Source organism: Hyperoodon ampullatus (assembly GCF_949752795.1).
Source record: "Hyperoodon ampullatus genome assembly, chromosome: 11".
Classification (NCBI taxonomy): Eukaryota; Metazoa; Chordata; class Mammalia; order Artiodactyla; family Ziphiidae; genus Hyperoodon; species Hyperoodon ampullatus.
Genome location: NC_136924.1, coordinates 38,876,102 through 39,018,736, shown reverse-complemented (window position 1 = coordinate 39,018,736; position 142,635 = coordinate 38,876,102). Strand labels below are relative to the sequence as shown.

The 142,635-nt window shown below is 48.6% G+C and overlaps 2 protein-coding genes across 5 annotated transcripts; both read left to right on the top strand.

The window, feature by feature from the left end:
• Positions 1–26,247: 26,247 nt before the first annotated feature.
• On the top strand, positions 26,248–66,563 carry PACSIN2 (protein kinase C and casein kinase substrate in neurons 2; the record flags this gene model as incomplete). Of its 2 annotated transcripts, XM_079715160.1 has the most annotated exons (10): positions 26,248–26,307; positions 44,943–45,099; positions 47,130–47,365; positions 49,529–49,684; positions 53,559–53,734; positions 55,794–55,914; positions 59,175–59,296; positions 61,373–61,495; positions 61,938–62,134; positions 66,176–66,563. In XM_079715160.1, the coding sequence occupies 10 exons, from the start codon at positions 26,248–26,250 to the stop codon at positions 66,286–66,288; spliced, it is 1,461 nt and encodes a 486-aa protein (XP_079571286.1). In that variant the 3' UTR covers positions 66,289–66,563. The 2 variants fall into 2 exon arrangements, with proteins under 2 accessions (XP_079571286.1, XP_079571287.1); XM_079715161.1 differs by lacking the exon at positions 61,373–61,495.
• A 12,647-nt stretch (positions 66,564–79,210) lies between these two features.
• ARFGAP3 (ARF GTPase activating protein 3) lies at positions 79,211–130,282 on the top strand (the record flags this gene model as incomplete). Of its 3 annotated transcripts, none has more annotated exons than XM_079715984.1 (16): positions 79,211–79,279; positions 84,609–84,727; positions 93,523–93,595; positions 96,190–96,321; positions 97,236–97,319; positions 99,930–100,017; positions 101,565–101,624; positions 102,931–102,977; positions 103,561–103,703; positions 108,991–109,119; positions 110,019–110,141; positions 115,161–115,292; positions 122,973–123,096; positions 124,111–124,201; positions 128,924–129,045; positions 130,265–130,282. In XM_079715984.1, the coding sequence occupies 16 exons, from the start codon at positions 79,211–79,213 to the stop codon at positions 130,280–130,282; spliced, it is 1,554 nt and encodes a 517-aa protein (XP_079572110.1). The 3 variants fall into 3 exon arrangements, with proteins under 3 accessions (XP_079572110.1, XP_079572109.1, XP_079572111.1); XM_079715983.1 differs by having other exon boundaries at positions 101,565–101,627; XM_079715985.1 differs by lacking the exon at positions 96,190–96,321.
• Between the last annotated feature and the right edge of the window lie 12,353 nt (positions 130,283–142,635).

Genomic DNA, 142,635 nt, shown 5'->3' with positions numbered 1-142,635 from the left:
ACACATTTTCACTTAAAACTTTGAGCCAATGCCAGCCCCATCCATCCTTTGCCTGCATTCCCAGGCTCCCCTTAGCATGTTAGAGTCTATGCAGAACTTAAAGATCACCTACTTTATGAACAGGGAAATTGAAGCCCCAAGGAGTCTTGCTCTGAGACCAAGGTCATTCTGTTCCATCTCACTAAATTTGCACCAGAGCCAGGGAAGGGAACCAACATTTATTGTTTGCCACATAAGAGACAGGCACTTCCTTGCATTATCTAAGCTAATCCTCGTTAAGTCTGCAGGGTGTACATGGTCATCTCCCTTTGTTTTATGAGTGGAAAACCAGAGGCACAGAGCAGTAATGTGATTTGCTTGGTGCACACGACTAGTCAGACCTGGATGGTTGGGCCAGTCCTATTCCCAGCCAGTGCTCTCAGAGACACCCCTGAAGCCCCACACGGCATGCACAGGGAATCTCCTCCTCAACGGTGGTGGGAAGCGTCGAGATCCTGCTGTCCAGACCTGGTGGTGTTTGATGCTGCTGCTGGTCGGTCACCTGTGTTTTCATTGGCTCAGTGTGTTCCATTTTCTTGCCGTGAGTACGTTCTCAAGTTGACCTTTGTCTCTGTTGGCAACACTTTCCATGGCTCAAAGCCAGTGTGTGTTGGGGCGGTTCTTCTGGGCTTTTGGTAACAAACCAAATTGGAATTGCAGTGATTATGGGACTTAATAAATAATTTATGTTGCAAAAGGTTAAAAAATTAGCCCTAAACAAAGTGAATTTTAAGGGATGCCTAAGTACAGTTTCTTCATTGAAACTGTTTATCAGTTGGCAGCAAAGCTGTTTTGCAAACAAGTTTTTCTGGTGCTCTGATTCCAGACAGAATTGTAGGTGAGTATGTAGTATGTCCAAAACAGGTCTTTGGACATGTGAAAGAGTGGCATTTTGGTCAGGAGAATAATTATTTTCGTGGGAGATGAAGAGAAGAGATACGGTGAGTAGGGCTGGGGAAGGGGGAAAGGGGAGGAGCCAGGCCCTGACTAATGATGAATATGGCACAGACACGCCGGGACTCTGAGGTTTCCTGAGAGACGCATTCATTCCCTGGCTCCATTTCTTCCTTCAGTGACTGTCACTGAGCTTCAGGTACTGTGATAGGCACCAGGGTACCCCCAGGAGCTAATAGTCTGGTCATGGAGATAGAGTTATAGCAGCCAAATCATAGCTCCATGGAGGAATTATACCGGGACAGTGCTAGGCAGAGGGTCATTGGCATGGTTGCGAGGCTCCTCAGAGAAGATGACACCCACACTGGCGCTTGCAGGATGAGTAGGAGTGGTTGAGGAAGGTCAGCCTCAGGCAGCACTGGGCTGCACATGTGGGACCCCAGGCCGGAGACCTGTGGATTTATTCTCTGTGTGGGCCCAAGAGGGTCCTCTGTGTGAAGCTGCACATTAAAAGGTGTGTATGTGTAGTTAAAGGACGTGCAGTGGAGATGGGGTCCAAGACAGGGAGGTGGGATGTTCATGCAGGTGAAGAAAGGGAGAAGGTGGTCACACACACACAAAATGCCTTGAAAGGTTGTACATTAATGATAGAAATTGTGCTGCAGTTCTTTACCACATTTACTGGTATTTGAGCACTTCGTATAGCGCACTCTGGGGCCTCGTTTATTTTTGAATTAGTTTGGCTTTTATTAAAAGCCTCAGAAAAGTTCTCTCTTCATGAATGTACATTTCCATACTCCCATCAAACTTTAAAACCTATAAGGTCCTATTCATATCAAGTTGCTCGTAAAATTAGAGAAAAATTTCAAAGCTTCTTTAAACTTTCTTTGTCTCACGTTTCTCCAATGGGGAAAATGCCTGGAAGACTGTCAAAGAACTGGCTGTTCTCATAAGTATTTGAGGAGAACAGTGTGAGTCATTGTAGCTTTTTGCTGGTATTTTAGTATCCGGTTTATTTTTAAACAGTTCTGTGCAACTGGAGTTTCTTCCGTGGTTTCTGTTACCATGGCTTCATAATATTTCCTCAAATCTGCTTGTTCATACTTTCACACACTTTAGTATCAAATTTACAATTCCTTAGAATTAGAATATCTTATTCATGATATCCAAGAATGTTTTTCCAGCTGCAATAGCATTTTTCTCCAAATTGAAAAAGTTAGCTGTTTTTCCCACTACAGATTTTGGGGAGAGAGAAGGTTTGGTTCTGTGAAGGATCGTGCAGTGAGTAGGGTGGGTAGAGATTATTAGGGGGTGCCCATTGGCCATCTGAGCAGGGGACCGGTGGCGTCTGTCTGGAGCCACTTCCCCTTTAGGTCCCATAGTGAGTGTACAGGACAGACAGGCTGCTGCCACCTTTGCTTGGGAAGTGATGGCACTGGATGTTTTGGTCCAGACATCCAACAGACTTGGTTCTTGGTTCTCCTTAAGCACGAGTGTGTGTTTGTTCTCTTGCTCTTATTTGTTTATTCATTTATTTTTGGACTTGATTGAGGCTTCCACTTTGGGAAGGTTTCTTGTTTTAAGATTTTGCAGTCAAAAGAGAAACAGTGCTGGTCCTGGCAGTCACTGGTGAAGTTTGCCTTGCTCTCTCTTCCTGGCATTCAGGACTATTCAAGGAGACACTTTTCTGAATTTCACTGCTTTGAGAAATGTGTATTTCCTTCTTTTTTCTTTCTTTCTTTTTTTTTTTTTTTTGTGGTATGCTGGCCTCTCACTGTTGTGGCCTCTCCCATTGCGGAGCACAGGCTCCAGACGCGCAGGCCCAGCGTCCATGGCTCACGGGCCCAGCCGCTCCGCAGCATGTGGGATCCTCCCAGACCAGGGCACAAACCCGCATCCCCTGCATCGGCAGGTGGACTCTCAACCGCTGCGCCACCAGGGAAGCCCCGAGAAATGTGTATTTCTTAAAGGACTGTTCAGGATTTAGAGAAAGTCCCAGAGCAATATGGAATTGTAGAGGTAGTCTGTTTCCAGTCTCTTAAAGTTTTTGACCTCTTCCACTTTCCAGGGATAACCAGGTTTTCCTAGTATCAGACTAGGTTCTGGGCCTGTATCTAAGGCTTTTTTTTTTTTTTTTTTTTTTTTTTGCGGTACACGGGCCTCTCACCACCATGGCCTCTCCCATTGCAGAGCACAGGCTCCGGACGCACAGGCTGCGGATGCACAGGCTCAGTGGCCATGGCTCATGGGCCCAGCTGCTCTGCAGCATGTGGGATCTTCCCAGACCGGGGCACGAACCCGCGTCCCCTGCATCGGTAGGTGGACTCTCAACCACTGTGCCACCAGGGAAGCCCCCTAAAGCATATTATAGGGGACTCGTCTGGCCAAACATTTTCAAATTCTACTATAAATATTAATGCTGACTTAATGATAGAGCACTTCCTAATACTTGAGAATTTAAAAAGTGTGTTATCACTGACTGGACCTTTGGTTACTAACACAGCTGCTTCCACTGATTCAGAGAGGACCCCTTTTCCAACAACAAAACCAAAATAAAACGTGGTTCTGAGTGCTCTGGAGGCTGCCCAGGAGGCTCCACGTGGGAAGGTCTTCCGACTGAGTGACTATATATACAAGCTGGCCATTATAGAATAATTGACTTTTAAAGAATCACTGAAAAATTAAGTTTTGCTCTCAGTTCAAGAAACATTTGTGATTAATAATCTGAGTAACTAGTCTTGTTTTTCTTTCTTATGTAATCCAAGAGATGTCACCATATGGCTTCATGAATGAAATTACTAACAACAGTATATTATTGTAAAGATCTTATTATAGAGGTGATGGTGGTGGGAGGTAGGGCTGGGTGAGAGAGGATGGTGAGGGAAGCTCCTCTCAGGATCTTTGGGCAGAGGCTCCTGTGGTGTCAGGGAGCTGGCCACACACTTGCCTCAAGGAAGAGCATTCTAAGGAGAGGGAACAGCATGTACAAAGGCTCTGAGGCAGAGATGAGCTTAGTGTGTTGGAGAAACAGCAGGAAGATAATCGTGGCTGAGATAGAACAGGATCAGCCAGTGGGTGAGATCAGCCAAAGTGTCAGGCAAGGGCCAGATCAAGATGGGACCTGTAGCAAAGGTGACGAATTAGGGTTTAGCTCTGAGTGCGACGGGTTTGGAGCAGGGAAGTGACAGGATTTAAGTATTTTTGAAGGTTGTCCTGAGGGGACTAGAAATTGAAAGTGAGGGTAGATTTTCTGTTCTACCTAACATTGGGGTTACTTGGAAAAACATTAAACTTTTGTTCTCATTTTATCTTTGAAATTTTAGAGTTATTAATACCACCTGTATTCCTAGTGATCTGGGATTCTGTGAAGTTTTCTGGGTTCTTTTTGAGGAGAGGTATTGTGTAAGTAAACGTACTCTGGTTGTTAATAATGATAAAATGATCTCTGCATGATCCTGTCCATTAAAACATGTAATTATTAATACAGTAGTGTGTAAAATAGTTCCCAGCATAGCCAGCAGCTGGACGATTACAAGTTATGAGAAACTCATCAAGTTTAAACCACATGGGGATTTTTGTATAGAAGTGTGACACCAGTTCCTCCTTCCTTCCTCACTGTTCCTGTTTCAGGGTGGGCACCCCACCATGCTGTCTAGATCTCTGAAGCCTGGGTGGCCTGTGCCCCCTCTCTACCCCCATCTTCCCCACCCCACCCTTTCCCCAAGGATTCTCCTGTCTGGGACACCCTGCCCCTGCGCCTGTACACCTGCCTGATTCCCACTGGCTCCTCAGGATTCAGCTTGGCGTCCCCAGGCTGGGAAACTGTCTGCGCTGGACATTCCTATTCCAGCCTTCCTCAGCACCGTGGTGGAGAGCAGCTATGTCCACCCTGAACTAAGGTATTTCATCTGCCCAAGAACCCCAAGGAGTAATAGGAAGTGTTAGTTTTATTTTCTAGATGAGGAAACTGAGGCTCAGAGAGGTTAAGTATTTGCCCATGGTTATCTAGCTAGTGTGCGGCAGGGATTCATTCACTGTTCATTCATTCTCTCATTATTGCCTTGTCATGCTGGGCGCTGTGCCCACCTCTGAAATACACCTGTGAGTGAGGCAGGTGTGGGCTATGTGTCTGTCTCCCTCCCCAACCACCCTGAGTTGCTTGAGCAGGCACGCTTCCAGAACAGGACTCCTCCACAGGTGCTCGGTGAATGCTGAATGAATGAATGCGTGAATGCTAACATCCTACCCTTATTGGGGCCTTGGTTGGAGCGCCATCCCATCAGGCCCCCAACCTTTAGTTTAGTTGGAGTCATGCTCATGTTCCTCCCTTCTGCCTCTCCTTCAGTCTTCCATCGCCCCTGCCTCACCCAGGAGGAAGTGTAGCCTGGCAGCTACAGGGCAGGCTCTGGGGTGCCTGGCCTGGGTTTGAATCCCAGCTCTGCTGCTTCCTAGCTCTGTGGCCTTGATCAAGTTATTTAAACACGTTTGTGCCTTGTTTCTTCACCTGTAAAATGTGGGTGATAATAGCTGCCTTGTAGGGCTCTTCTGAGAATGAATGGTGCCTAGCACCTAGGAAGTGCTCAATAAATATTGACTTACTGTTATTTCTGCCATCTAGTGAGGACAGGAACTGTGTCCCATACAACTCCGAGGGCAGTTGTGAACCCCTCACCACTCTTACCATCGTGTCTGCAACTGTTCAGGGCTTGTAAACGTTGGATGAGGGAAGAAAAGGTGGGAGACAGTACTGGACTGCACGTGACTGTCCAGGTTAGAGTTCCACCCATGCTGGTGCGCGTCTGATGGCTGTGGGGCACGTGGATGCTGACCCTGTGAGACCCTTGTGAGGGGCAGGACTGCCTGAACGATGGTCAGCTTTTGGCCCCTTATTTTTCCTGCTCTTTTCTCCTACTGCCCTAGGTTTGGCAGGTTTCCTTGTTTTGTCCTACTTGTTTTCTCCTTTCTACCCATCCTGCTCCCTGTCAGTCTTGATGTTTTAGTCCAGTAAATCATTATATCAGCTCATGTGTTGCCAGTACCCCTCTTAGCAACAGTAACTGATAACTGAAATGACCCCTCATCACCTACTTTTGCCCAGATGCTGTTATGCCTTTGCTGTGTCTGCTGCCACCTTAGTAGTGATGTTTCTAAGATTATTACTTTCATTTGCTTAATATTTTCATTCTTTTGGTCAGTGAAGCACGTGGAAATACATTTAAGTTACAGAGAATATAATATACCAGGAACTTGAATATTAGTTCAAATCTAAGTGTTCAAGCTCATCTAACATCTCATTAGAAACCATTACACTATACATTTAGCATCTGTCTCTAAGATTAGGAATATCAGCAAGAAATAAAATACAGTTACTTCAAGGTTAGATTTACTTTTGTTTTTTTAATTTGTATTTTATATTGGAGTATAGTTGATTTATAATACTGTGTTAGTTTCAGGTGTACAGCAAAGTGATTCAGTTATATATACACATATATCTATTCTTTTTCAGTCTTTTCCCATATGGGTTATTAGAGTATTGAGTAGAGTTCCCTGTTCTGTACAGTAGGTCCTTGTTGATTATCTGTTTTATATATAGTAGTGTGTATATGTTAATCCCAACCTCCTAATTTATCCCTCCCCCTACCTTTCCCCTTTGGTAACCATAAGTTTGTTTTCTAAGTCTGTGAGTCTGTTTCTGTTTTGTAAATAAGTTCATTTGCATCATTTTTAAAGATTCCACATGTAAGTGATATCATATGATATTTGTCTGATTTACTTCACTTAGGATGATAAATTTACTTTTGAACCTGAACTGTCAGAAGCTTTCATTTTGTAATTCTTAAGTTTTCCCATTGACTCAAACCAGGTTGAGAGATTGGATCACCCAAATCATAGAGGTGTTTTTTTTGTTTTTATCAGTATGCTGTTTATTCTTTTTTTTTTTAAATAAATTTATTTTTAAAAATTTATTTGTTTTTGGCTGCGTTGGGTCTTTGTTGCTGTGCGGGCTTTCTCTAGTTGTGTCGAGTGGGGGCTCCTCTTCGTTGCGGTGCGCGGGCTTCTCATTGCAGTGGCTTCTCTCGTTGCGGAGCACGGGCTCTAGGCACGCAGGCTTCAGTAGTTGTGGCACACGGGCTCAGTAGTTGCTTGCGGGCTCTGGAGTGCAGACTCAGTAGTTGTGGCGCACGGGCTTAGTTGCTCTGCGACATGTGGGATCTTCCCGGACCAGGGCTCGAACCCGTGTCGCCTGCATTGGCAGGCGGATTCTTAACCACTGCACCACCAGGGAAGCCCAGAGGTTCTTTTAAAACATTTTAAACTCAGGGACATCTAAGAGTTTGCTTAATCCCACACTCTTTAGGTGAAGGTAGTGTGATGCTGAGAAAATGCCCTAGGTCCTGCAGCTGTTTAGTGGCAAATTTGGAGCGACTCTTCCAAATTTTGGCCCTGAGAGCCCTTTGTAAAAGTAAAAAATGACTTCAGAATCATCAAAAATTAAATTATGTTCAGTGCAGCTTTACCAAGTTCATTTGTTTATTTGAGGTATATGAATATCTGTCTGTAATTTTCTTTAAAAATTGGCATTCCCAGCAAGGTGTACCCAGTGATTCCCTAAACCAGACTGATTAACCACCACCATTGCTGCCTCTTGGGGGGAATTAATTGCGTTCAGGCATTCACAACATCCCACTAAGATTAAAGGACATTGGTCCACCAGGATATCCATGCGTGGATAACAGGTGTCCAGGTAAGGTTGAATGGAGTGAGTCCTGAACACTCTGCAAATGTATACATCAAAAGAATTTCATATTTATAAGTTTCATAAATGTTTATTTACTTGAAGCTTTTTAAAAACAAACAAAAAACTGCAGCCAATCTGATTTCTGTATTTACCAAGTGAGAAGTTATAAGCTGTGATGAGGCTCATTTGTCGCCACTGCAGCTGAAGTCTCCTTTTCACACGAGCTTATTCTTTTCCCTTTTCTGTCCATTTCTTATTCATGTGTAATATTATTGGTGCTATTTCATCTCCTAAAATATCCTCAGGGACTTCCCTGGTGGCGCAGTGGTTAAGAATCCGCCTGCCGATGCAGGGGTCACGGGTTCAAGCCCTGGTCCGGGAAGATCCCACATGCTACGGAGCAGCTGAGCCCGTGTGCCACAACTACTGAGCCTGTGCTCTAGAGCCCGCGAGCCACAACTACTGAAGCCTGCACGCCTAGAGCCTGTGCTCCACAACAAGAGAAGCCACCACAATGAGAAGCCTGCGCACCACAACGAAGAGTAGCCCCTGCTCGCTGCAATTAGAGAAAGCCCGCGCACAGCAATGAAGACCCAACGCAGCCAAAGGAAGGAAGGAAGGAAGGAGGGAGGGAGGGAGGGAGGGGAAGGAAGGAAGGAAAGAAGGAAGGAAGGAATGAAGGAAGGACGGAAAGAGAAAGAAAGGAAGGAAGGAAAGAGAAAGGAAGGAAGGAAGGAAAGAAAGGAAAGAAAGGGGAAAGAAAAAAAAGAGAGAGAAAGAAAGAAAGAAAGAAAGAAAGAAAGAAAGAAATATCCTCAGATTCATTGTGTGAAACAAGTAAGACCCCAAAGGCCAAGGTGTGTTTTGGGGTCATTTTTTCTCTGTGCCTCTCAGGGTGTCTTTCCATCCTTTCTCATGGATGTGTAATCGCCCCCTTAAATGTAGATTGAGGATGTCAGGTTGAACTCTTGCTTTTTTTTTTTGGCGGTACGCGGACCTCTCACTGTTGTGGCCTCTCCCATTGTGGTCCGGACGCGCAGGCTCAGAGGCCATGGCTCACGGGCCTAGCCGCTCCGCGGCATGTGGGATCCTCCCGGACCAGGGCACGAACCCATGTCCCCTGCATCGGCAGGCAGACTCTCAACCACTGCGCCACCAGGGGAGCCCTGAACTCTTGCTTTCTAAACTGTATTTGAGAGGTTCACCAAATATCGTTAGAACGTGTGAGCCCAGAGCCCCCAGTGAAGTAACTGGACAGAGTCAGAGTGGGAAGCTGTATGTACTGTGACATTCCCCAAGTCTTGGCTCTGACTGGGAAAGACCCAAACCCCCGAGGTATGACTGTGAGGGCCTGGCGTGGTCGTGCGGAGCCAAGACGCAATGCTGTATAGCCGTTAGGAGTGATGGGGAGACGGCGTGGACAGCAGTGGAGGTGCTCAGGGTGGCTTGTTGGCCGTGACTGCAGCACAGACAGACAGTGGATGACAGGAGAAGAAAGGGCTGAGTAATGAGAATGAAGGCTAGCAGAGCAGAGCCCCGCTACAAGGAGCCCTCATTGGTTTTTGACGGCCCTGTGGTGACCAAAAGAATAGACATTTGGACTTGAAACTGTCACGGGCTTAGCAGTACAGGGCAGGTTGAATGAGCAAAGCTATGGAAGCCGGGTGTTCACACCTGAGGGGGAACACACCTGCTTTGGAACTGATGCTGTCCTGAACCAAAGCAGCGCCACATTTGATATTGTGGAATAGCTTCCCTATTTAGAAAATTTTGTTTTTCTTTAACCTAACCCAACATGATTTTTTTCTGTGGGAGGAAGAGGCCCTGTAGTGTTGACTAAACAAAGTAAGATGTGTTTTTTTCCCCCACTCTTTTTGTCTTTTCTTCTGAGCTGTGACATTCCAGGGTCTGAGCCACGTTTGTTTTTGGCAGAACGGCTCTGTGTCCTAATAGAGTTCTTGAAATTCCCCTTCCTCTCACCAGCTCTTACTTCAGTTTGCAGCAGGTAGTTCTGTGCCATCAAGTGGTTGCGAATCCTTTACTAGTTTCAGGAGGTGGTTTTCACAGCAGCACCAAGCTTTGTCTGTGAGAGATGCTGACTGTTTTTTTCATCTCTGGAAGTACCTTTGAGTGTGTTCAGCCCGCACAACCCGCCCTTGTAGGTGCTTCTGGAGGACCCTCCCCTCCCCGTCTGGGGCCTGGGACTTACCGAGGTGTGGCATGTGCTTCCCTTGGAGTGGGCAGCCTTTAAAACTGAGCATCTCGCAGTGCACAAGCTTCTTTCCGTTGTTGAAGTCAATGCACTACACAATGTTCCAGAGATATAAGTCACTTTATTTGCTGATCTCTATCTCTTCCTTAGAGGAATGTTCACTTTTCCAGATGAAATCATTGGCAACAAAATAGTCTGTGCTGGACATTTGAGCCATTAAAAAAAAACGTTCCTGCTTTGCTAATGGTACAAAGGAGTGTATTACCTGAGGCCTTACTCCCTGGACACCGGCCGGGTGGGAGGTGGCTTGAGGGCCAGAGAGAAGCAGGAAAGCCCATCCTTTCTCAGGAGGGACTGACTGGATGTACAGGAATAGCCTGAGCTGGAGGCAGAGAGGACCCAGGAGCTTGTGGGTGCCCATGGTGGTCAGGCCCCGTGGCTGAGCAGGAGAAGGGCTTCCTGTGTGGCTGTTGGTAGACAGCCAGGACTGAGCCACGCATCCCGCACGGTGGTTACTAAACCCAACTGTGGTTTAGTTTAACATGTGCAGAGTGTTTATAAGAGAGTTCTAACCACTAGAGTTAAAGCATCTTCACATAAATGCCCCAGGTATTTTCCATCTGTGGATCTTCAGTCTGTATGAATCAAAACTACCCAGACTTTTCAGTTCAACTTTTCTCCTCCTGAATTCATCCAGCAAGTTTTTACTGAGTGACTGTTCTGTGGTCTGACTTGAGTTTTGAAAGCGTCGCTGTGTTGAGAATAGACTGAAGGGCAGTGGGGGAGCCAGGACACTACCGGGAGATGACTGCGGTTATGCAACAGAGAGGTGCCGGGGCGGGGGGCTTTGGACACCTCTGAAGAGGGGGTGGTCAGTCCTCTCTCGAGGCTGTGGTGCAGTCACGTGGCACAGAGGGCCCCCTCCTTTATTCCAGCACAGGCCACTAACAAAACAAAGTAGGGTATTTTTTATTAACTAGTTGCTGTATCCTGAAAGTATTACATGGTGATAGTCAAAATTTTCAAACCAGTTAGAACGAGGTGAAATGTGAAAGTCCAACCCCCCCAAGTCTGAGACCCCACTGGGACTTGCTGTGCGTTGGCACACTTTGGTGGGTACCTAATTGTGTTTTAATACAGTGGGATCAGATTATATCACCATGCTACAACCCACTGATTCCACTTGATATGAGGGAACACTGGTGTGCCATTCTTTCGTGTCTGTGCACACAGCTCCCCGCCCTCTCCCTCCTCTGGCTGCCTGTGTTCCACTCCAGAGGTGTATCGGCACTTGTGACTCTTGATGGACAGTGAGGTGGTTTTCAGTGTCTTATTTTTCTTGCTGTTGAAAACAGGGCCACAGTGAACATCTACCTTTAATCCTTGGGTGAGCTAATCTGTAGGAAAAGTTTTAGAAGAAATAGTTGGGTCAAAGGCTAGGTGTTTCTCTTTGGTTAAATATATCACATGTTGAGGGGCAGCACAGGTACAGACAGGTATGGAAGACTATGCGTACGTGCTTGGTTTTCAATAGCATATCTTACAAGCACTTGAGGCTTGAATTTTTATCTGCTAGCACAGATATAAGATCTGAGTAACCAGGCAGCTCACCAGTGATGTCGACCATTCCTCCCTGGAGTCCTCAGTGGCACCTCAGGCAAGCCTGTGGGCTCCTGCCCTGCTGGGACTGGAACAGCGACCTCTGTTCCCTGGGGCCTCCCTCTGCTGGAAAGGCCCCTCCCCGTCCTTCACACCCCCACTTGCTCTCCACCTTGGGTCCTCCCGGCCACTCTACCTTCACAAGTCCTTCCCCCCGTTCTTCCCTCCACTCTCTCATAACGCCTTATTTACCTCCGTTCTAGCCCTTTTCACACTCGTGGCTGTTTTTACTTTACTGTGTGTCAGTCTGCCCTATTAGGACATCAGGCCCAGGCAGGCAGGGACCATGTCTGTCTTGTACACTGCTCCAAACCCTGGACTTAGAAGAGTGCCTGGCACATAGTAAGTACTCAAACATCTGTTTGTAGAATGAATGGGTAAATCCACTCCTTACTTAAGGATTGATCCTCCCCTCACTCCAGGCCAAACAGTGGCTTAGAAGAAATTGTAGTCACTTCTAATGAGTGAAGAATTTCCCACCCTGGATAATGAAGGAGGAACAAACCTTAGATCCAGTGTGTCCTCACAGCGAAGTCTGCAGGACAAAACAGGCCAAGCCAGCGTTGTGTGTGGGCAGCAGTGAGGACGCCTTCCTTCTGTGCTGCCTTCTGCAGTTACAGAGATTAGAGGTGGCTTCTCCAAGGCTGACTTGCAGAGAGATGAGCAACGTGTGCCTTCTCTCGGAATGCTCCTGCTTTATAGTAATAGCCTTTTGGCCTAATGACCTGTTCTGCTTTTATTTCTTGGAATGAATTAAGGGCATTAAGGGGGAGCTGAATGTCCTTATGTAATTTGTACCTTTCTTTACTTGATATATGTGTTATCAGGCCCAGAGGGGAGGAAAGATGTTATGCCAGCTCGCAGCCTGAACCAAGGGCACCCTTGGCAGCCTCCGTTAACCTCTGATACTCTGTGCACCATTTTGGGAATGGCTCTGACTCACGGTGTTTACTTACATCAGTGGCAGAAGTCACTGGAATCCAGAGATCTGGGAACCATTTCCCCCACCTCGGTCATTCCTGGATTCCTGAATGTATTCAGCAAGCATCTTTTGAGGGCCTACTGTGTTCCCAGGACACACATGGGGGACCACGAATGTGTTTTTCAGGACTGGGAGGGGAAGGAGGAGGGGGGGATGATTTGTACATCTTTACACTTAGGATTTTCTTGTTCTCAAGTCTCAAATTTGTTGCTTGTACACCTTCAGTGGGCAGAAACACACTGCCCCTACCCCTTGTGCAACTAGAATTTTAAAGTCTCCGAGGGGAGCCTGCCTGCTCCACTGATGACCAACAGTCCCGAGTGGCCACAGCAGAGCTGCGCTCCTCCCAGAGGCCTCAGAAAAGGAGGGAGAGGTTGGAAATCCCCACCTGCTATTCACTCACTCAGATCTTTGTTGAGCACCTATTGTGTGCAGCACTGGGGGGCACTAGAGCCCAGTGGTAAGTGAGACACATGGCAGAGCCTGCAGTCCAGGGCTTCCCCTGCGCCTCCCCGCCTGCGAGACCTCCAGCCTGGCTCCTCCCTGTCCTCTAACCAGTCTCTTACTCCTCCTGTTTTATGTGACTGGAAGTTCCTGTGATCTTATCATCAGGTCACTAGCTTCCTCTTTAATCTTGTCATTCTGTTATACACACCAAACATTAAAATGTTTATTTTGGTAATAAGGTTCTTAAAAATTAAGAAAAAAAATTTACTTACTTCCTAATCACTCCTTTTTCATAGCAGCCTGTTCCTGTTTTACGGGTACAATAACCCTTGACTTTCTTGGAGAATTCTTACCAGCGTTTATTAGAATTTCTCTCTTGTTCCCTGAAATATCTGTGTTTTCCCCAGAGATCAATTCAAAGTAAAAGTTGTCCTGTTTATCCTGGTCCTACTCTTTCATGGTTTGGGTTTTTATTTCATTATTATTTATTTAATGGTTGAAGATCCTTGGTTATCAGTTCATGTTCATGAAAGAAGAAGAGGGTTGATTAGGAAGCTGATCCGGGTTTCCCTGTTGGCCTCTGCCTTAAGAGGGAGGATATCTGTGTTTCTGCAGAGGCTGGGCAAGGCCCCAGGTGGGCCTCCCTGAAGGGTGTCTGGGCTTGATGGTCGCAAGTGCAGTTTTCTAAATTTATTTATTTTTGGCTTGTTGGGTCTTCGTTTCTGTGCGAGGGCTTTCTCTAGTTATGGCAAGCGGGGGCCACTCTTCATCGCGGTGCGCGGTCCTCTCACTGTCGCGGCCTCTCTTGTTGTGGAGCACAGCCTCCAGACGCGCAGACTCAGTAGCTGTGGCTCACGGACCTAGTTGCTCCGCGGCATGTGGAATCTTCCCAGACCGGGGCTCGAACCCGTGTCCCCTGCATTAGCAGGCACATTCTCAACCACTGCGCCACCAGGGAAGCCCACAAGTGCAGTTTTAAAAGTTACTGTGATGATTGCTCCTAAGTCCCCCCTCCCCCAGCTCTGTGCTCTGTTTGGCACCCCTGCCCTGGGAAGGCTCGTCCCCACCCTGGCCTCTGGGATGGTTTTCTTAGTTTCCTCCCAGCCCAGACCTGTCCGCTTTCCTCTGGCACATCCTCCCTGCTGCTCTGTTGCTGCAATGTTACAGGTTCCTTCTTGTCAATCTAGTGGGCCCTTAGGGGCAGGGAGGGAGAGATGTGTGCACCTCTCTTGAACTGACTGTTTTAGTGTGATTTGGGGGAGAGAAACAGAGTTGAAGGAAATACATGGGGAACATATTTTCTTGTCTGTTTCTCCTGTTGTGATGGGAAGGGATCAAGAATAACTCAGTATACACTCCCTCATCCCAAAAGTTCATTTCAGAGCGGTTGTTTGGGATTCAGATATTTTCCTGTCACCAGGTTAGAGTGTAAAAGCCTGTTTCAGCGTGTTTGGTGCGCGGTGTAGCCCGCAAGATAGAATTAGGACCAGGCCCGTGAGCAGGAAGAGTGTCTGACAGGAGTGCTCTCCCTCACGTGCAGCGTGTGTTCCGAGGTAACGGAATTCATTCAGCATTATCGTCGAGGACTGTAGTTCAGTTTCTTTAGGGAGAAATAGTCAGTCAACTGCTGGGTGCTAGACAGTCTGAAATATACTACAGAAGTGCCAGACTCAGTACCTGTCCTTGGGAAGAGCAGTACTAACTCACTTGTCTGTCACTTTGCACTTTCCCAAAGTTCTTCCACATCCGTTACCACCCCTGAGCCTCTTCATACTCGGGAGGGCAGGAGCACCAGTGATGCCCTTGCCTTACAGCGGCGGACAGGGCCGTCTGGAGGGATAGGGGCCTGGGTTCCCAGAGGTGAAGCTAAGACTTGTTTTCCACCCATCCTCACACTGTCTTCTGAGGAACTTCACCTTCCTGTTGAGACGCACCCAATTAATTTTTAAATATACATTTATGTTGTTGGCATTGATAAACGTATCTTAGGAGCATTCAGTACCATTTGGCATTAGCGACCGGCTTGTGCCATAGCATGTCTTTTAAGACCCTGAAAGAATGAAGGAAGCACAACTAAGAAATGTGCCCAACCTGATCTCCTTTTGAAGCAAAGAGTCTGCAGGTTCTCTTGTTGCCCTCAGAAGCCTCAGGTTCCCCAACTTACATGTTTCTTTACCCAGAGTGTACTGAAACCAGGTTCATTTTTATGGTTAAGGATGTTTATGTGTGGAAAAAAAATTCTGAGTAATATTCTCTGACAGGTCAGGGTCTTTGGCCCTTAATAAGACAGCTCTGAGAATCAAGCCCCCTTTCTAGGGAGCAGCCTCCCAGCCAAGCAGGGTTCCCAGAGCTGGGAATGACTCAGGCTGGAGTTGAGGTGTCCTGCTAGGGTTGGGCAGTATGGAGTCATACAGGCTGGGTTGAGTCACAGCCTCGCATTTGCAAGCTGTGGGGCCCTTGGCAAATGGTTTGAATAGTTTGTACCTCAGTTGCCTTCCTGTAAAATGGGCACAGTAATTCACTTTTGCAGAGTTTTTGAGGAACAAAAATAATATGTCTAAATCTGGTGCTAAGATGTGCCCGGTATGTGGAAGCTGCTTAGATGTTGGTTTATGCCTATCCTGGGCTCCAGGTGGAGCAACAGAACCACACCTGGTTGAAGCAGGCTTGCTTTACTTGACACAGACGTGGCTGACTTCAGCCCAGGGAGCCTTCTTTGGGGCCGTCTTTCAGTCATTAGATAGTTACTGAACACCTGAGTGGTGCCATTAGGCAGCTCTTCTAGTTCCTTCCTTGGTGGCCTTGGTTTTACTGTGGGATTGAGCGTGTTCCTGGGGTGCGACCTGGTCTGCAGCTGGTTCCCCCGCAGGAGGGGGGCATACTAAAGTGAACCTGCACACACTAGAACAGAGCACCAGTGTGTGACTGGACATTCGGGGGCTTTGTTCAGAAATCTTATTTTTCTCTTTGTGTGTAGGCTGTGCCCTGTGCCCTCTCCTCTTCCCTTAGGCTTATTTGTCTACAGCTCCAGGCCCCCTATTCACACATGTCCACCCCTATTCCCACCCCACTTCGCACTTTAAGGAGGGAATTAAGTGATGACTGGAAATAAGCTTTGAGGGAAGAGCATGCATTGTGTTGTCTTTGAGTGATGGAACTATGGATAATCTTTCTTCCTGTTCTTCCTTTCTCTCCCAAACTCTCTTCTCTGAGTTCTCTATGGAAAACATGGGTTATTTTTGTTTTCTTAAGTTACAAATACATTAAAAGAAAAAAACGTTGCAAGTTGATTGGTACATTAAGACCCCACAGCATTGAGTATCACAGTTTTTCTTGTCTTATATAAATTTGTAGAGCAGATATCCTGTGATTTTATTTAGATTGTCATCAAGCATTTACTACCAATTTCACTTTAATTACAGTACTTAAAGGGCAAAGAGTATTCTGTTTGTGTTTGACAAATTTAATATTTGAGTATCTCCTGATTTTCCCATTATTCTAGTCTAGTTTAGTTTTTCATTTTTACTTAAAAGAAATTGAGGTCTAGCCTACAAGCTGTTTGTATTCCTAGCACTAGTTCAGTTCTTGAAATTTAGATCTTTATTGAATGCATGAATGAGGCTCCCCAAGAACAGCTGATGATGACAGGTTTTCCCTTCTTTCCAGTTTTAAGTTGACACAAGACCAGTGTGTCATTAAGACACATCATGCTTTCTGTGCTCTTTTCTTCCAGTCCCCTCCTGACTGTCTCTGAGCTCGGCTATCGCTGGTATGACTCAAGAGGTCATGTGGACCCAGGGATAGTGGTTGATCGTGATGCCAGTCAAATCCTGGCCATAAAAGAATGAATCTAACTGTTCATCATGGAGAACATTTCTTGAGTGAGCCCTGAAGGCTGAGAGCTGATTCTGTTACTTTTATAAAATCACCAGTCATGGATTTCCAGGGACAGATGAGATTTTCTTGGCCTCTCTTAACCCATCTTGTCAACCCCTCTTGCCCCTCCCCTCTTCCCCTGCTTACAGATAGGAAGCCCTTCTCCTGTGTACCTAAGCAGAACCTATTTGCCTGTAGGTCCCTTTCTAGCTTTTCCCACATCCTGTGGAGGAAAAGACCCGACTTTGCTTTCTTGATACTTTCATAACATTTTATTCATAATACCTATAAACTACTAATTATATGTAATGTACTATAATAGGAAGAACTTGAATTTTAGAAGCACAGAACCTGGTTTTGAACCTTGATTTCACAATTTGTCACCATTTATAATTTTGAGCAAGTTACTTGACCTGTAAGTCTCCCAAGGCATTAGAAATAAAAGCAAAAAAAAAAAAAAAAAAAAAGATGGAACCCACTTACAAGCTTTTGTACAGCAAAGGAAACCATAGACAAAACAAAAAGACAACCTATAGACTGGGAGAAAATATTTGCAAATGATGCAACCAGCAAGGGCTTAATTTCCAAAATATACAAACAGCTCATACAACTCAACAACAAAAAACAAAACAACCCAATAGAAAAATCCGCAGAAGATCTACATAGACATTTCTCCAAAGAAGGCATACAGATGGCCAACAGGCACATGGAAAGATGCTCAGTGTCACTAATTATTAGAGAAATGCAAATCAAAACTACAATGAGGTACCAGTCTGAATGGCCATCATTAAAAAGTCTACGAATAACAAATGCTGGAGAGGGTGTGGAGAAAAGGGAACCCTATTACACTGTTGATGGGAATGTAAGTTAGTGCAGCCACTATGGAAGACTGTATGGAGATTCCTCAAAAACACTAAAAACAGAACTACTATATGATCCAGCAATCCCACTCCTAGACATATATACAGACAAAACTATAATTCAAAAGATACATGCAGGGATTCCCTGGTGGTCCAGTGGGTAAGACTCCATGCTCCCAATACAGGGGGCCTGGGTTCGATCCCTGGTCGGGGAACTAGATCCCGTATGCCACAACAAAGGATCCTGCATGCCGCAACTAAGACCTGGCGCAGCCAAAATAAATAAATACTTTTAAAAAACAAAAACAAGGGCTTCCCTGGTGGCACAGTGGTTGAGAGTCCGCCTGCCGATGCAGGGGACACGGGTTTGTGCCCCTGTCCGGGAAGATCCCACATGCCGCGGAGCGGCTAGGCCTGTGAGCCATGGCCTTTGAGCCTGCGCATCCGAAGCCTGTGCTCTGCAATGGGAGAGGCCACAACAGTGAGAGGCCCACATACCGCAAAAAAAAACCCCAAAAAAACCCCCCAAGAAAACAAAAGATACATGTACCCCTTAGTTCATAGCAGCACTATTCACAATAGCTAAGACATGGAAACAACCTACATGTCCATTGACAGATGAATGGATAAAGAAGATGTGGTATATATATTAAATGGAATATTACTCAGCCATAAAAAAGAATGAAATAATGCCACTTGCAGCAACATGGATGGACCTAGAGATTGTCATACTAAGTGAAGTAAGTCAGGAAGAGAAAGACAAATACCATATGATATCACTTATATGTGGAATCTAAAATATGACACAAATGGGGGACTTCCTTGGTGGTCCAGTGGTAAAGAATTCTCCTTCCAATGCAGAGGACGCAGGTTCAATCCTCCAATCCCTGATTGGGGAACTAAGATCCCACATGCTGCGGGCAACTAAGCCTGCGTGCCACAACTACTGAGCTTGCGCACCTCAACTAGAGAGCCCGTGTGCCGCAAACTACAGAGCCCACGCGCTCTGGAGCCTGTGCGCCATAACTAGAGAGAAGCCCGTGGGCTGCAACGAAGAGCCTGCACGTCACAATGAAAGATCCCGCATGCCACAACTAAGACCCAGTGCACCCCAATAAATAAATAAAAAATAAATAAAATATTGTAAAAAATAAATTAAAAAAATAAAATATGACACAAATGAACCTATCTATGAAACAGAAACAGACTCACAGACATAAAGAACAGGCTTGTGGTTGCCAGGGGGAGGAGGGATGGGAGAAGGATGGATTAGGAGTTTGGAATTAGCACATGCAAACTGTTACATATAGAATGGATAAACAACAAGGTCCTACTGTATAGCACAGGGAACTATATTCAATATCCTGTGGTAAACCATAATGGAAAAATATAAAAAATGATGTATATATATGCATAACTGAATTACTTTGCTGTACAGTAGAAATTAGTACAACAAACTGTACTTAAATAAAAAAATATTTTTAAAGTTACTTGACCTTTAGTTTCACATCTGCAAAAAAGAAAATAAAAATGCCTACCTCATGGGACTCTTACGAAAAAATAAAGGAGATTGTAGAATATAGCTAAAACTGTGCTTAGGGACTTCCCTGGTGGTTCAGTGGGTAAGACTCCGTGCTCCCAATGCAGGGGGCCTGGGTTCGATCCCTGGTTGGGGAACTAGATCCTGCATGCATGCCACAACTAAGACCTGGTACAGCCTAAATAAAAATATAAATAGTAAAAACAAAGACAAAAAACAAAAAAAAAAACCCAAAAAACAAACAAAACAAAAAAACACTGTGCTTAGAAGGAAATTTATAGCTTTAAATGCATACATTAGTAAAGAAAGGCTGAAAATTAATGAATTAAGCTTTAATTTCCAGAAATTAGGAAAAGAACAACTTGAACCCAAAGATGGTAGAAGAAAGGAAATAATAAAGGGAAAAAAATCAAGGAAAAAGAAGACAAATATTCAACAGACAGCTGAAAGAAAGCTAAAAGTTGATTCTTTGGGGAATTCTCTGGCAGTCAGTGGTTACGACTTGGTCCTCTCACTGACAGGGGCCCGGGTTCAATCCCTGATCAGGGAACTAAGATCCCACCAAGCCACCCGGCATGGCCAGAAAAAAAAAAAAAAAAAAGGGTTGATTCTTTGAAAAAAAAGAATAAAAATCAATAAACCTTTGATGAGACTGATGAAGAGAAAAGGCACAAAAACCTAATGTCAAGAATGAAAAGGGGAACATTACTACAGGTCTTTCAGTCTTTAAAATGGTCATAAGAGGATAATATGAACAGCTTTTTGCTAATATATTTGAAAAAATGAACTGGATTCTCTAGAAAACCACAACTTTACAAAATCATCACAAAGAAATAGAAAATATGTGAACAGTCTTCTACTTTTTAACTAGAATCTGTCATTAGGACTGCTTAAAGAAAACTCCAGGCCCAGATTATTTCACTGACAAATTCTGCCAAACATTAAGGAAAAATAAAGCCAATCTTACACAAACATCCATATGTGATAAAAGCTCTTAGTAGAATTGTAGTAGAAGGAATCTTCCTTAACCTGAAAAGTGATATTTAAAAAAAAATCCTATAGCAAACATTACACTTAATGGTGAAATGTTGAATACTTCATCTTTGAGACCAGAAAGGATCTCTACATTTTATTGGAAGTCCTCTCCAGTGCAAAAAAGCAAGGAAAAGAAATAAAAGCCCTAAGAATTGCAGAGGAAGAAATAAAACTGTCATTATTTGAATATGATATGAATGTGTGTATGGGTCATCCAAATGAATTTATAGATAATTAGAAATAATAAGTACAAAAAAAGGAAATAAATAGTGCAAAGTTGGTGGATACATGGTAAGTATACAAAAATCAGTTGCTTTATATGTTAGCAATAAACAGTTAAAGTGAAAAAAAATTTTAAATACTATTTATAATATCAATGTCATATTAAATGCTGAGTAGTACACTGACCAAAGGTGTGCGTGAACTCTATAAAAAGAGTACAGATCAATATTGAGAGAAATTAAAGAAGGCCTGAATAAATGAAATGCATTCCACAGATTAGGAGACTCAGTATTGTAAAGATGTCCATTAACTCAGAGTGGTCTGAGGATTCAACGAGATCCTGATCAAAATCCCAGCAGAGTTAGTTGGTTCGTTGGTTGGTTGGAACTGAACAAGGAGATTTTAAGGTGTATATGGCAATGCAGAGGGCCGTGGGACTTCCCTGGTGGTCCAGTGGTTAAGACTCCCCAACGCAGGGGGCCTGGGTTCGATCCCTGGTCAGGGAACTAGAGACCTCATGCCGCAACTACAAGATTCCCCCATGCCGCAACTAAAGATCCTGCATGCTGTAACTAAAAGATCCCCCGTGCGGCAACTAAGACCCAGTGCAGCTAAATAAATACATACATACATACGTCCAAGCATAGCCAAGCCGCTCTTGAAGAATAAAGTCGGAGGACTTCTTCTGCTAGATACCAAGAATTCTTATAAGATTGTGGTAATTAAGACAATGTGGTATTGTCACAAGAGCAGACAGAATGCAGAATAGGGAGCCTACATAAAGATCCACACATCTGTGGACAATGGTGGCACTGCAGAATACGGAAGTAAAGAAGCTCTTTTTAACAAATCATGCTGGAAAGTTGGATATCCATATGGAAAAAAATGAAACTTGACTTGTATATCATATCACATACAAAAATAATTTCTGGGTATGAAAAGTAAAAACCAACCAAAACAAAACCATTTAAAAGATAATAAAGGTAAATGAACATCTTTATGACCTCAGCATAATAAAAGACTTCTTAAACAGGACATAAAAAGCACTAACTATAATAGAAAATATTGATGTTGGACTATATTAAAATTAAGAATATTTATGCAACAGATGACACCATTAAGCAATGAAAAGGTAGGACATAGGGCAATGCATACAATTTATACAGGACATTAGTGAGGGAAATCAGATTAAAATCAGTGTTATGACTCACATGCACACGAAGGCTAAGATCAGCAGACTGTCCGTGAGGACTGGACTTCAGTAGTGACTCACAAAGAAACGGCAGCAAGTGTTTTGTTCTTCACATTTTATGTTCTAGAAGATTTGAGCTCAGCACTGAGGTAGTTACTGTTAGTGGTTAAGAGTATGGCTGGTGTGAACCTGCCTTTATTCAGATCTCAACTCCACCATTTGGGCAAGCTCCTTACCCTTTCTGTGACTCAGTATCCCTTTAACAAGGAGCATGATGCTAACACTTCCCTCAGAGGGTTGTCATTAGGATTAAATGAAGGCCCCAGGACCTTAGGTCACAGCCCATGGCAGGGCCTCCCTCAGTGGAAGCTCATCCCAGGCCAGCACCCTTGCAGGTTGCCAGCACATGCAAGGCACTTAGTGCAGTGTCTGGCTCATGAGAATGTCTTCCCAGGCATTAGGTGATGACTGGCCTCCCCATTGCTGAGTGAAGGAGGGCTGGTGATAGTATCAGGGTGGTAGGGGAAGCCTCGTACAAGTGCTTATCCCAGTAGCAACAATCATGAGAAAACAAAAAGCAAATCCAGCCCCAGTCACTGGCATTTCTCGCTACCTTTTGGTGGTTTGCTGGGTGGTGATTTTAAGAGCAATGGCTACCACTTCTAGGGTGTCAGATGTATGCCACATGACTTTGATTCCCTGTCTCTAATCTTCCTTCAGTCCTGTGAGGAAAATGTTCTCATTCGTATTTTATTGAGGGGCTGACTTTTGGAAGAGGTGCCTCTGCTTCCCACATATTGGTGACATTTGAAGTCATAGGAAGGGATGAAACATTGCTGGGAGGTACAGGAAGAGCCTCAAGAATGGACCATGGGGCGTGCCAGTGATGGGGAGAAGGAGAGGGGGTTATCAGAGAGGGCGGAGAGAGCCAGGAGAGACCGGGATCACTGAGGGTGGTACAGGGTGCTCTGGGAGGGGTGGACGGTTGGGCAGGACCCCTACTGCAGGGCAGGAAGGGGGGACCTTGGGAGATGCTGGTTGAGAATTCCGCTTGGGCGACCGCGGCAGCCTGACCTGAAGCCCCGCAGAAGTTGGTGTTGCTCTGTGAATGTCAGAGATGAGTTTTCAGGTCAACTGGTGCTTTAATACCAGTTGGGTTTTACTCTGTGGTACCGACCCTGGTCCCCCAGGCCCCTCTTTTTTTTCTGTCTGCCTTACGACTGCCATGTGGAGCTGAAGGGAAGAGTGAGGACACTTGGAGCCAAGGGTGTTGGCCCAGGACGAGGCTCCCACTGAGGGAGGCCCTGCCATGGGCTGCAACCTGGGATCCTGGGGCCTCCATGCACCATTTCGTGTAACCCTCGCTCAGACCTGGTAGAACACAGCTCAGGAAGCTGGGGCTCAGAGGACAGAATGGCTTTCCCATGGTCACCTAGCTCATCAGTGGTAGAGCTCGTGAATCTGAGCTCTCCTGATTGCCACCATCCTAGGCTTTCATCTACATTACCTCACTAACTCTTTGGGCAGGAGATCTTCAGTTCTTCCTCTTACTTTCTATGTCTACTTGGGTTTTTTTTTATGCCTTGCCTCGGTTTCCTCTCTAGGACTTTGAATGTCTTTGCCGACTTCTGACCTCTTAGAGGAGACTGAACAGATCTGCTTTGAGGCTTCAGAAGGAAAGTGTCATCAATTCCGAATTATTACACGTCAGAAGTGAAGTGGTGGCACGGAGCTTCCAAGAGTCAGTTATTAATATAAATGGAAGGCCTTGCACAGTTTTACAGAAAGAGATTGGCCTTCCTGATTTTGTTTTACTTAGATTATGGCATTTACTTAATGACATCCATATATAAGCTTGGAGAATGTGTAAGTGGGGAGATGGGGAACAAGAGCTGAGAATCTGTGCAGGGGAGCTGGTTCTGCATTAGAAGCAACTCTAAACAACACACACACAGATAGGTGAGCTGACTGCAGTCATTGCACATTAGGCTGTGGCTACGCGGGGTGCCGGTGGGGTCAGCTTGGCCTTGATCTTGGGAATGTTGCAGTCGCTGAGCACCATGCTTTGGTGAGCAACAGGTCCCTGGACTGACAGGGAAAATTACCAAGTTGCCACTGTGTGACTTGGGCAAAGAAAGCTGGACTTTGCTTGTTTCCACTGGTCAGGTATGCACATGCCTCATCTTCAGTGCCCTCTGCAGGTCTGGTGTTTCTTGGTTTTGTTACTGGGCAGGGCATCTGTACTCGGTGACTCAGTGTCTTGCTCCTAGAAGTCTTGTGTCTTTTCATGCTGAGCCTGGTGGCGAGCTCTTCTTGGCTCCTGGCACTTAGTAGGCTCTTAATAAATCTTGTGCAGAACTCATCTTCTGTTAGTGTCTAAACCAGGGCTGAACCCAGGCAGAAAATGAGCTTTTCAGGTGTCAAGCTGCTTCTCTGCCCAGAGCAGGCGCCCGATTTCCCTGCACCTGTCCCCTGCAGCTGCTCCCTGGAGCTGGCCAGGCAGCCCAGCCAGTGGCTTGATTTGGCCACTTTGAGACTAGCCTGAGCCGAAAGCCCAGATATTCCCCGAGGAGCCTGGAGCAGAGACCAGCTGCTCTGGGTAGAAAACTTTCTGCTGCTGCAATCATGGACTGGGGTGCTTCTAGGAGGACCCTGGCTAAAAGCATCGGATTCCACAGGAAGGGAATGCTGTGAAACGTAGCACCAGGGCCCAGGCCAGAGAAGCCTGTCCGGCCTTTGTTATATCCCAGGCATGAAAAGGACACGCTGCCTCTGTGATTATGGAGCAGAGATCCTGCCAGCATGCTGTCTGGAAGAGTGCGTGTGTGGCACCCATGAGACTCTGCCTGGTTACAGAGTGCGTGCATGTGGAGTACTTGGCTTCGAGGTACCATAATTTGCTCTTTACTTCAAATTTATTGTCCGTACAGGGCTGTATTCAAGTTTGGAAGCTGTGAAATACATCAGATTAAACCTTTTAGTTAGCAGTTAGATCTTAGGTTATAAAATACCTGATTTATTTAAATTTGAGATCATTTTTAGAAAACATCTTGGTATGATAGAGAGAATATCACCTTAACAAACAAGCACAGTTGGTGTCCTGCTGGTCTCCACCATTCGTTGCTTGGGTGACCATGGACAAGTTACTTAGCCTCCCTTAGCATCAGTTTTCTGAGCTGTAAAGTAGAGATAAAAGTAATGATAGTGATAATAATTACTATCTAATAATAATTACATTATCACTTACTACATAGCACTTACTGGAGACCACGTACCGTTCACCCCTGTATGTCCTGCCGCATTTGACCCTCACACTAATAACTTGCAGTATTGTCTGTCTTTTACAGATAAGGCCACTGAGGCACAGAGAGCTTAGGTACCTTGCCCACTGTTGCCCAGCTAGTGAGTAATGGGTCTGGGATTAGAGCCCAGGCAGCTGGTATTCCTTACTCTGCTTCTAGACTGTCTCACAGGGAATCACGAGGATTAAGTAGGATTAAGTAGGATAACATGTGGGAAAGTACCTAGAACAAAGCAAAGTCTTGCACCTTGTAAGTGTAACAATGTAGATCACTCTGCCCTGCCTTCTCCCTCCTCTGGCTAAGCTGAGGCTTTGGACTCCTGACTGCGGCAGTTAGGAAAGTTTCAGATCTCTGGCTGTGTGGTCTGAATGCAGGGGGATATATAAGGGAGGGTGGAATCACTTTTTCACCAAGAAGTCAGGGAATCTCATCTGGTTGTAGACGGGTCATTCCATCAATGTGATTTGTGCTTGTGAATATAGCAGGGGGTCCTGCAACTTCTTCCCTCTGGCACGGGAAATAATCACCCTGTTACCCTTGCTTGGATTTAGAACTTTACTCTTTCTAACTGACCCTCACACAGACTGTGTCAGAATAAACTGGTCTGAATTGGGGCATCAGTGGCTGAAATGAGCCAGTCATGGAAAGGGGGAGACAGTGCCCAACACAAGCAAAGCCTGGTGGAAACTCTGTGGAGAGTGGAGTCAGGTGTCGAAGGGGGGTTATTTCCACTCACATTTTACCCCAGGTCCTAGTCCTGTCGGATGGGTAGGACAGGCTGGAACAGAGTGAGCCCCGAGATGAAGGGACTCTGCCTTGGCGTGTTCTCCTCACATGTTCTCTGTCCCCTTCTCCGAGGGATGAGGCCGATTAAGCTTGTCAATCTGTTGATTTAAGTACACGGACTGTTTGCAGAAAGCTCTTTGAGCTCCTCAATTAAGATGTTGAAAGGTTTACTTGTTACTGTGAAATACACACACACATGCACATAACACACACATGTATGTCAGTGCCAAGTTTAGAGTTTATTGACTTTCTCCCACCAAAAGGAGACATTTTAGACTGCTCTGTACTGAAGGCAGTAATGGAAATGGAAGTTGCGCAATGGAGGTGGCTTGCTTTTTTACCTTGGGAATTTAAAACCTCAATGATATGTTTTTCTTTTATAGGTTTGTCTACGGATTTTGAGCATCTGAAGCTGACCTCTGAATTTAAGCATTCCCTGCTGCTCCCTCACCCTTTGAAGAGATGTCTGTCACTTATGATGATTCCATTGGAGTCGAAGTGTCCAGTGACAGCTTCTGGGAGGTAATGCCCATGATTTCTTATGGATGAATGCAGAGACCAAGCCAATCGTGCCTGACACCCCCTCCCTCTTTTTTGGCTGGGATTTGGAGGATGAGATGAACATACCCCAAATCCAGCCAGGCATTTGTGGTCAGATCTAGGTGGCAGCAGGTATGGCTTAGCTCTCAGTGAAGGTGGTAAACTTACCTTGTTAGGAGAGTTGGATTAATGAGAGAGGTTAGAGGTGTTAATTAAGGTCTTGTCAATTTGTCCATTCTCAGAGCTTCCTTTCCACGTTTAGCCTTGATATGACTTGGTGCGACGTACACTAATTACCGGGCTTGGCCTGAGAAGCGGCATTACTTTTGAGTTTTGTATGGAAAAATGGACGGCAGTGATGTGACATCATGTTGGACAGTACAGGCAAGTGGCCAGAGGGCTGAACACACTACCCTTGAGCTTGCTGGAGCATCTTCTTGTTAGTCTGTGCCCATGAGGAATTCCTTTCCTAATCACATTATTTTGTGTGGTTTTTTTTTGGAGGTTACTCTTCCTGAACCCCACTTACTTCCTGCCTGCTGGTTAAAGCAAAGTCCATGTTTGATAAAATTTTATTCATATGGCAAAACCCCCGGAACCTTCCCAGCAGCTGTGGGCTTAGTGGAAAGAGCACTGGCTCTGCAGTTGGAAGGATCTGGGTTCTGATCCCAGCTGTGCCATTACTAGCTGTCTGTGTGACCCTGGGCAAGTTGCTTGACTAATCTGAGCTTCAGGGTTTTCATCTCTAAGAGGGAAAATGATACTGGTCTTCGAGGGAGGTTGCCAGGATGAAATAAGAATAGAGACATCGACGCCATGTGGGTGCTTTCCTGATACAAAAGGCTCAAGTGCTGCAAAAGATGAGGGTGAGGCCCTGGGGTTTGCTGGAAACTAAAACACATTAGTTCTATGAACTTAGATTAATTAGGTGTATAATTTTGTCTGACATCAAATACCATCTGATATTATAAATTTATTTATTTTTGGCTGCTTTGGGTCTTCACTGGTGCGTGCTGGCGTTCTCTGGTTGCGGTGAGCGGGGGCTACTCTTCGTTGCAGTGCGCGGGCTTCTCATTGCGGTGGCTTCTCTTGTTGCAGAGCATGGGCTCTAGGTGCGCAAGCTTCAGTAGTTGTGGCTCGCAGGCTCTAGAGCGCAGGCTCAGTAGCTGTGGCGCATGGGCTTAGTTGCTCTGCGGCATGTGGGATCTTCCCGGACCAGGGCTCGAACTCGTGTCCCCTGCATTGGCAGGTGGATTCTTAACCACTGTGCCACCAGGGAAGCCCCCCATCTGATATTATAGTCTAACAGAGACAAGTGATCACGGGAGCCCAAGTTTTAAAAAGATGGACTCAGAATTCTCTCAACACTTTTCTTCTTTAGGTATTGGGGGAAATGTCATTATGGACTTTCAGCTGAATACTTCGTTTTATTAAAATTGTGTGTTTATTGAGCACCTCCTGTGTGCTAGGCCCTGTGAGTTCCAGTGGGAAATGTGACAGCCTGAGTCCCTACCCCTCGGCTGGTAGCAGCCTTCCTGGTGGGTGTCCAGGCTGGAGCTCAAATTTCAGTAGCCAAAGAGGCACATGTGGCTCGGGAAACATTTCACCGAAGGCAGCAAGAGTGACGGGGCAGCAATGGTGTCACGGGCGCATCCCAGCCGCTCAGCAGCAGCAGCTCCCTGGCATAGTCAGGTGCATTCTCACAGCATGTGGGAAGGTCGGTGGTAAAACTAGATAAAAATGGATCAGAACAGGCAGTTCCAAGATGCAGTGTGGAGGTGCCTCTGGGACATCACTGGGATTCAGGACTGCCCCTCTGGTCCCATATGCAGTCCTGGGTTCACAGGCAGGCAAGCTCCGCCTGCTGTCCTCTGGGGAGGCTGTGGCCTCGCCAGCATTGCAGAAGCACTTGGGGAGCTGGCGCTGGCTGCAGAGACTTCCTGTGAGCTCCTGTGAAGCTGGCCTTTAGAAATGCAGGTTCCTGTTCTTCTCAACACTGATCTGAAACTATGGACAGAATCCTTTACAGTCGTGGGGAAACTTTCTGTTTGGTAACTGTCGTGACATTGCCATCAGTGCCTGCCTTGAGCAAGGTGGTAGTATGGAGAGGCTAGAGCACACGAATGGCCTTGTGAGGGATAGACCAGGAGAGGCAACAGGACAGGTTCAGACACAGGCTTTGGAGCCAGTGGTCTGGGTTTGACTCCCTGCCTTGTCACTTAACTGTGTGTGTGTGGCTTTAGGCAAGTTACTAATTTTTCTTTTTCTCACTTTCCCAATCTGTAAAATGGGGATACTAACAGTACCCATATCCTAGGATTGTGAGAGTTAAGGGAACAAATGCATGTAAAGTGGTGTCGGGCCTCAAGACAGGTGCTGGCTGGTAGCTCTGTTCTTCTGCTCTGGGGGATGGGGGGCCATCAGCACACACACAACATATAATCTGTTCCTCTGGGGTGTGTTGGTCAGCATTGCCGTAATTACCCAGATGCCAGAAGCTGCTGTGGAAAAATTAGGTAGCTAAATATGGTGCTATTACAGAAGTCTTCAGCTGCTGGTTAATAAAGAAAACAGTAGGGCTTCCCTGGTGGCGCAGTGGTTGAGAGTCAGCCTGCCGATGCAGGGGACGCGGGTTCGTGCCCCAGTCCGGGAGGATCCCACATGCCGCGGAGTGGCTGGGCTTGTGAGCCATGGCTGCTGAGCCTGCGCGTCCGGAGCCTGTGCTCCGCAGTGGGAGGGGCCACAACGGTGAGAGGCCTGTGTACCGCAAAAAAAAAAAAAAAGAAGAAAAGAGAAAGAAAAAAGTAGGTGAAAGTTGCCAGTGTGTATTGTCAGCATATATTAAGTCAAGTAGCTTGAACAAGTCCTGTCATTGATGATCTCTTGTATGAAGAATCCTAAGGATTCTTCAGGCTCTGCTCATCTTGTGATGCTGTCCCTGAAATTAGTCTTCATCTCATATAAATCAGCAGTGCCGCCCTCCTCCTCTGATGGATGTGCCCTGGATTGCTCAGGCTGAACCGGCCCTCCTCGTCTCTGAGCGACTTAGGCGCACGTTGCCAGGTGCACATCTCCAAGCTGCCAGCAAGTTCCCTCTTTCCCATGGAAGGCCACTTCTCACTGGTGTGACCCACAGAGCTGTACAATCTAAAGAAAGCCTTGCGGTCTCGAGGTGGAAAAGTCTTTTGTGCTTAATTTTACTCCTTCCCACCAAAAGGTGCTAACTGAAGTGGGTCATTCCAGAACCATCTTCTACATGCTGGCTGTGTGCCTGCACAGGAGGGACATGGCCCTGCCCTCCAGGAGCCTTTGGCTGTGACATTTGGAGGTAAGCTCCCTGAGGGAGGAGACAGATCATTGTTTGAGGTGCTGTAGAATTTGCTGGGGTGCAAGGGGGAGGTAGGGCTCCCCCTAGGGTGGGGGGCAGGAAAGGTAGCATGGAAGATAGGCAGGATCCGTACTTACTAAGCACTCAGATGTTTGCTAGATGAATGAGTGAACAAGTAGTGATCTTGGGAGGAGAGATTACCCACAGGGACATAATATCAGCCAGAAGTATTTAGTGGGCATTTGGAGGGGACACCTTCTGTATCCCCAACACCGTAGTAAACGATTCAGAAGAGAAGAGGGGTGGATATCTGATTCCCACAGTGAAGGTATTGGGAGGAGAAAGGATGGTGGCCTCCATGGAGAGTGAGGGCAATGAGGCCAAGCCACAGCTCTGCTTCTCAGTGTCATGGCGTTCAGGGGAGAGGGGTCTGCTGCTGGCATCACCAGAGAAGATACGTGGGGTGGGTGGGGCTGGGCTGTGAGTTGGGAACAGGGACAGCATTCTAGGCCAGAGCAATGTCTGGAGGTTGGAATGAGCATGGCCTTGCAGAGGGCTGAGGATCTTGACCTCTTTGGAGCCAAGGGTCTGTTTTGGAGGTGAGAAGTCACGTGGGATTAGGTAGGTTGAGGCCTAGTAGAGGTGGTTCCCCAAGAGGATGACTCCTTTAGCCACCAGTTGGCTGAAGTTGGAGGCTAGCACATCCTGCCCACAGGCTCCCCAGTGGGGCGTGGGTGGCTCGGTCGCTTCTGGCAAGCCCTGGCTCGCGCGGGGAGCGTGCAGGTGTCCCCTGCGTCCTTCACTTCCAGGCCCTCCTTCTGGGTCTCATCTTTGGCTCTGGGGGCTGGGGTACAGAGAGAGCCTAGGCTGCAGGCCATGGTGCTTTTCAAGTGTTACCAGTGCTTCCTAGGAAGCCTGGCCCCCCTCTGCCCTTCATAGGCTCTGTGAACACAACAGCGGATTTGGCCCCAGCAGGCCTGAGGGCTGCAGCCTGAATCTCTGAGGGCTCCTGGGGCCAGGCTGAGAGGGCAAACTGCTGATTTCAGGAACTGGGCCCTGCATCTGCCTCATCCCTGAGGCAGGAGCTCTGTTCAACTGTCAGCAGTACGTGCAATTAGAGCTCAGATCTCCCCGGCTAAAGCCAGGCTGGGGCTGGCCTGTACTGCACTCTGTGGGCACAAGGAGCCTTTGAGGAGAAGGATATTTTGGAGATGAAGAGGACATAAATATCTTGCTGTAAAATGTTCTGGGAATGTTAGCCCTAAAGAGTTGGCACGTGACTAGTATTTGCCGTCTTCTTCAGAGAAGGCCCTCCCTGCAGAGTCCTCTCAGACTCGAGCACTGTGGACACAGCACATCACATGAGAACATCTCCATGTGCATCAGTATTTTGTCTGGAAAGCCATCCATGTGGAATGGTGTGTACATTTCCCATCCTTTTAGACCAATTTTGTAGGTAACATATTTACAAGATGCTGCTGCCCCCTGTTCATGGATTCCATAAAGCCTTATTTGGCACCTGCCATGATCCAGGCCCTGGGCTAAGTCCTGGGGTCCCAAAATGAGTGCACAGTCTTGGGACCCCAGAGCCAACATTTTTAGTGGCGGGCAGTCATGGGCGGTTGGGTGGGTGCCGTGAGTGGAAGCACGAGGTGTGTGAAAGTAACTGTCACCTTGCCTCTCAGCAGCAGTGGTCCATTCCATGTGTTCTCCAGCCACCTCCCACATACACAGATCTGGATGGACTTCTCTGCATGGCAGCCTTGCTGTGGGTGTGTCAGCCTTATGACTATTCCACAGCACTTGGACATAGCTCCCAGCAGGCTGGTGGCTTACCTTTATTTCACTAAAGTTTTTAAATAGAACCATTAATTCATTCTTTCAAGCAAACTAGTATTTGTTGAACCATGACCAAGCATTAGGGCACTAGCCTCCCCTGTGCCATGTTCCATCTGTTCTGTACCCTGCAACCAGGGGAGCCCATCCAGAAAAGCAAACCTGTGCAACTCCCTGCCCCGGGTAGGAACCTTCACTTTTCTGCGTCACCTTCAAAGTAAAGCCGCACTCTTTAGCATGCCTAAGACTTGAGCATGTGCTGGCAGCTGCTGGACACCTGGCCCTTCCTAAGGAGCTCTGCCCTGGGCTCCAGCCAAGCAGAGCCCCCCAGGCTCCCATCCACCAAGAGCTGTCTCCCTGCCTGGGAGGGTAGGGGCTGCGGGCGGTGGTCTTTTCTCCAGCCTGACCTCCATTTCTTTCCCGGGGAGCCCCTCCTCCGGGCAACCTTCCCTGGTCCTCCCTGGCAGGCCTAGGCAGCCTTCCTGCCTGCCTGCCTAGCATGCTGTACCGATTGCTTCTCCCTCTAGGCTGTGAACTCCCTAGGGGCAAATACGTGATTCTTCCCTGGGAATCTGATACTTAGCACAGTGCTTGACACGCTAAATGATTGTTGATTGAATGTACAAGTGAATCAGAGAAAGGATAAGGTTTGATGCTGGGTAATAAGATATGCCCTGCTCATGAGAAGCTTACAAACAAATATTTGGAATTAAAATATGTATGCAAATAGCCATAATACTGAACAGATATCATTATTTCAGTAAACACCTACAGAGCACCCACTATGTGCCAGATCCTATTCTAGGCCTTGAGGGTGCAGCATGAATAAACAGACAAAAGTGACTTTTACATCTGGCAAATGCTGTGAGGATGTGGAAGAGGGCCCTCCCTCCTGAGCGGGTGGACTGCACTGTGTCAGCGGTGGCTCCAGGAGAGCAGTGACTCTGGCCGCCCCTTGTACCCCATGCGTGGGTGTGTACGCGCTGCTAAGTTGTGGAGCTGTGTGCCCACAAGCCCTGTGCTGTGGTCTGCCTACTCTCTGTGGGACTGTCAACCCACAACAAGAAGTTTAGCAGTGAAAACCGGTGATAGCGGCCAGCGTTTATTGCACACTTGCTCTGTGCCAGGCGCCTGCTCTGCTTTACGTGGGTGCTCTCAGTCCTCTCCACTGCCTCTGCGATTGTGAGCTCCACTTTACAGGTGGGGCAGCTGAGGCTCGGGTGGTGTGATGGTGCTAGCAGTGGGTGGAGCTGGGATTTGGGCCCAAGCACCTGCTCTCTAGAACTGCTCTCCTGCCTCTGCTCTCAGCCTCCTGGGAGCTCCTTATAGGAGAGAGGTATTCCTTTGCAGTGACTGCCACGTACTTAAATGCCTCTGCTTCGGCGTGAGGAAGTAGCGTCCTGTCTGGGTTCAAGCCTGGTGCCAGCGTTTCTTAGTGTGTGACCCTAAGGACTCAGGGAAGAGAAGTAACCTGCTCAGTGTCCTAGGCGCGAACATAGCATTGCTAATTCCTACTTGCCAGGATGGTTGTGAGAATTATAGATAACACCCGCAGTGCCAGGGTCCGAATGTCTCCGAGCCCGAGTGGTCTCAAAGCGTCACCTCTTCACGTGTGAGCGTTGCACCCGTGGAGACAGGCGAAGACGGGCCAATCAGGTGGCCTTTCACCTGGTCCATGCAGGCTTGCCCCTCCCCTGCCTAAATGCCATTGTTCTAGATGCCAGCTAGCGAGCCGCTCAGCTCTGGCCTTGAGAGACTCGAACACTCAAGACGTTTTGCTGTCAAGCTTATTCTCTGAAGATAGATTTTTATTTTCTCTCTTGATTTCAGTGATGTCAAAGTAACTTTTGAAAGCCCTGTAGGAGAAAACGTTTTCCATTTCTACTCAGTAACAAATAGAAATGCATGATTTTAGAACTGGAGAAGTCTTGGGCGCTCAGTTAGCCTGTGGTGGCCTGGCTGCACTGAGACACCTTTATACCAATGTGTGGGTGCGTACGGTGGGCCTGGTGCTGAGGGACCCAGGCACGGAGATGGGGCGGAGGTGCTTGTGTCCTGTGGCGGAGGGTTTTCTTTTTTAACAGGAGTCAGGAAGGGGGGCAGCGACCTGGTTACCAGGCAGCCGTACGCTCAGGCTGCTTCCCGGACGCTTGGCTGAAGCATGAGTGTGTGCACGTACACTCATGCCAGGGAGACTGGGCGCTCCAGGGCAGGGTCTTCGGGGCGGTGGCTCACAGGTGGGGCATGTGCTGTGCTCAGGAACAAGTCCCCAGGCGTCGCTGGGCCTTTATCCTGACATCTGAGCAACATGTGCCGAGAGGGCAGAGCGCGGTGAGCCTGGCTGACCAGTCTTGAGGAGGAGTTCAGGTCTAAAATAACTTTGTTTAAACACATCCTTCCTCTGTGCGTTATTATCTGTTCTGCCTTGAGTTAGATCTGAGAACTGGAATTTCTCACTTTCCATTTCATCCATTTCTCAGCTTGTCATTTTGAACATTTAGGTTAAAGATTGACAATGCAGTTATTTTTAACATTGTTGAAGTTTGGGATTTGTGCTTTAAAGCTCTCAAACAGAAAGGGTGATGACCTACAGTTTCTTCACCCTCCTACTTGATGAATCCAGGAACAGGGGATAGGGCTGGTAAGTGTTGGGGGTGAGATCTGAAAACCAGGAGTGGGGACTGAGTGAGGCCCGAGGCAGTGACAGGACTAGTTTGGGTCAGCACACAGGTCAGGCTCAAGGTGGCTGGAAACTGAGGCTGTACGTAACAACAGCAGCAGCAGGCCAGCACGGAGCCTTGATGTCTAACCCTCTTGGGGCCCTGCCAGGTAAACTGCATTACCCTGTTTCGAGAATGGGGAGCCCGGTGAGGTCAGGTTCAGGGGAGCACTGAGGTGAGAAGATCCTAGACCTTCTGTTCCAGTGCAGGACGAATTGGGAGCCCAGATGGTGGGTGAGCTGGAAGGTAGGTTGGAGAACTGGAAGTGGAATCCTGTAGAAATGAGGACTGCCAGAGCAGATTGAGAGCAAGGCACAGAGTTCATGGTTCTCCAAGGATACGCCTTACTCCTTGGTCCTTTCAAGGACATCACAGATTTTACAACCTTAAGATTGATTGTGACCCCTTGTTTGGAAAGGGAGGTTCAGAGTAGGGGTTGGGATGGATTGAAGAAGGGTGCCTGAGACGGGAGGCCCTGCTGGTCCTGCTGGTGTGTATGGATATGGCCTCTGCTGTGCACTCCGCAGGGAATGCGGGTGGGGAAGTAGTGGCACTGAAAGGCCCAGTCCTGGAGTCCTCTTGGCCTGCCTGGACATGGCGGGACGTGGAGATAAACTGACTGGGAACTGCAATTTGACTGAAAGCCGTGCAAGTGCAATGAAGGAACTGCGAGGCTCTCCTGCTGGTTTGTGCTTGGCAGAAGTGTTAGTTAGTTGCTCACTTGTCATCTGTGGAGTTAATATCTGATGATGTGCTGAGAGGTGATCCTTTTTAGCTTTTGTGGGGAGAGCTCAAGGGACTCACTGGATTAAGAACTCAATAAATAAAGGATCGTGACTTACTTCATTGCCTGTGCCTCTAGCTGGGCACTCAGCAACTTCTCAGTCCCCTCCTGTCTACGTGGAACGGAATCTCTGCTCCCAGCATCATTCAGGCATTGAGAAGATATTACAGGGTGCTCTCTGTGTGCCTGGCATGGTGGATGGAGAAGAATAAAGGCACAGTCCTTGCCCTCAAAACCCATATGTTACCACATTTTGCATGTGACAGCAGACATCGTGGCAAAAGTAAGAGGGAGGGATGAGCTGCTGGGGAGGGGGTACCTTCACGGAGTGGGTGGCATCGCATATAGCTCATGCTCTGTGGGCCTCAACATGCTGCCTCAAGCCTTCAGAAAGTGGCCTTGCCCCAGAGGTCCCTCGGCTCTTACCTCAAACATCGTTTCCTCCAGGCAGCCCCGATCTCCTGGAGTGTTCCTTCCAGGACTTGCCACCATCTGTAACTGTTACTTGACCGAAGTCCCACAAAGGTAGGGATGATGACAGTTTGTTCACCATTGCATCCCTAGTCCCTTTCATAGTCCTTGGCACACAGTAGGTGTTCACCCCGTATTTGTGAGTGGCAAGAGGGTGTTGCCAGACCCTCAAAAACTGAGAGTTCTGAGTGCTTTGGGAGGTAGCCAGCCAGCTGCCTGGAATTATGCAGGTCCCTTGGAGGTCACCTAATCCTGTCCCCTCTCTTCATTTTGTGTCTGGAGGGACAAGATGAAGAAATGGCAGGTTTTGGGGCTTCCCTGGTGGCGCAGTGGTTGAGAGTCCGCCTGCCGATGTGGGGGACGCGGGTTCGTGCCCCGGTCCAGGAGCATCCCACATGCCGCGGAGTGGCTGGGCCCGTAAGCCATGGCCGCTGGGCCTGCGCGTCCGGAGCCTGTGCTCCGCAACGGGAGAGGCCGCAACAGTGAGAGGCCCGCGTACCGCAAAAAAAAAAAAAAAAAAAAAGAAATGGCAGGTCTTGTCAAGTGATGGCTGCCCCAGGCTAAGAGCACATCTGACTGGGAAGAAACCCACCCTATGCTGTGAACTTACCAGTGCATACATCCTCACAAAATCCGCCGTACAGCTGAAGGGATAGAAGCGTAGGCAGAGAGACCTGGTCATTTCTTTCAGGGCAGGGCCAGCTCTTTGCTGTTCCCCTCATGAGAGGGGGTAGAGGAAAGGTGGCCTCATCAGAGAGGGCCAGGGGCTGATGGCCACCTCTTCAGGCTTGTCTTTCATCCTTATCTTTCAGGCTGATTGAGAAGCTCCTGGAGCCTCTGGGCATACTGTAGCAGCTTTGGACAGAATGTTGGTCTCTGACTCAGTGCACATGCCTGGAGGGGCACCACCAGCGGCTTCTCTTTCTTGTCCGGTCAGCTTGGCACAGCTGGCTCACTCTTGGACCTGTCTTTCCAGGGTGTAGAGGGAGCAGCTCTGGTGCTTGGGACTTCAGAGTCACAGGTTAAAGAGCATGAGCATTCTGAGAGTAAAATCAAGGTCATCTTTGTCAAGCGGTCTTAGTAGTTTACAGGTTTGGGGGTCCTGGCGTGAGCCTCACTGGCACCAAGGGGAATCGGGGATTCAGGAGTGGGGCTCACATACTGCCTCGCAGTCTTGAACTCTGTGGCCTTTCCTGGAACCTGCAGGGCTGGTTGGAAACATACACATCACCTGATATGGACCCGTTAAGTCTTCATTCTACATGCTCTCTATTCGCAGCCTGAGAAAGGTTCTAGAAGGTAGGGTCTGCCTCCTTTTGGCTGCATGATTATGGGTGACTTTGCCTCTTCAAACCTGTTTCCTAGTCTGTAAAATCCTCCTGCCTGGGATCATCACAGGATTAAATGAGGTTGCATGTAGAGCTGTGAGCACTCTGCCTGGCAAAGTGTAGGTGTGCTCTATTATGATGCTGCCACTGATGGAAAAACTCTGTGTGTGGCGCCTGTTACCAAGAGGTTTGCAGTCCAGCTGGGGCAGGGAGGCTAACATGCACAGTTGTGACCCATGTGAAACAAGCTACAACTGTGGGGCACGGGGGCAGTGTTTGGAAGGGCCCTCGTGGCCCCCAGGTGGACCAGCCAGCAGGACCCCATGGTGGGGAATTGGTGTCGCCTATCTGCTAGTGCAGGCGATCCGGGCCCACCCTCTTGGTGGTCCAGCAGGGATGGCAGGCGGTGTCAGGGTAGCCTCTGTGGGGAAGACCAGCTGAGCCTTAGCAGAGAGCTGAAACTGGGGCAGGTAGGACGGGACTCGTTCAGCACCACCTCCTTCTCCATTTCTTTCCCTGCTCCTGGCACCTAACCCCTCCCCCTTTCTTTTTTTTTTTTTTTTTTTTTTTTTTTTTTTTTTTTTTGCTGTACGCGGGCCTCTCACTGCTGTGGCCTCTCCCGTTGCGGAGCACAGGCTCCGGACACACAGGCTCCGCGGCCATGGCTCGCGGGCCCAGCCGCTCCGCGGCATGTGGGATCTTCCAGGATCGGGGCACGAACCCGTGTCCCCTGCATCGGCAGGCGGACTCTCAACCACTGCGCCACCAGGGAAGCCCCCCCTTTCTAATAATATGGCTTTTGTGAGCATGTGTTGTTGTAAACTTTGTACCCTTGCTTCATGTGCAGCTATTTTTTTTTTTTTTTTTTTTTTTTTTTTTTTTTGCGTTACGCGGGCCTCTCACTGTTGTGGCCTCTCCCCCTTGCGGAGCACAGGCTCCGGACGCTCAGGCTCAGCGGCCATGGCTCACGGGCCCGCCCGCTCCACAGCATGTAGGATCTTCCCGGACCGGGGCACGAACTTGTGTCCCCTGCATCGGCAGGCGGACTCTCAACCACTGCGCCACCAGGGAAGCCCCATGTGCAGCTATTTTTAATTCGCCTCAAGGCATCCTGTGCCCTGCCGTTCTGTTTCTTTTTCTCCCCTCTGCACTGTGTGTGAGGTCTGTTCCATTGCGGCGTCTACACAGTCCTGCACTTCCTTCTTGCTGCCACACTGGGGTGCCCCCCACATTCACCCATGCATTCCCCAAGGAGGAGACCCCTACGTGCCCTGTGACCTGAGCCAACATATCTATGGGGATAAAACTCCGGAGCCATGTGGCTGGGGCATGTGTATGCTTAGTGACTTAATTACTGCCTGGCTGTCACAGGCTTGCCCCAGGCTGGTTTCCGCCATTGTATTCAGAAGGGGTCCTGTGTGCCCAGCTCCGCCCCACACTTGGCATTTCCCGCTCTCTACAGTGTGCCAGTCTGTACAGGTAAAGAGCTACCTTGCTGCTCTCATGGGCAGGCCCACGAGTGTGAGCATCTCGCTCAGGCCTTTAGCCCCATGGACTTCCACTTCTCTCTGAAGTTACCACTTCATACCTTTGCCCGTCTTCCCCGGGGGCCTCTCTTTCATGTTGATATGTAGGATTTCCTGGGATGTTCCAGATTTTAGTCCCTTGTCAATTTGGACAATTTAGACAGATTAGTAGACAGTATTTGAATCTGTTAACTTTGTCCATGTTATTGGTTTCTGAACAGAAATCCATAATTTTTGAAGTAATAAAATTTATTTGGACACGCACACACGCACACACACACACACACACACGGATGTGTGTGTGCGTAACCTTATGGCTTTTACTTTTGAAATTTATTTTTTATTTATTTTTTTTTTTTGCTGTACGCTGGGCCTCTCACTGCTGTGGCCTCTCCCGTTGCGGAGCACAGGCTCCGGATGCGCAGGCTCAGTGGCCATGGCTCACGGGCCCAGCCACTCCGTGGCATGTGGGATCTTCCCGGACCGGGGCACAAACCCGTGTCCCCTGCATCGGCAGGCGGACTCTCAACCACTGCGCCACCAGGGAAGCCCTACTTTTGAAATTTTGTTTAAGGAATCCTGCCCTGCCCTAAGTCACAAAGATATTTGCCTACATTTTCTTCGAGTCGCTTTATGGTTTTACCTTTCACATTTTTATTGAGTGCCTGACAAGACCCAGTGAGTGGAAGGCAGTTGAGAAAGAATGGTGAAGAAAGACAAAGGTGCGTACTTTTGCGGCACCATCGGAAGGTGCGTGGGGTTGGTGTCCTGTGTGCTGCGGGCTCTGGTCTGCCCAGGCCCAGGACGGCAGGCAGTGAGGCCGTCTGGGGGTGGCATGGGCAGAGGGGCTGGCTGGGGGAGGGCAGGGTGGTCTGGGCCACAGGCCTAGGAGCACCCTCTGTGTTGTGCATCAAGTCAGCAGTGAGACAGCCAGAAGCTCAACTGGGGTTCCTGGGGACATCCAGAGTCCACAGGGATTCTTTGTGATATTGAGATGAGCCACCGGAGGGAAGAGATTCATGCCTCAGGGCCAAGGCAGCACGGGGTGGGAGAGCGTGAGCTTTGGGGTGTTCCTGCCGGGTTCCCTTCTCACTTGGGCCACTGGTTTCACCCTGGGACTTTGGTTGTAATCACGCAATTTGTCTGCGAGATGGGCTCGATGGTCACCGACCAAAGAGAAGGGTAAAAGGAATAACATGGAAGATGTACGTGGGGTGACCCTATAGGTCCTCTGACCTGAGCCCGCAGTTCACACAGGTAATGGTAACTGAGCAGGCACTGGGGGCCAACAGGTGGGAGGAGCTGCACGTCCGCATTCGCACTTCCTGTCATCCACCTGGGATCCCAGGGGTCCCACTGACCTGCGGAAACCCTCCAGCTTTCCTGTTGCCTTTGGCCACTGTGTTCCACAGAATGGAGTTGGCCAAGGTAAGTAGGCTGTAAAGTCGGAGAAGCAAACATTCTCCAGTGTCCTTGTGAAAGGCAGTTCCAGACTGTTTACACCCAGAGGATAAATGAGGAACTGGTGCGACCTGTTTGAACAGTCCTTCCCAGCACCCCTGTAATTATAAACCCGCTGGTTTTTAGGCAGAGTCCACTGTCTCTGCTCTGATTCCTGATTACGCAGTTTCTGCCAGGGGATGTCTGCAACTCCAGCCCCAGACTCGTCTTAGCTGACTAAAACCAAGGCTTGTGTGACGCTGGATTCTCAGGGCCTGGGGCAGAGGAAAGCCAGAGGAATGATGAGAGCCAGACTCACAGGCAGCCGGGAGGACGGCGGGCAGCAAGGGGCCTCTGGGCCGAGGTGAAGGGCACTGAGGGTAGAAGGGGGTAGGGCGACCCAGATTCCAGGGAGGACGACAGGACCGGTCAGGCTCCTGGTGAGCCCAAGGCAGGCCTTTTGGTGATTGGGTGGAGGGAGGCGGGAGACTGGTTTCTGGAGGACTCTGGAAAGGAGTAGGACTCCGCTCTCTCCGCCTGATAGGTCCAGCCTGCAGGAACCCCCCCCTCCCCAACCCTGAGGTGCCTGAGAGTTGGGATACTGCTACCTCTGTGCCGCCCGCACGTGCCACCTGGAGGACAGCACAGTTCCTTTTTCCTGCTTTCCTGCTCTCCTCTCCACTGCTGTGCCCCAGAGTCAGCAGGCTACTCATACCTCCCCTCCAGGGGCTTCACCTTCCTGAACCCCATCGTTCCCTGAGCACAGCACCCTTTCGGATGAAGGCCTGACCCTCAAGATTTTTCACCATCTGACTGACCCCACCTCGCACACCACTTGCTGTACCCAGCGCCCAGCTCAGTCTCTTGTCACCCCCCTGCATTCTGTGGTCCACGTTCTGTTCCTGATGGGCTTCTCCCAGAGCCAGGTCTCCATGCTGTCACACCTTCTTCATTTTGCCAACATTGTCTCTGCCGGGAATCATTTCCCTTACCTCACCTTTAATCCATCCACTTGTCCTTGAAAATTCAGTCTGGTTGTTGCCTCTAGTATACCTGCCCCACCCCTCACCCTTCCTTCGGCCAGGTGGGCTCCTGAGGGGAGAATAGGAGTATCCCCCCCTTGCACCCAGGCACTTGCATGTTGAACATCTGTCTTTAGCACCTTGGTATCTGAGGGGGTGAGTCTGAATTTAGAGGAAGTTAGGAACATAGATGGCTTCAGACCTAGTTTTTAAAATGGGCATTTTATGAACAAATCAATTGATAATAAGGATTGGAAGAAAGCTTGTTTATTTTCAATTCCTACCTAAAGTTATCTGTCATTTGGCCATCTCAAAACAAGCTAGTATTTTGAGAAGCAAGAGAGAAGCTTTTTAATTACAAAACTGATAGAGCAGAAATACCTAACCATGTATGTCCTGACTTTAATGTATTATCAGTTTATCATATATTTGAAATTAATTTTTCTTGCATTTTACAAAACAGTCATTATACCTCCATTTTAAAAAAGAGAACACACTCTACCAAAGAAGACACATGGATGGCAAATAGGAACAAGAAAAGATGCCCAGTATCATTAGACACTAAGAAAATGCAAATTAAAATCACAATGAGATGTTGCTACATACTAAATGGCTAAAATAATTTTTTTAAAAAACCTGATAATACCAAGTGCTAGTGAGAATGCAGAGTAATTAAAACTCTCATACACGGCTGATGGGAATGCAAAGTGGTACAGCCACTTTGTCTTATAAAGTTAGACATACACTTACCATATAGCAATTCCACTTCTAGGTATTTACCCAAGAGAAATGAAGACATATGTCCACACAAAGACCTATAGGAAATGTTGATATCTTCTTTATTTATAATTGCCCCAAACGAAAAACAACCGAAATGTCCTTAAACAGGATGAAAGGGTAAACAAATTGTGGTGTGTTCATACGGTAGAATACAACTTAGCGATGAGATGGAGTGAACTACTGATATAGGCAGCAACGTGGATCAGTCTCGAAAGCACCGTGGTAAGTGACGGAGGCTGTCACAAAAGCCAGGCTGCACACAGTGTGATGCCACTTATCCTGGACGTCGTGAAAACGGGACAAAAATCAATTAGTGGTTGCCAGGGGCTGTGTGGGGAGAAGATTGACTGCAAGAGGGTGCACGGGAACCCTGTGGGGAGGTAGAAGTAGTCTGTACCTTGATACGGTGATGGTTATACACAGTATACATTCATCTGAACTCATCTAAGTTTATACCTGTAAAGGGTGATTTTTATTTTATGTTGACTCTGTCTTATTTTAGAAACAAACAGTGGCTCTGCTCTTAGGATGATGGTCAACACCCTGCTTAGGGAGTGGGAAAGCCACATTGCTCTGCTGCTGTGTGGTTTATGGAGATGGAAACAGTGAAACCTGATGAATGTCCCCGTGTGTGGACTGAAGTGATGGTCTGTCACAAGCCCACATGTAGCCTTTCATTGAGCAAAGCACAGCAGGGCCGGTGCTGCTGGAGCACCGCAGTGCCTGTTGTCACGAGCACTCCCCTTTCCCCTTGGCCCCGCATTAAACCTAAAACACGTGCTTCCAGGAACAACCTTCCTATTCCTTGCTGCTTTTCAGATTTCAAGATTGTCATTTAAATATGAACAGTATCGAGGGAGGGAGATGAAAGAGGGAAGAGATAAGGGAACATATGTGTATGTATAACTGATTCACTTTGTTATAAAGCAGAAACTAACACACCATTGTAAAGCAATTATACTCCAATAAAGATGTAAATAAATAAATAAAACAAATAATAAATAAATAAGAACAGTATCTATGGTATGTGTTGATAGGCTGTACCAATGTGTACCTTGTTAAAAATATCCTTTTCTTTTCCCTAAATCTTTTTACAAGGGTTTTGAAAATCAGGCGGGCAGGTTTCTGAAGAGCCAACATATTTTAATATTGATTGCCAGTATGAATATTATTGGTAACAGTGGGATGAAAACCAGATCTACATCGTGGTTTCCTGTCGGCTGTCAAGTCTGTATTGAGCTGTGATTATCTTAGCTCTTCTTGCCACCAGCTCAGCAATACTGAGTTGTGTTTTGTTGGTTATTTTTTTCATCCTGCTGTAAATTTCAAAATGACAGCAAGGCCCTATTTTTTTTTTTTTTTTTTTTTTTTTTTTTTTTTTTTTTTTTTTTTTTTTTTGTGGTACGCGGGCCTCTCACTGTTGTGGCCTCTCCCGTTGCGGAGCACAGGCTCCGGATGCGCAGGCTCAGCAGCCATGGCTCACGGGCCCAGCCGCTCCACGGCATATGGGATCCTCCCAGACCGGGGCACGAACCCGTATCCCCTGCATCGGCAGGCGGACTCTCAACCACTGCGCCACCAGGGAGGCCCAGCAAGGCCCTATTTTAAGGGAAGTGAACATGTGATGTCACTTCTAATTGGTTGTGAAATACTTGCTTTCTCCTTCCTAAAAAGGGGCTGCTGAAGGTTGGAGTTGAAAACTCAGGTTCACCTTCTGTGTTTTGGTGAGCTGGTGACCTGCTCTCCTTGCTGGGGGTAGCAGCTAGGCCATGCCTGGGCGGGAGGAGCCTGTGGAGGAAACGATAACTGATCGTGGGGCCTGAGATCTGTTTGTGCACTTCAGCAAGACTGCTGGAAATCATACCAGACCTCTGGAGAAGCCCACCCAGACTACCTGCCTTCCAGGGATCCTCGCTGTTCCCCAGGATTCTGGTTCCCATGGGAGTGGGGTCATCTCACCCTGTCCAGAGCTCTAGCCTCAGAGACAGCCCTTCCTGGAGGGACCACAGTCCCCTTTTCTCCCGATGCCCATCTCCATGTGTTCTGTCTCTTTGCAAGGTCTTCCTGCCACTCCACTGTAGCCTCTTCTTCACCTGGCTAACTCAGCACAAGATGGGAGGGACTCAGGCAGTTTGCACTGTTCATAAATCAGGGTTAGACAGGCTACATGGCAGAGAGGGGACTGTACCCTTTTCTGTAGCAGTGGGAACTAGTCCTCCATGTTCTCCAGGAGCTTTCAGATTGACTCTAAATGGAGATGAAATATGAGAGTGATTAGCCAGGCAGAGACATTTAGAAACGGAAAAACTGACAAAAAGGTGACTACAGTTTTTGAAGACAGTTGGGAGGAAAGGGTTGAAAATACAGTCGATCATTTTTCTGTCATATTTCCTCCAAGTGCTCCAGTATCAGCTACATGGTATCCTTTCTAATCAGCAGGTCAATGAATGGAACATACGGAACACTTTGATTTTTCACTCCAAATTAGCTGCTAATATTTTCTCAATTACTCTTTTCAATTACTCTTTTATTATTTATAATTTAGATAAACTAACTCTCCTCTCATATGTGAGATAAAGTAATCAAGCCTCACCTTGGCTCTCGTCAAAGCAGATAAGAATGTGAGCTTTGCCATCGAGACTCCTACCTGGAACCATTTGAAAACCTGCTTTCAGCTGCAGCCCAGCCTCTAGGACTGCGACTATGGGATCTTAGAAAACAATGTAACTTCCCTGAGCCTTGGTTTCCTCATCTTAAGATGGGGACAGTTATTCCTACTCATTAGGGCAGTGGCAATTTTGGGGGTGTAAAACACCTACTGTGGTCCCTAGCATGTGCTCAGAAAGTGGGAAATAGTGTTTGTTGCTCTAATTGGGAAGTAATAATAATCTAGCATGTGATGACATATCAGCAGTAGGCACCTGAAACCTGCTTATTCCAGTAATGCTCAAAAGGCCTTTAGCCAAGAGTCTATAATGTTAATTATAAAATCATTTTAATCTGAGTTACTAAAAAATTATTTTTCTGTTTTTGTTGTTTTTCATCTTTCTAGTTAGACATTACCCACTCTGGGAAGCTGCGTGAGATGCCCTCTGGGTGCCCTCAGCCCCTCGCTTCCCTCCATCAGAGCCCTTCCCACTCTGGCCTGTCTCCCTCCCTGACCCACGGGTCAGAGCATGGACGCTGGCCGCATGGACATTGAGAAGCTCCAAATCACTGTTTTGCGTGTTTCTGCTAGTGATAAAAACGGGGAGCTGGTCATGTAGCAACGCAGGGTGCCTTTGAAACAGGAGGGGGGCATGAGCACCCAAGAGCCGGGCTGGCGTGGAAGCCGTTTCTGCAGCTGCGGCCCCAGGCCTCACAGCGTGGCTCTGTTTCCTAGGTCGGGAACTACAAGCGGACCGTGAAGCGGATCGAGGATGGCCACCGCCTGTGCAGCGACCTCATGAACTGCCTGCACGAGCGGGCGCGCATCGAGAAGGCGTATGCGCAGCAGCTCACCGAGTGGGCCCGGCGCTGGAGGCAGCTTGTGGACAAGGGTAGGGAAGCCACCACACAGGACGTCTCAGCCCCAGGCGCCCAGGGCATCTCAGCCCCAGGCGCCCGGGGCAAATCGTGGACCCTTTCTGAGCCAGTTTCCTCTCTTGGAAGATCGGGGCAGGAGTTTGTCTAACAGTTTCGGGGGGCTGTGATTCATCACCCAGCAGCATAGCCTGCATGAGCTTTCCTCCCGTTTCCTGGGGACACAGGCCTCCTGTCCTCGAACAGCATCCAAGACTCCTGTGGCAGTCCTTGTCGTCCAGAGGACGTGCTGCGCTTGCCGAGTTAACAAAGAACAGCTCCTTCAAGGCCCAGACTTGAGTAGGCTCCTATCCAGTCAAAGGCCTTGCTGCTCAGCACCATGGTTTCTGACACTCAGGCTGTTTATTTGTAAGCTTGGCCAAGTAGTAAGTCAGATAAGACTAGATGGTGACATCTGGCAGGCTTTCTAATATTGAATTTTAACAGGAATAACTACAGGTGTCGTATGATGCAGGTTTTGCCTCCCCTCCCTCCCCAGCAAAAACTCAGAAGATTTTAGAGCTTAGTGACAATGCTGCTGTGGATATGGATTGTGCTCAGAATGCACTTCCCAGCAGTAGAGGGGGAGCTCGATTGATTATAGGATTTCCTGGGACAGAAGTGGGTTAGCGGGGGCTTCTCAGGGTATGTTTTGGGGCAGACTCTTCTACCATGACTGACTGTCCTCAGGGGAGCTGACCATCGGAAACCAGGCTAGGGCGAGGGGCCCCCAGGCGACTTCAGTTGGGTCTAGACCAGCTGCCCGTGTTTCACCTGTTGCCAAAACAGGTTTTCTGTGGAGCTTAGCACAGTGCCATGGTACAGAGTGGGTGCCAGGGAGTGGGGTAGCCATGCTTGGGTGAGGAGTGACTGGGGATGAGCCAGCTCCTTCAGGAAACGGTAACTGTTGTTATTTTATTTCCACCTGCCTGAATCCCCTCTCTCAGGATCCAGCTGTCAGCGCCGTCCATTCTGTTTATTCAGAACCTGAGGTTCCTAAAGCACTCCTGCCCGCTCACTTTATGGATCCTGCCACAAGACCTAGGCAGGACAGGGAGCTGCTCGTCGTGTAGACACGAGGGATTAGAGGTTCAGAGGGGCTAATGTTCTATGTTTATTCATGCACGCACACGCACGCGCACGCGCACACACACCCACCTGCACACACTCACCCACACACCATGCGTCTCTGTGTCATTACCCGGCTCCAACAGTCATTGACCCCAGGGGGCGCCTTGAGGGCAGGCGCTCGGTCTTCCCATTTCCGTCCTCAGCTTCTGTTATAGCCTGTCTCTCCCTCCATCACCTCACGCCACACCCTCAACAAAATGACGGGCCACATTAGGAGTTTTCTTCCTGAGAACAGTGAGTGGGGTGACCCAGGCAACCCCACACTGCTATCTAGAGAATTCTGTCTGGGCCAGAGTAGATTCCTGTCTCCTCCTCTCCTTCCCCAGGACAGGGCTTCCATTCTGCTGAGGAGACAGTCCTTCATTCAACAAGCAGTTCCCAGGGTCCTGCTCTGCATGGAATGAATGGGCCTTGGGAGAACGTGTGGTCCAGTGGAGGGGGAACCAGGGGCCAGCAGGAGCCCGCGCGGGTGGGCTGAGAGTGGCCTGGCAGAGAGGTCAGCTCATTCCAGAAGGCCCTCCTTCTCTAGCCAGCCTTAAGCAAATCAAAACTTCCAAGATGAGGAAACTTGAGTTTTTCAAGAGCTCAGTGACTTTACAGAAAGGAAATGTGTGTAATCCCCCAGTTTCCCTAACAAAAGAACAGATCCAGCTTCAGTTCCTTATTCTTTTCTTCATCCCAGGAACTGAAAAAGGAACGGCACTGAGAGAAAAATATCTGAAACAACCAAAAGGAAACCTCCCAGCCAGGCAGCCAGCCTGCCGGCCTAAAACCCCATCCCAACAGCTGAGGGAGTTTAGCAGAGGAAATCCCCATCCCCAGGGCCTGCCTGGGCCCTGCAGTGCCCACTAACCCACCAGCTTCTCTCCTGTGCCAGGACCTCAGTACGGGACGGTGGAGAAGGCCTGGGTGGCCGTCATGTCCGAGGCAGAGAAGGTGAGCGAGCTGCACCTGGAGGTGAAGGCCTCGCTGATGAATGAGGACTTCGAGAAGATCAAGAACTGGCAGAAGGAGGCCTTTCACAAGCAAATGATGGGAGGCTTTAAGGAGACCAAAGAAGCCGAAGATGGCTTTCGGAAAGCACAGAAGCCCTGGGCCAAGAAGCTGAAAGAGGTGCATCCCTCCTGCAGGCCCCTGCCTGGCCCCCCGCAGCCTGCTTCTCACTGGCCAGGCCTCCCACCTGCAGCGCCCCCTCCTGCACTCCCAGGGGTTCCTGCCTCAGCTTTAGGCACAGAATGCTGCAGCTGGTAGACAAAGGCCCACGCTCAGGCCCGAAGCCTGTGGTGCCTAATGTTTACCCATGTTCAAGACGCTGAGTGCTTTATGTGCCTCCTTTACATAATCCGTATCAACCCATTTCCCAGTCTTGGAAACAGGATGAGAACCACACACAGGGCGTAGAGCTCAAAACCCAAACTGTCTCTCTCTCTCTTTTTTTTTTCCCCCCAATAACTCCATGTCATGAACGTTCTGGTCTATCAAGAATATTAAATCGGTGCAAACTATTACATTTAGAATGGATAAACACCAAGGTCCTACTGTATAGCAGAGGGAACTATATCCAATCTCCTGGGGTAAACCAGAATGGAAAAGAAAATTAAAAAAATAACGTGTATCTGTGTAAAACTGAGTCACTTTGCTGTACAGCAGAGATTGGAGCAACATTGTAAATCAACTATACTTAAAAAAAAAGTTAAAAAAAAAATTAAATCCACAGTTGCCAATTATCTGAGGTTAAACTATTGTAGAATAGTGCTTCTTAAATTTAAGCAAGCTTGCTAAAACCCAGATTCCCAGGCCCCACCTCCAGGTATAATGATTCAGTAGGTCCAAAGTAGGGCCTATGGGACTTCCCTGGTGGTGCAGTGGTTAGGACTCAGTGCTTACATTGACGAGGACCTGGTTGGGGAACTAAGATCCCGCATGCCACGTGGCACCGCCGAAAAAAAAAAAAGAAGCGGGGCCTATTAATGCTCAGTTCTAATCTCCCAAGTGATGCCACGCCCACTGGTCTAAGGACTACATTTTGAATAGCACAGTTTTAGAAGACCTGTTGGTAGCACTCAGGAGCTAGTAATTAATATCCTAGATGGAAAACCCTAGCTCTTAACCACCAACAATGCCTCCCACAACCCTGGGAAATTGTCTATTACAGAGACTTAAAAGTCCATCTGGACTAGTAAAAAGGATAATTTTAAATTGTTCTTTCTCTTGTCTGGGTTTTTCTCTCAAATTTGCAATGATGCTGATATTCATTTTTGTAAAAGTAGCAAATGGAAACCATTGAGTCTCACCCAGCCTTGGCTTGCTGGAGGCTGTCATACCTACCCCCCAGCCTTCAGCACATGAGGACCTGCAGCCTGGTCTGCCCAGGCTCAGGGTGGACCTGCCACTTTCTTCCAACCCTACTCCTGCCACTGGCTTTTCTCAGGAGCTGCACCGCCTTCCTCCTTCTCAGAATCACCCGGAACAGACCTCCGTCTTCAGGTTGTAACAACAGGCTTTCCTTCTCTGCTCTGTGCCTTGGCTTTTGCCACATCTCCTTTCTCTTCCTTCTCGTCTCTGGTCCCATTTGTAATGACACTATCTCCCTCATGAGGCAGTGGTTACAAACTCATCTTTCTTCTCTAGAATGAAATCTGTGACTTTGGCTCAAGTAAGAAGTGTCTATTAAATTACATATATACACACACATCCACACACATCCATATCTGTATATACACATGTGTGCGTGTGGAATGTGCCCATAACCCTGCCTCCCAGCATTACACTCTTCTTGCGTTAGGTTTCCAGCTGCCTGCCAGCTCTTGCCTCAGATCCACACCTCCGTCACATTCTTGCTCCATGTCAAGTGCGTGGTTTTCTCTAACCATTCCATGTACCGCTCTACCAGCCCAGACCCACCCAGTGCACCTGCCTCTCCTCCCTGCTTTATTCTCCTCCTTGGCATTTGCCACCTTCTAATTTACTCTGTACTTGCACTGTTTCTTGGGGTTGCCTCTCCCAGCTAGACGGTAAGCTCCATGAGAGCCCAGGTTCTTTGACTGGCACTGTGCCCCTACTGCCTACATGTTTCCTGACAGCAAAGCAGGCGCTCCGTCAATAGTTGGTGAATGAACTCCTCTGTTGTACTTGTTGTAATTATACTGAACATACAGCTTTGTACCTGCTCTCTCCTCTCCTCTTGAGAGCGCAAGCACTTCCCACAGTCTGTGTAACCTCTAGCGAGGATTTTGAACTTTAAACGTGGTGTTCAGGAGCTCATTCTCCCTGTAGGTAGAAGCAGCAAAGAAAGCCTACCACGCAGCGTGCAAAGAGGAGAAGCTGGCAATATCACGAGAAACCAACAGCAAAGCGGATCCATCCCTCAACCCTGAACAGCTTAAGAAATTGCAAGACAAAGTAGAAAAATGCAAGCAAGATGTTCTTAAGGTAAACTGTGCACTTCTCTTTACATATTGAGAGCACATGCCTCACCCGTTCATGTATCTGGCACGCAGCGTACCTTTGTCGCTGCTTGGTCGGATGCTCGGACAGACGGCTGCATCAATGAAACACATTCCTGCCCTCAAGGTCACGCCTTACCTTGCCACAGCCATTAGTGCCCACCTCAGGACCGGGGCAGACCCAAGTTCTGGGCAGGCAGGGGCAACGGGTAACTCCTGTGCGCGGGGGACAGGGCAGTGGGGCAGCGGGAGGGAAGAGCTTGTGCAGGACACGAGTTGTGGATGCCAGCAGCGGGGAGCTGACGGGTGCGCTGGTTTGAAGGGTTATGAGGACCAGGTGGCCGGCAGGTGGCCTTGCAACGCAGGCCAAGTAAGGCGCTTGGGGCGTTGCGGCAGGGAGCCACCGGGAGAAGGTTCGAGAGCCTGGGAGGGGAGGGCTGATGTGAGCAAGGCTCTGGGCCTGTGCCCTTGGCTCCCAGCTTGGCCCCCAGCCCCACCCTCCTCCTTTGCTCTGTTCTAAGGGCTGGGCGGCCGGAGGCTGCCCCTGTCAAGGGCCTGCCCTGCTACACAGTGTTCACGGAAGAGAGTCCCAGCCTGGATTTGGAGAAAGAGGTGACGTTAGAGAGGAGGTGCGCTTCAGGAATAGGTCGTGGCCCCGAAAGGGGAAGCAGGAGTCCCGAGCTGATGTGTTACTACCTGCCCACCTTTTCGGGCCTCGGATGATGAGCATCACTGAGCCCCAGGGAATTAGGCGGTGTCATCTCTGTTTTGTGACGTAGGAAACGGAGGAACCTCGGAGAGGTGCAGTCAGTTGCCACCCAGTGATGTGAGCCTGGGAGAGCCTGTGCCCTCTCCAGTGCTCCTCACTGCTGTGTCCTCGCCTAGCAAGGAGGGTGGGAGACGGGGGTTCATTGCTCAGAGCGCGTGTCAGAATCCCTCGGGGAGAATCCCTCCACCCCCGCGCCTGTCTCTAAGACTGGGCCTGAGCCAGGAACCTGGGGTTGTGGAGCAGCCTGGGGGCCTCCTCCATGGGATCAGGTGAGGAACCTGGGGCCACCTGCTGAATGTGGGGGGCACCTGGACTCAAGGAACACAGGCTGGGGGGACTCTAGGAGCTGCCGTCATCAGGTACACAGGGAATTGGGTGCCCAGGAAAGTGCCTAGAGGAGAGATGAGGCATCTCCATACCCAGGTGTGTGTGTGTGAAAGAGAGATGCATGCCTTTCATGTTTTACAACCACCCAGAACAGACTCCACCAAATTGATACACTGGCAAAACAAACCCAGGGCCTGAGGTCAGTCGTAAGGCACATGTCAGGATGACCAGGGCACTTTGTAGAGGGTTCTCTCCCTGCCTCTGTGGTCTGGCCAGTGACCTCGGGGCACGATGGTCCTTGTAGGCTGAGAGCTGGCCTGGAGAGGAGGGCAACTCACTACCGCTGCCCTTCTTAGCAGTTTCTAAAAACCAACACTAACTGGCTGCACATGTCCTTCTGTGTTTCTTATTGGCCAGGCAGTGACTGCATCTTGCAGCATCCATCAGAAAGGAACCTCTCACGTTCTGTGCTAAGTATTACAGTCCACGTGAGGGTGAGGGTTGCCTCTCATTTCACTCCGTGAATATTTATTGGGAACTTTCTCTGTGCTAGCAGTTCCCCGAATGGCGATGACCGATGACCGTGCTCTCTACCTGGCCTGTGCTGGGACAGGGCTGCTCGTGAGCACAGGCCAGGTGAAGCCCCCCCCACCGACCAGGGGTCCAGGGAGGTTACCGAATGGTGAAGGATCCCAAGAAGTGGTTGCTGTGTGTCACTCTGATGGCACCACTGGTGTTTGAACCCACAGCTGCTTGTCTCTGGGCCTCTGAGCTCAAGCTGCCGCGAGGGGCCTCGCACATATGGGCATGGGCAGTTGATGATGATGAATAACCAGAGCAGCTATGGAGCCATGCTCCTGCTGGGGATGCCCAAACTCTGGCAGGGATGACCTTTTTCTGGGGTCATAGAGGACCCAAGCCCAGCCAAGGCAGGAGGCTTAGAAGAGAACAAGGAACCAAAGATAGCAGGCGAGGGGTGAGGGGCAGAAGTGGGGACTCCGGGGGTGGGCAGGCCTGCTCTCTGGAGGTTGGGGAAGGCTTCAAGAAGAGGGTCTCTTTGGAGCATAAAGGGGAGTCTTCCAGGGCATGAGTCAGAGAAAGTCGTCTGGGAGAGGAGCAGGGGAGGTGGCGAGTAGACTTGGATCCCAAATGGGCGCAGAGAAGCTGCTCTAGAGGTGGCAGGGGCTGGGCCCTGAGGCCAGGGCTTGGTCTTAAAAGCATGGGGTCCTGCAAAAGCTCAGGGAGGGTTCATTGCTTCCTCAGAAGGTCCCACGCTGTCGTCAGGAACAGAAAAGCAAAGTTCCTAGGTGGCCAGCCCATCCATCCGTGATCAGCCCCCATTTTTCAGGGTCTTGATAGTGGAAAAGGCTTGTGTTAAATGAGCGGCCCCAGCCCTGCCATCCCTAACTTTACCCTCGGAGGCTGCCATCACTTTGATGGTCCCAGCAACTGTCAAAACCATGTCGGGGTGGGGGGACGTCCCTGGTGGTCCAGTGGCTAAGACTCTGCACTCCCAATACAGGGGGCCCGGGTTTAATCCCTGGTCAGAGAACTAGATCCCACAGGCCGCAACTAAAAAGATCCCGCATGCCACAGCTAAGATCCATGGGCCGCAATTAAGACCCGGTGCGGCCAAATAAATAAATAAATATTAAAAACAAAAAACAAACAAAAAAAACATGTGGGGTGCAGGGAAGACTGCATGGGTTTACTGACCCCGGGCACATCCCTGCGAGGTAAATGTGCTAACTTTAGCCATGGCTCTTAGGCTAAAAACATGACACACTGTCCCTAGGCACCCTTGAGAATAGGACATACCTATATTCATATTTTCTTTCTGGTAAAACCCCTTCTTGAGGACAGTCTGGGGACGAACAGCTGTGTTGGGGATGTCTTGGGCTGGAGGAAACGGGACTAGGACTCTTTTGAATGCCTTGGTGCCACTCGGTGTCCTTGTCTGTCACCTCATTTGAGTATCAGGATACTGTGAAGTAGAAGTACTCCGTTTTCTGAGAAGGACAGCGACGCTCCCAGAAAACGAGCGGCATAGGCTTTGGCCACGGGTCTGTCTGGCGCTTGGAGCCCTGTGATCTTGCCTTTAAGGTAACTGTCAAGCCACTTCTGCTGTGGGCAAGATCCGAGGCTCAGCCCTTCCCCGTGGGAGAGAGGACACGGGCGAGTGACGTGGGGCTCGAGGCCACGCACACTGGGCTCCAAGTGACCGCCTCTTCCCCAGTGGCTACCTGTTTGGGTCTTACTCCAGCTGAGAGCCCTGGCAGATGCCGGGAGTGTGATTTGCATTTCAGAAGTGGAGGGGCTGGGACTTGAACTTGGAACTCTGTCAGACTCTGGAGCTTGTGCTCTTTGGGTTTTGGAATCTGGGGCGGCTGGGGGATGGAGCAGCTTTCCCCAAGGGCTACATTGGTGGTGGGGAGAGCATCCAAGATGAGCCTGGGGGGCCTGGCGTGTGGAGTGCAGAGGGCTGTTTCACAGCCAGATTGGGTGGGTGCCCCTCAGGAGCAGAGGTAGGGCTTGAGTCCTCTGGGCAGGAGCTTGCGGGGCAAAGGAAATAGATCGGGTGCTTCTTGGATGCAGGGTTGCCTGAGGAGTAGTCTAGATGCTGATGGATTCAGAAGTGGTGGAGGGGGACAAGGGCTGGGTGATGGACAGGGTGGTGCAGAGGCTGGCTCACTCGCTCTCGGTCAGAGGGAAGAGGGCTGAGTGGAAGTTAGTCTTCAACTCGTGTGCCTGGACTTTCTTGTAGACCAAAGAGAAGTATGAGAAGTCCCTGAAGGAGCTGGGCCAGGGCACGCCGCAGTACATGGAGGGCATGGAGCAGGTGTTTGAGCAGTGCCAGCAGTTTGAGGAGAAGCGCCTGCGCTTCTTCCGGGAAGTTCTGCTGGAGGTTCAGAAGCACCTAGACCTGTCGAACGTGGCCAGGTAAGTGTCCCTTAGCTGAAAAGCACATCCCAGGGAAGTCAGCGGAAAGTTTCTTTGGAATACAGATCAGTTGCTGCTCTCCAGCCTTGGGGTGGCAGTGCTTGTCAGAAGGTCTTAAGTTCCCCTGCCCAGGGAGGGCCCTTTGGCCAAGCCTGCCTGTGGCCATGCAGTGTCCTACTGCCTGGGACAGCTGCTCGCTGGCCTGAGTCGGATGGCTGCCTGCCACTCTCTGCCAGCTCTGGGTGCAGTCCTCTGCGTCTGGGCAGGAAGGGAGGGCCGCGGCTCGGACCCGCCACAGTTGCACGTTTGAAATCAACTCGGGAGCAAGTCGAGCAGTTCCGAGGCTGGCACACCCTGCCCCCGGGATGGCCTTTCTTTGAGGACCTTTACGAGGTCCTTTCAATCCAGAGCAGCTGGCTGCCAGCTTGTTCCTTGACTTCCAGTGGTTATGAGCCTTGGGCAGCACAGACCCTCAGAGACTCAGTTCTGAACGGAGACGTGGAGGCTGTGATATTCCTTCCATACTTTCCTTGTCTTTGGTCCCATGACACCTTCGTCAGGGCAGAGGCCTGTGCTAACCCTGGACCTAGACTTCTGTCATCCACATAAGCAGAGCCATTTAGAAATGACTCACAAGTTAAAGCTTGTCGTGAGTAGGAAATTACATTCCTTTTGTCTCCTTCTAATAGGAAAAACACCCAAAGCAACGATTATTGATTGTTCAGCTCCTCTGCCAACAACTAATGGATCCTTATGAGTGTCTATGAAGTAGGGGCATTATTCCCCATCTTGCTGATGAGGGAGCAGGCTGGCGTGGTTAAGGGACTTGCCCAAGGCTGCACCACTGGCCGGGGCAGGGCTGGGGCTGCCAGGCTCTTCTGCGGGTGGAGTAACTCCCATCGTGCGAGGGCTTGTCCTCGGTTGATGTGCCTTGCTTTCCTTAGTCCTCCAAGCCACCCTGGGGAGGAGATGGTGTAGTAGTGTTCTAGGGCTGCCATAATGAAATACCAAAACCTGGGCAGCCTAGAACAACAGAAGTTTCTTCTCTTGCGCTTCTGAAATCAAGGTGTCAGCAGGGCCTCACTCCCTCTGACGGCTCTGCTGTAGGGGAGGACTCTTCCTTGCCTCTTCCAGCTTTTGGTGTTTGGGGTCAATCCTTGGCCTTCCTTGACTTGTAGATGAGACGCATCACTCCAGTCACATGGCCGTCTTCTGTGTCTTCACATTGTCTTCCCTCTGTCTCTGTACCCAAATTTCCCCCTTTTTATAAAAAGGTGGTTTTTTAATTTACAGATTACCTCTGTAAAGATTCTATTTCCCAATAAGGGCCCATTCCGTGGTACTGGGGCCTAGGACTCCACCACTATCTTTTTTGGAAGACACAGTTCACCCCATAACAGGTGACATTATGCACACTCAGCGGAGGAAGACACTGAGGCCAGGCCCAGAGAGGGTAACTGACTTGCTAGCCATACAGACGAGAAGTGAAAACACCAGGACCCGCAGCAGTCATACTCCTGTCTGACATGGTCAGCTTCCTAGGGAGGCAAGCTGCTCTGAGCGCTCAAGCAGAAGCAGGAGTCCCCGCAGGTGGCTCATGGGGTCTGCAGCCACCACAGCACTGGCCAGTCTTCGTTTACTGTTTTTGCACAGCTGAGTGTAAACCTTCCTGCTTTTTTGAAGGGATGAGGAGGAGCTTTCTGACACTGAATTCTGGACCTGGTTAAATGGGACCACACAGATTGGTGGCCCGTGTGGCCCAGATGCCAGCACCTTTTGTATTATCTGACACAGAGCAAAGCCAGGTTGTTGCCACCTGGTTTGATTTGTCAGAAGCTGAAGCTGTGGCTTCCACGCCGTGGTTGTTGTTTGTCCCATTCTGTGTGCATCACGGCCAGATGACCGTCCAGCTGAGCCAGGGCAGGGGTCTGATCTGCCCTGTGAAGTCGACTCTCGTGCGGCTGCAGACCATGGCGCCAGCTCTAGGCAGGCCCTGGGCGAGGCTGAGGGCTGGCCTTCCCTTCCTTCAAAAAGAGTCACGCTTCTGTCTCTGATTTAGCTACAAAAACATTTACCGAGACCTGGAGCAGAGCATCAAAGCTGCCGACGCAGTGGAGGACCTGAGGTGGTTCAGAGCCAACCATGGGCCAGGCATGTCCATGAACTGGCCACAGTTTGAGGTAAGAGGAGGCTCTGCCTGTGACCTGTTGGCCTGGGAGGGGCCTAGGCCCACAGGGTCCAGTCATACACCGTTCTTTCTCCATCCAACTCAGAGCTGGCCTGTGCCCTGTTTATGTGGCAGCCTTTACACATGGCAACCCTAGAAACCAAGTGGTTGTTTAATGTTCTGGGGGGCTTCAGGATTACCAAAGGGTCTTCTGAATCCCTGGTGAAGATGCAATTATGTTCTTTGTAATTGAGAACTTTGATGGTCACTTGTTGACCATCTGGCATTCCCTTCGTGGTGAGTCCCAGGAGTTGCAGGAGTTACAGTTCCCTGCTCAACCCTGCGGGGTGGCCAGGGAAGGAGTGGCCACAGTGCATTCCAGGCCTGGTGGGCCAAGAGCACCAGCTCAGCAGCCTCTGGTCCAGGACGAGACGGGAGCATGGTCTCAGTGCGTACCTGTTCTTACCCTTCACATGAGGGCTTTTCCTTATCTTCTTATATAAATTCAACCAACTTTGGTGTAGGATTAACTTTCTTCTTTTCCCATTTTCATGGGTCCAAGCTGTCCAGTATCTTTACATGCAAAATTCAAGGGCCTGGGGATCTCAAGATTCTTCCAGCCCTAGAATTGGGTCCCCAGGCCCCACCTGGCCTCCTGCTGATAGCAGAGAAGGCAGTGGCCACAAGTCCCACCACCCTGTTCTCTGAGGGAAAGGATTCTCCCCACCTCGTGGCAAAGCAGGGGCTGGGAAGGGCCCCACAGGGCCATGGCTGCTGCCTCCCCTGGAGAGGATGCTGGAGGCAGCCCCCTCTGCCTTGGACTCCAACCACCTGGCCCCACTGACTCGGTAGTGGCTGGAGCCCAGGCTGCACTCAGATCCTGCCTCAGCACTTACTAGCTGTGGGATGCTGAGCAAGTCATCTGCCCTTTTTGTGACTCAGTTATCCCATGTGTAAAACGGGGATGACAGCAGCCCCGATCTTCTTGGTGGCTGGAGGTTCAGTGACCTGGTCCATACTGGGTATTGCCCCTGGGCCCACCACACAGAAGCTTGTTTGGCCCCGACCCAGCCTATAGTTTTTTCAGTCCACATCCCTGTGCCTCTGTTTTCTGGAGTTTCTCAAGAAAGCTTCTCCAGATGACAGTGTGGGTCCCTGCAGCTGAGCATTCCCCCTGCACTGCCTTTAGGACACTGGCTCCCAACAGGGGCCAAGAGCAGAGGCCCGGGGCCTTCCCAGGTGGAAGTGGACCTAGAGGAGACAGCACAGCCCGGCTTCTCCTCCCCCTGGTGATGGCACATGGGCAAGAAGCAAGTTGGTGATGGGACTTGTGCACACACCTGGATTCTCCTCTGCGGGGAGTGTTTGCTGCTCTCAGGAGAGGCTCAGGAAACCCTCTGTGACATGTACCCCCTCCAACCCCCAGATCCCTTAGGGTTGGTCATCCCTACCCAGAGAACAGAATGGTCTGGAAAGGAAGACTTGACAGGCAGTCTTGCTGGGGTGGGTGTCCTGGCCAGAGCCCATGGTGGCCCTTCTCTCTGTGGGTCCCACAGGCCGGGAACCCATTCCTGCATGTGGTGCATGCTTGCAGCTCTTATAGGATCATGCTTCCTTCCTCTAATGAAATTATTTGTTTTCATTTTTCATGCCACAAGGATGAAGTAAGTTCCTATTTTATGGCTAACTTATTGAATTCCAAACCTCTTGCAGTGTGTGTTCAGCCCAGGTGGGTCTGTGTGTGGCATTCGCAGCCTGCTTCTGACAGCGTGTGCTGGTTAAAGAACCGTGGCCACAGTGTAGCCCAGGCTGTTTTGTTGTCCAAGTTAATAGTGGACCCTTCCCTTCAGAGTTGGCCTGGTGTTGATCACATCGGCCCTTGGAAGCCACCCCATCAGGATGGATTTATATTTCAAAAGGTCCTGTTTGCAGGGCAGAAATAGAGACACAGACGTAGAGAACAAACATATGGACACCAAGGGGGGAAAGTGGGGTGCGGGTGGGGGGGGTGGGATGAATTGGGAGATTGCGATTGACATATATACACTAATATGTATAAAATGGATGACTAATAAGAACCTGCTGTGTAAAAAATAAATAAAATTCCAAAAAAAATTTTTTAAAAGGTCACTATGGGGATCCTGAGTTCCAGTTGAGTTCTCAGTCAGCTTATTTCAGTTAAGAAAATAATTAACAAATAAATAGGTGACCTAAGTTTGGGATTGAGGGCCCAGGTCTGCCACCAACTCTGCGTGGGCAAGTCACTTTTCTTTCTGGGCGTTGGTTTCCTCATCTGACAAATTGCCAGGTTAGACTTGAATGTTTCTACTGTGGCTTCTAGCCTTGAAATTCCATAACTACACATGAGCAAAGCTCATGACTCAAAGCAAAGCTCAAAGTCATCCCAAATATTAATTCAGATAAAGTTGTTTGATAATGGGTGGAAATGGGGCAGGGAGAAGAGTTCCTTAAATGTGTACACACACATGCTTTTCTCCCAGTGTTTTCAGTGCAGTTGATAAAAGCCTGTTCACATGCTGGAAAAATAGTGAACCTCTGGGGAGATAAACACTGCTTTGCTTTGTTAGCTAGCCCCCAGCACACTGCTCGGATGGGGGAGGATGTTCCTGGGCAGGGAAGGGCACTGCTCCTTGGAGACTTGAGTGGCCGGGTTGCCCCTGCAGTGATGCGGGAGCTCCCCTGGGCCCCTGATTTTGTTTGCACCCAGGGCCCATTTCCCACACTGCAGACTTGCTCAGGCCCCCACGCCCAGCTCTCTTGCCCTGCTGACAGTTCAGGGCACGGATGGGAGAGTCTTCAGCACTGAATGCCAAGCCCCTCGCAGGGTGGGCTCTGTCTCCTTTGGAAGTGCAAGGAAACCTGGCGAGGCCTCTGTCTGCTGCTGCAGGCCTGAGGGTCTGGAAGCTGAGTGCCACAGGGACAGGGGTAGGACGGGGAGGCTCCCTGGGACTGGAATGCAGGATCCCTGAGTGTCGGCTCCAGTCTTCTTATCATCCATCCGTCCCTGCAGGCTGGGCCTGGTGCTGACCTCCAGGCCCCCTGAGGAGTTCATACTTTGCACAGTGAGGAAGGGTCAGTGGTGGGTGTCCTGAGCCCGGGGTCTGCTGGGAAACAAGGGAGAGCAGAGGCAGCAAGGCTAGACGCCACTAACCTTGAGGGGCAGGCCACTGGCTCGCTGGCTGGTGTTTTAGACTGATGTGGCCTCAAACAAATGAACTTCCTGATTTCTCTCCCTCGGTGCCCGTTGCTCAGGACTGGTCTGCAGACCTGAATCGAACTCTCAGCCGGAGAGAGAAGAAGAAGACTGCTGATGGTGTGACCCTGACAGGCATCAACCAGACCGGCGACCAGGCTCTGCAGAACAAGCCCAGCAGGTGGGCACTGGGGCAGCCTCAATCCCTGGAAAGGTCCCCTTGGTCCTCTGCACGGGCTGGGACGCCCCCACCTGGGACACCAGGAGACTCCCCGATGGGGCCTCGCACGGAACCCCAGGGCCATCTTTCCAGACACTCCCTGTCTGCCTGCGCTCTGCCGGGCAGTGGCCCAAGGTCATCTCTGGAGAGAATCATCAGTCCACCTGGTGCCAGAGCTGCAGAAAGATCCAGAGGGGGAGCCTTTGCCGCAAACGTGCTTTGGGCCCCAAATGAGGGGAAGAACTGATGTTAGGTGCTGGTCATTATGTGTCCCCAGTGGTGCACACGGGCAGGTGGAGGTCACTGCCGGTGGGGTCCTTCAGGAGGGTTCAGGTGTCCTGGCCAGGTTTGTACTTACTTCCCCGTGCCATATGCAGGTGCCTGATTCGGGGGTGGGGCGTTGTCAAGTGCCCCCTTTTTCAAATTACCTCTTTGCTGAGAGCACTGGTTATTTCTGACCTCATTGTTTGCTAAAACTGAGTCTGGATCCAAGAGGTGGCACTGAGGTTCTTTACAACCTCCTGGAAAGCGTGTGCCAGATGAGGCCACGGAGTTCCCAGCAGATAAATGTTGCTGTCCTCTGCAGAGCTGAGGCTGCCCTGCAGGCCCCGGGCCCAGAGGCCTCCACGGCATGCTGGGTGATAACACACCTCGGACTCGTGGCTTCCTAGGAAGGGTCAGCGCAGGTTCCACAGGCCTTTCTGTAGCCCTGGGCACTGAAGCCCCCGCCCAGGCTCCCTGGGCTGACATGGCCACTTGTCATTCAGCTGCTGTGCCACCGTCTGGGCTGGTGGGCCTAATTAAGTGACTGCAGCAGTGAGCACCGTGCCAGGGGTCAGGCCAGCACCTGTGTGACTAGGGACGGGGTGGGGCGGCCTAGGCTGGCCAGGGCTGCTGCACAAATTCAGCTGCCCAGCACCAACCCCCTCTCAGGTCAGCTGGAGAAAGGTGCCGAGGAGGGAGGAGGGCCTGGTGGTCTCAGACATGTGGCCCGGATGTAGGCAGCAGGCAGGTGTAGGCCCAGTGCCTCTTGCCTGGCCTGAAACCAGTGAGGCAGTTGCCGGCCACTTGGGGTCACTCTGGTGGCATTTGAAGCTTTTCCTTGCCTACCCTCCCCTGCTCTGACTGAGCCATCCCCCCAGCACTTTGTGGGCCTGCTCCGTGCCGCCCTGGCTTGGGAGGTGGTGCTGGCCTGGGGAGCCCTGCCCTGCAGCTCAGTGGTGCGGTCCCTCAGCTCAGAGTTCTACAGTGGGGTACCTGGGCTCTCGGGGGCCTGTCTTATCTCTACCGTCTTGTTCTACACTTAGTACCTGTAGTCACTGCATTTCATCACCTGGCTGTCAGCACTCAGGCCAGGCTGGGGTCAAATTTCTCTCTGGTCCCCTCTGGGCCTGGCACACAGTAGGCAGTTGATACAGTTATGCAGATGGATTTTCCCTCTCTGGAGCACAAAAGGGGTCCTTTCTTCCCAGAAAGGGCTATTCAGTGGGCTTTGGTTCTGATTTTGGACGTTGCAGACCCAGAAGAACCAGGGCGGAGGCTGTCGGGCCCTTTTGTAGTCAGAAGGAGAGGGTACGCTGCGCTGTGTGGTCTGGAGAGCTCCGGAGCCTCCTTCCTGCTCTCGGCAGGGCTCTGAGCCTCCCCAGGCTGAGCCCCACAGGCTGTCGGCTGCCAGCTCTCAGCAGAGAGCCAGGTGGGGCAGACTATGGAGAGAACCCCTGAGCCCAGAAGCACTTTGCTCCACCGACAGCCTGTGCCCACCTCAGGGCTCCTGTTCAGGATAGACTGTGTTCAGACACAAGGAGGGCAAAGGGAGACCTTGTTCTCTCTTAGACACTTAAGGCGCAATTAACAGCCAAAGCGTTGCCAAGTGTTTTGCTAAAACAGGCTTTCTGCACAAACAACATATTCCTCCTATTTGACGGGGAGCTGATTTGTCCCTTCAAACCCTGGCCCTGTGATCCTGCAGCTGGGAGCACCCGGGACCGTGGGGGCCGCCGAGTTGGGGTCCCCTGAAAGCTCTCTCTCTCCCCGTAGTGACCTTAGTGTCCCGAGCAACCCCGCACGGTCAGCGCAGTCACTGTCCAGCTACAACCCCTTCGAGGACGAGGACGACACGGGGAGCACCGTCAGTGAGAAGGAGGACATTAAGGCCAAAAAGTTGGTGAACAAACGTTTCCCTCTGGTTTCCACCTTGCTCCCTTTGTCTCTCCTCTCTGTCCAGGGTCTCACCCCCTCGGCACTCAAAGCAATGCATGAGGCCTGCAGGAGGTGGCCCGGCTGCCAGCTGGTGGACGGTCTCTGGCTTCTCGATCCCTTAGGGAGGGAGGCACCAGTTAACGAGCTGTGGTTGCTTTTTCTCTGCCCTCTGTTAACCCATATCAAGGTCCCGGCACACCAGCACAGGAAGATGGGCATGCTGGGCGGCCCCGCAGGGAGCCTGCCCACGCAGGGCTGCTGAGGGGGCTGTGATCCTGCAGAAGGGGTCCCAGCCCAGCCCCAGGGCTCCCTCGGCCACCCGGGCGGGGACCAAGGCTCCAGGCAGGGCCTCAGGCCTCTGCCAACCCCATGCTCAGGGCCCCTGGTCAACCCTTTCTTGCAGTGTGAGCAGCTACGAGAAGACCCAGAGCTACCCCACGGACTGGTCAGACGATGAGTCTAACAACCCGTTCTCCTCCACCGACGCCAACGGGGACTCAAATCCATTTGACGAGGACACACCCTCGGGGACGGAAGTGCGGGTCCGGGCCCTTTACGACTACGAAGGGCAGGAGCACGATGAGCTGAGCTTCAAGGCTGGTAGGTGGCCCTCCCGGCTGGCATCTGGGGCGAGTGCTTCCAGCCTGCTGGGGGAGGTTGTTGTCTTTTAAGTCTGCTAAAATTCCTGCTAGTTTCATTTGTGTTCGCCAATCCACCCCCCATTTTAAAAGTAGCAGATGGGGCTTCCCTGGTGGCGCAGTGGTTAAGAATCCGCCTGCCAACGCACGGGACAAGGGTTCAAGCCCTGGTCCGGGAAGACCCCACATGTTATGGAGCAACTAAGCCCGTGTGCCACAACTACGGAAGCCCGCTTGCCTAGAGCCCATGCTCTGCAACAAGAGAAGCCACCTCAATGAGAAGCCCACACACCGCAATGAGGAGTAGCCCCCGCTCTCCGCAACTAGAGAAAGCACACACGCAGCAAGGAAGACCCGACGCAGCCAAAAATAAATAATTAAAATAGATAAATTAAAAAAAAAAAAAGTAGCAGATGCTCAACACCAAAGCTTAGAAGACAGCGAGGTGCCCATGTGCCTTTGCCCAACATGCTGCCCCAGTAGGGCTAAGGCCTGTGCACAGGAGATGCTGATTGCCAGGCCCCCTGGAAGCAGCTGCCCTACGGGTCCCCAAGGGAAGCCTTTCTCCAGAGGCCCACAGCTGGCAGAGGAGCCCAGACTCCAGAATAGCAGGCAGCGTGTCCGTGGGCCCGCAGAGCCTCATCTTGGGGCAGTGCTTTTCACACTTTTCTTGCAGCCATGCTGTGTGCACACCTACCACCAACACAACTTTGCTGCCAGTAGCTGAAACCCCGGTTTTATAGAACAGTCTGGATCCTGATTGTATGAGCTCTGTGTGTGGAGATTTTCTATCCTGTCTTTTTTTTTTTAATGCTGGTTGTAGTTCACCAAATGGGTTGCAACCCTCCATTTGAAGAGCACTATCTTAGAGCCTGTCCAGAGACGCTTGATCGGCCTGGTGCCAAGTGGGCCCAAAGGGAGCCAAGTTCCTTCCTTCTGCCTTGCCCCTCCTCAAAGCCAGCCCAGATTCAGCATCCATCCCTCCAGGGCAGGGGCTGTGCTGGGCCCTGACTCAACCAGCACAGGCTGAAGTGTGCCCTCCATGCTCCATCTCTGGGACAGACCCTCACTTCTGACCCCACCCCACCCCAGCTGGGGCTGTATCCGGAAGCCCTCCTCTCCGCACTCAGCAGGCCAGCCAGCTCTCCCCAGACACTCGACCCCAGGGTTGGTCATTGGGTGCCTCTGGCTGGTTGTAGAAAGTTCTTTTCTTTTTTTAAAAATTTATTTATTTAATTAATTTATTTTTGGCTGCACTGGGTCTTCGTTGCTGTGCGCAGGCTTTCTCTAGTTTTGGCGAGCGGGGGCTACTCTTCATTGTGGTGCACAGGTTTCTCATTGCGGTGGCTTCTCTTGTTGCGGAGCACGGGTTCTAGGCACGTGGGCTTCAGTAGTTGTGGCACGCGGGCTCAGTAGTTGTGGCTTGCGGGCTTAGTTGCTCCACGGCATGTGGGATCTTCCCAGACCAGGGCTCGAATCCATGTCCCCTGCATTGGCAGGCGGATTCTTAACCACTGCACCACCAGGGAAGCCCTGGATGTAGAAAGTTCTTACGTGTCTTTTTTTTTTTTTTTTCTGGTACGCGGGCCTCTCACTGTTGTGGCCTCTCCCGTTGCGGAGCACAGGCTCTGGATGCACAGGCTCAGCGGCCGTGGCTCACGGGCCTAGCCGCTCCACAGCATGTGGGATCTTCCCAGACCGGGGCACGAACCTGTGTCCCCTGCATCAGCAGGCAGACTCTCAACCACGGCACCACCAGGGAAGCCCCTCTTACGTGTCTTTAAACACCTTTGTTGAGTTTTCTTTTCTTTTTTTTTGGGTGGTGGCGTGGGGGCGTGCCTTGAAGCTTGCGGGATCTTAGTTCCCTGATCAGGGATCGAACCGGCACCCCCTGTAGTGGAAGGGTAGAGTCCCAACCCCTTGACTGCCAGGGAATTACGTCGAGTTTTCTGACATCTTTGGTTGGGGTTGTTTCCCCCCTGCTTTGTTTGTTGATTGATTGATTTTTAATTTCTCATTCTTTCTAAATCTTTTTTTTTCTCATTTGGCCCCGCTGTACAGCTTGCGGGATCTTAGTTCCCTGACCAGGGATTGAACCTGGTCCCCGGCAGTGAAAGCACCAAATCCTAACCAGTGGACTGCCAGGGAATTCCCTCTAAATTTTACCTATTGGATTAGTCAGCAGTTTTATAGATTTAAAATGTTTCCTTCTGTTCCCAGTGAATTACCAAAAGCAAACTGAAATGAATGTTTCTAGTCACCGGTTTACATTTTCACAACTTGGAAGGTTCCTATTAGTTTCGTCTGTTTTCTGTGTTATTTTTCTTTTCCCCGACATGACATTAGTTCCCAGCCCATACTGCCTCCTCTGTCTTCAGCACGCTCTGGCCGCTCTCCACTTCTCTGGGCCTTGGGAGCCTGTGGAGTCTTCACTTGGTGCACTTTTCACCACGTGACAGCATCATAGAGCTGGTGCCCCGTTGGCTCCGGGCAGCCTTGCTCATCAGGGCCTGATGGGAGAAACACCAATCGTCAGTGTCGGCCCTGCCAGGGGCCCACGGGGGCACCTGGGGGTGGGCGAAGATGAGGTTTACCGCTCAGCACGCTACACCTCGGCCCCCTGCATTCGCTCCTGATGTTGCCAAGCCAGACGTGCACGAGCACGGGTGCTGACAGCAGCGGGTCGGGTGCACAGCGGGCAGAAGAACCATCACTCATGGGAGTAACGGCAGCCCCCGTTTACCGAGTGCTCGCTACGTGGACCCAGGGCCCTTTTGTGTTTTAACACTTAGTCCTCACAGCGCCCCCCCCCCACCCCTTCCCCCGGTCCACAGGTGAGGAAACTAGGCCCCAGGGGCGGGGCCTTGGCCAGGTCTCCCAGCAGCCCAGGTATTGGACCCCCAGGCATCTGGATCAGTATGGCTGCTACACAAAATAAGGAGTCAGGGAAATGTTGCTAAACAAGGCTTAATTGCCTGAGGAAAAAAAATGCAACTGAGCCTGAAAAATGGACCAAAATGCCAACAAGAAATACAAAGCTGCAAACTGAACAATAAGGACAGGCCTCAGCTGGCCTGTCTGCTGCCAGTTCCCACAGCCATCTCTGCAGGGTGGTCACCAGCCAGAGCTCCTTCCTGTCCCCTGTCTGGACTGCTCTGTCTGTCCTGAATAGGAAAATGCCAGTCCTGGACCTCCCTCCACCTCAGCCCTGACCACACCTTTGGTCCTTGTCACTTGGCCTGTCTCCTTGAGGGACCAGGGCTCCATCTGTCCCTCTCTCATGTCTGTATCTCCTTCACCACCCAGAGCCTTGGTGTGATGTAGAGGTTCCTTCATGCTTGAACAAACAAAAGATAAATCAAACTGCACTAACACAGAGCCATGGGGAGATTCCAGAACCGTGCCAACACTCTCAGTGTGGGGAGGGGTTGATTTCCTTAAGTCAGAGGACAAATGTTCTGAGCTAGGTGCTGGGGATAGAATAATGGGTCCCCAACCTTCCCACAGCCTGCAGTCTAGACACATTAAATGAAGGCACCAAGACCATGGCAACAAGTGCTGGAGGAGATACAAGAAGATCAGGCGGGCCAGGGCCCAGGGGAAGGAAGGATGGCAGTACAGGGCTGTGAGGGGGATGGCACGGACCCTGTGAAAGGATTCCTCTGACCTGGCCTGGGACAGTCAGGGAGGCAGAAGTCCTGTGGCATTTAATTCTGCAGTCTCTGTGGGAGCCCCACTGGCAACTGAGAACGGCTTGCTTTAGGATCACTGTGTGAAAGACCGGGACCTTTAGATCTCTCAGAGGCCCCCATGGCTAAACACGAAACCTCAGATGCAACTTGATAGAGAAAGAGCCAGGCCCTCGGGCCACGTTGCCCCCAGGAGAATGCCTGCCCTTCCCACCCAAGTTAGGGACCCTCTCTGGGCCCAGGGTGGGGGCTAAAACATGAGGGTGATTCTCTGACCCTGTGGTCACCAAGACTGCTTCCTTTTTGTCTTGCAGGGGATGAGCTGACCAAGATAGAGGATGAGGATGAGCAGGGCTGGTGCAAGGGACGCTTGGACAACGGACAGGTTGGCCTGTACCCAGCGAATTACGTCGAGGCGATCCAGTGATGGGCTGGTGGGCTGGCTGGCGGAGGGGTGGAGGTGGAGGTCCCAGGAGCTCTGTTAGCCATTGGCCCCGGCCTCTGGTGCCTCCAGCCAGCTGTGTGGGCATCCACTCCTTTTCCTGCAAAAGATGATGGTTCCATTGCTCTTGGCTTCATGGTGTCTCTTGAAGGCAGACAAGCTGGTCATTTTACCTGGGACTTGGCACCCTTTCCACAGTGCAAATGGAGAGATCTGAGCACAGGAAGATGCAGTACAACAGAAATCGCCGGGACCCTCCCCTGCCCCCGCTCTCCCACTCGCTGTGTGTTGGCTTATCATGGATCTGTATATTCTTGACCTTGTCTTTCCTCCTCTCCTCCAAGTCCATGGTCATGGTGGGTTCCACTGATTACTTTCTCTGATGAGTCCCATCACCTGCAACTTAGATGAACAAACTTACATGCCATTTTCTGAGGGAGGACTTTGAGGTTTTTAATTTAAAGGCTGTGTACAGTTACTTTTTTATATACATGTTCTTCCATTCATTTATACTTAAATTATGGCATAGACGGATGTACACCAGTCTTAAGGAAATATCTCTATTTCCATGTCGTACTGTTAATCAACCATGCCACCGCCTGGGGCAAGCTGCGAGGGCCCGTAGCTCATTTGGACAGACAATGTTTGAGACAAGAGATTGCAGTAGAAAGATGGGAACACATGGTTGGATTCCTGTCGTGAACGCTGTCCACATTTGGGGCATCCAAATGTGAGTTTCGCAAATAACCTTATGTAGTACCCTCTAAGTCACCATATTTAAAAGCTATTTTCACTCTGTGCTTAAAACTTCACTCATGCAAATTAACAATTTTATCAGTGATTTGAAAGGTTAAAAAATAAGACTAACTTTTCAAGTGAATGCATCTATAGTTAAGATGCTTTATATTAGACTGTCATGTCTTGGTGTATATCTGTATATATTATTTGATATTCAGAGAATCTAAAGAGCTCGTCTACTGTGTTAATGAGATTTAACAGCTTTTGACAGTGGGTTTAATTTGTAAACTGCTTTTAGACCGTGGCATTTGGGCACAGGCCTGGCTGGTCAGCTGAGACCCTCCGGGCTCGGGCCCTGGGCCTCTCTGAAGTGGAGCCTGCTGTAGGGAAGTCTGTCCTCACTGGCTAGCTGTGGGTCCAACTTCTAACTAGCCTTAGTCCTTTCTGTAGCAGAACACTGTACAAACCTCCCGTGTCTTTCCAGCAGTTGCAGATTTCACTGTCATCTGTATTCCTCCTGAGCAAACAAAAGCTGGCTCTCACCCTGCTAGCAGGAAGGTCTCTTCTCAGCATCCTTAGTCATCAGGGAGCAGGAGTGCTGGGGCAGGAAGCTACACTGTAATCATGGGGCAGGGGAGGGAGGGATAACCTTTATTTTGTGTAACTCAGACATTGGAGAAATGGCTGCTGCCATCACAAGCTATGCATTTTATTCAGTGTTTCCAGTGAGCTTGATGTCTTGCTTGGAAAATGGATGTGTGTCTGTCTGTCATGAACACTTACCAGCAGAAATCCTCATTCCTTTGCTACAGATGTACCAAAAATTGTCACGTCTTTTCAGTTTAGGTGTTTCTTTAAACGCATAGTATTTTAGAAAAAAAATCAATAAACAGTTGCTCTCGTGAGTATGACAGTCTCTGTGCTGTGTGTGTGCCTCACGCTCTCATCAGCTGGTGGACATGTCTTCACTGGCATTTATGCACCAGCTCTGGAGCCAGGCAAGATCCCAGGTACAAGACCACTGCCCAGGGGGCCGTGTCCCTGTCCCACTGCCCCTGCCAAGCTAGAGGTTGGGGAGTTGAGGCACCAGAGCCCCTTGCAGTTCTTCTCTCCCCCAAACCTGCCGCTGTGTGGCCTAGGCTCCCCCAATGTGGGCAGCAGGCTGGCGCCTCCCTACCCACTCCCCAAGGCCCAAATAGCAGGACCAGACCAGAGACCACTCATCACCCAAGCTTCCTTGAACATATTTCCTGAGCACCCGCTGTGCACTGAGCCCTCTCTACTTATCTGCAAAGAAGATGCCCATCTCCAAACGTGCTGTGAGTGAGATGAGTCTCCCCGTTTCCATTTTACAGAGAAAGAAGCAGAGGCTCCAAGAGCCAGACTCACCCAAGGAGTCCCCGCTGGTCTGTGGCACCAAGTAAAATCCCTGAAGAGCCCTCCACCCTCACCCTCGGGGTTGACCTGAGTCGAAAGGAGGCCAGGGCAAAGCGGGAAAGGAGAGATGTGAGGGCTGCCGGACTCACTAACGTCGGTCAGGCTGCCAGAGAAGCGCCCCATCTGGGCACCAGGCCCTCACGGGTGCAGGAGCGAGGGGGTAGCCGCCACGCCAGTGTTAAACTCTGCCAGCTCATTAAGGGGCAAGGATGAATCTGTCATCTGCCACCTGGTCTGATGGTGATGGGGCCCCTGCTCTCCACTTCTGAGGAGGAGCTGGAGCCCATCGCAGCTGCCTGCTGCCTAGGGCAGTCACCAGCTTCTGCCTCTCCAGCCCCAGGCTCCTCCGAGAGACAAGCTGGGCCAGAGCAGAAGGGAGGGGTCAGAGCAGGCACCCAGTCCCGTCTCCTGAGCTGGGCCTACTGGGCCAGCCAGTCCTGGGCTTTTGGTGAGCTCATGTACTGTGATGCCAGCGCATGGGGGAGGCTGGAGTCACCCCACTTTGCAGAAGACACAGAAGGCCTGGAAACTCAAGTCCAGTGACTTGCCCAAGGTCCTGTGACAGAACCGTGATTCAAACCCACATCTGCAGGATTCTCGAGGGCAAGCCCGTCCTCGCTTCCTCCACTGGCGGATAAAGAACAAGGTGGGTGAGCAGGAGGAACCCTCAAAAGTCAGGCCGAAACAACTGCTGCTCGGCGAGGCCCTTTTCTCAGCTTCCTGTATCCTCAGAGCTCCTGCAAGGAAGCCTGAAAGGCCCACACTGCCCACCTACCCTCTCCTGTCCTGGCCCTCAGGGTGAGCCTGGAAACCTTAACTCGCTCCTGGGCCTCATCTTCTCAGGCGAGAGTGATACCTGCCTCCCCGGGTGGGGGTTAGCATAAAGGGGTGAAAGGCCACAGGTGCTCAGGAGATGATAACTTTTGCCATGATAATGCGTGACACCTCATCCTCCTCGTCCCTGTCCCCGGTCAGGACCCTCTGGCATCCTTGGCTGCCCCTCCCACGCCCTCCGTGCTGGGCCACTGAGCCCTCTTTGCCTCTCTGTCCTTCCCCACCCCCATAGCCACTGCCTGGGCCAAGCTGCCCCTTCTTCCCCTGGATCACTGCTGCATTCACACCACCCTCAGGGGTCCCCAGGGCCCTCAGCAGCCCACCCCACTTCCCTCAGCAGGGCAGGGGGGGAGTATTTCCTCTCTAAGCCCCCCAGTAATGCCCAGAGGGCAAGTGACCTCTGGCCTAGTGACCTGGGCAGGGATCTGATGCTGCCACAGTACGAGCTAAAACACTGGGTCTTCTGAAGTCCCTGCAGATGGAGGACAGGGCTGGCCTCAGTGTCCCAGGCTTCCCTGCAGGGCCCTTATCCACCTGAACACAGGCAGGCCGGTCCCCTTGCCTGGACTGGCCTTCTCTGGGAGGCCTGTGGATCTGGGCTGTGCCAATGTCTCAAGTCCTAGGGGGCAGGCTTGGGGGGCCGCTTGCCACCCATGGGATAGGGGTGTGGGAAGCTGAGGCACCCCTCCTTGTTCCTGGGGCAACTGAGGCCAAGTGAGGGTCAGGAGTGACGCGCCTGTGGCCACAGAGCAAGTGGCTGGAGGAGCTGAGCCAGGTCTGACCCCGAGTAGCCCCTCCTGGCAGGCATTTTGCTCCCTCCCTCCCTATTTTCTGTTCCTGGGCTGTATTCATTCATTCATTCAAGCATTTCTTGAGCACCTACTGTGTGCAAGACTCGGTGGTGCCAGGACAGACATGAGGAAGGGCCCACGTTTGCCTTCAGGGGACTCCAGAGATCAGGGACAGACGGAGTCACTGTGATACTGGCCGCAGTGGCCAGAGAGGAGGGGGCAGGATGGTCTCCTGAGTGTGCATGGTGGATTCTGGAGGTCAGCCTACAAGTCTCAGGAAATTTGGACAAACAGGGCCTCCCAACCCAGCTCCAAGACCCTAAGGGGTGGAGCACTATGGGGTCCTTGAGCTGTTTCCCCCACTTCCAGCGGGAAGTGTCCCTGCCTGGGTGGAGGTCAGGCTGGGCTGTGGGCAGACTGGGGGGACCTCCACCCCTGTGGTCCCTGAAGCCCGAGCAGGTGCCTGAGCCTCTCTGAGCTGGGTGTCCAGAAGCGGGAGAACTTGCCAGGTCGGGGCCCTGATCTCAAGGTGTCCTGGAAACTACCTCTCGTCCCCCCACCCCTTCTCACAGCCCCAGCTCTCTCCAGGGTGGCAGCTGCCCTCTCTGCGCCTCTCTGCGCCCCTGCCCAGACACCGGCAGGAGGTGTGTGCCCCTTTCTGGGCCTTAGTTTTCCCTTAGACGGGCCCACAGTGCCCTCCGGGCTGGTTTTCTGTGGGCTCTGGAGGGAGCAAGTAGAAGGGCCGGGCCACAGTGCCTCAATGGACAGACCTGGGGCCCCCTGGTGGAGAGGCCTGGGCCCAGGATAGAAGCAGCTCTGCTGCCCGGGGAAGGACAGACCCAGGTTGAGGTATGAGGCTCATGCCCCACCAGGCAGGGCCACTGCTAAGCACAGGGTCAGAGGAGCCAGGCTGACCCCGGCACTCTTGGGGGACAGGCAGCTTCTCAGCCTGCTGTTTCCAACCAGCCTTGGGCTAAACATGTATCAGCTACATGCCAGGTCCTGTGCTGAGCACATTTCCCTGCAAAGGATCATAGAAATCTCACGATGTATGAGCACCATTTTATAGATGAGGAAACAAACGAGAGAGCTTGAGTGACTTACATCGGGCCACACAGCAAGTCAGGGTAGAGGTGGGGTTTGAACTCCGCTGCCCAACTCTAAACAGCAGATGCTGTTGTCTAAACTGCTGGTTCTCAAACATCTAGAGGGCTTGTTACAACCCAGCTTGCTAGGCCACATTCCAGAGTTTCTGAGTCACCAGGTTGGGGGTGAGGCCCAGGGCTTGCATATCTAACAAGTCCCCAGCTGACGCTGACCCAGGACCACCCTCTGAGCAAGTCAGAGCTGCCCAAAGTACCAGCAATTCCGTGTCCTCCTTGATTTGTTCATACAACCAGCAGATGCTCCTAACCCAGCTCTGGGGACCCAGAGACTGATCAACCACAGTCTGGGCCGAGGAGGTGGGCACGGTATGGACAAAGAGAGCCCAGGGAGCAAGGGACACAGGCCAGTGTGACCTCCCATCCCTGGCAAGGGGCAGGGAGGGTTAGGAGGCAGCCACGTAGTAGAGGGAGAGGTGCCTCATGAGGGTCGGATGGGCACCTTGTGTCCCTGACCCTCAGTTTCCTCATCTGGAAAATGGGGAAATGGTTCCTATCTTTTCTTTTTTCATCATCATTTGGGGTCAAGAATGTGAAAGTGCTTGTTAAAACACACAAATATGAGGCACCTTGTTGTGAAAGTGATCTCACCCCCAAACACCATCCTAACTCAAGCCAATAATAACCAAAGTATGCAGACCCCAGATGGAGACTCCGGATCCTCCCCAGCCAGAGGCTGGGCGTGAATGCTTCCTCCAAGCCATATATTCATCCATCTCTGAAACTGTACAGAAGAAGTCTGGGTTTTCCACACCAAAATCTGACAAAATATTTTTTTCTTCTCTGAAAATTAATGAGTCTTACAAAGGTGTAAAAACGAAGCCAGTGGTTAAGAGCATGGACTGTGAGGTCATAGTCTCTGCACTCAGACTTGGCTCCAATTGTGGGACCTTACTTAGCTATGTTACCTTGAGCAAAATACTTAATTTCTCCGAGGCTTGGTTTGCTCATCTATAAAATGGCAATAATAGTAAACATTTGTATTTCACTCTGTGCCAGACCCTGTTCTCAACTCTTTAATATTTATTAATATTTAACAAAGCAGCCCTATGAACTAGGTAAATATTATTATTCCTATTTCTATAGGTAAGGAACCTGAGGCACAGAGAGGTTAGGTAACTTGCCCAAGGTACCATACAGCCAAGCTAGCTAGGTTCAGAAGTGGGTGGTGCAGTGCAGTCCCTGCCCACTAGGCTGTGCTGTTGGACAACGAGGTCGCCTGCCTCAGAGGGCGAGGATGTGCCTTCCCCCATGTGGCTCTCATTAACATACCTACCAGAATGGGAGTTACCCCATTTCAGAGACACCGGACCTGAAAGGCCCTCCTCCGTGCTCTGGAGCGCCTCAGTGCCATTACTGGCACGTCTTCTTGCTTAAACAGCAAGCTCCTTGGTGCAGACACTGGGCCTTAATCTCCTCTCTAGCCCCAGTGCTTTGGAGCGAAATTGAAAAGAAAAAATGAAATCAATTTTGGACCACCCAATAAAAGTCAGATTGGACTGTTTTAGACCTCTTCAAATCCTCTGTGGAAAAGGCTAGGAAATGAAGGAAGGAAGGAACAGATGAACAGATGAACTGCATAAATAACATCACTCTCTGAGGAAAGGATAACTAACACCGGCCGTCAGCGGGCTAAAGCCCTGACATGCAGCATGGCAACCGAAGGCCACAGAAACCCGAGTGCCTGGCCAAGAGGTCTGAGAACAAACAGCCCCGAGCCGGATGGCATTTGATCAACAAGGTGAAACTGACTGCAAGCGAACTGTGTGCGGCTCATTGGCCACTTCCTGGTCAAGATTAGCCAGGCTGCTCCTGCCCCTCTATAATAGTTTTCAAATAACAATGTTAATAACCATGCTGTAGTTGTAAAAGGAACAAAGGTTCAGATGAAAACTTGGAAACTAAGCAAAAGTATTCAGAAAAACATTAAAGTCCCAACATCCAGAGGTAATACTGCTGACATTCTGGTGCATTTTTTCTAGTCTTTTTTCTATACATACACATGTGCCCATGTTTCACTGTCCTTATCATTAATGTGTGTGTTTTTTACAAAATTGGGATCATACTCTAAACGTAGTTTGGTACCCTGCTTCATTCTCTTAATATTTGATCATGAGCATTTTCTCATGTCCCTAATATGTATGCTTCCACTAAAAATGTTTAATGGCTGCATGACATTCCATGTGTTAGAAGTCTCATATTGCTGAGCACGTCTTTGTTTCCCATCTTTTTTTATTTTTTTTAAGGTATAATTTACATACAGTAAAACGCACCCTGCTTAGTGTATAATTTGACAAATGCACATACGTCATGTAACCACCACCACAAACAAGATATAGAGCTGTCCCCTCACTCTCCAGATTTCTGCCTGGTCCTCTGTAATCAACCCCTCCTTGTATTTCCAGCCCCTGGAAACCACTGATCTGTCTTGTTTCCATAGTTTTGCCTTTTCCAGAATGTCATATGAATGGAATCATACAATATGTAGCTTTTTGTAATTGTCTTATCTTTCACTTCACATAATTCATCTGAGATCCATCCACGTGGTTTCATGGATCAGTTTGTTACTACTTATTGTGGGTAGTTTACATTGAATGAATTTACCATGGTTTGTTAGTCCAAGTGAAGGATATTTGGGTTGTTTCTAGTTTTTGATTACAAATAAATGTGTTATAAACATTCAAGTACAGGTTTTGTGTAAACATAATTTTTATTTCACTATACAATTATTTTTTATAATATTGTAATGTTGCAAATGTCACAGTAATGAGGATTCTAAATCTTTTATCCCATTAAAGGCGGAAATGGCATCAGCTTAAATTTCTTTTTTTTTAAAAAATAAATTTATTTATTTTATTTTTGGCTGAGTTGGGTCTTCATTGCTGTGCGCAGGCTTCCTCTAGTTGTGGCGAGTGGGGGCTACTCTTCGTTGCAGCAGTGCACGGGCTTCTTGTCACGATGGCTTCTCTTGTTCTGGAGCACGGGCTCTAGGCGTGTGGGCTTCAGTAGTTGTGGCTCGCGGGCTCTAGAGCACAGGCTCAGTAGTTGTGGCGCACGGGCTTAGTTGCTCCACGGCACGTGGGATCTTCCCGGACCAGGGCTCGAACCCGTGTCCCCTGCATTGGCAGGCAGATTCTTAACCACTGCGCCACCAGGGAAGTCCTAAATTTCTATTTTTAAAAAATCAGTCAAGGGGCTTCCCTGGTGGCGCAGTGGTTAAGAATCTGCCTGCCAATGCAGGGGACACGGGTTCGAGCCCTGGTCCGGGAAGATCCCACGTGCCGTGGAGCAACTAAGCCCGTGCGCCACAACTACTGAGCCTGTGCTCTAGAGCCCGTGAGCCACAACTATGAGCCCATGTGCCACAACTACTGAAGCCCACACACCTAAAGTCCGTGCTCCGCAGCAAGAGAAGCCACCGCAATGAGAAGCCTGCGCACCACAATGAAGAGTAGCCCCCACTTGCCGCAACTAGAGAAAGCCTGCGTGCAGCAATGAAGACCCAACCCAGCCAAAAATAAATAAATAAATTTATTTTTAAAAAATCAATCAAGGTGAATTCCCTGGAGGTCCAGGAGCTAGGACTCCACTCTTCCACACAGGGGGCACAGGTTTGATCCCTGGTCAGGGAACTAGGATCCCGCAAGCCACATAGTGCAGCCGAAAAAATGGGGGCGGAGAGGGCATTTGTGAATTTCCAGAAGTGTTAAACCAAGCAGGACTCCGCAGGGCCCTCCTGGGTACAAAAGCCCCTCTGTGTCCCCTGTCTCTTGTTTGTGAAAAACGGCTTTAGTCTCCCAGAACTTCCGAGTTCCAAAGACCAGACTCAAGCAGCTACTAATCAAGGAAGTGAGGAAATGCAGAAACAAAGGAAAAGCAGTCAAGAAACTAGTTCATCAATAGAGCAGAGTCCTAGTTCCTCCTCATAACAATTGTCATAACAATCTGATGCATCTTTGAGTTGTTCTGCAGAAACTAAGACCCCACGCAGGTGGAGGTTGCTGACTACACACTGACCCCAAGCACATTGACCCCAGACTGGTTGGAACCAGAAGGTTCCTGGAATATCACCCTGTTAACTCACCACCAACCAATCAGAAGAAAGCCCATGAGCTGAAACCCTCACCCCAATGTTGCCTTTAAAACCCATTTCCTGAAAACCATCGAGGAGTTTGGGTCTTGGAGCATGAGCTGCCCATTCTCCTTGCTTGGTGCCTGCAATAAACACTGTGCTTTCCTTCACCACAACCCAGTGTCAGTAAACTGGCTTTGTTGTGCAGCGGGCAAGCAGACCCAAGTTCAGTTTGGTAACAAGTGCACTGCCTGAGCATATATGGATTAGTGGAAATCAGAGAAGACTGGGAATTCCCTGGTGGCCCAGTGGGTAAGACTCCACGGTCCCAGTGCAGATCCCTGGTCGGGGAACTAGATCCCGCATGTATGCCACAACTAAGAAGCCCGCATGCTGCAACTAAAAGATCCTGCAGGCCACAACTAAAGATCCCACATGCTGCAACTAAGACCTGGCACAGCCTAAATAAATTAATTAATTAATTAATTAAAAAGGAAAAAAAAGCAGATAAGGTTGCTCATGATTCCATGAGCTCATTTTCAAAAGTATCTGACCTGTACAGAAATGGCATGTCTGAGATAGTGTTCACTTTGTTAGTTGCCTGCCATTCCAGTTCTACAGGGATCAAGCCAATAGCCACTGCAGTCACCCACTGACAGTGTACCTGAGGGGGATTCAGGATGGTGAAAAACAGGAATCATTCTGTCCTTTGGATACTGGCCCTGAGATAGTTAAGATACACAACTAAGGAAAAATTTCAGTAACCCCAGATTCTTGTATCTCCCCATACAGAGAAAAGCACTAAAATCATTAACTTGAGATGTCTGTTTTTGTGATTCCCAGTAATCTTTTGACGTTCAATTACATGTTTTTTTCCAGCCCCCCTCCCCAAATTCATATATATCCTGGCTCCTCCCTCACCTCTTTGGAACAGTACATCAAGGCCATCTGAAAGCCTGTCTCCTGGGTTAGAGTCCTCAGGAAGACACTGAATAAATTCAACTCACAGCTCTTACATTGTGTGTGCGTGTTGTTTTCTTTTTTAAGTCAGCAATTTGTTTTCTTTTCAGCACTAACTAAAGTCCACCAGGGCAAGGATGAGATCTGTGCTTATTCTCACTTTGTGATTCATCATATGACTATGTAAGCATGTCTGGTTTTTCCTAGAGTGGCACTTGGCTTTCAGCAAGCTCCTGTCTGACTGGATGGACTAAATAAACTAAATGTTGTCTCACTTGGCCAGAGCCACACCAGGATATCCCCATAAGACACAGATGGCAAGGACAGTACCCAGAGGGCAACGTGGGCCTGCCTGTTGGCTGGGCCCTTCTTTCAAAGCTCTTCTGTGTTCTATTATGCTCAGATCTGAAGCAATGAATTTCTGCCTACCCTCCTTTGAGAGCAAGAGGATTTCCTACCCTCTTCAGGATTTGGTATTACTAGATTTTGCTTCTACTCCTGGCAGCAATAGATCTTTGCTTGTAGCCTGAGGGAGAGTGAATTTGCTGCTTTTGCTTTCTAAAAGAGAAGGGAAGCGGGTGGGGTTTTGTGCCCGTCCCCCAAAAGTTGGATGCCTGCCCTACCAAGGGGTTTCTCTCTGGTGTCAGAGATCTCTGTCTCCATCTTTCTCATGAAGAAAGATTTCTGATGGAGGTTTACAGAAGAGAGCTTGTGAATGAATGTAAACTCTTCTTGTTTCTGAGGCTCCTAGCTATTCCAAATTGACATGCTAGCCCATGCTTGGCATCTAAGAATTCATTAAAATTTTAACTGATTTCCTCTCGCCCACTTGTATGGCAGCCACCTCTTTCCCCTGTGCTTTGCCAAAGGTGAAAGAGCTCTTTGTTCCAAGTGTGTTTGGAGAGGCTAGGCTCTCTTTGGAATTCAGTTTACCTGGTTGCTTTGCAACCTCAGCTCTCTGATGGGCTCAAGAGAAGTTATGATTTTAAAGGTTATCCAGCCTTTTCTCATTATTATGTTAGGAGTGACGTTCTTTGCAGCTTTCTACATTCTAAGTCCATTCCACGCATCCTTATTGAATGCATACTATGTGCCAGGCTTTGTTTTAGGTGCTGGGGATAGAGAGGTAGATGCAATACATCTGATCTCAAAAAATGTATGTTCAGTTGAGGGGAGTATTACACATTATGACATTAGGTGATAATAAGTTCTATGAAGAACGCTTAAGCAGATGATAGAAAAGAGAAAGATGGGTGTACAAATGGTATTTTTTTGGGTGTGTGTGTCCCCTTATGCCCCAACTAGTTTAGATACTGTCTACACTTCATTGCACTTTTTTTCTTCTTCTCAGGGATCTCTATACTGGAGACTGGAGTAGACAATATCCTGAATCTGATATATAACTTGGTAAGAAGATTTCAACTCCAAATAGTAAATGGGACCATCATTCCCATTCCCATCAGAAAGTACCGGACTCATAAACATGCCAGGTATTCTGTGTAGGGTCAAACCCGTACCTAGGGACACAAAGTACAGGGGTATGTATATACTTCTTTTTTTTTTTTTTTTTTTTTGAGGTACGCGGGCCTCTCACTGTTGTGGCCTCTCCCGTTGCGGAGCACACGCTCCGGACGCGCAGGCTCAGCGGCCATGGCTCACGGGCCCAGCTGCTCCGCGGCATGTGGGATCTTCCCGAACCGGGGCACGAACCCGTGTCCCCTGCATCGGCAGGCGGACTCTCAACCACTGCACCACCAGGGAAGCCCGGTATGTATATACTTTGACTCAATACAAGGCAGAACTTTCAGTCACAGCTGAAGCTTACTGTAAAAGTAACTTACTGTTCTGGAAGGTAATACATTTCCCTTCCTTGGAATAGTTCCAACCCTGCAAGCTTCCAACTTCCCTGAGAGCATCTAACCAGACAGGTTGAAAGACCACTGCCAAAGCCTTTGCCAGGGCTTCACTGGGAAGCTGCTCTCCTGCCCTGCTCAGCACTGATTCCCCATCTCTCACCCCACTGTACAGAGGAGCAAACCCGGCTTTAGAGACGTGATCTGACCAAGGTCACAGAGCTGGGAAGGAGCTGGCTGGACTGAGCTTGGAGCCAAGGTTTGCATTTGACTCCAAAACCTGTTATCCTTCTCCTGACCCATGACACTTACCTAGTGGCTCCACACCCACTAACGCAAAACAGGCACCTTTCTCCAAGCGTTTAAACCCTCCAGCTAGTTATGTCGGCCGAGAGTAGGAAAGGGCCAGCTTCTTTTCTTGTCTATATTCATCAGATCTGACTGAGCGCCTTTTGCCTCAGGAGAACTGCTGACTCTCTCACTGACATAACCCAAACTGATCCTTTTCGCCATAGGACGCTTCCCACCAGGGCTCAGGCGACTAGAGAAAATCCGGCGCCTGGACTGAGTCCTCGGGTGTGGGGAGCCGGCGGGGAGGCCCTTGCCCCGTAAGTTTCCTCCTTTGCCACTTGCAGTGACAGGATCTGCCGCTCTCACAGGGAGGAGGTGAGAGGACCTTGGCCGAGGAAGCAGTCCGTCAGCCGAAGCGGCGGTGGCTCGACCAGCCGTGCGCGCAGGCACAAACCCGACCCGGGCCGGGCTTCGCCAAGCACTGCCGGGAGTGGAGGCCCCGCGGAGGCCTGGAGGAGGCGCGCGAGCCTCCTGCGTAGGAACCCGGGCGGGGCCTGAGTGGGCGGAGCCAGGGGCACGGTTAAGCGAGGGCCACCGGGCAGAGTGGCGCGTGCGCTCCGGCAGTGGGCGGGGACATCGAGAGGCCGGGTCTGATCGTCACGGGCAGCCCCGCCCTTCGGCCATCGTCTACCTCCCGGAGGCGGCAACCGCTCCTGCTCTCCCCTTCCCGGTTGGTGGGGCCAGCTGCGCCTCGTTTCTTTGGTGACCATGGGGGACCCCAGCAAGCAGGACATCCTGACCATCTTCAAGCGCCTCCGGTCGGTGCCCACCAACAAGGTAACGGCCGCCGGGCGTGTTCAGGCTTGCTTGGCATCCTTGCCGGACCCTGCGGGAGGCCCCTGCGGCGCCAGTGGCCGCGGCCGCGGCCGCGGCCGCGGGAGGAGGAGCCGGCCCGGCCTGTGACACGTCGCACTGTGCGGCCGCAACGGCTGGGCCTCGCCTGGGTCCGGACTGTGCGCCGCCCCGCAGCTTCAGCAAGGGAGGGGCGGGGTAGGGGGCGCACCCCAGGGTCCGAGGCAGGGCGGGCACCTGGGAGTTCTGGGGGCGGGAGGCGAGAGCATCTGGGGGTCCCGGGGGCGGACACTTGTGGGCTCCTACCACCGGGCCGGGGAACTTACGGGGGGCGGAGGAGGCTTTTGGTGGGGGCGGAGTGGACACGAGTTCCTGAGAGAGCTGGGTGCGAGCTCGGGGGCCCGAGAGAGGGCTGGGGGGCGTACCCGCGGCTCCTGCGACTGGGGGCGGAGACCGCAGGCCACCTATGACCCAGCCGGGAAGCATGCGCCGGGCCAGAAACTCCAGCTGGTAGCGCTGGGCGCTCGGGGAAGCTCGGCTCGCCCCCTCCCCGCCTCCGAGCTCACCTCTGAAGCTCCTCAGGGAAGCTGTGTCCTCTGGTGGCAGCCTCAGTTTGCCTGTTTGATAAAGCTGCTAAGTGATCGCTGCTAAGTGATCGCTGCTAAGTGGCTTCGCGCTCTTGTCTCTTGCTAAGAAAGCCCACCACAGACCCCTTCCCCTTCCTTCTCTTTTGTCTCTCTCTTTGGAGATGGGGGTTTTCCTTTTTTTTTTTTTTTCATCTCCAGAGACTGTCCCTTCCCCCCACCCATGACTCTTACAACTTATCGCTACTGGCTGGAGATGTGGTGGTGACACATCGGGCTAAAGTGACACCCTCCGCTGAGGATCACAGGTCAGAGTGGAACCTGGACAGTGCAAAGGGCCGTCGTGTCAGCGTGGACTCTGTGTAACTCTGTGTAAAACTCTGGTTTTACAAAACTTAGATGTCTTTGTTTTAGGTCTAGGTGGAGGGGAGCCCATGTTTTTACAGCCTAAGAGAAGTGAGCAAGGAAACAGTTTATTGGAGGTGATATCTGATGAACGTAGGAAAGTCAGGAGGGGAAAGGTTCCAGGAATGCTCCAGTGCCGATTTCTTTGCTATTTCCTTGATTTTCAAATTTAGGTTAATCTGTTTATAAAGAGGCGTTGATGTAAACTAGAGCAGATTAGGATCTGCAGTTAGCAGTGTGGAAACTATACTATTTTTGGTCTGCTTTATCTCAGAAACCCAACATATGTTCTCTTTGACTGAATTCATCAAAAGATGTCCCTTTTAAATAAGAAGTCAGTGTCTTTATACCAAGAGCACTTTTGAGGGACACGTGGGCTTGCTTGTAAATTGTTATCCAGACCCTGGGACTTCCTAACTGTCAACTTGGGCAGGTTACTTGACTACTTTGTGCCTTATTTTCCTCATCTGAAAATGGGGCATGAACTAGATCTAATTCAGAGAGTTACTGTGAGGATTAAATGAGAAAATCCAAGAAAAGCACTTAGAGCAGTACCTGTATATACTGGCCCTCGATACATGTCAGCAATTTTTTGTTGTTATTATTATTTTAATTATGAACAACACACTTGTAGAAAATTTTATATTCTGTAGTAGGATTCATAAAAGCATTGAACAAAAATATTTTCTGGTAGTGTTCCACAGTATTGGGCTACATTTTTTTTTTTTTTTTTTTTGCGGTACGCGGGCTTCTCACTGTTGTGGCCTCTCCCGTTGCGGAGCACAGGCTCCGGACGCGCAGGCTCAGCGGCCATGGCTCACGGGCCCAGCCGCTCTGCGGCATGTGGGATCTTCCCGGACCGGGGCACGAAGCCGTGTCCCCTGCATTGGCAGGCAGACTCCCAACCACTGCGCCACCAGGGAAGCCCTGTGCTACATTTCTTTTTTTTTTTTTTTTTTTTTTTTTTTTTTTTTTTTTTTGCGGTACGCGGGCCTCTCACTGTTGTGGCCTCTCCCGTTGCGGAGCACAGGCTCTGGATGCGCAGGCTCAGCGGCCATGGCTCACGGGCCCAGCCGCTCCGCGGCATATGGGATCCTCCCAGACCGGGGCACGAACCCGTATCCCCTGCATCAGCAGGCGGACTCTCAACCACTGCGCCACCAGGGAGGCCCTGTGCTACATTTCTTGATTAAGACTTTTTATTTGATTGTTAATAAGAAACGATTACCTAAGCAAAGATGAAAACTTTTAGTTTTAATGATGTGGAAGAGTTAATAAGCATTTTTAAAATGAGATGATTAAAAAGAGCTCTAAGACACACAAGACAAGAAAGTACTTAAAGAAAAACACCTCGGTTTACTTTTAGAATGTGGTGTCCAATTCTCCCTCTCATGTGTGATGGATCTTTACTCTGGATCAAAGGTTTTAACTCAAAGGGTCAGTTTTCTAGTTTGTGAAATCCTCCCTTGTCTCTGCTGTTCCCTTAGTGTTATATTGATTGTTTGAGTTATTCAGCAAATATTCATTCAGCAAATACCGGTTAAGCACCTGCAGCGTGCCGGGCACTGCAGAGCACTGAGGATGTACTGATGGAAGAAGATACAGGCTCCTGCCTTCAGAAAGCAGATGGTCTGTCTAGTGCCTGGAGGACAGATAAAGGGCTGCCTGGCGGGGTAAGAGGCAGTGTAGTGAAGGGGTGACGAGTGAGCTCCGGAGCAGACTGCCCGGGGTCCAGTGCCTGTGATACCACGTCTTAGCTATGACACTTAACTTCATGTTTCCTTAGTTTTCTCTAACTAAGAGGATGAAAACTGGCGCTATATACTCTGCAGGGAACTTGAAATGTGCAAAGTGAACATGCAGGGCCCTTGTTTCAAAAGTACTAAGAATTTCAAGATGAGACAGCAGAGCATTAACCACCCATGGGCCCTTCTGTGTGCAGTGTCCTGTGTGACTGCGTCGATCACACACAGGCCCGGAAGCTGGCCCAGATGGGCATAAGAACAGTACCTTCTTGTAGGGTTGTTATCAAGATTCCGTTGGCCAACAACAGTGCCTGACATGGAGCAAACACTCAATATTAGCTGTGATTTCTATAGTAATTATTCTCACCATGTGGCAAAAAAAATTGTTCATCCAAAACTACTTTTTATCACCATAAGAACTGATATTCTGCTTAGAAAACCATATCTCCACTTTGGTTTAGGATTGCCCATCAAAACAAAATGGAGTCCCTGCTCCAACAGAGAGCCAGACTTGGATTTCGAACTGCCCTCTGACCTCAGATCCCACAGGGCCCAGTCTCGGCTCGTGAGCTCTTCCACCACCTGCATTTGCATTTGGTGCCTACTTTGTGCCAGGCTCAGTGCTCAGCGCTCAGCTCAGGTGAACAAGGCCCCAGCCCTCACAGAGCTACATTCTGCAATTCCTCATCTTTTTTTTGTTTTCAGGAGAAAGAAGGATTATTTATTTATTTATTTATTTATTTTTGGCTGCCTTGGGTCTTCGTTTGCTGCGTGCAGGCTTTCTCTAGTTGTGGCGAGCAGTACACGGGCTTCTCATTGCGGCGGCTTCTCTTGTTGCAGAGCACAGGCTCTAGGCCCATGGGCTCAGTAGTTGTGGCTCGCAGGCTCTAGAGCGCAGGCTCAGTAGCTGTGGCGCACGGGCTTAGTTGCTCCGCGGCATGTGGGATCTTCCCGGACCGGGCACGAACCCACGTCCCCTGCATCGGCAGGCGGACTCTCAACCGCTGCGCCACCAGGGAAGCCTATTTGTGGAGTTTTTACCACTCCGTTGTGCTGATGTTAATTAATTACAAATATTAATTCCATGACAAGCACTGTGTATTTTAAAGTACTTTTGTGTCCTGTTATCAGATGAAGAATGTTTGACTTCAGTGTTGAGGGGGCTGGTGCTAATTTTGGAGCTGGTAATAAGTTTTATAAGTTGTTCATTTGATTAACATATATTTCCTGAATGCTTTGTATGGGTAGATCACTATTTTTCAGGCTCTGTGGGAGATGAAAAAACACACAGAAAACATTTATTGAGCGTTAGCCATGTCCGAGCTCTGTGCAGAAGCAGAAGGAAGGCGAGGTGAGGGAAGGGCCCCCGACGCTGCAGGAGCTCCGAGCTGTGCAGGAGGGGGCCCACTCCTTGGACGTGAGCTGTGTGTCTGAGTAATAACAGTGACCTGGACAGAGTGGAGGGGGCAGAGGTCATGAAGGACACGGCATTTCACGCAGGAAAAGCTCTCTCTATTAGCATCTATTGCGGAGCTCAGCATCTTAAAACAACAAACACAAGTTGTCTCACACAGGTTCTGAGGGCCAGGAACCTGGGGGTGGCTCAGTTAGCTAAAATATAGTTTTATTTTTTCTGGAAAACAATTCAAAACAAGTCTATTATTTGTGGAATTTTTAACTGTCCTGTTGTCCTGGCTCTAATTACTCATAAGTATTCATTTCCACGACAAGCACTGTGTATTCTAAAGTACGTTTGTGCTCTTGTTATCAGGTGAAGAATGTTGACTTTAGTCAGTGCTACGGAAGGAAGGCTCAGGGCTTCTCAGGAGGCTGCAGTCACCGAAGGCTGGGGCCTCCACTCCAAGCTCACTCACGTGGTGGTCAGCTGGCCTCCACTCCTCACTGGCTGTTGGACTAAAGGCCTCAGTTCCTCTCCACGTGGCTCTCTCCACTGGGCGACCCACTGCCATTTGGTAGAGAGCCACTGCCCAGGGAACAGTAAGGCCTTGGGCATTTCCAGCAGGGGACATCCCTGTCTAGTGTTCATTCATGTGACTGGTAGGAACCCTGTTGACGCTTCATGCGTGAGTCATATTTGAGACAATAAACACATCTAAGTTCTCTTCACTACGCATACTACGTACTATTATAATAGATATGCAAAAATATCTAACTTACATAATTAATGCATTATATTAATAGTCTATTGATAAATAATTATATAATACAGTAACATTATTATAATAATAAAAGAAATAGAAATTTGAGGTTTCAAAAAAAATCTAGGTGAGATATTTTCTAATAACCAGTTTGTTTATCTATTATTCTTTTTTTTTTTTTTTTTTTTTGCCGTAACGTGCAGCTTGTGGGATCTTAGTTCCCCCACCAGGGGTTGAACCTGGGCTCTGGCAGTGAAAATGCTGAGTCCTAACCACTGGACTGCCAGGGAATTCCCTCTAATAATCAGTTTAAATTGTAAAGATTAAGCAGCTTTCAAGCCAAATCCTGTATTGTCCTATAGGATGGCTCATTTGGCTAGTAAGAATTGATGAATAACTGAATTTTGAAATGTTCTTTCAGGTGTGTTTTGACTGTGGTGCCAAGAATCCCAGCTGGGCCAGCATCACTTACGGGGTGTTCCTGTGCATCGACTGTTCGGGGTCACACCGGTCGTTTGGTGTCCACCTGAGTTTTATTCGGTAAGGGGACCTTTCCTCACTGGGGGTGGGAGTGATTACCTTGTTACGTGGGTCTCTCTCCCCTTTTCCTTTATGTTTGCTTTGACGTCAAGTAAAATGAGAGGTTGGTTATGAGTCATGGAGATTTAAATCTTATGTAATTGAGTAAACTCGGAAAATGAGTTATTTTCTACTCGGTCGCTGTGCTGTAGAGCTTGGTGTGAGAGGAAGCGGTGTTGAAGCCACAGTCGGAACAGAAGGCTTGAGGCAGCATCTCCTTTTCCTTTCTTGTCTCTGATAATTAGCAGCACACAGGAGTCTTGCTCTGACGCCTCCTGGGGGAAGGGGTCTCTGTCGCTCCTCGAGGTGGAGAGTCACTGCAGGTGGCGGGAGACCCTCGTCAGGTCAGGACTGCGCTCCCAGCAAAATCCGGCAGCTCAGCCTCCAAGGACACTTATAGCAGAGCCCGAGGGAATGATTTTTGCATGAATTTTAGTGGCAATTTCAAATGTTTGCAATGTGAAAGACGTGGGCTGCCTGGGCCCCTCTGGCTAGTCCCTGTCTCTGCTCTGACCTCTTGGTAGTAGCCTCTCTGGGGCCTTTGTGGCCATCAGAGAAAGATGCCCCCTCTGGACACAGTCCCACAGTCCAGTAGGAGGCTGAAAGTTCAGGTGCACCCCTGAGCAGTCGTGGCTCAGATCTCTGTACGGCTGGCCTCCCCAGGTCAGTTCACCTATTTCCCTGCCAGTTCTTTTTCCAGGGAAGGAGCCAGCTAGGCAGGCAGGCTGTTTGAAATCATGGCAAGCAGTTTTATTTTATATTATGACTTAGGGAATACTGATTCTGCAGTGTGATTACCATAAAGAGCATTTGTTCCTGTAGGGTAAAATCTATGATAATTTGTAACGAGATATTTTGTATCCGGCGCAAAAACTATATAGTAATAATAAAAACATAACTTTCTTTTTTTTTAAACATTTATTTATTTATTTTTGGCTACGTTGGGTCTTCGTTGCTGCGTGCAGGCTTTCTCTAGTTGTGGCGAGTGGGGGCTACTCTTCATTGCGGTGCGCAGGCTTCTCATTGTGATGGCTTCTCTTGTTGTGGAGCACGGGCTCTAGGCGTGCAGGCTTCAGTAGTTGTGGCACGCGGGCTCAGTAGTTGTGACTCGCGGGCTCTAGAGCGCAGGCTCAGTAGTTGTGGCGCACAGGCTTTGTTGCTCCATGGCATGTGGAATCTCCCCGGACCAGGGCTCGAACCCCTGTCCCCTGCATTGGCAGGCAGATTCTTAACCACTGTGCCACCAGGGAAGTCCCCATAACTTTCTTTTTAATGTATTAACTGAAAAAAACTTTATGTACTTTCCTGAGTTCTTTTTTTCAGAAATCAATTTATCAAAGCAGAATGGGCTAAATATTATAGCCATAGAACTCCATAGGTCATGATTTAGAAAAGGGAATTCTCTTGGGTGTTCTTACTACTTCCAGAATATCTATCAGTTTCCTGTCTTCTTTTTTCTTAGATGCTGGACCCAGGATATTTTTAATACACTCTCCTGACCTTGTCTCTTTTTGAAATGTTGAGGCATTTGGTTGCCAGGGCAAGTTTATTCTTCATGTACTTTCTCCCCCAGGTCAGTTGTCAACAGTTAGCACATGGTGACCCACTCTGTCCAGAGGCCGCGATGCCTAGACCAAGGCAATGCGTAGTTTGTTGTCTTCCTTTCTCTCGTACTGTGCTCTTTCCCTCTTCCTCTCTGCGAGGTCCCGCCCATCAGAACCTGGCCCTCCCTTTTCCTCACCACTACAGCACAACACCAGTTTAAACCATTCCAGGAAATCAGGTGGTTTTCTGATGTGTTCCCCAGCTGAGGGAAGGGCTGCCTGAGAGCCTGATGAGGCTGGACAGCAGGGCCTGTTTGGGATGTTGCAAGTTTAATCACTACCCTTTTAAAAGTTAGATAAATATAACTGTGTGAATCATGATGCTTATAAATGATTCAAGAACAACTGTTTTAAAAAAAATCACTGTACATATAACCCAAGGGCAACAGTCTAGGATTTGGGCAAGAGAAAGTCAAGGATGATAAGGGTGCTGAGGATTTTCTTTTCAAGAGGTGGAGGGCTGCTCTTTAAACGTTTTTTATTGATTAAAAAATTTACAGGGCTTCCCTGGTGGCGCAGTGGTTGAGAGTCCGCCTGCCGATGCAGGGGACACGGGTTCATGCCCCGGTCTGGGAAGATCCCACATGCCGCGGAGCGGTTGGGCCCGTGAGCCATGGCCGTTGAGCCTGGCGTCCGGAGCCTGTGCTCCGCAATGGGAGAGGCCACAACAGTGAGAGGCCCACGTACAGCAAAAAAAAAAAAAAAAAAAAAAAAAAAAATTTACAAACATTAGTTCACTGGGAAAAAAATCCGAACAGTCCCAGAGTATATAAAGTAGGAGGTGAAAGTCCCCACTCTAGAACCCCCTCCCTCTCCTTCCTCTCCCCGTGCTAGCTGGCTGCACACACACACACACACACACACACACACACACACACATACAGAGTCCCATTTCCCAGGCATGAACATATTAACAGTTTGGCATGGGTGGAATGTTTATTTAAAAGGAGGTTTTGTGTTTTTTTGTGTTTTTTAAATGTATTTCTTTATTTCTGGCTGCGTTGGGTCTTCGTTGCTCCACGCGGTCTTTCTCTAGTTGCGGTGAACGGGGGCTGCTCTTCATTGCGGTGTGCGGGCTTCTCATTGCGGTGGCCTCTCTTGTTGCAGAACATGGGCTCTAGGCGCGTGGGCTTCAGTAGTTGTGGCACACAGGCTCAGTAGTTGTGGCGCACGGGCTTACTTGCTCCGCGGCATGTGGGATCTTCCCGGACCAGGGCTCGAACCCGTGTCCCCTGCATTGGCAGGCGGATTCTTAACCACTCCACCAGGGAAGTCCGGAGGTTTTGTTTTGTTTTGTTTTTAAGTAGAATTTCAAGTCAACGAGTTTACAAAGGGAAAAAAATTTTAGACTATGGCTTTTGCCAAGCAAAAAGGAAAAGGCAGGTTAGGCATCTACAGAAATGGCAAGCTGCATTGGGAGCTGACTGCAGACTGGACCTGATTGTCTGGCCCCTTCCCACCCACCAGCACTCGGAGCGCTTCGCCCAGTGCCTGTGACGCTGAGTGTCCAGTGCTCCTCTCTCTGGCTCTGTTTATTCTCAAGTTCACCATTAAGTATGTCACGAGCTGTGACAAGGGCAGGGGGTCTCACCCTTGCGTCACTGTTGTTGGGCTGGGGGTACAAATACAACATAAATAAGAAGATAAACTATAAAGAACATTGATAGAAACAGAGCATTGTGTCTACTTCTGGTTGGAAAATTAGGCAAAGTGCAAAGGAGGAGGTCACATTTGCGGTGAACTTCGAAGGTCTGGTGAGATTTTGGTAACGGAGACAAGGTAGGGAAAAAGGAGGGCAGCACTCAGACTTTAAGAGAAGATATAGAGATGGGAAAAAGTGGAATGTTTAGTAGCTAGTTTTTATATGCATAGGAAAATGAGGAGAAATAAGATTCAAAGGGCAAGGTCTGTGTGACCTTGGGAGGGCCAGTCTGGGAGCTTAAACTTTATACTCCTGAGGCCCTTGTGGGGTACACGTGGGAAGGGAAGGCTGATGTGAGCCTGGGTGCCATAGGCGCCCCAGAGATTCACAAGGCAGTGCTAGGTGGGTGATAGGTGTGAGGATGCTGCAGCTTGGCTGCTGGGGGTCTGAATCCCGTTGCCATCCCTTACTAGCTCTGGGCATATTCCTTACCTCTCTGTGTCTCAGTTTCCTTCCCTTAAAAGTGGAGATGAGAAGGCTTATACTCATCTTAGGGCTTTGGGAGGAGTGAGCAAATGAACTCACATGAATCCTGGCACGTGGCCAGACCCCAGCTTGTTGTTTTCGTTTTTTATTTTTTTAATAAATTTATTTATTTTATTTATTTATTTTTGGCTGTGTTGGGTCTTCATTGCTGCACACGGGCTTTCTCTAGTTACGGTGAGCGGGGGCTACTCTTCGTTGCAGTGCATGGGCTTCTCATTGCAGTGGCTTCTCTTGTGGAGTACGGGCTCTAGGCATGCAGGCTTCAGTAGTTATGGCACACGGGCTCAGTGGTTGTGGCTCGCGGGCTCTAGAGCCCAGGCTCAGTAATTGTGGCGCACGGGCTTAGTTGCTCTGCGGCATGTGGGATCTTCCCAGACCAGGGCTCAAACCCGTGTCCCCTGCATTGGCAAACGGATTCTTAACCACTGCGCCACCAGGGAAGCCCCCCAGCTTGTTGATGATGATCTGATCTGAATTATCTGGGTGCCAGCTCAGTGGAGAGGTGCCAGCAAGAGGAGAACCTTTTTATGATGTTAGCTTAGAAAGGCAACACCTCTCATGATTTAAATCAATCACCCAAGCCAGTGATAAACAAATGGCTGCCTGGAAGCTGTTGCTGGGCTTGTCTGTAGGAGTCTGGATTAATTATGGTGTAATTTACTCCCCTGAAAAATTTTGATTACAGGGAGTTCCTTGGCTAGGACTCTGCACTTCCACTGCAGGGGGCAGGGTTTGATCCCTGGTTGGGGAACTAAGATCCCACAAGCCACGCAGCACAGCCAAAAAAATAAATAAAAATAAAAATTTTGGTTACCTAACTTTGTCATGTGTATTTGTGAGAGTCATTCGAATTTCATAAGTTTCTGAAATCCATTTAAATGCTCTACTTAAAAAAAAAATGCTGACTATGGTAGCCATTAGTGAAGCTAATTCATGCAATTTTTAAGGAGGTTATGTCTTGACTCATATAAGGATTATAGAGGTTGTGGGAAACCTGTTTTTTCATTTACCTAATTGGTTAACAGGAGCTATTTTATTAAAGTGACACGAATTCTCCAACTTCTCTTACTTTCTCTTCTTTACTGTTTTCTTAGCACTGTCACAGACCCCTTCCTTTCACATAGCTCTTATTGTAAATTAAAGGTAAGAAGCCACCTACAGGGAGTCGCCTCCTCTTGTAGGAATGGGAACTGATAAGCAATTCAGGTGTCTTCTTATGGCTGACTGTATTCAGAGTCCATTATCACCAACCTTTTATTTCGAAATTTCAGTGTTATGAGAGAAAATCCCTGTCAGGTCAGTTCAAGAACAATTAGTTCTTACCTCTTACCTTTATTTCTAAGAAACATATACAGAAATGTTTGCCTTTTTTTTTTTTTAAAGAGAGTTTAGGATTAAAAGTTGTAAGGCAGATACAGCCACTATGGAGAACAGTATGGAAGTTCCTTAAAAAACTAAAAATAGAATTAACATATGACCCAACAATCCCACTGCTGGGCATATACCCAGAGAAACCATAATTCAAAAAGACACATGGGGGGCCTCCCTGGTGGCGCAGTGGTTGAGAGTCCGCCTGCCGATGCAGGGGATACGGGTTCGTGCCCCGGTCTGGGAGGATCCCATATGCCGCGGAGCGGCTGGGCCCGTGAGCCATGGCTGCTGAGCCTGCGCATCCGGAGCCTGTGCTCCGCAACGGGAGAGGCCACAACAGTGAGAGGCCCGCATACCACAAAAAAAAAAAAAAAAAAAAAGACACATGGGGGGCTTCCTGGTGGTGCAGTGGTTAAGAGTCCGCCTGCCGATGCAGGGGACGTGGGTTCGTGCCCCGGTTCGGGAAGATCCCACATGCCGCGGAGCGGCTGGGCCCGTGAGCCATGGCCACTGAGCCTGCGCGTCCGGAGCGTGTGCTCCGCAACGGGAGAGGCCACAACAGTGAGAGGCCCGCGTACCGCAAAAAAAAAAAAAAAAAAAAGACACATGGGGACTTCCCTGGTGGCACAGTGGTTAAGAATCCGCCTGCCAATGCAGGGGACACAGGTTCGAGCCTTGGTCCAGGAAGATCCCACATGCTGCAGAGCAACTGAGCCCGTGCACCACAACTACTGAGCCTGCGAGCCACAACTACTGAGCCCGTGTGCCACAACTACTGAAGCCCGTGCGCCTAGAGCCTGTGCTCCGCAACAAGAGAAGCCCCTGCAATGAAGCCCACGCACCGCAACAAAGGGTAGCCCCCGCTTGCTGCAACTAAAGAAAGCCCGAGCACAGCAACAAAGACCCAACACAGCCAAAAAAAAAAAAAAAAGCACAGGCACCCTAATGTTCATTGCTGCACTATTTACAATAGCCAGGACATGGAAGCAACCTGAATGTCCATCAACAGAGGAGTGGATAAAGAAGATGTGTTACATATATACAATGGAATATTACTCAGCCATAAAAAGGAACGAAATTGGGTCATTTGTAGAGACATAAATGGACCTAGAGACTCATACAGAGTGAAATAAGTCAGAAAGAGAAAAACAAATATCGTATATTAACACATATATGTGGAATCTAGAAAAATGGTATAGATGATCTTATTTGCAGAGGAGAAATAGAGACACAGACATAGAGAACAAACGTATGGACACCAAGGGGGGAAAGGGGGTGGTGGGATGAATTGGGAGATTGGGGCTGACATATATAAGCTATTGATACTATGTATAAAATAGATAACTAATGAGAACCTACTGTGTAACTCAGGGAACTCTACTCAATGCTCTGTGGTGACCTAAATGGAAAGGAAATCCAAAAAAAGAGGGGAGGGACTTCCTTGGTGGCTCAGTGGTTTAGAATCTGCCTGCCAATGCAGGGGACACGGGTTCGATCTCTGGTCCGGGAAGATCCCACATTCCACGGAGCAAGTAAGCCCGTGTGCCACAACTACTGAGCCCACGTACCACAACTACCAAAGCCCGCGCGCCTAGAGCCCGTGCTCTGCAGCAAGAGAAGCCATGGCAGTGAGAAGCCCGTGCGCCACATCGAAGAGTAGCCCCGCTCGCCACGACTAGAGAAAGCCCCCGCACAGCAACGAAGATCCAACGCAGTCATAAATAAATAAATAAATAAAATAAATTTTTTTTAAAAAGAGGGAATATATGTATACGGATAGCTGATTCACTTTGCTGTACAGTAGGAACTAACACAGCATTGTAAAGAAACTATATTCCAGTAAAAATTAATTTTAGAAGTGTTGTAAGGCAGATTAGCAAATCTGAGTACGTATCTCCTCAATTTTAGGACTTTTAAAAATGTTTAAAGTCAGCCCACATTCAGGTACCTATTATGTGCCTGTGCTAGGAATTGAAAGAAAAATGTGGGACACTCCTGCCCTCTGGAGCTTGCCGCTTGTAACAGTGTGACAGAGTCACCACGATGGTTATGATGATGGTGATGGTGATGAATGTGATGGTGGTTATGGTCGTGATAGTGATGATGATGATGATGGTGACGGTGATGATGATCTCATGATGATGGTGGTAGTGATGAATGTGATGGTGGTTATGGTTGTGATAGTGATGATGATGATGGTGATGGTGACAATACTGGTGACGATGATGACCATCATCACCATGGTGGTGATGAGAATTTTAGTCACGTGGTGCTTACCGTGAGCCAGGCACCTTTCAGACATTAGCTTATTTAATTTCTATGAGAGCAAAATGGGTAATACTATAATTATCCCTACTTCACAGATGAGGAAAGTAAGGTGCGGAGAGGTTAAGTAATTTCTCCAAGGCCGTACAGCTTGTAATGGCGGAGTCGAGATTTGTACTTACAGGCTGCCTCCAGAGGCTGTGCTGTTAATTGCCACCCTGTGACCAAGGAGGGGTGGGGATGGCACCTAACTCAATCTGAAAATGTGGTGACTAAGCAAGATCTTTCAGGGAAAGGATTGCAGAGCAAGATATATAATTTAGTCACCTTGCTTGGTAATCAAATTCTAAAGAGAGATTTTTTTTTGGTCTTTATAGGAAATCTGTTTCTTATAAAGTATGGTTTAATTTTTACTTTTTATATATTACCATGAAGGCGATTTGTCCTATGTATAGGTAATAATAATATGTATTAGTATTATTATTAATCTTATGGTAGCTATTGGCTTCAAAATAACATCTTAGTATTTACGAAAGTTAAATGATACCAATAGGCAGAGAAATAAGAGAAATAGGAACGGCAGCATAAAAGACATTTTTTGGTGAACCTAAAGCTTCTTTTCTTTCTACCTTGCCCATTTTGTAAAGGGTGTTCAACCTATACCCATTTTAAAATGTCCACATTCCTTTCCAGTTAGTGTGGGACAAGCTAGTGTTGAATATGGGTTAGCCTTGCCTTTTGCTCATGTCTATGGATTCAATAGAAAGATTTCTAATATTGTCGCGCAGTCATATCTTGCTTTACGGTGATCACTTGGCGAATTTTTTTTTGTTAGGGACTACAATTATTGCCTTTTTCTTGCTTTGATTTGATCTTAGACTATAGATAAGTAGGGCATAAGGTGTCGGTGGGGGAGAGGAGGCACTTGCAGTTTTCACTTAAGCAGCATTAAAACCTGAGTTTTCTCCTCTCCCTGGTGGTGGTGATGTTGAGTAGGTCCCTTCTACTTGATGGTAAGACTGTGAGCACCCTCCAGGCTCCTGTTGGGGGTCACACTGGACAAATCGATAGCCAACCTGAAAAAAATCCAAACAGTACCTCTATTTTTGGAGGCTTGGCTTCTAGGAAGGGTGAGAGGGGCCAGGAGTGGCTTGTACCAACTGTTGTGTACCCTGGAGTCCTAGCATCCTGGAAGCATGTGTCACTGTTAACACCAACTTAGAATTCTTCAGGGTCCTGAAGATCGAGGAAAGCTTATCCTCAAAAGTTTAGTGGCTTGATTATGGGGAAGAACAGTATTAACGTTTAAGAATATTTTTTCCATTTAGATCTACAGAGTTGGATTCTAACTGGTCTTGGTTTCAATTGCGATGCATGCAAGTTGGAGGAAATGCTAATGCAGTAAGTTCATTTCAGACTTGTCGTATTCTTCTTGTATAAATATGTGTTGCACTAGTAAAGAAGTTCAACGTTTCCATGTAAAAGTTTGGGAGGCCCTGTCGGACCGCAGGAAGACATGGGCTTAGGAGCTGGACAACCCAGCTCGCTTGTTTATCCAGAAATCTATTAAAAACCTAATAAACACGAAGCTCTGGGCTAGGATACAATGATGAACAGGACAAATGAGACCCCGCCCTTACAGGCAGAGACAGAGAGCAAGTAAAGCAGTAAATATACAAAGTAAAAGGTGGTGATAAGTGATTTGAAGAAAATTAAACCCGGAAGTGATGGCATAGAGGAATTGGGAGACTTCTTTATGACAGTACAGTTCTTTAATATCTGAGGGTGACTTTTGTACTCAGATGGAATGCTTCTAGCTTCTTTTACCTGAATTTTATTTAATTTATTAAATCTACAGATTTAAAAACCTGTTTTCCAAATCTTCAATTGCAGTTTATAAATATCATGTATCAATTTATAAACTTAGTAATTTCTGTGTAAAAAATAACTTTTTAAGTGTTCAATTAATTTATAATTTTAAAAGAGCAAATTTCCTTAACCCCGTTTACAAACCTAGTTAAGGATCCTCACACATTTTAAACTTCATTTACAAATTCAATATATCTGATTTCTAAAACACTAAACTGTCAGCCTTATAAATCTAGCCAGCAAAATCATCCTTTATATAAAATACCATTGTGTTTTTATAATGGTATACCAAAATGATATAGGTTGAGTAAATAGAATTCCCTTAGACATACCATTAAACATTCAAAGTATTGGAAATCAAATTTGTCTACATTTCAAATAAAAATTATGTCTAGCATCAATTAAATATTTAAAATTAAAACAGTAAATCTAAAATAGTAGTTTTCAAAATACCCAGATTCCCCTGGACCAGTGTATCTCAGCTTTTTTTCCATGATTGTTCCTTAAGCAGGAAAATTGAATTAATAGATTAACTTATTTTAAATCTAAATTGGATTTAGTTTTCCCTAGTGAGAGAAATTAAATACTAAGGAATATGATTTTGTCAGGTAAGGGTGATCTTTGGAAGGCTACAAACCATTGTAATAACTAAGATTTTATTTTTTTTCCATTTTCCAGGAAACCATTTTTGCCCCTGTTGAGAATGGGTGCCTTAAGTATTTCAAGCATGTTATTAGAAACCCATACCCATTTTCATTATGTCCACAAGCTTGTTCCTCAACTTAATACTGTGGGTTTGATAGTATCTGTCCTTGTTACTAAACCTTCCTAGGCTGCAGAGTCCCCCACCAGCTCCAGAGAGCAGCTTCCTCGTCTCAGCCAGTGGAGATGGGGCGCATGGGGTGAGGCAGATCAGTCAGTGGTCCTGCAGCTCAAGCAGTGGAATTGGAACCGTCCTGCTTGGGTTTGAGGGCCAGCTCTGCCCCTCGCTTGTCTGTGTGACGTTGGGCAAGTTGTTGAACCTCTCTGCTTCAGTTTCCCTGAGAGTCTGGCCACGAGGATTTGACAGGATGGTGCCCACAAAGGACCAGACAAGACCTGGGACATGTGGGTGCTCCGTACCGTTACTCATCCCATTGAGTTAATAAGAGGATCCCTCATGCAGGCTTTTAGAACACCTGCTTCAATTAAGATATGAATACTGTAATTCATGTTTGTACATAGATCAGAGGTGGTTGAAAGCAGTGTCCTCTAATTGTCTAAATATCTGTTTCATCACCTTGCCTATGCTGTGGTCTCCGTTGATGAAGAAATAGTGCTCAACAAGGAGAAGGTTAGCGCGGCTCCTGACTTGTTTGTCAGAAACTCCAATGTAGGGAGCCCCCTGGTGGCCTAGTGGTTAGGATTCTGGGCTTTCACTGCTATGACCCGGGTTCAATCCCTGATCGGGGAACTGAGATCCCACACGCTGCACAGCAGAGCTGGAAAAAAAAAAAAAAAAAAAATCATCTCGTATAGATAAAAAGAAAAAAAGAAAAAAAATTCCAGTTTAGTGGAATCTAAACTAAAGTGGATTCCTCAAATTAAAAGTAGTCCTGGGCCTCCCTGGTGGTGCAGTGGTTGAGAGTCCGCCTGCCGATGCAGGGGATACAGGTTCGTGCCCCGGTCTGGGAGGATCCCATATGCCGCGGAGCGGCTGGGCCCGTGAGCCATGGCTGCTGAGCCTGCGCATCCGGAGCCTGAGCTCCGCAACGGGAGAGGCCACAACAGTGAGAGGCCCGCGTACCACAAAAAAAAAAAAAAAAAAAAAGTAGTCCTGAGTGGAAAGCGCCCCCCCAGATAACATTCAGGATGATGGAGGTAGCTTAGTGGAGCAAGGAAGGGCCAGTTATTTTGTTTCGTGAGGCAAATCTCATGTCCACTTTTACCAGAATATTAATGTTGCATCTGTGGAAGGTATTACCCCTTTTACAAGGAAAAATTTTATAAAAATTTTTCATGGTTTAAATTATTTTGGTTTTCACTAGTATTTTCAAAAAAAGCCTTCATAGCATGCAGTAACATTTTTGATCACCATGTTAGATTTAAGGCAGCGATGCTGTTAACCCGCGTACTTTCCTCTGCAGTCTTCCTTTTTCCATCAACACGGGTGTGACACCAACGACACCAATGCCAAGTACAACAGTCGCGCTGCCCAGCTTTATAGGGAGAGAATCAAGGCACTGGCCTCCCAGGCAACCCGGAAGCATGGCACTGACGTAAGCACAGCGGGTTGGGGGGGTCTCCTTCAGAGGAACATTTGTTTCAGTAGAAAAAGTAGTTTTTACCCCAAATAGTAAAACTTGCTAGCCGGACTCTCTTACAAGGGAACAGCGTGTAGCGGATTCTTATTATTCACTGTCCTGCTTGGTAAGGTTGCTGTGAAGACTGCACTAGAGTCCTGCAGCATCACCTTTGTCAGCTGATCAACACTAACCTTGTTTCCGTTTAAAGACACCTTCTTTAGTGTATATTGTTGACTCACTGACACTGAGCTGGCGGCCAAGGGCATTGTGGCTCGAGCTGAATGACACTCAGCTAACTGCCTCCCTGGGCTTAGGAACGCAAGGTGGCACTTCAGCACCATGCTCGGGACCATTGTAAACAATGGATCCACCAACAAAAAGCACAAAAATGTGGAAAGCGTGTCAGTAAACAGCCCGTAAAATGGACCCGTGTTTACAGCAGGAGCCGAAACAAGGAAGCAGAGCGTCGCCTTGTTCCACCTCAGCTGGGAATGTGCACCTGGGGTGACAGATTCTCTGCTGCTCTGCGTGTGTCCATGCAGGATGGCACATTTGGGGTCACAAGTCAATTGTAGCATGTAGACAAATTCTCAGACATGGAATCCACAAATGATGGGGGTCGACTGTACTTTGGAACCTGCACTTAGACGTGAAGCCCTGGCTCTTTCCTTTTCGGAAATGGCTTGGGTGGCGATTGTCTTCCACAGGGTTTGGTGGCAGAAGTTACTGGATTGATGTGTTACTAAAATGTGCTCAGGGGCCCTGACTTTATAATAATGGAAAGTACAAATCTTTAGCAGACAGGCCTCCAGAAAGGAAGTGAAGAGCATTAAATAAACACTTTAAAGCAGGTGAAATGCTGAGCGGTGCATGTGTTTTTGTTCCAGCTGTGGCTTGATAGCTGTGTGGTTCCACCTTTGTCCCCTCCACCAAAGGAGGAAGATTTTTTTGCCTCTCATGCTTCTCCTGAGGTATGTGTTACACTTCACATAATTTTCATGTGTGCTTCAAAGGCATAACTAAAGTTATCAACAGTAAAGTTATAAAGGGCATATATTTAAAATGTTTCTGTTAGGATATAGGCTAAGCTGCTGTAACAAACAGCCCTGAAATACAGTCAGGGCTGGAATAAGGTAGGAGTTAATTTCCCACCAGCAGTGCAGAGGTAGGCCGTCCAGGGCTGACCAGGGTATGGATTTTGCTCTTCTCATTGTGTGGCTCCTACCTCAGGGTGCAGAGTGGCTGCTCCAGTTCATGACCTTTCCCAGCCAGCAGGAGGAGGACAAACATTCGGGAAAGCAAGTGCCCCATCCTTTTACAATCTAGAGGTAGCACACGTCACTTCTGCTCATAGCCTGCTGGCTAGAATTCAGTCCCATGCCCTATACCCAGCTTCAAGGGAGGCTTGAGGTCGTCTTACTAGGGGTCTTCCCAGTGCAGTTCAGAGCTTTGGAACTGACAAAGAATGAAGACAGTTTTTTGTTGTTTTTTTTTAAACCCAGATTTTAAGAGCAGTTTGAATCTCATTGCCCCTATTTAGCTGTGTACGTAGAACATATCTCAAGGCTATTGTGAGAATGAAATGAGTTAACACAGATAAAAGTAGCTGGTACCTAGCACAGAGGAAGCTTCAACAAGTGCCGTTTCATTAACCTCATCTTTGTAGTCCGATAGGAGTAGTAACAACGATCCATGGTCCCTCTGTGCATTTTCCCCAAATCGCTGAGATCAGGGAACATGAGGCCTGCAAAGCCAAAATATTTACCAACTGGTCCTTTAAGGAAATGTATGCGACCCCTGGCTTACAGCCCCAGATGTTCTGTTGGCTGCCCTGCATCTTCCAGTCCCGATGGGGAGGGGCCACCGTTTGCTTAACTGCTACTCAGTCCTTTAACTGATTTTCAAGAAAAAATTATGTAAAGTTGTATATACATTGCTAAACCTTGATTTTTTTTTGCATATTACGTACATGTTATCTTTGACAGAATCAATAGTTACCAGAAATAGTTATCAAAAAAGATGGGAACAGAAAACAAAAGAGAAGGTGTGCTATCATGATCTGTTGCTATTGTTGAATATAGAACTAGATACAGAATATCCATGGTTAGTAGCTGAGAAATGTTAGAAATAGAAATGATGGGCTAAAAAGAGGAGAGATATGAACAGTTTGGTGTGGATTAGAGTTGGAGATATTAGTATGAATTCATGTTTATTTTAGTGTCTCTCTGTCTTTATATATCTATGTGCACATGCACGCACACACACACATACACATGATGGAGAACTAACTGCAGATACGTGTGTACACACGGGTTAGTACACACAGATATATGACCTAGCTTTGTCCACTGAAAGGCCTAGAGACAGTGACACACCAGGACAACAGGCACACCCAGCACCCACACCTTGGTTTCTAAATGCTGTTTTCCAGTGGAAGGACCCAGGGCTACCTTTGGAGAGATGGCCGATTCTAGGACTGGGGCTGCTGCGGCAGATAAGCCTGGAGCGCCCTATGGTGCTAGAAGAAAGGAAGTGCTAGGAGGCCGGGCAGGGGGAATGGACGAGGACATGTCTGAAGGACTCAGGAACCAACCTGGAAGAGGTGCCAGTGGTCAGAGCTGGAACGATTTGAACAAAATAATGATAGTATTGGACTATAATCCAAAGAATAAATAAATATCCATACTAATATAAATGGATGATTGCATAAAGAAATGGAGGGAAAGGACAGTCTTCCTTACAGACAATTACAAATCATGCATATACCTCTCCACCCTTCTGGAGGTGGGGCTTAACTCCCCTCCCCTTGCATGCGGACTGGACTTAGTGACGCTTCCCAGGACTAGAGGATGGAAAGGGGAAACCGGTAACTTTACAGGGAAAAGGCTGCCAGGCGCCAACCTAACCAAGTGAAAAAGATTGGCATCACTAGTGCACAGTCGTGTTGACACGAGGCACGGAGGGGGCACCTCCTCTCTGCTGTTCTCCCCCCAGACCTAGTCTAATCACAAGGAAGCATCAGACAAACGCACAGTGAGGGGCATTCTACAAAATACCTATCGGTACCCTTCAGAAGTTTCAAGGTCCTGAAAAACAAGGAAAGACTGAGAAACTGTCACAAAGCAGAGCAGACTGAGGAGACGTGACGAATGCAGCGTGGGGTCCTGGGTGGGTCCTGGAACAGAAGAGAGACACTGGTGGGAAAACTGGTGAAATCCAAATAAAGTCTGGAGTTTAGCGAATAGTGTACCAATGATGATTCTTCGTTTTGACAAATGTACCCTGGGTATTTTAACATCAGAGGAAGCTGGGTGAAGAGTATCTAGAAACTTTTATCTTTGCAACTTTTGTGTAAGTCAGAAATTATTGCATAATAAAATTTTTATTTAAAGAAAAGGAGGAAAAATAAGGAATTTGAGCATGGAAACAGAGACTTAAGAACAGGTATATTTTAATCTTATCCTTCCTTCCCACTAATCCAGGTGGGAAGGTGACTTTAAATTACTAGGTTTTTCCCCTGTTATTTGTTTTTTATGACTTTTCTTGCTTTGCTGGTAATGAGTTTTCTCCCCTTGCTTCAGGTGGGTGGCACAGAGTGGGCATCAGCACAACCAGAACCATCTTCTTTAACGCCAGGGAACGTGGACGCTCCTCCAGCAAACAATGAAGGTAGTGCTGAGACCTGCCCTGTAGTGCTGTCCTGTGCTTCACTGGCATCTGTGGAACCACTAGAAAATGAGAATCTTGCATTTGCTAGGGAAAGATGCCCATGGTCAGTTATAAAGTGGGGAGAAAAGATTACTGAACACGGAATATGATCTCATTTTTATAAAAAAGAAAACCCAAATCACACACACAGTTAACACCACATTGTTCACTGGAGAATGAAATTACTGAGGATTTTTACTTTCAATGTGCTACAGTTTTGGTTTTTTTTTTTTTTTTTTTTTTGTGGTACGCAGGCCTCTCACTGTTGTGGCCTCTCCCGTTGTGGAGCGCAGGCTCAGCGGCCATGGCTCATGGGCCCAGCTGCTCCGCGGCATGTGGGATCTTCCCGGACCGGGGCACGAACCCGTGTCCCCTGCATCGGCAGGCGGACTCTCAACCACTGCGCCACCAGGGAAGTCCTGGGTTTTTTTTTTAACTTTATTTTATTTTATTTATTTTTGTCTGCGTTGGGTCTTCGTTGCTGCGCACAGGCTTTCTCTAGTTGCAGCGAGCAGGGGCTGCTCTTTGTTGTGGTGCGCGGGCTTCTCATTGCAGTGGCTTCTCTTGTTGCAGAGCACGGGCTCAGTAGTTGTGGCACGTGGGCTCAGTAGTTGTGGCTCGCAGGCTCTAGAGCGCAGGCTCAGTAGCTGTGGTGCACGGGCTTAGTTGCTCCGTGGCATGTGGGATCTTCCCAGACCTGGCTCGAACCCGTGTCCCCTGCATTGGCAGGCGGATTCTTTTTCTTTTTTTTTTTTGAATTTTTGAATTTTATTAATTTTTTTATACAGCAGGTTCTTATTAGTCATCCATTTTATACATATTAGTGTATACATGTCAATCCCAATCTCCTAGTTCATCCCACCACCACCACCACCCCCTGCCCCCCACTTTCCCCCCTTGGTGTCCATACGTTTGTTCTCTACATCTGTGTCTCTATTTCTGCCCTGCAAACTGGAGGTGGATTCTTAACTACTGCACCACCAAGGAAGTACCTCAGAACGGTTTACTTTAAAACACCAGACCATGGGACTTCCCTGGTGACACAGTGGCTAAGACTCCGTGCTCCCAATGCAGAGGGCCCGGGTTCCATTCCTGGTCAGGGAACTAGATCCCACATGCATGCCTCAACTAAGAGTTCTCATGCCACACCTAAGGAGCCCACATGCCGCAACTAAGACCCATCGCAACCAACCAACCAAACAAACAAATAAATAAATGTAAAATAAAACACCGGACCATAAGGTAGAATTCCAAATGATATTAATTAGGGAGAACAATAACATTTTTATTCTACAAAGCAACTAGATACAAAATATACTTCTGTTTTAATGGACTTTTAAATTAAAATTCTTAAAATGATAAAATAGAATATGGAGCTAAAAAGAAAAGACAATCATTGACAGAATTGGATAAGGTCGTAGTACTGAGCAAGTTGAGTGTATTTTATATTCAAAAGCACATTTGATGAGTCTATATTCTGTGTTAATATCAATATTTTCAACTTGCAGGTGGACCAGAACAAGGACCAAGTGTGGAAGGTCTTAATGTACCAACAAAGGCTGCTTTAGGTGGTATGTGTTACCCTATATTGTGATTTAGAGAGTGAGATGAACTAAGAAAAAAATGAATCCTGTCTTTACATTCTGCCTGGAACTTAAAATGTAATGAGATTTATTTAAGCAAAAACTGATGTTCCGTTTCGGCCAGCTTGATGACTGTGAAATGCAGCAGCCTCTGTACCCGGCGAAGGTTGCTCTTGGTGCTTTTGATTTGCTGGTTTATGTCCCAGCATAAGCAGAGGTCAGAGCAGCCAAGTCATTCCTAGCTACTCAAGAACTCTTAGCATTTTCTTCTCTTTCTGATTTTATTGTAGGTGAACTTAATTTCTAATTTTTCATTATCAGGGAAATACAATCTGAAATTAGTGCATATTACACTGTATTAACTGGAAAGCAACTGCTTTGGTGAAAAATAACTGAGCTATTAGAAATGTTCCAGGCATTTTCGTCATGTATTTATAATAGACTTGTAGGAGATTGGGAGCAGATTATGTGACTACCACAGTACAAATCTAAAAGAAAGTGGTGAAATGGAGAATTTCCATGGATGGCTTTTTTACACTTGAAATGTAATGAGGTTATTCCCTCATTAGGACTAAAAGTTTTAATCTTTGTTTTTTGTGGTTTTATGCTATCTTTTTCCTGTTAAAGCACATTCTCACTTTGTAAGAAAATAATGTTTTATTCTTACTGGGTCTCTTTTACATAATTCTAAACAGAGAATATGTGATCTATCATTAAAATTTACCCAGAAAACAATTTTTAAGAAATTTTATCTGAAAGCATCATATATTTTTGTGCAATTTAGAATGTAATGCTACCAAAATAAGAGTGTTTTATATCTCTTATTGGTTAATATGATAACATAAATCAGAGTGGAAAGCGCTTCACTGCTTTAGTTGTATACATAATGCCTGGCTAAGTTTCTACTTTAAAACAATTTTGAAATTTTTTGAAGAGTAGAGCTTAATAGGAGGGTTTGTTCTAATGTAATATGAAATGCTTCTGAAGAAAGTAGTGAGTGGGGCAAACTTAGTCTCTTTATTTCTCTTCAGTGTGGTGTCCCCCCAAAATATGCACTCTCTGAGTTTGGATACTATGTGGACATACTGAGGACTCTATTTTGATAAAGCTCTGTTCATCTAAAGTACACTCGTATACTTGAGCCTTCTGGATGACAAACTAATGTGGAAAATGTTATAGTCTCTTAAATAATAAAATACAGTATCTTAGAATTTTAAAAAATACACTGAAAATATACACTGAAATTATATATTTCCATTGGTCTGACTTTCTACTTTTTATTTTTTGACAGAGGTTTCCTCTATCATAAGAAAGAAACCAAATCAAGCTAAAAGAGGAGTGAGTATTATGTATAAAATACCTGGTAGTTTAGCTCTAAAATGGCTGATGCACTCAGAAAAGCCACCTTTGTCATTTTACTTTTATTTTGAGCCATATTATAATGAATGTGGCTTTGATAAAAAGCTTGTTCTGTTCAATGAGGGGATGTTATACTTAGTGAAGATTTTCTAGAATGAGTGTTTAACATTTCTCTGTCAATGACAAAATTCTGAAAAAAATCAGCAGAGGCTCCCTGGGACTTTCTGTCATGGTTACGGTTCTAAAAGCAGTGCTGTCTGGGGAGGCTGGGAGGGCTGTCATTGGTTGAATGTTGAGATGCCGTGATTCCTTTCAGAGCCCCTGCTCTGGAGGCAGGTGCGGGGTTTTAACTCCCGACCTCATCACTTGCCAGCTGTGGGATCTTGGTTGGGCCACTTAACTGGCAGGGGCTTCAGGTCCTCATCCATCACCCGGAGATGGTGACAGTGCCGGCCTCATAGAGTCGTGAGGACTAAGTAATAACCCTCGATAAATGTTAGCTTTTGTTGCAAACGTTTTCAAACAGTTTGGGTAGAATGTAATCTTATACTGTATCTTCTAGCTTGGGGCCAAAAAAGGAAGTTTGGGAGCCCAGAAACTGACGAATACGTGCTTTAATGAAATTGAAAAACAAGCCCAAGCCGTAGATAAAGTGAAGGAACAGGAAGACCTTCTGGCCAGGGCGGCACCTAAGGAAGAATCGATGTAAGTTTGATTGGGTCATAGTAATATGTTTCTAGTGACTAACCCTATTAATTAAACAACTCTGAGATTTGCTTTCCAAATGCCATTTATTCTTACATATGTGTGTGAGGAGGATAATGCAAAATTCAGTCTTATGATAACGAAAACTGCATGGACGTGTAGATTAGAAGGGGAGAGACCCGGGAGAAGGAGGCAGTCGCCATTTCCGGTTGAAGCTGTGCAGACAGGATTGGGATGGGGTCGCGGGAAGGGAGAGACAGAAGCGCTCAGGAGGTACTCACGCAGGAAGGATGCTCAGCATCGTCAGTCACCGGGGAAATGCAAGTCAGAGCCACAGGGAGACGCCACTTCCCTCAGGGTAGCTGTAATCCAGAAGACATACAGCAAGTGTTGGCAAGAATGCAGAGAAACTGGAGCCCTCGTGCTTTGCTGGTGGCAGTTACCACATGACCCAGCAATTCCACTCCTCAGTATATTCTCAGAGAAATTAAAATATGCCCGTGTAGCCACACCAGAACTTGTACATGTGTCCATAGCAGCCTTAATCCCTATAGCCAAAAAGTAGAAATAACCCAAATGTCCATCAAGTAGTGAATGGATAAACAAAATGTGTATGTCCATACAATAAAATATTATTCGGCCATAAAAAGGAATAAAGTACTGACACGTGCTGCAGTGTGGATAAATCTTAAAAATTTTATGCTAACAAAGAAACTGGCCACAGAAGACCGCATATTGTATGATTCCTTAGAAATGGAATATCCAAATTAGGCAAATCCAGAGACAGAAGGCAGACTAGTGGTTGCCAGGGGCTGGGGGCAGGGGAGAGAACGCGGTGTGACCGCTAATGGGCAGGGGTTTCTTTTGGGGGTGATGAGAATGTTCTGTAATTAGGTAGTGCTGATGGTAGCAGCCTTGTGGATATGCTAAACTGAATTGTGTACTTTAGAAAGGTGGATTTTATGGTATGTGAATTATATCTCAGTAATGAAAAAAGTGTTTATAATGTGAAGCCCCGTTGAACTTGGTGACTAAGTTCTAATTGTATGATGGAAGGTTGTTGGTATGGTGGCATCTGCAGAGCTTTTGAGCCTGGATCTTGAAGGAGTCTCAGAGTCAGACTTGGCACGGGGCCGGGGGAGAAGGAAGAGCCTGAAAGAATGAAGAAGAGGGAATCCAGACGGTGGTACTGGGGTCCTGCCTGGATTGGGGACATTGGAATGATGCTGGGGTTTGCCCTGAAGTCAGGCCAGCAGTTTTACATCACATCTGAGGGGAGTGCTGTGACGAAGGGGTGTGTTTTGGAAAGTGCGTTTGGTGGCGATATCCAGGACAGAAGGAACGGAAAAAAACTGGAGGCCAGGAGGCCAGACTGGAGACTTGTTTTAGGTAGATACTTAAGGTTCCTGAGAGGTTTTCGTTTGTGTTGAAAACAGAAGGGACACATGGCCATCTGGAAAGTGCCCGTGACTGGGCATAGAGGATGGTAAGGAGAGAAGAGAGGAAGGGCGACTTGGACTCCTGTTTTGTATGCGTGTTTATTTTATTTATATGGTGTTTTCTCTTATTTTCATGTGTATCTGTTTTAGCTTGAGTTAATTACTACAGGCTGCCTAATGAAGAAAATACTTTATGAGGTTGTTTTGCGGATTCCTTTAGTTAATTCTCATTAAAGTGCATCAAACAGTGCCTGACGCATAGTAAGTGCTCAGCCAGTGTGATTTCTTGCTATTGATGCTCACAGTGCGCTAAGAGGACCTTCATATGATAAGCCCAGATAATTTGAAATTGCTAGTTATTCCTCACTGTCCTTTAACTCACAGAACCTAGGGGGCAGCACTAAACTGTATTTGAGTGAAATGTGACTTGAAATGCTCTATGTGAGGTTTACTCGGAGTTGTCACAGACTTCACTTTGATGTCTCTGACTTAGCTAGGCTTTTTGACACTGGGCATGGGGGAAGGTTAAATCCGAGGATGTTTGGGGCTTCCCTGGTGGCGAAGTGGTTAGGAGTCCACCTGCCAGTGCAGTGGACACAGGTTCGAGCCCTGGTCCGGGAAGATCCCACATGCCACGGAGCACCTAAGCCCGTGCGCCACAGCTACTGGGCCTGCACTCTAGAGCCCGCGAGACACAACTACTGAAGCCCGTGCGCCTAGAGCCCGTGCTCTGCAACAAGAGAAGCCACCGCAATAAGAAGTCCGCACACCGCAACGAAGAGTAGCCCCCGCTCACCACAACTAGAGAAAGCTCGCGCGCAGCAACGAAGACCCAGCGCAGCCAAAAATAAATAAATAAAATAAATTTAAGAAAATAGTTAAAAAAAAAATCTGGGTATGTTTGGGAGCAGGCTCTGTCCAGATTGCTTGTGCGTGAGGTTTTCCCAGAGAACGTATGAAATCCCTGCCTGATCAGAACAGGAGACATGGAATACAGGAAGCAGCAGCTCCCTCCCTGTGTGGGTCAGGTGGACGGAAATTAGCGTGTTACTATTAGAAATAACACCAGCCTTAACATGTCTCTTTCATTAGGACCATTCAGTACAGCATAAAAGCAAAGATGCAGATCATGGGGTATTTATGAACTGGACTTGGGAACCTAGTTTGACCCCTTTCATGGCCTTGTTCAGAACAGCTGCACCACCACGCCCTAATCACCGTCGTGCCGCTCAGACACATCACAGCTCAGTTTCACCAAACTAGCGCTGTGCCAGCTATGAGGAAGTACCCAAGCTTTATGTTAGTCTTCTGCAAGTTGCTTTTTTTTTTTTTTTTTTTGCGATACGCGGGCCTCTCATTGCTGTGGCCTCTCCCGCCGCGGAGCACAGGCTCCGGACGCGCAGGCCCAGCGGCCATGGCTCACAGGCCCAGCCGCTCCGCAGCTTGTGGGATCTTCCCGGACCGGGGCACGAACCCGTGTTCCCTGCATCGGCAGGCGGACTCTCAACCACTGCGCCACCAGGGAAGCCCTGCAAGTTCATTTTTTTAACGGCTGTAAATAAAGTTATTTCAGTTCAATCAGCTCTCAGGAGCGGTATCGTTTCTTGTGTTGTCGGACTGCGAAACTAAACTGTCCATGCAGTAGCCTGAGCCTCACCTGGCAGTCTCTGTGCCCATCCTCAGAGGCGTCTGTGTGCACAGTTGGTAGAAAGAGTAAGAAAATGCAGTGGCGCTGCTGGAGCTGCTCTCTTGCTGACCTGAGTGTCTGGCCAGCCCTCCCCTGAGCCAAGCTGGTACTGGAAGGGCTTCTGCGGGTCTGAGAAGCTTGGAGTCCTGGCTTCCTTATTCCATTAGTGCTTCCAGGGCCCGGCTGTTAAAAGTGCACACTTTTAGTGGAGGATAGACCCAATCATACGTCAAGTACCCCAAGAAGGAAAACTTCCCCATCTCATACCATCCCTATCCATTCATCTCCAGAAGACTCTGTTACCACAGTTCTACTGATTTTAAACAGATCTATTGTTTTCCTCCAAAAATTATACTTGAAAGAGTATAGTATATTTTCCAAGTAATAAAGTGGGTATATTACCATTACCTGATCTGTAGGAATGATAGTAAAGAAAACAAACTGCCAGATTAAAACAAAACAGAAATCCTGCTTGACTCATTAAGGAGGGAAACAGCAAAAGTAAGATATTTTTTCCTAGTAAGAAATTCTGTTGTCATTCCCTTTTACTACAGAGAAATGTATTTATATTATTATGGAATTTATACAGTGCCTTTCTTATGAGGAATTCGTGACGTTTTACACCATTTTATAAAATGGATGATAGCTTAGAAATCCTGATAAGGTAGGTATATCATTTTTCAAGGCCCTGAAATTTTGTTGCTATTTTACTAATATGATAATATACTCTTGTAATTGTTAATATAGGCCTGGTTTTCTTTATGAAAAATTAAGTCTTTATAGCATTTTTGGGAATCTGAGAGTAAGGGACAGTGTTTTATTCGTCATTTCTCACCTGGGTGCATTATTTGTCACAAATATTTGAGAGATAGGTGATGAGTATCTGACTGGTGGTGCAGAGGAAACTTGGCTGAGGAATGACAGCTCCAATTTTTTTTTCTTTCTTTTTTTTTTTTTTAGTTTTTATCGGAGTATAGTCGGTTTACAATGTTATGTTAGTTTCAAGTGTATGGCAGAGTGAGTCAGTTATACATATATATATATATCTCCACTCTTTTTTAGATTCTTTTCCCATATAGGCCATTCCAGAGTATTGAGTAGAGTTCCCTGTGCCATACAGCAGGTCCTTAGTACTCATCTCTTTTGCATATAGTCGTGTGCATACGTCAATCCCAATTTCCAAGTTATCCCTCCCCCTCTTACCCCCGGTAACCATACGTTTATTTTCTACATCTGTAACTCTAGTTGTTTTGTAGATAAGTTCATTTGTACCCTGTTTTTAGATTCCACATATAAGTGATATCATATGATATCTGTCTTTGTCTGTCTGACGTACTTCACTCAGTATGACAGTCTCTAGGTCCATCCATGTTGCTGCAAATGGCATTATTTCGTTCTTTTTTATGACTGAATAATATTCGATTGTGTGTATATATATATATATATATATATAAAATACATCTTCTCTATCTGTTCCTCTGTTGATGGACATTTAGGTTGCTTCCATGTCCTGGCTATTGTAAATAGTGCTGCAGTGAACGTTGGGGTGCATGTATCTTTTCAAATTATGGTTTTCTCCGAATGTATGCCCAGAAGTGGTATTACTGGAGATAACTCCATTTTAAATGCTCTCAGAGCCTGATTACGTAAAGAGACCCTACAGGAAATTTTCTTGTAAACTGAAGAACCCTTTTGCAGTGAAGTAATCCCTTCTTAATTTATCTATTTGTGAAGTCAAATTTGTATGTATTTTTTATCTTAAACCAGAGCAAACCAACGAGACTAACCTCATACTTTTGACATGTAATGTTGAAGTATAGTAAAATATTAGTCCAAGTAAGAAATTCTGCTTTTTACTATCCTTTAGAGAAATAATTTCAGTATACATCATGTTATGACATGATAATAAGTGATATAAACTAGAACAGTAATGTAAGTTCAGCAGCAACCAAAAAGTATCTGTAAACTCATTCAGATTTTCTTGAGCATCTACTCAAAAAAGACCTTTACCCAAAAAAAATGCCAACTTGCCTTCATAATCGTTAATTTATGGAAAGAAGCACGAAGCTAAAAGTAGAGTGATATGTTTAACGTTCTTCGTATTTTAACTTAAGAACACAGAATTAAAGCTAAATTAAGGAGCATTTGGTTTTTCTGGCAGTGTGTCATCATTACGATTAGCCTATAAGGATCTTAAAATTCAAGAGAAGAAAGATGAAAAGATGAACATGAGTGGCAAAAAGAAGGTGGAATCAGAGAGACTTGGCATGGGATTTGGAAACTGCAGAAGGTATGTAAGACTCTGCTTTCTTGGATTTCAGAATTTAAACTAGTTTGCTAATCATGAACGGATTTTCCTTGTTAATTTCAACTTCAGAAATGTTTTCTCATTACTCACTTTCTTCAGTTGTTTTGCTTTGCTCTAATACAGTCCGCCCGCAGCCCTCTGTATCCGCAGGTTCTGCATTTGCAGATTCAACCAACTGGGGATTGAAAATGTTTGGGGGGTATTCCAGAAAGTTCTAAAAAGCAAAACTTGAATTTGCTGCATATACTACTCTTAAGGGCAACTATTTACATAGTATCTACATTGTATTTGCAATTATTTACGTAGCATTTACATTGTATTAGGTGTTATTAGTAATCTAGAGATGATTTAAAGTACAAAGGAGTACTGTGGATTTTTTTTATCTGCTGGGGTCCTGGAAGCAATCCCCCTCAGAAGCCGAGGGACAGCAGTGTTCACTATAGCATGAAAAATTCCAAATTTGATTCTTAGGTAAAAGGAAATAGGTCTGACTTGTCATTAAGTGGATGCCATAAACATAACTGATATATGTGACTGCATTTTGTATAATTAGTTACAGTCCTCACTAAGGTCCAGTATTTTTCAATGCTTACACCAAAAAAATATTTTTGTATTGCTCATGTTTTTAACCCCACTAATAAGTCTATTTTTGTTGAGAGTATAAATTAAAACATTCATGGGAATTCCCTGGCGGTCCAGAGGTGAGGACTCCACACTTCCGCTGCTGGGGGCCCGCGGTTCGATCCCTGGTCAGGGAACTAAGATCCTGCAAGCTGCGCAGCGAGGCCAAAAAAAAAAAAAAGATTCATTCTTTGGTGAACACACAAGTGTCCTCATGAACTAATATTATTCTTTTCCACTTTATTCTCTATTTTCTCAAGTGGTATTTCACATTCAGTGACTTCAGATTTACAGACCATTGAACAGGAAACGCCAATCACAGCAAAACCAAGAAAAAAGTATAGTGATGACAGTGATGACTCGTATTTTACTTCCAGTTCAAGGTAACGTGTTAAAAATCATCTTTAAAGTGTCTTTTTGAAAAGCAGTGATCACTATGGACTCACGAGTTTATTTGCATTAGGAACAAATACAAATCAGTTTACTTCATTGTTTTTAAAAGCTTTGGCTGGAGTCAAGGACGTCCTTTGGAAAAAAATTGGGGTAACCCTCTTTAGTGGATGATGTTTGCTAGTATTGAAATGTTTGATAATAAAATCTGCAACCCGGAGTTAAAATTAGAGGTGGGAAAGTTGTATTTATCTAAAATGTGAAATTGGAGAAATATGCAAAATCCCAAAGGTATATGTTAAGTTGTTTAGTCTTATTCCAACAGTTGGAATATTTTTCACAGCTGTGCCTTCAGCAGCTTCTTTTGTTTTCAGAATACCAGCTTCTGGAGTCTCCAGTTGGCAGCATAGAATATTAAATAAATGCTCTTTGTGTGTGCATATGTATGAAGGTAAAACACTGTTGCTTTCAGAGGGGTGTCCCAGGATAAAGCCTAGGCCCCGTCCTTCAGCGCTCCCCATCCGACGGGGACAAGTTGCCTAACTCCAGTGTGAAGCTGACCATGGAGAGGCCGTGGTTCAGGTTCAAGCCGCCTGCAGAGGCCGAAAACAAGTTTAACTTGAATTGACTCACTCTGTGCGGTTCCTCCAAGAACCTGATCAGCACAGGGAGGCCCGCTTCACAGGCACCGAGTAAACTTGGGATATCAGGAGGTAGGCACCAGCTGGGCTTGAACCCTGGCCCTGCCGCTTACTGACTGTGTGACCTGGGCTGAGCTGTGTAACCTCTCTGTGCTACAGCTTCTTCATCTGTAAGTTAGGGACACCAGCAGTACCAACCTTTCAGGGTGTGCAAGGGTTAACTGAGTTAATACAGAGCTCTGGGAAGAGTGCTGTCGTGTTTAGCTGCTGTTATTATATAGAAACTCAGTTCAGGAGACGTGTGACTCAGTCTAAATGTTTAATTACTATTGTTAGATACTTAAATTAACCTCATTGAGGGCCACCTTCCAGTTTGGAGTTTGAGGAAATTGAACGTGTGCCCATCAGTAACGGGTGGTCCTTACAAGGAGACGCCACCACTCGCTCACATCTCAAAGGGCATGACTGTTGTCTGGCAATTATACAGGCTTGAAGCGTTTTCATATATATAGCAGATAGAAATATATGTTAACTAATTAGAATCTCATCCTGAAATTCTGTATTCTCCTATCAAAGTTCGTAGGTAAGGAATTGTAATACAGACAACTATCTTTAAATCATTCTCCTAGCATAGCTTCACATTACTTCAAGTCCAGATATTTTACCCCAAAAAAAGTTAGTAGTTTAGAGGTGTTCCCTGTCAGTGCCTTCAGAGACAGGGATGGTGTGATGTTTGCTGCTTGTGAGTAACCTGTATAACACACTGGGTTTCAGGTTACTTAGAGGTAACTTCCAAATCATGCCTTTTAAAGTATCTAAATACATTTCCTACAGGCTAAAATTAACTGTCTGACTTGATTTGAAGGCTGCATGTGTGCCAGGTGACTTCACATGTGCACACTAGATGAGAGGAGGATGTGTCCGGGTCAGGAAAACTCCCAGTGGTGCAGGGTCTACACTCGCCTGCTTGGCTTCTCCACAAAGCCTTGTTGGTTATTCCACTGTTCATGACAACCCCTTCAGAGGAGCGCGTAGGCAAGTAGGAAGTAGGTTCCCAGCTCCGTGAGTGGTGCCGCCTGGTCACAGGGTTGGAAGGAGAGGTGGCTGCGGGTGAGGACGGGCCCTGGGGGGAACTGGGGAGCCCTGCCCACTCCAGGCCACCGCCGGGCTCCTGTGGGGCTTCCTCTGCCCGTTGGGAGCTTTAGGAATCCTGTTGGCCTCCCTCTCCAAAAGCTTAGTCAAAAAGACTTAGCCCTAAAGGCCTTCGTTGCTATGGAACAATTATTTATGGTTCGAAACCAGGGAGCAGATGGCGTTTTTATGTTGACCGCACTTGCTGGATTCCTGCCAGAGTCCTTGGTGTGTTGTTTATCATCACCTGCAGGTTGTCTAATGGGAACGTAAACGCCTCTGCTGGTCCTCCTTGTGGTAGCCACTATTGGTAGAACAATACTTGCTTTGGCAAATGAAGTCAAATAAACACGGACTCTGGGAAAGCAGGCGTATTCTGTGAAGAGCTCTCATTGCTTCCAAATAATTCATTAGCCCATTAGAACTTGAAAATTCTGAATTATGAAAGGGTACTGTTTCTATTAAAAATAAGACCAACCATATCTTGGGGGTTTGTTTTTTTGTTTGTTTGTTTTTTTGAGTTCCATTGTTTCCAGGATATAAACAATGTAATCATATATTGAGTACCAAATAATGAAACTAGAACAACTTGTTCAGCCTTATAAAGCCAGTGTGGCCTTCAATGGAATAGACAGTCTATAGCTGTAAATCAGATATGTGCTATTAGGGTGCTCTTATCAAGGGATTGTAAGGAATGTTTTCAGGTTGGGTGAAGACAGACTGGGAGGGTGAAAATAAAAATGAAATGTATTAAGAACAAGGATCTGGAAATCAAAACATTAGAAAGTTAATAAAGATTTGGAGATCCAGGGCAGCTGTTGTGTTTCCGAGGAAAGGCAGGTGCCCCACAGCTGTTGGTGGATGCCCATCCTCCACCGCATCCTCCCTGGTGCATCGGGAGGCCCTCCCGCACTGTGTGCACCGTGTAGGAGCACAGGGAGCCTCGCTGGTGAATGGTGGGAAGGGCACCCTCCCCGCCGCAGTGCAGAGAATACGACGTAACGGGCTCCTGCTAATCAGTAGGACCCTAGCAGAATGGCTTCTCTCTCCTTCTGATTTTTGAATTGTCCAGTCATTAAAAAAAAAAAAAAAAAAAAAAAATCCGATGGCCCTACATTCCAGGATAAGCACTTTGGCTTATCAGAATGAAAAATATTCCCTTAGAGTGATACTAAATTCAAAAAGTCCTGAGTACCAGTGCCTCAGAGTTGTGAAGGGCCTGGAAGTTCCACCCACCTCCATCCAGTGCTCACCCCCACCCCACCCCAGAGCCCTCCAGCGGATGCCGCAGCCCCCCAGCACTCCTCCCCTCCCCTCCTCCCCCTCCCCTCCCCTCCTCCCCCTCCCCTCCCCTCCTCCCCCTCCCCTCCCCCCTCCCCCTCCCCCTCCTCCCCCTCCTCCTCCAGGCAGCCATTCAGTCCGACAGCAGCTCCATGAGAAACACTGCCCTATGCTTACATGTCTCCCTGGGTTTCTGAGCTCAGATCAGCCAACCTCATAAGGGCAGGGTGTGAGTATGTCTCCTTGCCCAGTATCCTCACCCAGCAAGTGCCTGGCCCCTCATAGGTGCTTATTAAGTAGTTTTAAAATTCCTTATTGAATCGGTCCTAGTTCTTTCACTTGGTCCCTTAGAAATATGTCCCTCAAATATTTGAAGGTAACTTTCCAGGCCAACATGTGGGTCACATCTTTCAAACCTTCTTTCTCAGCCTCTTCGTTGTTCTGGTCTCTTCTCTGAACAGGGCTTGGTTGTCTCTGTTCCTCTGAGCAGAGCCCAGTGGCTCAGGGCTCATCCTCTGATCAGCCGCAGGGAGAGCCTGGTCAGTTTCTAGCTGAAATCCAGATACGCTTTGAACACTGCATGTTTTCCTTCCCGGGGAGAGAAGGCTAGTGTAACAAGCTTTGTTCTTAGTGACCTCCTTGCCAGAGAATGCGGAAACCACATTTGGAAATTCTGCCTTTTTTCTATTATTCATATGAAGTCATACCATCTGCTTCAAACAGCAGGTTTATCCCCCCTCCTTTTTCTGGTTTTTTTTTCTGCAAGAATAAAAGAGTATATTTAGTCTTTTCCCCCGCCCCCCATCTTAGCTCATCTTTGAATTCCTTATGCCCTCGGGGCTTGGCCCTCACCTTGTTTCCTGTGTGCTTCCATTCTTACTCTCTGCAGAAACCTTGGTGACATTTTTGAAGCCGCCTCTGTGTCCTCTTCCATCATCCTTCCTTTCCTAAGGCCCAAGCATTGGGATCCGCGTCTCTCTTCTGAACTTCGGGAACCACCTTTATAAGGAGTGCATGCCTGGCTGGGTTGTTTTCCACCCTAAGCGGTCCTGAATTACGAGATGGCACGGTCACTTTTCATTGCGGCTCTGGCACATCCGCCTCACCTATCAGTCTCTCTCCTGTTCCAGACAAACCCTGCTGCTCTTGGTCAAAGATTTTTCTCCCACCACTCAGGACCAAAAGCTGTCACTGAGCCTTGCTCTCTCAGTGATGCCCTGCTCAGTGACGCTCAGCTAATGAAAGTGTAAACCCACCCAGAAGGCCAGCAGCTCCCCTGAGATGCTTACAGACAAAGCTCACATCAAGCTCCAGACTGAAAGAGCGTCTCGGGGCAGTGGTCCTGTGATCAGCGATCGCAGCTCTGTGACTCATTCCAGGAGGAGGCTGATCAGCATCGCTTACACTAAGTGCTGGTTGCTGTTAGGGGTGATGCCTTATACCGTGGCTGACATGGCAAGATTGCCACGGATGGGGTCGAAGCATTATTTGTGACTAACCTGTAGTGGGGTAGCACTCAAAGACGTCATGTGCTGTTGGGATAAGCTAGGTGACGCTGCTGTGAGAAATACTCCCCCCCACCCCCCTGCCCCGATTTTAAGGGCTTAACACAATGATGGTTTGTCTCTCATTCACTAAAGTCACCTGAGGGTACAGGTGACTGTCCAGCTTACCTGTCCTTCTGGTGGAATCTTGATTGTCCAGGTGGATGGTGGTTTCACCTGCCCGAGGCTGAAGCACCTGGAAAACCCGACTTCTTCCGTGTGGCGAGGGAAGAGAAGACTGGGCACCTGAAAGGCCTTGGAAATGACTCGCCTTAGGTCTGCTCCTGTTGCACTGGCCAGATCACATGGCTGCCCCCAACTTCAAAGAGGCCGGGAAGGGCAGTCCCCATGTACCGGATGTGAGTGGACATCGGTAAGGTCCTCCAAAGTCACTGTTCTGCTCTCTCTCATACAGGTACTTTGACGAGCCAGTGGAGTTAAGGAGCAGTTCTTTTTCTAGCTGGGATGACAGTTCGGATTCCTACTGGAAGAAAGAGACCATCAAAGACACTGACATAATCCTGAAAACCACAGGCTACACAGACAGGTATGAATACCAGAGCAGTGGGATTGTAAACAGTGACTCCATGCATCTCTAGGGAAATTCTCTAACACTAGTAAATGATTTTGTTGTACTCTTTCAAGAATAGTCTTTGTATCCTGGTCTGTATTCTGACCTCACAGTTTTTCCTTTCCCAGAATGTCATATAATTGGAGTCATGCAGTAACCAGCCTTGTTAGACAGGCTTCTTTGACTTTTCGTAGCACACTTGAGATTCATTCATGTTGCTGTGTTCCTCCCTCTTTATTTCTGAGTCTGTTTATCCATTTACCTGTCAAAGAACTGTCTCCAGTTTTTGGTGATTATGAATGAAGGGCTGTATAATGTATCGTCCAAACCAGGGAACTCTTTAGAGTGCAGGGGGACAATACTAGTACGTTGGGACAACAGGTGTGACCTGGGATTGTCCTCAGTGACTGGGATGTGCCGTCAGCCTACTCATTTTGTACCCTGCATAACGTGGAGCGGTGTCTTACGTGCATGACAATATATTCAATATTTACTAATTGATCTGTGGAGCTGAAGAGTGAAATAACAGGCCTGTTTTAAATAGCAAAATTCATTCAAATGTTGTGTGGTTTGGATATTTATTCATTTTTCTAATTAGAATTTTCAGGCTTTTCAAAGTGGCCTAAAATCCTTTTACAAAATTACTGCTGTTGGCTTTTTAAAAGGTAAAATGGCATGTTCATACATTATAAATGAGAAGTGCATTTGCCTTACCTCAGATCAGTTTAACCTGTTTTGGCTGTTTTTGTTCTTTGTGCTGAGAACATTTAAGCTCTACTCTCTTCCCACAGTTCAAGTAACACTACAGGATTATTAACTATAATCCCCATGCTGTACGTTAGGTCCCCAGAACTTATTCATCTTATAAATGAAAGTTTGTACCCTTTGACCAACATCTGCCCATTTCCCGCATCTCCCTGGGAACCACTCTTCTGTTCTTTGTTTCTTTGAGTTCAACTTCTTTTTTTTTAGATTCTGCATACAAGTGAGGACATGCAGTATTTGTCTTTCTCCGACTTCCTCCAGGTTCATCCACGTTGTCACAGATGGCAGGGTTTCCTTCTTTCTTTTTTATAGCAGAATATTATCCCCTTGTATATTATACACTTCATTTTCTTTATCCATTCACCCACTGATGGATACTTAGGTTGTTTCCATATCTTGCCTATTGTGAAGAATGCGGCCACGCACATGGGACTGCAGAGATCTCTTCATGATACTGATTTCGTTTCCTTCAGATACGTATACCCAGAAGTGGGATCATGTGGTAGTTATATTTTTAACTTTTGTACGAACTCCCACACTGTTTTCCATGTGACTGTACTAATTTCCATTCCCACCAGTGGTGTACAAAGGTTCCCTTTTCTCCAGTCCTCACCAACGCTTATCTCACGTCTTCTTGATAATAGCCATCCTAACAGGTATGAGGTGGTATATCTCACTGTGGTTTTTGATTTCCATTTCCCTGATGATCACTGATGTTGAACACCTTCTCATACACCTGCTGGCCTTAAACTTCCCTCTTAGTACTGCTTTTGCTACGTCCCATAAGTGTTTCCATTTTTATTTGTTTTAAGATATCCTTTTTTTCTTTTTTTTTTAATTGAAGTATAGTTGATTTACAATATTGTGTTAGTTTCTTGTGTACAGCAAAGTGATTCAGATAGATAGATAGATAGATAGATAGATGCAACTGAATATGTAAGAATATATATATATATTCTTTTTCATATCCTTTTCCATTATAAGTTATTATAAGGTATTGAGTGTAGTTCGCTGTGCTATATAGTAGAACCATGTTGTTTATCTATTTTATTTTATTTTTTAGAAAATTGGTGGGATTTTTTTAAAAATTTATTTTATTTATTTATTTTTGGCTGCATTGGGTCTTCATTGCTGTGTGTGGGCTTTCTCTAGTTGTGGCAAGCGGGGTCTACTCTTCGTTGTGGTGCGTGGGCTTCTCACTGTGGTGGCTTCTCTTGTTGCAGAGCACGGGCTCTAGGTGCGCGGGCTTCAGTAGTTGTGGCATGTGGGCTCAGTAGTTGTGGCTCGTGGGCTCTAGAGCACAGGCTCAGTAGTTGTGATGCACGGGCTTAGTTGCTTCACGGCATGTGGGATCTTCCTGGACCAGGGCTCAAACCCATATCCCCTGCATTGGCAGGTGGATTCTTAACCACTGTGCCACCAGGGAAGCCCTCTGTTTTACATTGATATGTAGTAGTGATATCTGTTAATCCCAAACTCCTAATTTATCCCTTCCCCCAGCTTTCCCCTTTGGTAACCTTAAATTTGTTTTCTTTGTCAGTGAGTCTGTTTGTTTCGTAAATAAGTTCATTTGTATCATCTTTTTTAGATTCCACATGTAAGTGATATCATATGCAATTTGTCTTTCTCTGTCTGACTTTCTTCACTTAGTATGATAGTCTCCAGGTCCATCCATGTTGCTGCAGATGGCATTATTTCATTCTTTTTTATGGATGAGTAGTATTCCATTGCATACATATAAACCACATCTTCTTTATCCATTCATCTGTCGATGAACACTTAGGTTGCTTCCACGTCTTTGCTATTGTAAATAGTGCTGCTATGAACACTGGGGTGCATGTATCTTTTAGAATTAGAGTTTCTGCCTTTTCTGTATATATGCCCAGGAGTAGGATTGCTGGATCATATGGTAGCTCTAGTTTTAGTTTTTTAAGGAACCTCCATACTGTTCTCCATAGTGGCTGCACCAACTTACATTCCCATCAACAGTGAAGGAGGGTTCCTTTTTCTCTACACCCTCTCCAGCAATTATTATTTGTAGACTTTTTGGTGATGGCCATTCTGACCAGTGTGAGGTGATACCTCATTATAGTTTTTGTTTGTTTTGTTTTGTTTTGTTTTTTGCGGTATGCGGGCCTCCCACTGTTGTGGCCTCTCCCTTTGCGGAGCACAGGCTCCAGACGCGCAAGCTCAGCGGCCATGGCTCACGGGCCCAGCCGCTCCGCGGCATGTGGGATCCTCCTGGACCAGGGCACGAACCCGTGTCTCCTGCATCAGCAGGCGGACTCTCAACCACCGCGCCAGCAGGGAAGCCCCTCATTATAGTTTTGATTTGCATTTCTCTAGTGATTAGTGATGTTGAGCATCTGTTGATGTGCTTGTTGGCCATCTGTATGTCTTCTTTGGAGAAATGTCTATTTCTGCCCATTTTTTGATTGGGTTGTTTGTGGGTTTTTTTGATATCGAGCTGTAGGAGCTGTTTTGTATATTTTGGAAATTAAGCCCTTGTTGGTCGCATCACTTGTAAATATTTTCTCCCATTCTGTAGGTTGTCTTTTCATTTTGTATATGGTTTCCTTTACTGTGCAAAAGCTTATAAGTTTGATTAGGTCCCATTTGTTTACTTTCGCTTTTATTTCTTTTGCCTTGGGAGACTGACCTAAGAAAACATTGGTACAATTTATGTCAGAGAATGTTTTGCCTATGTTCTCTTCTAGGAGTTTTTCAGTGTCATGTCTTATATTTAAATCTTTAAGCCATTTTGAGTTTATTTTTGTGTATGGTGTGAGGGAATGTTCTACTCCATTGATTTACAGCATCCAGCTTTCCCAACACCACTTGCTGAAGAGACTGTCTTTTCTCCATTGTATATTCTTGGCTCCTTTGTTGAAGATTGTGTTTTAAGATATCCTTTAATTTCCCTTTTGATTTCTTCTTTGACCCATTGGTTGTTCAGGAGTGTGCTGTTTAATTTCCACCTATTGGTGGATTTTTTACTTTTCCTCCTGTTATTGATTTCTACTTTCATACTATTATGGTTGGAAAAGATACTTAATGTGATTTCAACCTTCTTAAATTTGTTAAGACCTAAATATCATTCAGCTTTGTTTGTGACTTAGCCTGTGATTTATCCTGGAGAATGTTCTGTGTGTGCTTGAGAATGTGTGTTCTGCTGCTATAGGATGGAATGTCCTGAATATGTCTTTTGTTCCATTTGGTTCAAGTCCAGTTTTCCTTACTGATTTTCTGTCTGGATGATCTGTCCATCGTTGAAAGTGGGGTATTAAAGTCCCCTATTATTATTGCAGTACTGTCTATTTCTCCCTTCAGATCTGTTAATATTTGCTTACTATATTTAGGTGTTCCTGTGTTGGGTGTATAAATATTTGCAATTGTTCTTTCCTCTTGATGAATTGACCCTTTAATCATTCTATAATGACCTTTGTCTCTCGTTACAGTTTGTGACTTAAAGTCGGTTTTGTCTGTTATAAGTATGGCTCTCCCTGCTCTCTTTTGGTTTCCATTTATGTGGAATAGCTTTTTCCATCTCTTTACTTTCAGCCTATGTGTGTCCCTAAAGCTGAAGTGAGTCTCTTACAGGCAGTATATAGTTGTATCTTGTTTTTGTTTTTGTTTTTTTTTAATCCATTCAGACACTCTGTGTCTTTTGATTGGAGAATTTAACCTGTTTGCATTTGAAGTAATTGTTGATAGTTAAGGATGTACTATTGCCATCTCATTAACTGTTTCTTGGCTGTTTTTGTAGTTCTTCTATTTGTTGCTTCCTCTCTTGCTGTCTTCCTTTGTGATTTGATGATTTTCCATAGTGGTATGTTTTGATTCCTTTCTCTTTTTCTTTTGTGTTTCTACTATAGGTTTTTGCTTTGTGATTACCATGAGGCTTACATAAAACATCTTATAGTTATAGCAGTCTATTTTATATTTTAAGCTGATAACAATTTAACTTAGATTGCATACAAAATCTCTACTCTTTTACTCTCCTTCCCTACATTTTATGTTTTTCATGACATAATTTACATCTTTTTATATTGTGTATCCACTAATAAATTATTGTAGCTATTGTAGCTATCGTTTTACCACTTTTGTCTTTTAACCTTTATACTAGAGTTAAGTGATTTACACACCACTATTACAGTATTCGAGTGTTCTGAATTTGGCTATATGCTTACCTTCACCAGTGAGTTTTATACTTTCATATGTTTTCACATTACTAATTAGCATCCTTTTATTTTAGCTTGAAGAACTCCTTCTAGCATTTCTTGTAGGACAAGTCTGGTGGCTGGCAGTTGTTTTTGTTTTTGTTTTTCCAGCACTTTGAATATATCATCCCACTATATTCTGGCCTTCAGGATTTCTGCAGAGAAATATGCTTATAGCCTTACAGGGCTTCCATTTTATAGAATGAGTTTCTTTCTCTTGCTGATATCAAATTCTCTCTTTGTCTTTGATTTTAGACAGTTTTATTATATATTTCTTGGTGAAGATTTCTTTGGGTTGAATCTGTTTGGGGACCTCTGAGCTCCATGTATCTGGATGTCCGTATCTCTCTCCAGATTTGGAGAGTTTTTAGAGATTATTTCTTTAAATAAGCTTTCTGCCCCTTTCTTCCTCTCTTCTCTTCCTGGGACTCGCACAATGCATGAATTGTGTTCTTGATGGTGTCCCATAATTCACATAGGCTTCTTCACTCTTTTTCTTTTTCCTTTTTTCTTTTTTCTCTTCTGACTGGATAATTTCAAATGGGTTGTCTTCGAGTTCACAGATTCTTTCTTCTGCTTCAGCAGTCTGCAACCTTTTTGGCACCAGGGACCGGTTTCGTGGAAGACAATTTTTCCACGGACTGGGATTGAGGGGGGTGGGTGGTTTCAGGATGATTCAAGCGTGTACTTTATTCCCATTATTATTACATTATAATATATAATGAAATAATTATACAACTCACCGTAATGCAGAATCAGTGGGAGCCCTGAGCTTGTTTTCACTTGCCACTCACTGACAGGTTTTTTTGTTTGTTTTGTTTTTTAAATTTATTTATTTTACCTATTTACTTATTTATTTTTTATTTTTGGCTGCGTTGGGTCTTCACTGCCGCGGGCCAGCCCTCTCCCAATTGCAGCGAGCAAGGCCACTCTTCGCTGCAGTGCATGGGCCTCTCAGCGCAGCAGCCTCTCTTGTTGCAGAGTATGGGCTCCAAGTGCGTGGGCCTCAGTAGCCGTGACCCGTGGGCTCCAGAGTGCAGGCTCAGCAGTTGTGGTGCACGGGCCCAGATGCTCCACGGCACACGGGATCCTCCCAGACCAGGGCTCGAACCAGTGTCCCCTGCACTGGCAGGCGGACCCTCAACCACTGTACCACCAGGGAAGTCCCCACTGATAGGGTTTTGATATGAGTCTATAAGCAGTTGATTTATTATGGTCTCTGTGCAGTCACACCTCTCTGCTAATGATAACGTGTATTTGCAGCCGCTCCCCAGCGCTAGCATCACCGCCTCAGCTCCCTCTCAGATCATCAGGCATTAGATTCTCATAAGGAACGCACAACCTAGATCCCTCCCACGTGCAGTTCTGGTTCGAACCTACTGGGTTCGCGCTCCTATGAGAATCTAATGCGGCCGCTGATCTGACAGGAGGCGGAGCTCAGACGGTAATGCGAGCGATGGGAAGCGGTAATGATTTCTATCTCTATGTTGAACTTCTCATTTTATCTGTGTATTATTTCCCTGATTTTATTGAGTTGTCTGTGTTCTTGTAGGTTGATGAGCTTCCTTAAAACAATTATTCTGAATTCTTTGTCAGGCAATTCTTTGGGATCAGTTACTGGAAAATTATTGTTTCCCTTTGTGGTATCATGTTTCCTTGGTTTTTCATGTCCCTTGGGGTCTTGTGTTGCTGTCTTTGCATTTGAAGGAGCAATCACCTCCTCCAGTCTTTAGTGCCTGGCTTTGGGTGAGAAATACCTTCAATAGTCAGCCCTGCTAGAGATGCTGAGGCTTCCTCAGACCTTTTCTATGGATGCACTCACTCCACACTTCTTATTCCTTTTGGGGGGTGATGTCTTAGGATGGTATGTCTTCTCTCAGTCCCACAAAGCAGGGCCAGGTGCTGAGAGCCTCCTGCTTGCTTTCCCTAGGGTGGTGCCCTGAAATGCTCAAGTTTGTGTGCTTTCTGTGAATCCCACAGAGTTGGGCTGACTTTCTGCCCATGCTCACTTGGTGTCTGCAAAGGCCTGCCCTCACCATCCGCAGGGGCATGTGCAGGGAGCCAGCTGTGGGGCCAAAGGTGCATGGGTGAGGCATGCAGAGCATTGGAGGGCCAGTTGGGGGCTCCCCAGGCAAAGTGTATGCAGTGGTTTGTGAGCAGGCCTCCTTGTGGAGTTCGGGAAGTGGTTAGTGGAATCCACACGGCTTTGATGAGTTCTGAGCCCTGGCTGCTCTGCTTCCAGCCTCCCCCAGCCCCTAAGCTGTGTTGGTCACCTCAGTATCCTGGGTGGGATGAGAAAGAAAGAGGCACACTTGGCAATGTCCCACACAGCTGGGGAGACCAGGCACCCGCTCACCACCCTCTCACCTTCCCCCATGGGAGAAATTGCAGGCCCCGTGGATCTCTCTTGGCACTGAGCTGTGCTGCCTTGGAGGAGGAGTGACATGGGCCCAGTGAAACTATTCCTCTTACCCTCTTTAATGCATCCAGGCTTGGATTTTTTGCTCCGGCAGAGTGCTGGACCCTCTCTGCTGGACTCCTGGACTCCCACAAAGGCATTCTCATCTGTGGGCAATGGTCAAGACCAGTGTTCTCTAAGGGGTGATGGTAGAAAACTCCTAGTGCACCACCTTACTGACGTCATTCCTGTTTTGGCTGTTGCTAACTGCAGACCTACTGCTCGCCGCAAGCCAGACTACGAGCCAGTTGAAAATACAGATGAGGCCCAGAAGAAGTTTGGCAACGTCAAAGCCATTTCCTCAGATATGTACTTTGGAAGACAAGCCAAAGCTGATGTAAGTGCCCAGGGAGTTTCTGTGTGGTCCCCACAGAGCAGGAAGCCAGCAGGGCCACGGGAGGTGTGGGAGGAGGTGCTGGATGCTGAGTGAGATGGAGTCAGGCTGCAAGGGACCCCTGTCCCCAGAGTGCTGGAGCAGGACTCGAACCCAGGTCTTTCTGACTAATCGCCCCACTTTGCCACTCCAGCTAGAGGAGTGATTGGAAGGTAGGGACAGTGTCTCATATTTCTCTTATTCGTTTCTCAGTGTTTTGAATAGCCATCCATTCGATATCTTTTGAGTAAATTTCAGGAGATTTTTGATACACCTGTAATTTACTTAGCACTTTTTTAACCATAGTCAAATGAAGTATATAGATAGATTCTCGAGGGTAGGTATATTTATTTTCAGAAAAGAGATCATTGCCTCTTTTCTCAGAAATGTTAATGAGCTTATCTTAGTGGAGTCTGGCTAAGCAGTAAGACTCAAATGGAAATGGGGAGCTTAAAGGTTTCCTTTTAATTGTGAAGCACTAATGTGCTTACGCAAAACTCTTAGAGATACGTGTTATTACTAGGCTTCTTGCTCAATACAAAGAAGAATTATTTCCTAAAGTGTACCGATTTTATTTTGTAGCAGTAGAAATTCCACTAGCATTTTGAGTGTATTTAGTGTTGCCACTTGGCTATTCTCCACCCACTAAAATATGCCTTGTTTTAAAGTTGACAACATTCAAGTTCAGTTAGGAAATAACATAAGGCTATGGGGAGAGAGCTTCTTGGACTGGCCTTTCCTGGCAGCTGGGTGAGAGCAGCACCTGACAGAGCTGTCCCTGTCGCTCTCCCTCTGGGTCCCCCTCCACTGACCGCTGTTGGCCGTGGCGTTGTGCGTTCATCTGTCTGCTTGTGACCTGCAGGACATGAGCGTCATGCCGGCCCCCAGCCCTGCCGTGATGGCGCCTCAGTGATTCTTTCTGCAAAACTGCTCGTGGCTTTTGGAGCCTAATGTTTCTTTTCTCCTGCTCTTCTCTAGTATGAAACCAGGGCTCGGCTGGAGAGGCTTTCGGCAAGTTCCTCCATCAGCTCTGCTGACCTGTTTGATGAGCAGAGGAAGCAGACGGCAGGTAACGCGGGGAAGGGCCGGCGGGTAACGAGGCTGGTCTCCGCCGTGGCTGCGGCGTGAACACGTTTTCTCTGGATAGGACTTTTTACTTTACCAGGATTGTTAGCAGCTATTCTTTGATGCTCCTATGGCCTCTGTAAGTCAGGCAGAGCAGAAGTTGTTATTCCAGGCTTTGCATGTGAAGAGACCGAGTCATGGAATTTAAGCGACGTCCCCAAAGTTACCCGGCATGTCGTCTCCCTGAACTGTCATCACGGGGGGTGGGGTGCCGAGCATGGTGTGAACCTGGTGTCTGGCTCGTGTGGTGTCACAGCCTTGGAGGGAACAGCCCTGGGCTCCCGTGTGACGGGACCCACTCCCTAACTGTGAGACCTGGGGGATTTCAGGTCACCTTTAGCCTCGGTCTCCTCCTCTGTAAAATGGGTGGGTAATATCCATACCTACCTCACCAGATTGTACTGAGGCTGAAATGAGGTCCTTTATGTAAAGTGTCACCTCGGGGTCTGGCACATGTCAGACTCTCCCAGGCCCCTCCCGGACCCCAGGGGTAGTCAGAGCAGATAGAACAGGTGAGTCCACCAGCCTCCGCCTCCCAGGGGAGACAGAATGGGGCTTTGGAGCCAGGCAGGTGGAGAGGAGGGTCTAGACCCCGATGAGGAGATGTCTGGGCTCCCCCAGGGAGTAAGCCTCGGCACACAGGCCCGTCACGGGCGTCCAGAACCAAGCGCCTCTCTGCTTGTCCCTCTGACCCTGAGCCGTAGGAAAGCCGTGTTCCAGTCCCAGTCAGCCCTGAGTCAGGCCTCGGGGGTAAGGGGAGGGCCATGTGTCCCCCTTGTGCCACGGCCGACATTCAAGGAGCAGGGTCCTCTGAGGTCATTTCAGGAGCCCACTCGTCAGCAGAAGCACCCAAGCTGGGGGGAACCTCCAAGGCCTTCAAGGCCCGGGACCACCTGCACCCCTTGTCTCCAACCCTGGAGGAGCTGGGCCTGGGCACAGAGGGACCCCACGTGGGCAGCCACTGGGCCTTGCAGCCACAGAGAACAACTGTTTTCTGAGTCCAGAGAGAAACAGCCTCAACCGAGAAGGTCATGGGGGAGACCCGAATGCCTGGGGCCTTCCGTGTTGGGGTTTGGGGGTGTTTCAAGAGCCACCGTGGCCCCCCGGGGTGAAGCGGGCACTGCCAGGCTGCTGTGCTGCAGTGAGAGGGAGGGTTCTAGCCAGGTGGGTGGACCAGAGACCTTCGGGACGCAGGCCCCGTGCGCGGCCCCTGGGCAGGGAGCGTCCTAGGCCACCCTCTGGCCTCCAGCAGGAGGAGCTGCTTTCTGACTGGCCGTTTCCTGCACTGGGCCTGGGTTGGGGCAGGTGTGGCTCAAGGACTTGTGTTCTTATATGCGAACTTTCGGTGCCCTGGCCTCTTGTCAGGGCACTTCCTTGTGCGGCCACCCCTGGTAGAGGGGTGCTCGGCTCCTGTGGAGGGCTCCCAGGGTCCCGCCTCCACCCCCCGTGGGTCAGTGCTGGGCTGCCTCATGGGCGCCCTGGCACAGCGGCAGGGCAGTCCAGAGAACCTAACAGGTTGAAACTCACCCCTGGCCGTGTGTGTTTTTGTAATTCAAGTTACTGGAAGTTTCACTCTGAAACATTACTATTTGTTAAAAAGCCTTTCAGGGCTTACCTGGTAGCACAGTGGTTGAGAGTCCGCCTGCCGATGCAGGGGACACGGGTTCGTGCCCCGGTCCGGGAGGATCCCACATGCCGCGGAGCAGCTAGGCCCGTGAGCCATGGCCGCTGGGCCTGCGCGTCCAGAGCCTGTGCTCCGCAACGGGAGAGACCACAACAGTGAGAGGCCCACGTACAGAAAAAAAAAAAAAACCTTTCAGAGATCAAATGAGCAGACTTTCCAATTGTTGAAGGAAGGTTGCAGCCAGCGATGACGTTTACTTCCTGTCCCCTTTCAGAGAACAAAGGTCCATTGATTTTTTTGGCCCTCTGTAGGTCCCAGACAAGCTCCTGTCCTGGGGACTCGCAGCCCTGATAGGACCATCCTGGGGTGCGAGGCTGCCCAGGGACCCTCAGCCCCTCCCCAGCGGCCAGTGGTCCTGCTGGCAGCACCTGCCCTCCCTCCCTCCCCCCTCCCCTCCCCCCCCCTCCCCCTCCCTCCCCCATCCCAAACCCAGATGGTTCAGACCACGATTACCCTCATTCTGCATCTCTCATCAGATGCCTTTAATAACTGCTCTAAATGCAAGCGCACTGAACAATTCTCATTAAATATTTACTTTTTATTTAGAGTGCATTTCAGCAAAGAGCAAAAGCTAGTTTTAAGAGAGTATTCTGTGTTCCTTATCTTAAATGTTTCCCCATCTGTGAAATATCAGTGCCACTGGGTAGATCACCTTTATAATTTCTTCAGGGTTAAGGGGAAGATGGCTCCAAATTAGAAATGCCTCCTGGTGAAGTGAAATACTTCCTGGGGGCGTGCTTTAACCCTGGCTTTGCTCCGAGGCTGTTCCCTTCCACGGTCTTGGAGGGAGTGGATGAGGAGCACATGTAAGCATCCACAGCTGGCACAGTGTCCATCCCTGCCGTCACTCCAGAGCAGGGTCAGTTGGGGGACGGGGGACGGCCATCGCTGTGCACTGCCTCAGAGGGACCCAGATGACAGAGCAGAGGTGGCTTTTTTCTTTGTTGAGAGCGGTGTCGGAACAAAAGAAGCTGGAAACCCAGCTTGCCCCTCAGGTGTATTTCTTTCCAAAACCTGATTCTGATCATTTGAGTCTGAACAGGGCCACCTGGGAAGCCCAGGGCGCTGCAGACAGACACCTCTGTCCGGGCTCGGTGCGCACTGCCCAGGGTCGTAGGGGCTCCTGGCGCGTTTGCTGTTGTCCCTGGGTCTCGAGGCTCCCTGGAGGCACCAACCACTCTCTCCTTTCCTCCTGTCTCTGGCCCGGGGTTCAGGAGCCTGGCCTCTTTGGGCCTGTCGGCCTCCAAAGCACTGGCTTCAGTCATCCGTCGGGCGGTTTTGTTTGGTGATTTGCTGTACATATTTGCCATACGTCACAGCTGTGCAGTGCTGTCGCCAACCAGGCTCAGTTACACAAACCGGAGTCTTGTCAACCTGAGCGAAAAGAAGGGGCGTCTGTGCGCCAGAGTGGAGCAGCCACCGCAGCGCTTTGGTTCCACGTTAAACCTCCTGCCTCAGCTGTGCTCTCCTCTTTCAACGTTTCTCGAGTTGGAAGCTTGTAAGTGGAGGCGCTCCTGCTGAGGTCACCTCCGCTGACCTCTGGGGCACAGCTCCCTCGCCACTCCGGACCTCGCCACGCCATGGAGCAGCTGTGACTCTGGCCCTTTGCGCTCAGGATGTCACACTAGCTCTTCATTTCCTCTCAGATTCATCTTACCGGCTGGTAGCACCACTGTGCTGGGCTTTGAACCCAAGTCCCGTCACTGGGTTGGGCTGTCGCTCTGTCATTGGCAAAGGGCTACAAGACTCTAAAATGTCACCCAGAGGCAGAGAGGAGAAGCAGCCGCACCTGTGGGCCCTCCCCGAGTGCTGGGCACGGGACGGCGCTGTGGGAAGACACACTGTGTCTCCTGGGTGGCGTCCGTGCTGGAGGGTAAATGCGTGCCTCCTATTTGGTTCTTGGAAAGGGACCTGGCTTCTGCTGCTGCTTAAGGGGCAGGCGGGGGTAGAGTGACCTGCGGAGCCGAGGGGCAGCTGGGCTGGCTCCCTGGAGGCTCTGCAGGGTTTGCGTTCTCTCACAAAGTCTCAGAGCCCCTCCGGCACCTTATCACAGCTGTGCGACAAAAGTGCGCCACAAAAGCCCATCTGTCAGCTCTAGGGACCCCTTTATGTGTGACAACTCTGATGCGCTTCACCTGTGTGCAATATGGTGCTGTCTGTGTTGGGACAACCAAAACTTCAGCAACAGAAACCCAGCCGACAGCGGCCTCGGTGAGGGTGAGGGGTCGGCCCCTCCCTGGGAGCGCTGGCAGTGCGCTTGGCCCTGCTGAGTCGGCAGACAGCCTCACCCACCCATCTGCCTTTCCTCCTGGGGTGAGCCTCCTCCCGCACTGCCAGAGGCTTCCTCCTTCCCTCCCTGAGGAAGGAGTGGGAGGGGGCAGTCCTAGTCACAGACAGCTGCAGCGGCGCCTTGTCCCCACCAGTCACCCCAGAGCAAGCAAACGGCTCCCCTCCCTTGAGAATGCGGGAATCCAGGAAGGCTCTGATTGGCTAGGTCTGGGTCACGTGCCCACGCGTGGTTTAGGGGGCTGGGGGAGAGACCTCCCGCAGAGGAAGGGAGGCGGGCTTTTACCAAAAGGGGGAAGGGATGCTGAGTCCGAAAAACCCACAGATGTCCGCCCATCTGCCATTTACTGAGTACTTCTCTGTCAGGTCTTGTGTTAAGTGCCTGGAGGAAACGGGCCCAGAGAGGGAAAGGAACCTCTCCAAAGGCACACAGCTTGGAAGTGGCAGTGCCAGTATTTGAACCCGTGGTGGTCCTAAGACATAGTGCTGCATCTTCTCTCACCGTGGGGTCTTGCAGCTGCTTCGTGGTGGGGCTGGCGCTGAAACCCACCGCAGGCTCTTTTTCCCTTAATCACAGCTGCTGCTTATGGGCAGCTGGAGGGGAGGGGGGCCGAGTTCTCCAAAGCCATCGGGTCCCTGGGCACTGGCTGTGCCATCCCTGCAGTAGTGACGAGCCAGTGTCTGCTCTGTGTGCAGGAAACTACAACCTCACGAGCATGCTGCCCACAGCCCCCGACATGGCCCAGTTTAAGCAGGGAGTGAGATCCGTTGCTGGAAAGCTCTCCGTCTTTGCTAACGGAGTCATGACTTCGATTCAGGTTAGTGAAACGGGGATGACGTTAACTGAGTTTGATGGTGGGTTCATAATTTTGAAAATGAGATTCAGACCGCTCTTCAAATGCTGGAAAATCAGCTTTTATATTATTGATTTATATGTTTGCTACAGTGTAACCCAGGACATCATGAAAACCAGAAATTATAATTTCGTATTTGTTTAAATTTTCTAATTTATGACTCTAGAGGAATTGTTACAGGAATTGTCATGATCATGACCTACTTTTTTCCTATATTGAAACAGAAATATTAAGAAGAAAATAAAAAATTACCCATAATCCCACCTCACACGGCAGGCTCCCGTTAATATTTTGGTTTATTCTATTTTAATTCTAGATTTCTGTGCATACCTGTTTAACATTTTTAAAGGATTATATTGTGTCTGTGGTTTTGCATCCTCTTCTTTCTTCATGATGTTTTGTTATAGGCACTTCCATGTAGTTAAAATTCAGAAACCACATTCTGTTGAGTGAAAATAGATGTAATTTATTTAAATATTCCCCGAGTTGGGTATTTAGATTGTATTTCAATCTTTTAAAGGAGGCAAGGGTGGAACATGCTCATGTATAACGCTTGAAGGCTGGCTCTGATTATACGAAAGCTATTTTGTGAACCTTCTTGCTTATGTCACGTTATTTTAGGACGCTATTATTAAAGTAAAACATGGCTGTAGGGAGTAGGACCTAATCGACGTGGACTCTGCTGCCTCTGAAGGGGGCTCCCGGGTTGGGGAGGTGCCCCCACTGTGGAGAGTTCCTCGGCCCTGGGGCTCCTGCTGTTGGTGACACAACCTTTGGTTAGAATTTGCAGAGCTCTTTCACGTCCCTTAGGTCAGCCGAGCCCACATCAGTCCTTCCGCGGAGGTGACATCCCTATTTTTTATAGGTGATCATCCCCAGTTTATGGATTGAAAAACAGAGGCACAGAGAGGTTAAGGTGCTCCTGCAAGATCACTCAGCTGAGCCAGAATTTCAGGGTTCCTCTGTCCCCCCATCACACCTGCCCCCTGGAGGGCTCACCATGGGGCCCTGCACCCCTCACCGTCCTTCCCACAGCCCAGGGGCAGCAGCACGGGCGCCAGGAGCTCCCAGTTCCCCCTTCCTCGGGTGCAGGTTCCCGTCACTGCGGCACCCCTTTTGGTGACGCTGAGAATGAGGAACTGATGCTGATAGTCGTAAACTTCCGTGTTGGTTCTTTCTGTAGGATCGCTATGGTTCTTAATACTGACGTTGTGATATGTATTTCCTGGAGAAATTCCTCTTTAAATGAACCAGTGACCACATCACAGACTGCAGTGAAGACCAGCCAGTTTTGTGGATTGTTTTGCTACTTTTTCACAGGGTATACATACATCACTGATTTTTAATATTTCTTTTGAGAAATTGTTATTTTTGATGTAGTAGAAGCTTCCCTGCGATTTCTGTTTTGCGTGACTTCCTGCACACACCTTCCTTCTGGCATATCCGTTGCACACCCCTGCTTTATTTTCTTGGACTCTTTGGTTCCAACAGCTGGGGGTCTGGAAACAAGGGCTCCTCCACCTCTCCTTGGGGGCGGGGGTGTCTCAGTGCTGTGAGGCTCATGGGCTAAGGGTTACCAGCATCAGCTGATACGAGGAAGGCCTGGAGAAACAAAATTCACGACATATATTTCATTAAAAAGGGAACAAAAAATAAAAACAAAAGACCAAAAATGGCTGGTGTCTAATTTGACAGATTGCTTCATTTATATTTCCACATATTAAGGTGATTTCAAAATACTGTTTAAAGACGTCTGTCCCTTTGAAATTGTTTATTTTGGATGATCGACAAATTTAAAAATAATTTTCAGTGAGTGCTTTTAACAGCCTAAGCTTCTGCACTGCCAAGCAAATTAATCTTTTGACAAGGCGTTGCTGTTTGAATTTATGAGAAATGTAAGATGAGAACTCCCTAAGTGCATTTATAAATTGATATAGTGTACAGAAGTAAAAATGAATAAGGTAAGAAGACACACCCACAGAAAATATTCCAGTACATGGTAAAATAGCGATTGTAATTGGGTAGTTTTCTTAACATCTTTTATCTTAATCTTGGTTTTCAAAAAATTACAGAATGTGTACAAATGAATAAAAGAAAAATAATTTGGCTGTGTTTTAGACAGCATTAGAATATATTGTTCAGCACATTAAAATATATTTGAAATTTGATGAACCAGAAATGTGGTTTCAACTGAATATTTTGTGAATTTTTCTTAAAAGCTCAAATTTGTAGACTTCTAAATAAATAAACAGTTGCGGCAGATCGTGTTGCCTACTTTTTTTTTTTTTAACGAAAGCTTTCCTAATGAATCATAAATCAGAGCTCATGGTGTAACATTGGTGCGCACTTGATTAGCACGTAATTCCAGATGGATCTGTTTTTAGTGTGTGTGTGAGGCCTGAGGTGCAGCTGTCCTGAACTGGGATTTTGTCCATAGCGCCGGAGGAGGGCGGGAGCCCTTGTTGGAAGTGAGGGTGTGCAGAGTGGCGTCTTTCAAGCCCAAAACGCTGCTCTAACAAGGTGCCACAGCCCAGACAGCCTAAACGGTGGAATGTACTTTCTCACAGTCCTGGAGGCGAGAAGTGCAGGGTCAGGGTGGTTTTGGAAAGGACTCTTTCCCTGCCTTGCAGACAGCTGCCTTCTCTTCTGTGTCTCACCCGGCCTTTCCTCGGAGAGAGCCAGAGGTCCCTCTGTTGTCCCTCCCCCTTATTATAAGGGCACAGTCCTGTGGGCTCTGGGCCCCTTTAACCTTAATTACCTCCTTAAAGGCCCCATCTCCAAATGCAGGCATGTTGAACTTTAGGGGGACACAATTCCATCCATAGCAGTGTCCATGAGACGCTCCCACACTGAGTTAGCCCTGCTCCAGGCTGGGGCCTGGGCTCAGTCCACCTGCAGGAAAACCTCCGAGCAGGTTATGTTCCCATTTTACGGAGGGAGCGAGTGAGACTCAGTGAAAGGTCCTCCCCCGACTCTGAATGTGGCCTTGCTTTTCTCCATCATTGAACTTCTTCACACAAAGGGCCTCTGGACTGCAGGGCCGGGGCTGGCAGGAGCCCCATCTGGGTGGGCTCGCCCCACCTCACAGCACTACTTGCCCCATGGTGTTTTGTTTCGTAATCAATTTGCGTGAGTGCTTCAAATAGTAAAGATGTTAGTTAATAATTGTTCTAACAAATCACATTTGGGATCTATTGATTAAAAAAGAAAATGGTGGGCTTCCCTGGTGGCGCAGCGGTTAAGAATCTGCCTGCCAATCCATGGGACATGGGTTCGAGCCCTGGTCCGGGAAGATCCCACATGCCACGGAGCAACTAAGCCCGTGCGCCACAACTACTGAGCCTGTGCTCTGGAGCCCGCGAGCCACAACTACTGAGCCTGCGTGCTGCAACTACTGAAACCCGTGTGCCTAGAGCCCATGCTCCACAACAAGAGAAGCCACCGCAATGAGAAGCCCGCGCACCGCAACGAAGAGTAGACCCCGCTCACCACAACTAGAGAAAGCCCGCGCGCAGCAACGAAGACCCAAAGCAGCCAAAAATTAATTAATTAATTAATTAATTAATTAAAAAAGAAAGTAAATGGTGATATGACAGTCCAAGGACCTGAAGGAACCTGGCCGAGATTGGGCTGTAGGGTTAAGCAGTGGTGCTTTGAAAAAGATATTTATTATGCTTTTGTTCTTGAGAGCAAAGCCAGTGAGGGCCAGGAATTTCTGTGAAATTGGGAAAAGCAAAGGGAGAGAAAGGGGAAGGGGAAGGGGACGTTTTACCAGAACAAGCTCTCTGTGAAAATGCAGCATTTTCTGATCACCTTGAAGAGCTGTTGGGAATGTAGGTAAATGGATGTGAATGGAGATGTAGGTGCTGCCTGGAGGGGGCTTTCCCAGTGAGCTTGAACACAACAGTGAGATCATGGGGCTCCCAGAGGGGTGGGGAGCCTGGGGGCCCTGGGTGACGCTGGGGGCCCGAGCAGAGCCGACCTGAAGGCCTCAGACGGACGCCAGGACTCCGGCCAGACTCCCCCCTCCCACTTGCTTACAGGCAGTTTGAGGCTTCAGTACACCTGTGTCCTTCTCGCCTCTGGACGCTCAGCCTGAACACCTGGCTCCAATGTGACTCTCCCCCAAATCGTGTGACGCCACCTTGGGACCCCAAGGTCTCCTCGCTGGCCCCTTCCAGCTGTCAGCGCCTCCCCAAGACCTCCACTGTGCTGGGCCCCTCCGGCCCCTCCACTGGGCCGGCCTCCTGGGTGCTGGCCAGCGTGCCCCTCCTCCCACCTAAGGCCCCACCCTCAGGTCTTCTTCCTTCTCAGTGACCCCGATCTCCCTTCTAGAAATTGCAGTCCTCCCCCGACACTTCTGATGCCCCAGTCCTGCTCTCCTTTCGCCTTTTCCCTCAGTTCCCTCCCTCGTCCTGTTTGTTGATTGTGTCTTCCCAGCACCGGTAGAACACAAGTGCCCAGAGGACAGGATTGTTGGTCCATCTGGGTCACGGGTTCTGCCAGTGCCTAGAACCACGCTGGAACACATTTTGAGGGAAGGAATTCCGTCTTCCCAGCCCCAGCCCCGCCCTGCAGAGGGGGATGTGCTAGCGGGACAGGAGATGCTGAAGCAGGAGCCGGGCCGGGCCTCAGGCAGGATGCTGGGGCTCAAACCCTGGACAGACTCAACCCGGCACCACTAACCCTGTGCCACAAACCCTGTTTTAGGCACATTGTCCAGCCATCTCTTTCACCACCACTCGTTTTGGTTTGTTCACAGCGCTTTCCCTGCCCATACCCCCAAGAGCCCGGCGGGCCCACTGCCACAAAAAGCAGGTTGCTAAGGTGAGCAGATGGGTGACAACCTCCCAGGACACACGGTGGGCAGCGGCAGTGGCGTAAGAGGATTCGGGAAGCCCGGCGTCTGGGTCTGGGTCTGCCAGTGGGACTCAGGGTGACCGTGACCTCCCAGGGTCAGACCCTGAGGCCCCAGCCCTCCCCAGCGGTGCTTCTGCGCTCAGGATGTGGGGTCACTGACCTTCCTCCCAGACCCGAAAACTGCTCTGCTCTCTGTGGTTACGTGGCTCAGACACGCTTGTTTGCACTGAGTCATGTGATCGATTTACAAAGGCACCGGTGCTTTCTCCCGTCCCTTCCATTCCGGGTCCATTTTCCTCTATTTGTAGTTCTTATCGTTCTGCCTGCCCAGGTCGTTTGTCTCGCTGAAAACAACAGCGCAGTGGCAGCAACACCAGCCGTGGGCCCGGCCTGGACAGATGGATGGACAGACGGACGGAGACACCGGGGGTATCTCTGACCACACAGGCTCCTCCCCTGGCCACCACCCTCTGTGCTGGTCCCTCTCCGGGGCCCGAGGCGCCGGGTCATGGGGGCCCCCTGCGCGCTGTGTGTCCCAGCTTTGCCCTGAGGATTTGGTGCTGACTCCCCACGCCTGGGTCACCCTTTTCCTGCCCCGTCCCCACCCTGCTGCCTGCACTAGACATGAGCTCAGTCTTCTGAGCGCCCAGTTCCTCTCTCGCACTCTCTGACCATCCTGTCGGCTGGGTCACTGCGCCCTGGTCTGCACCACGCACCGCAGGTGTGGGCACTGGCCTCCCTTTCAGCGGCGCAGACGGCCCCAGGCCGCACGTGGGGCTCAGGCACCCAGGGCTCCGCCTGAGTTTAGGTGAACCCTGCCGGGCATTCGAGTCCACCCCTCCTCCCTCACACCGGCCCCTGCGACCCCTCGCCTCCCCAACGCACCCGCACCTGGTCCTCCAAGGACCACCGGGGCCTTGGTGAGGGCGGCACCTGCCAGGTCCCTGCCCGGCCCTTGCCCCACTGCTCTGGCCGCCCTGCTGCCGCGCACACCTTCCGCATGCGGAGAGCTAGTGCAGAGCCTCCTTCCCACGTGTGCCCAGCCCCACGGCCTCCACCCGAGCTGGCCCCCGCTGTCCCCGGCCAGGGGGACTCTGCAGCCCCGGGGGCCCCTCCTCCAGCTGCTCACTTACACACACAGGCCCTGCCGTCCCCCCAGCTCGCGCCCTCCGCCAGCTGCCTCAGAGTGGTCCACAGACCCCTCGGGTCGCCTCCCTGTCGGCCCCCTGCGGGCCCAGGGGCAGCCAGGCTCTGTCCCTCCTCTGGGCCTTTCCCCAGCGGCGGCCTCTGCTGGGAATAACCCTCACGGGTGGTGGTGAAGAGCTTGTTCAGGAGGTGAACAGGCTACGAGGGGCAATGACAGTCTCCCCGCTTCATCGTCCAAATGGGGAGGAGAGCAGGGCCCACCGCCTCGCGGGCGATGGGAGGAACCACAGGAAGTGCATGAGGCGCCTAGTGGGGCCCCCCTGCACACAGTAGGCCTGCAGCTTGGGCCCTTGGGTGAGGCCCCCGAAGGTAGGTAAGCATCCCTGCCTTTCTTCACGGAGAAAGCACGGAGGCACGGAGTGTGCCCAGGATGTGCTCAGGTCACATGGGTAAATGCGGGTATGGGGGGTGCCAGCCTGGGGTCCCCCTCTGCAGGGTGGCCTCACTGAAGTGGTCTCACTGCTTCCTTCACTGAAGCACCCACCGTGTGCTCTCAACACACACCCGAGTGACCATCATCCAGCGCCCAGCAGGCTCCCTGTGCCCATTCTGTCCCTGTTCAGGCCTCTGTCCTACCCCCTCCCCGAGTTCCTCAGGCTTTGGAGGGGAGGCTGAGAGAGGCCCAACCTGGCTTCAGGGTAGTAAGTGTAGGGGCGGAAAAATTCTTCTTCCTTCTGCCCTCCTAGGTTCCCTGGCCGGGGCCCTGTAAAATTAGACTGACTAAAGGCAGATTAACAAGAGAAAAGCAAACACAATTGTGTTAACACGTGTATTGCACATACACCTGGGAGCACCTGTGGTTAGGACCAAGGTTTCTATAGCATCTTTTTTTTTTTTTAATAAATTTATTTTATTTATTTATTTTTGGCTGCGTTGGGTCTTGGTTGTTGCGCGCGGGCTTTCTCTGGTTGTAGCGAGCAGAGGCTACTCTTCGTTGAGCTGTGGAGGCTGCTCATTGCGGTGGCTTCTCTTGTTGCGGAGCACGGGCTCTAGGTGCGCAGGCTCAGTAGTTGTGGCTCGCAAAATACCCTCACAGCAGCACCTGGATTAGTGTTTTTTTGCTTTTTTAAAAAATTATTTATTTATTTAATTTTGGGGGTGTTGGGTCTTCGTTGGTGCACGCAGGCTTTCTCTAGTTGTGGCGAGCGAGGGCTACGCTTTGTTGCGGTGCGCGGGCTTCTCATTGCGGTGGCTTCTCTTGCTGCGGAGCACGGGCTCTAGGTGCATGGGCTTCAGTAGTTGTGGCGCGAGGGCTTAGTTGCTCTGCGGCATGTGGGATCTTCCCAGACCAGGGCTCGAATCCATGTCCCCTGCATTGGCAGGCAGATTCTTAACCACTGCACCACCAGGGAAGTCCTGGATTAGTGTTTGATCGAATAGCTGGGTGCTATAGCCCAGCTACATTGACATAAAACTGATCGTTGCAGGTTCCAGTCAACCCCAATGGCCTATAGAATTTTCCAGTTTAGTAGAAATGAAGAATCAGGAACCAACATGATCTAAGGCTTGATATGCATCCTAAATCTGGGGAAAAATGCATTTAGGAATAGCTGTCAACCTGTCAGCTTTCTCCTGGGGACAGGATTTGGAGTTGGTTTTTAAATTATTACAGTTTCTTTTTTAAAGTAAGTTCTCGAATTAAGTATTCCATGACTACAAAGATACACACAGCAGAATGGATTTTCACAAGTGATGCCTCCATAAAGCCAGCACCAGAAAGTCTCCTTGGGCCCCTTCCCAGTCACCATCTCCCATTGTGAGGTCTTCTCAAACCGCAGTCAGCATTGCCTGCTTTGTTCTTTTTTGTGTGTCTACATTTTCTCACTCAATATTGTATTGGTGGGCTTTGTCCACACGGTTGTTGTGGTGTTGTGATTTGCTCACTTTCAGTGCTACTTTTCCATTTTGTGAATACACCACGGGTGTGTATCCATTCTCTTGTTGAGACTTTTGGGTTGTTTCTGGTTTGGGGTTATTATGAATGAAGCTGCTATGAGCATTCAGGTATGAGATTTGTGAGGGAACATCTGTGCACTTTCTGTCGTATGTACCTAGGGGTAGAACTGCTAGGTCATAGGGTGTGTGTCTTCGGAAGATATTGCCAAAATGTTTTCCAAAGAGGCTGTAACCATGGGCACACTCACCAGCAGCGTGGGTGTCCCAGTTCCTCCCCCTCCAGTCTCACCGGCAGTGAGTGGCGTCTGTCTTTTAACTCGAAACCTGCTGGCGGGTGAACAGTGCTATGATGTGGCAGCATACCTTTAACCTCATTCCTTGGTGACTAACACATCTGCACATCCACGCTTTTATTACTGACCTTTTCCAGATCCTCTTCTGTGAAGTCATTCACTCCTGTTTTGATCTTCTTTATCATATTGATTTGTAGGAGTTTCCTATATATTCTAGATACAGACCTTTGTCATAAATTTATATTGCAAATATCTTTTTTCTTAATTTATTTATTTATTTATTTTTGGCTGTGCTGGGTCTTTGCTGCTGCACGTGGGCTTTCTCTAGTTGCAGCGAGCAGGGTAGCGCTACTCTTTGTTGCGGTGCGCGGGCTTCTCATTGCAGGGGCTTCTCTTGTTGCGGAGAACTGGCTCTAGGTGCGTGAGCTTCAGCAGTTTGGCACACGGGCTCAGTAGTTGTGGCTCGCGGGCTCTAGAGCGCAGGCTCAGTAGTTGTGGTGCACAGGCTTAGTTGCTCTGCAGCATGTGGGATCTTCCCGGACCAGGGATCGTACCTGTGTCCCCTGCACTGGCAGGGGTCCGGGAAGATGCCACATGCCGTGGAGCAACTAAGCCCATGAGCCACAACTACTGAGCCTGCGTGCCGCAACTACTGAAGCCCACGCACCTAGAGCCCATGCTCCACAACAAGAGAAGCCACCGCAATGAGAAGCCCGTGCACCGCAACGAAGAGTAGCCCCTGCTCGCCGCAACTAGAGAAAGCCCGCGTGCAGCAACGGAGACCCAATGCAGCCAAACGTAAACAAATAAAAATAAATAAATTTATTAAAAAACACACACACAATTGTGAATCTTCTTAAAATTTTCCTTAAAACTGAAGGACCACACCTGTGCTGGAAGGACAAGCAGGGGCCAGGCAGCTGCTACCCTGAAATCGGCCCCATTTGCTGAGCCCTGTGGTGTGGCTGGCCCTACCCGGGCCTTGCCTATGATTCACTATCGTCCCCATTCTGCTGGGGAGGAGACTCGGGAGCCAGGGGACTTGCCCACAGCACACAGGTAGTGCTCACACGGCAGCGCTGGAATTTGAATCCAGACAAATCCAGCTCCATGGCTGTTTTGAAGGAGAATGGTGATGACAATGACAAGCATCTGAGGTGACTTTACAGTTCTCAGAGCATCCTGCAGCCAGAGAGGGACTGTGACTCTGGTCCCTTGTTCCTGGCTGGCTCCGGCTGGAGGACAGGGTCTCGGAGCCCAAAGAGAAAGGCAAACCCACCTTAGGAGGGGACATATTTCAGGGTGGCTGTCGCTGAGACATTCCTGGGGCTTCCTGGAGGAGCTGCAGACAGGGATTGGAGGGTAGGGGTAGGGGTGGTAAGAGAGTCTCCCCGGAACTCACCCAGAAGACCGAAGGCACTTCGGAAATGGCAGGAGGCTGCCTCGATGATTTCTTCCTCTTACTCAGAAAAATACCACATCAGGCCAGGAAAACCCAGCCATGGATCGTGGACACATAATTGGTATTTAATCTGCTGGTCTTATCCATTTGGAGAGTGGAACAGCAAGGGAATCTGCCAGAACTGGAGCCAGATGCCCAGATAATATGGTTAGGGCCAAAGCTGTGTGGACAGACAGCCTGACAAGTGTCCTGGGAGGACAAGGGAGTGAGGCCACGGACCACAGAAGCACAAGCCCTCATGGCGAGAGGGTTACCCTGTCCACCTCCACGGTGCCCTCCCTGCCCAGGCCCCCAGGTAGCCGGCACTTCACCCTGAACCTGGGAGGGAAGGATGAATATTATTTCTAGTTTGAGGATGAGGAAACTGAGGCTCTGAATGGCCCACAGTCTCCTGGAGGATGAACGGCTGAGTGACACACAAGGAAGCCCAAGGCGGGGTGGACCACGGGGTGTGTGGTGGGGAGTCTGGTGTGGCCTCCGGCCCCTTCCTCCTCTGGCCTAGAGGGACTGGGGGGCCCTGGCGTTTCTGCTCCTCCTCTCTCCCCTTGCCCCGCAGGGGGACCCAGGGACAATGCCTCTCAATGCTGCCTGAGTACCAGCAACGCCTGTCACCCCCTCCCACATGTGTCTGTGATACGAAGCACAATTTAAAGTCCTCTCTTGGTTCCTAAATGGTTGGCACATTCTGGGCAGCAACTGTCCTGCTTTTCTGGGGAACCATTTTTAAGTCGATTAGGGGACTTTTTCTTTCTTTTTTTTTTTTTTTTTTTTTGGCCATGCCTCGTGGCCTGCGGGATCTCAGTTCCCCCAGGGATTGAACCCGGGTCACGGCAGTGAAAGCCCGGAATCCTAACCACTAGACCACCAGGGAACTCCTTAGGGGACTATTTTTATATCCTGTTTGGCTTTACTACAAATAACAGGTCTAAGCAGCTTAAAGCGGGGTAGTCAGAGAGAGAAAGTTAGATCCTACCCAGGGGCAGCCTAATCCTGCCGACTTGTGAGACAGCCAGGGCCCCGTGGAGCTGTGGGCCCAGCCTCAGGCCCCCCACAAAGACTAACCGGGTTCTGAGCTCGGGCGGCAGGGTGGGGGCCAGCGGGCGTGCACAGCTGGCGGGGCCCTCACTCTCCACTCACCCTGGCCTCGCCCTTTGGGAGGCCTCACCTCCACGGGAGCAATTTTTATAATGAAATGTTGGCCGTGGGGGACCTTGTCTTGATCCTGCTGTGTCTGGGCCCACTGCCTAAGGAAGAAGGTTAAGAAGAAGGCCTGGCTCTTGGCTTTCTCAGAGCCCTGGGGTCCTGGGGCCCAGCTCCAAAGCCCAACTCAGCCCCGGCTGCCGGCCCCTTGCTGGCTGCAGTCCCCTTTCTCTTCCTCCGGTCCCACCTCACAAGGCTCGGGGAGGGCGAAGCGACCTGGTCACCACGCTCCCTCCCCGTGTGTGTTCTTGATTTTGCCTTTTGTTTGGTGAACAGAGGCCCAGAAGGCCCTGGAGCCGAGCCAGCCCCCCACAGTGGGTGCTCAGTGGACGGGCAGCCAGAGCTCTGGCTGATGGGAAAGCAGAACCCACGGGGTTGTAGTTTATAATGATGAAATGAAGTTCCTGTATTACAGCAAGATGAGAAAAGTTTAAATATTAACCTTTTCTTTGTCCGTTTGGGCCTCCTCCCTCCCCTTTCCTGTATATTGTGTGTTTGCATTAATCAGACCTTCTTAGGAGAAAACATTCCTTCTTAATCTCACCAAAGGTCAAAACTCCTTAGGAGATAACCTTCTTTAATCTTGTAAGAGGCCACAACGACCTATGACTTGCTTTCCACACATAGATCTGGATTGTGTAAACTGTCAATAACATGTCGTTTGACGTATAACCCTTTGTCTCAAACATTTACATCACTGTGCCTTGACCTCTCATGGGCAGAACAGTCCTCAGAGCTTTCTGAAGGACTGTCTCCTGGGTTATAATCCTCAGGTTGGCTCGAATAAAATTTTCCATTTCTGTCTTAGATCGACTATTGATTAATTTTTCATAAACAGTAGTGATGAAGGACCTGGGCCCAGGCTGAGGCCATTGGTCATTGGCCAACCATGGGCCTACACTCAGGGTGACGAGAGGCCTGGCTGGATCTATGCCTAGCCTTTGACAGGGGCAGTTGGGCACCTGGAGAAACCACCCAGCAAGATGGGACATGCTGGGGACACACCCGTCATCCCAAAAAGCGGGGTGGGGGGTGGCCAGGGCCTTCGGTGCCCAGGACGCTCACCATCATGCTTGGTCCCGATGCCACCTCCACACACACAGGGGACCTGGAAATAACAGTTGCAGGGACACTTGGGCAGCCCTCAGGTGCAATCAGGCAGCATCTGAGCTTTACAAGACGATCCCATCTTGTTAAGAACAATTACTATGAGGTACATACTCTAAGGAAGCAGAGAAGCAATACAAGCTCTACCTCGTGCTGAGTTCCTGCTGTGAGCAGGTGTTCCCATCCACACTGAGAATGTGCTGTGCAGCAGTAATTATGCTTATTTCTGCTCCAGAGAGATGACGTGTTTCACCCAAGGTCCCACAGGGAGGGTGGGGCCCGGTGGACACTGGAAGGAAACGCAGGCCAGACATTCTTCCCACAGCCAAGCCCCAGCCTACGAGAACTCAGGAGAGCACAGGGTAGGAAGGGAGATGTTTTAAGCCCCACAGGAGGGCTCAGGACCCTCACCCACGGAAGAATCCAAACCTCACTCCAGGGTAAGCTGCACCCTGCGCGGCCATGGCTTTTCCTGCTGCTGGGGCAGGGATCCTCATTCCATCTTCAAGAGGAAAAAGCTGAGGCCCAGAGAAGGCCAGGGGCTTAGCCAGGACCACACAGGCTCAGTGGCTGACCCAGGCATCCTGAGGCTGAGGACAGAGAGCCTGCAGGAACGGGCCCAGCCAGGCCTGGCGACCGGGCGGTGATGCAGGGGCACCCCAACCTGGCTCGGGGGTGGTGAGGGCCAGCCACCTGGCCCACGAGGCTGGGGAGGGTGGAGGAACAGCTCTCAGGAGAGGAAGGGGCTGGGGGAGCAGCAGAGTGGCAAGTCCCCGAAAGCCTATGAGCCCGCATCCTGCCCAGCTGTGAAGCCAGGGAAGCTGACTTTGACCGAGGCAGCAGCATGGTGTGTGCAGGGGCCACGGGAGCTCAGAGGAGGTGTCTGAACTTTGCAGTTTTGTGAAAATGGAATCGAATGGGACCCTGTGGGGCTCCCAGGAACGGAGGCCTTTTTTGTCCCCCATTTCTTTTTTTTTTTTTTTTTTTTTTGCGGTACGTGGGCCTCTCACTGCTGTGGCCTCTCTCGTTGCAGAGCACAGGCTCTGGACGCGCAGGCTCAGTGGCCATGGCTCACGGGCCCAGCCGCTCTGCGGCATGTGGGATCTTCCCGGACCGGGGCACGAACCCGCGTCCCCTGCATCAGCAGGTGGACTCTCAACCACTGCGCCACCAGGGAAGCTCCCCCATTTCTTGTAGGCAAGATTCCAGCCTCCAGGACCTTCCCTGAGTTCCAAAGAGCAGATTCAAACAGTTGCCAATTAAGGGAGGAGCAGCCAAGAAACCACCTGAGGTGAGATTAAAGGGACCAGAGAAGACTTCCTGAGGGTGACCTGGTGGTTAAGTGGTTAAGACTCTGGGGCTCAGGTCTGGTCACTCTTCCGGGAACTAAGTTCCTGCATGCAGAACAGCCAAACTAAGGTTTAAAAAAAAAAGGATTACCTGGGGTGAGATCAAAGGAAGAGAAGCCCTACACACACCCTAATGTTATCAGCAACCCCACCCTTGAACTGTTGCTGTAAAACTCACCAG